The sequence below is a fragment of the Salmo salar genome, chromosome 15 (assembly GCF_965601325.2).
Source record: "Salmo salar chromosome 15, fSalSal1, whole genome shotgun sequence".
In the NCBI taxonomy this organism is placed as follows: Eukaryota; Metazoa; Chordata; class Actinopteri; order Salmoniformes; family Salmonidae; genus Salmo; species Salmo salar.
The window spans coordinates 25,468,488-25,612,666 of record NC_138305.1 but is presented as its reverse complement, the minus strand read 5'-3'; the positions used below and the strand labels follow the sequence as shown (position 1 = coordinate 25,612,666).

Genomic DNA, 144,179 nt, shown 5'->3' with positions numbered 1-144,179 from the left:
CTCCCTCCATTCCGTCATCCATCCAACTCTCCCTCCAGTCATCCATCCATCCCTCTCTCCAGTCATTCATCCCTCCCTCCAGTCATCCATCCATCCCTCCCGTCATCCATCCCTCCCTCCCTCCAGTCATCCATTCATCCCTCCCTCCCATCATCCATCACACAGCTCGTAGCCTTCTCTGACTCACCTCCTCTTCTCCCTCCCTGCTTCCCTCACTCCACCCCTTCATCTATGCTCATCCGTGCCACCTCCAATTCCTCCCATCCCGTTCTCTCCACTCCTCCCATCCCCTTCTGTCCTGCTGTCCTCTCCTCCCATCCCCTCCTGTCCGCTCCTCCCATCCTGTCCGCTCTTCCCATCCCCATTGTCCGCTTCTCCCATACCCTTCTGTCCTCTCCTCCCATCACCTTCTGTCCTCTCCTCCCATCACCTCCTGTCCGCTCCTCCCATCCCCTTTTGTCCACTCCTCCCATCCCCTTTTGTCCGCTCCTCCCATCCCCTGCTCTCCGCTCCTCCCATCCCCTGCTGTCCGCTCCTCCCATCCCCTTTTGTCCGCTCCTCCCATCACCTTCTGTCCTCTCCTCCCATCACCTCCTGTCCGCTCCTCCCATCCCCTTTTGTCCACTCCTCCCATCCCCTTTTGTCCGCTCCTCCCATCCCCTGCTCTCCGCTCCTCCCATCCCCTGCTGTCCGCTCCTCCCATCCCCTTTTGTCCGCTCCTCCCATCACCTTCTGTCCTCTCCTCCCATCAACTCCGGTCCGCTCCTCCCATCCCCTGCTTTCCGCTCCTCCCATCCCCTTTTGTCCGCTCCTCCCATCCCCTGCTTTCCGCTCCTCCCATCCCCTGCTGTCCACTCCTCCCATCCTTACCTTCTTTCTCATTCCTGTTTATGGCTACTTTAACTGTTCTACTCCTCTCATCCATGTTTCCTCTCCTCTCCTTTTTCCCTCCCTCGTTCCCTCACTTGCTTGATTTATTACCATACCTGCTTCTGTCCCTCTGTCCACTTCGTCTGCTCCCTCTCCCCTTTCCCTCCCCTCCCTCCATCCTTCAGGGCTCTCACCCAGGTTTATAGCCTCTGTTAACAGGGACCAGGGAAGAAGAGGAGGAGGTGGTGGAGTACATTTAGATGTGATGTGATGAATATGTATGATAAGGAGCCTTGATGCTCTCAGGTTTCGAAGGTTTAAACATGGCTTGTTGTTGTTGAACTTTGTGACGTTGTTGTTGTTGAGAACGTTGTATTTGCTGTAAGAGCTACTACTGTATGTTGATAAGGTGAGGGAAAAAAGTATTTGATCCCCTGCTGATTTTGTACATTTGCCCACTGACAAAGAAATGATCAGTCTATAATTTTAATGGTAGGTTTATTTGAACAGTGAGAGACAGAATAACAAAAAGAAAATCCAGAAAAACGCATGTAAAAAATTATATAAATTGATTTGCATTTTAATGAGGGAAATAAGTATTTGACCCCTCTGCAAAACATTACTTAGTACTTGGTGGCAAAACCCTTGTTGGCAATCACAGAGGTCAGACGTTTCTTGTAGTTGGCCACCAGGTTTGCACACATCTCAGGAGGGATTTTGTCCCACTCCTCTTTGCAGATCTTCTCCAAGTCATTAAGGTTTCGAGGCTGACGTTTGGCAACTCGAACCTTCAGCTCCCTCCACAGATTTTCTATGGGATTAAGGTCTGGAGACTGGCTAGGCCTCTCCAGGACCTTATTGTGCTTCTTCTTGAGCCACTCCTTTGTTGCCTTGGCCGTGTGTTTTGGGTCATTGTCATGCTGGAATACCCATCCACGACCCATTTTCAATGCCCTGGCTGAGGGAAGGAGGTTCTCACCCAAGATTTGACAGTACATGGCCCCGTCCATCGTCCCTTTGATCCAGTGAAGATGTCCTGTCCCCTTAGCAGAAAAACACCCCCAATGCATCATGTTTCCACCTCCATGTTTGACGGTGGGGATGGTGTTCTTGGGGGTCATAGGCAGCATTCCTCCTCCTCCAAACACGGCGAGTTGAGTTGATGCCAAAGAGCTCCATTTTGGTCTCATCTGAGCACAACACTTTCACCCAGTTGTCCTCTGAATCATTCAGATGTTCATTGGCAAACTTCAGACGGGCATGTATATGTGCATTCTTGAGCAGGGGGGCCTTGCAGGCGCTGCAGGATTTCAGTCCTTCACGGCGTAGTGTGTTACCAATTGTTTTCTTGGTGACTATGGTCCCAGCTGCCTTGAGATCATTGACAAGATCCTCCCGTGTAGTTCTGGGCTGATTCCTCACCGTTCTCATGATCATTGCAACTCCACGAGGTGAGATCTTGCATGAAGCCTCAGGCCGAGGGAGATTGACAGTTCTTTTGTGTTTCTTCCATTTGCGAATAATCGCACCAACTGTTGTCACCTTCTCACCAAGCTGCTTGGCGATGGTCTTGTAGCCCATTCCAGCCTTGTGTAGGTCTACAATCTTGTCCCTGACATCCTTGGAGAGCTCTTTGGTCTTGGCCATGGTGGAGAGTTTGGAATCTGATTGATTGATTGCTTCTGTGGGCAGGTGTCTTTTATACAGGTAACAAACTGAGATTAGGGGCACTCCCTTTAAGAGTGTGCTCCTAATCTCAGCTCGTTACCTGTATAAAAGACACCTGGGAGCCAGAAATCTTTCTGATTGAGAGGGGGTCAAATACTTATTACCCTCATTAAAATGCAAATCCATTTATAACATTTTATACATGCGTTTTTCTGGATTTTTTTGTTGTTATTCTGTCTCTCACTGTTCAAATAAACCTACCATTACAATTATAGACTGATCATTTCTTTGTCAGTGGTCAAACGTACAAAATCAGCAGGGGATCAAATACTGTATTGGACGGACGGACGGATGGATGGATGGATGGATGGACGGACGGATGGATTGGTGGATAGATGGAACGGATGGATGGATGGATGATGGATGGAACGGATGGATGGATGGATGGATCGGTGGGTGGATGGATGGATGGATCAGTAGGTGGGTGGGGTGGGTGGGTGGGTGGATGAATGGATGGATGGATGGAAGGATGGATCGGTGGGTGGATGAATAGCTGTTGGCCTGCTGGATGGATGGATGGATGAATTAATGGATGGCTGCTGGACTACAGGCTGGCTGATGGATCCTAGCCTACATTCTCCAGTGTTGAGCTACTTTGTCACTAAACCCACCAAGGCACTAAGTAACTAACTCCATGTGAGGTAGAAAGACACCTTTCCTAATAGCTATTACCAATTTCCACTCCCTCCAGGGGCGATGCATCACCTTCCCAACTGCTAGATACATTAACCATATAATACAAAAATATGTGGACACCCCTTAAAATTTGAGCACACAGCACACTCCATAGACAATCATTAGCAGTAGAACAGCCTTACCGAAGAGCTAAGAAATGTTCAACGTCATAGGATGCCACTTTCCAACTAGTCAGTTTGTCAAATTTCTGCCCTGCTAGAGCTCCCTCGGTCAACTGTAAGTGCTGTTATTATGAAGTGGAACCGTCTAGGAGTAACAACGTCTCAGCCGCGAAGTGGTGGGCCACACAAGCTCACAGAATGGGACTGCCGAGTGCTGAAGTACGTAACAAGTAAAAGTTGTCTGTCCTCGGTTGCAACACTCACTACTGAGTTCCAAACTGCCTCTGGAAGCAACGTCAGCACAATAACTGTTTGTTGGGAGCCTCATGAAATGGGTTTCCATGGCCGAGCAGCCGCACATAAGCCTAAGATCACCATGCGCAATGCCAAGCGTCGGCTGGAGTGGTGTAAAGCTCGCCTCCATTGGACTCTGGAGCAGTGGAAACACGTTCTCTGGAGTGATGAACCACACTTCACCATCTGGCAGTGCAATGGACGAATCTGTGTTTGGCGGATGTCAGGAGAACTCTACCTGCCCCAATGCATAGTGCCAACTGTAAAGTTTAGTGGAGGAGTAATAATGGTCCGGGGATGTTTTTCATGGTTCGGGCCCCTTAGTTCCAGTGAAGGGAAATCTTAAAGCTACAGCATACAATGACATTCTAGAAGATTCTGTGCTTCCAACTTTTTGTGGCAACAGTTTGGGGAAGGCCCTTTCCTCTTTTAGCATGACAATTACCCCGTGCACAAAGCGAGGTCCATACAGAAATGGTTTGTTGAGATCAGTGTGGAAGAACTTGAGTAGCCTGCACAGAGCCCTGACCTCAACCCCAAAGAACACCTTTGTGACCTCACTAATGCTCTTGTGGCTAAATGGAACCAAGTCCCCGCAACAATGTTCCAACATCTAGTGGAAAGCCTTCGCAGAAGAGTTATAGCAGCAAAGGGGGACCAACTCCATATTAATGCCCATGATTGTGGGGCGGCAGGTAGTGTTGGGCCAGTAACCAAAAGGTTGCTGGATCGAATTTCCGAGCTGACAAGGTAAAACTCTGTCGTTCTGCCCCTGAACAAGGCAGTTAACCCACTGTTCCCCGGTAGGCCTTCATTGTAAATAATAACTGACTTGCCTAGTTAAATAAAGGTTAAATTAAAACATTTTGGAATGAGATGTTCGACAAGAAGGTGTCCACATACTTTTGTGAATTGAGGGTATAGCTCTTCCAATGTTCCCAGGCAGCTTAGAAATGCCTGATTGAGGCTTGATGTTTCTCCTCCCCATAAATCAATACCATAGACTGTTTCTCTCTCCAGGAGATAACAGTAGATTCTTTATTACAGCTCTCTATTGGGAGAAAGAAAAGAAGATGGGATCTCTGAGGATGACAGAAAACTATATCCTCGGAGGGCTAAAGAAAAGAAGAAGGGATCTCTGAGGATGACAGAAAACAATATCCTCGGAGGGCTAAAAAAAAGAAGAAGAAATATACAATATGCCATTTATGACAACAAAAGTGTGAATGGAAAATATTAACTCAAGAGGCTTGATGTTTTCCCTGTAAAGCTTGTTACGCTGAGGCTCTGAGTCGAAGATAGAGTAGGGTGTGTGTGTGTGTGTGTGTGTGAGAGAGAGAGAGAGAGGGAGAGATGGAGAGAGCGCGAGAGAGAGCGCTGGTATAGAGAGATGCAGTATGTATTTAGCTGTGACAGCTTCAATCCTTTTCTCCTTAATCTACTAAGACTTATTTTTCACATATGAGAAAGAAGAGAGTAAAATGTCAAACATTCAAAGTCTGTTTCTTCTTTTGGCTTGAATACAGTCATTAACAAGGAGGCTCTAATATTAGTCAGAAGATATTTTGTTTTTGAATATGTTTTATAATTTGTTTTGTGGAAAAACACAAAGCTGTGACTGTTTGATTAGACGTTCATGTGATCTTCTCTATGTCCCTATTGTAAACTCAGCCAGGCCGAAATTGGACGTCTATCCATGTCCTGCGGACGTCAGGAAATACCTTCATACTGGCCACTAGGGGCAACAGTGAGTGCTACAACTATCAAGTATTGTGGACGTGGCTTGTGGATGAGTGTAATCCTATGACTTTGGATCAGAGGGTTGTGTGATCGATCCCAGCTGTTTTTTTGTTTATTTTTGGTGTCAGACGGGCTTATTTTTCTAACTTGATGACCAATAATCAGAATAATTTCAGAGTTCTCTTCTCCACCATCGATGGCCCGATAAAGCCTACCAAATAAAATACAATTTTACTACCTTAAACACAAACAAGTGTAAATGACCTGATAAATCCTACCCCCAGCACACCTATGTGAACTTCCCTTCACATTTAAATGTGATGAATTTGTGTCATATTTCAGAGATAAGATGACCAACATTAGGCTGGGTATCAGTCAAGCAAGACCTGATGAGAAGTTTGATAATATGTGCCCTAGTCTACCACGCAAAGGCACTATGGAGTTATTTTCAATGGTTGGCACAGACATGCTCTGGAAAGTGACATCACAACTTAAGCCTTCTACCTGCCTTCTCAAGCCACCTTCTTCAAAACAGTTTTTAATAGCATCTCTGAAGAAGTGCAAGCTATTGTTAATCACTCCCTTTTTCAAAGGCACTTTCCCCACTGCACTAAAAACTGCTGTCAGGTTGGATGGGGAGCGTCGCTGCACACCTATTTTCAGGTCTCTCCAGAGATGTTCGATCAAGTCCGGGCTCTGGCTGGGCCACTCAAGGACATTCAGAGAGTTGTCCCGAAGCCACTCCTGCACTGTCTTGGCTGTGTGCGTAGAGTTCTTGTCCTGTTGGAAGGTGAACCTTCACCCTAGACTGAGGACCTGAGCACTCTGGAGCAGGTTTTCATTAGGGAACTCTCTGTGCTTTTCTCCAATCATCTTTCCCTCAATCCTGACTAGTCTCTCAGTCCCTGCCGCTGAAAAAAATCCCCACAGAATGATGCTGCCATGCTTCACCGTAGGGATGGTGCCTGGTTTCCTCCAGACGTGATGCTCGGCATTCTGGCCAAAGAGTTCAATCTTGGCTTCATCAGGTCAGAGAAAAGTGTTTCTCATGGTCTGAGATTTCTTTAGGTGCCTTTTGGCAAACTCCAAGTGGGCTGTCATGTGCTTTTTACTGGGGAGTGGCTTCCATCTACCATAAAGGCCTGCTTGGTGGAGCGCTACAGAGATGGTTGTCCTTCTGGAATGTTCTCCCATCTCCACAGAGGAACTCTGGAGCTCTGTCAGAGTGACCATCGGCTTCTTGGTCACCTCCCTGACCAGGCCCTTCTCCCCCGATTGCTCAGTTTGGACGGACGACCAGCTCTAGGTGGTCTTGGTGGTTCCAAACTTCTTCCTTTTAATAGAGGCCACTGTGTTCTTGGGGACCTTCAATGCTGCAGAAATGTGTTGGTATCCTTCCCCAGATCTGTGCATCGACACAATCCTGTCTCGGAGCTGTATGGACAATTCCTTCAACCTCATGTCTTGGTTTTTGATCTGACATGCACTGTCAACTGTGGGACCTTATATAGACAGATGTGTGCTTTTCAAAATCATGTCCAATCAATTGAATTTACCACAGGTGAACAATAAAGAATTCAACTACAAAATAGTAGTCTTTTCCAAATTTTTTTGTCATTGCCCCCACCCACAAGGTGTATAAACAACAACAATAAAAAATGTAATAAGATAATAGATACAAAACAAAAACGTGAAGAACATAAATCAACCAACTCTAATTAACACATGTAGGACAGTATGCATGCGTGTGTGCATGGACTTTGTAGATGTATTTCTCACATGTGCAGCACATAGTATTTGTTTTTACAGTCCTTCTTTGGGGGGCAGAATTGGCATCTCCTCCTCTTGCCTGCCCAAGCTGCAGCCTCAGGTTGATCGGGACAAGATTCAGCCCCCTGAACAGCTTTCACAAGTCCTGCAGAGGCTGCTGTGCGGGGGAGGCACTCCCTTCTTTGAATGTGTGGGGTTACAAGTGCCTTTCCCAGCTGCTCTAGGAACACCCTCCTCTTGTTCCGCTTATCAGGCATCCAGGTAGGGTTGATCTTGTTCTATATCACAAAGGCATTGTATGAGGACACATCAAAGATGACCAGGAGCCATGGAAGATGACCAGGGGCCAGCGGGCAGTCATCCTCCTGCAGCTGTAATTTCCAATCACCTTGTCCAGGTTGTCCACACCTCCTTTGTTGTGGTTGTAGTCCAGGATGATGGCTGGCTTCCTGTCCTCGCGATCACTGATCTCAGCCATTTTGTGCAGTGTGCTCAGGAAGACCACATTCTTGTTCCTCTTTGGGCGGGAAGAAATTAGAGTGGTGGTGGGGGTGAAGGCAAACTTTGATGAGAAGGCCTCTCTCCCCCTTGTTGTGAGGAGTCCAGGGGGGAGCTCAGGCTTGTTCTTTCTAACTGTGCCAACCATGGTGATCTTCCTCTTCAGGAGCTGCTGGATGAGTTCATAAGAGGTGAAGAAATTGTCACACGTGACATTGTGTCCCCTCAGTCCATCTCTCACATCAAGCACAACCTGCATCCCCTGATTCTTCTCCGGGCCTCCACCGGTCAGCTTCCCTGTGTAGACGTGCATCTTCCAAGCATAGCTGGATTGTGCATCACAGTCCACCCATATCTTGATGCCATACTTTGCTGGCTTGCTGGGCATATACTGCCAGAAAGCACAGCGACCTTTTGACAAAAGAGATTACTATCAGTAATTAGTATCAGTGTCACAGAAAACACATAAAATCAATGATAATACAGAAATACATAATAAAATGAACAGTGAAAATCACTTACATTACAGATATGAAAATAAAAATGTACTTCTGAATGGAACCAGCATTCGTAGCATTCCTGAGAAAGTGTGAAGGGCTTTCAGTGGCATCGTGGCACGGAAAATCTCCCTTCCACTCTCTGCATCCCAGAGACTACATGTAGTCTCGCCTCGGGACCAATACACACCCGCTAAGATTAGCAGCCCTATGTAGGCACGCAGGTCAATCTCATCCATCCTTTCCCAGTTGTCTCCATATTTACAGAAACCCTCCAAATGTGTCATCTCCAGAATGATTTTTTTGATGGCTGGTGTGATGAACATTTAGAATGTTGAGGCGATGTCCTGGGCATGGGCAACTGCATGTCTTGTGGGCCCTGGGGTCATCCTTTTGACATGTTGTGCTGCCATCCTGCCCTGGTTGTCATATGGTGACAAGGACCATGTTATTTTGCTGTTCTTTGACAAAAAATGTCTCTCTTTCAGCTTGGGGGATTTCTTCTTCATCTGAAGATGATGCATCGTGCTCTGGGTTGTATTCTTTCCCATCTTCTTCAGATACCTCCTCCTCTTCTAAATCATTGTTCTCTTGTTCCTCCTGGAGATCTGAAAAAATCTGATCTACGAACTGTTGGGCACTGAAAAGTGCACTCATGGCTTCAGCAGAGAGAACTGGGGGACTGTCATCTGCAGCACCTTTATAGCCTCTGACTATATTCCCCATTAGTAAACAATGCTTTCAAGAAATGTTTATTTTGTCTGAAATGTTTATTTTGTCTGTTTATTTTGTGCATAAACTTGAGTCATGTTTTGGTCATGGAGGGGAGATGTTGCACATGCACAATAAAGTTTTAGTTTTGTCTGTGTCACGCCCTGACCTGAGAGAGCCGCTTTTCTCTTTCGGTTAGGTCAGGGTGTGACATGGGGTGGGCATTCTATGTTCCATTCTAGGTTTTCTATTTCTTTGTGTTGAGTCGAGTATGGTTCCTAATCAGAGGTAGCTGTCTATCGTTGTCTCTGATTAGGAATCATACTTAGGCAGCCCTTTTTTCCACCTTCAGTTGTGGGATCTTGTTTTTGTACAGCTCAGTAAGCCTGCAGAACGTCACGTTCGGTTTCCTTTGTTTGTTGTTTTGATTTCGTGTTCTGAGTTTAATAAAAATAGAAATATGAACACATACCACACTGCAACTTGGTCTACTCCTTTCGAAGACCAGCATCACAGACGACCCCACCACCAACGGACCAAGCAGCGCAGTCGGGAGAAATGGACCTGGGAAGACATCCTGGATGGAAAGGGATCCTGGATGTGGGAGGAGATCCAGGCTGGATGGGATCACGTCCCATCGGAACAGGTGGAGGCAGTGAGAGCAGCGCGGCGACGAGAAGAGGAACTAGCATGGCAACGAGACAAGCACGAGAGGCAGCCGCCCAAAAAAATGTTTTGGTGGGCACACGGGGAGATTGGCAGAGTCAGGGTGGAGACCTGAGCCAACTCCCCGTGCTTACCGTGGGGAGAATGGGACTGGTCAGGCACCGTGTTAAGCGATGATGCGCACGGTGTCTCCAGTGCGCAGCCACAGCCCGGTGTGCTCTGTTCAAGCTCCCCGCAGTTGCCGTGCTAGAGCTGGCATTCAGCCGGGAAGGATTGTGCCAGCTCAGCGTTCCTGGTCTCCAGTGCGTCTTTTCGGCCCAGGTTATCCTGCGCCAGCTCTACGCTCGGTACCCCCAGTTCGCCAGCACAAACCAGTGCGGCCTGTTCTAACTCCCCACGCTTGCCGGGCTACTGGGGGAATCCAGCCAGGACGGGTTGTGCCAGCCATATGCTCCAGACCTCCAGTGCGCCTCCACAACCCAGTATATCCTGCGCCAGTTCTACGCACTGTGTCGCCAGTGCGCCTGCACAGCCCAGTTCGTCCTATGCCAGAGCTCCACCCTTGCCGGGCTAAAGTAAGCCTCCAGCCAGGACGAGTTGTGTCAGCCCTAAGCTCCAGACCTCCAGTGCGCCTCCACGGCCCAGTATACCCTGTGCCAGCTCTGCGCACCCGGTCTCCAGTGCGTCTTACCAGTCCGGTGAGACCGGTTCCAGCTCCACGTAAGAAGCCTCCAGTTATGATCCATTGCCCGAAGCCTCCAGTTATGATCCATTGCATGAAGCCTCCAGTGATGATCCATTGCATGGAGCCTCCAGTGATGATCCATGGCCTGGAGCCTGTAGTGATGATCCATGGCACGGAGCCTCCAGTGTGGAACCTCCTGAGACGGCCCACAGTCCGGAACCTCCTGAGACGGCCCACAGTCCGGAACCTCCTGAGACGGCCCACAGTCCGGAACCTCCTGAGACGGCCCACAGTCCGGAACCTCCTGAGACGGCCCACAGTCCGGAACCTCCTGAGACGGCCCACAGTCCGGAACCTCCTGAGACGGCCCACAGTCCGGAACCTCCTGAGACGGCCCACAGTCCGGAACCTCCTGAGACGGCCCACAGTGCGGAACCTCCTGAGACGGCCCACAGTGCGGAACCTCCTGAGACGGCCCACAGTGCGGAACCTCTTGAGACGGCCCACAGTGCGGAACCTCCTGAGACGGCCCACAGTGCGGAGCCTCCTGAGACGGCCCACAGTCCGGAGCCTCCTGAGACGGCCCACAGTCCGGAGCCTCCTGAGACGGCCCACAGTCCGGAGCCTCCTGAGACGTTCCCCAGGCCGGAGCCTCTTGAGACGGCCCACAGTCCGGAACCTCCTGAGACGGCCCACAGTCCGGAGCCTCCTGAGACGTTCCCCAGGACGGAGCCTCCTGAGACGTTCCCCAGGACGGAGCCTCCTGAGACGTTCCCCAGGCCGGAGCCTCCTGAGACGTTCCCCAGTCCAGAGTCTTCAGCGACGGTCCGCAGTCCAGAGTCTTCAGCGACGGTCCGCAGTCCAGAGTCTTCAGAGACCGTCCGCAGTCCAGAGTCTTCAGCGACCGTCCGCAGTCCAGAGTCTTCAGCGACGGTCCGCAGTCCAGAGTCTTCAGTGACCGTCCGCAGTCCAGAGTCTTCAGAGACCGTCCGCAGTCCAGAGTCTTCAGCGACCGCCCGCAGTCCAGAGTCTACAGCGACCGTCCGCAGTCCAGAGTCTTCAGCGACAGTCTGCAGTCCAGAGTCTAGTATGCAGATCATTTTCACCCTTAACCTGTTAGGGCTAGGGGGCAGTATTGACACGGCCGGATAAAAAACGTACCCAATTTAATCTGGTTACTACTCCTGCCCAGTAACTAGAATATGCATATAATTATTGGCTTTGCATAGAAAACACCCTAAAGTTTCTAAAACTGTTTGAATGGTGTCTGTGAGTATAACAGAACTCATATGGCAGGCAAAAATCTGAGAAGATTCCTTACAGGAAGTGCCCTCTCTGACAAGATCTTGTTCTTCTTGTTTATGTTTATTGAAGACTGAGGATCTTTCCTGTAACGTGACACTTCCTACGGCTCCCATAGGCTCTCAGAGCCCGGGAAAAAGCGGAATGATATCGAGGCAGCCCCAGGCTGAAAAACATTATCGCCTTTGGATAGTGGCCGGTCAGAGTACTCTGAGACTCAGGCTCGTGCACGAGGGCACGAGATGTTTTTATTTTCTCTCTTTGTACGTATACACGCTTTCCCGGTCGGAATATTATCGCTTTTTTACGAGAAAAATTGCATAAAAATTTATTTTAAACAGCGGTTGATATGCTTCGAAGTACGGTAATGGAATATTTAGAAATGTTTTGTCACGAAATGCGCCGTGCTCGTCACCCTTATTTACCCTTTCGGATAGTGTCTTGAACGCACGAACAAAACGCCTCTATTTGGATATAACAATGGATTATTTGGGACCAAACCAACATTTGTTATTTAAGTAGAAGTCCTGGGAGTGCATTCTGACGAAGAACAGCAAAGGTAATAACATTTTTCTTATAGTAAATCTGACTTTGGTGAGTGCTAAACTTGCTGGGTGTCTAAATATCTAGCCCTGTGATGCCGGGCGATCTACTGAGAATATTGCAAAATGTGCTTTTACCGAAAAGCTATTTTAAAATCGGACATACCGAGTGCATAGAGGAGTTCTGTATCTATAATTCTTAAAATAATTGTTATGTTTTTTGGGAACGTTTATCGTGAGTAATTTAGTAAATTCACCGGCAGTGTTTGGTGGGAATGCTAGTCACATGCTAGTCACATGCTAATGTAAAAAGCTGTTTTTTGAAATAAATATGAACTTGATTGAACAAAACAGGCATGTATTGTATAACATAATGTCCTAGGGTTGTCATCTGATGAAGATCATCAAAGGTTAGTGCTGCATTTAGCTGTGGTTTGGGTTTATGTGACATTATAAGCTAGCTTGAAAAATGGGTGTCTGATTATTTCTGGCTGGGTACTCTGCTGACATAATCTAATGTTTTGCTTTCGTGGTAAAGCCTTTTTGAAATCGGACAGTGTGGTTAGATTAACGAGAGTCTTGTCTTTAAAATGGTGTAAAATAGTCATATGTTTGAAAAATTGAAGTTTTTGCATTTGAGGTATTTGAATATCGCGCCACGGGATTACACTGGCTGTTGAGTAGGTGGGACGCTTGTTGCCCAGAGAGAATAAAACAACAAAAGGGTTAACCTATCTAGGGTCGGTGGGACGAAATCTCAACAGCCATACCTTAGAAATGCTATTACTTTAATTTATCAAACATATTACTATTTTACACCATTTTAAAGACAAGACTCTCGTTAATCTAACCACACTGTCCGATTTCAAAAAGGCTTTATAACGAAAGCAAAACATTAGATTATGTCAGCAGAGTACCCAGCCAGAAATAATCAGACACCCATTTTTCAAGCTAGCATATAATGTCACAAAAACCCAGAAGACAGCTAAATGCAGCACTAACCTTTGATGATCTTCATCAGATGACAACCCTAGGACATTATGTTATACAATACATGCATGTTTTGTTCAATCAAGTTCATATTTATATAAAAAAACAGCTTTTTACATTAGCATGTGACATTCAGAACTAGCATACCCCCCGGAAACTTCCGGTGAGTTTACTAAATTACTCACGATAAACGTTCACAAAAAACATAACAATTATTTTAAGAATTATAGATACAGAACTCCTTTATGCACTCGCTATGTCTGATTTTAAAATAGCTTTTCGGTGAAAGCACATTTTGCAATATTCTGAGTAGATAGCCCGGCATCACAGGGCTAGCTATTTAGACACCCACCAAGTTTAGCCCTCACCAAAGTCAGATTTACTATAAGAAAAATGTTATTACCTTTGCTGTTCTTCGTCAGAATGCACTCCCAGGACTTCTACTTCAATAACAAATGTTGGTTTGGTTCAAAATAATCCATAGTTATGTTCAAATATCCTCTGTTTTGTTTTTGCGTTCAAGACACTATCCGAATGGTAAAGAAGGGTGACGCGCACGGCGCATTTCGTGACAAAAAAATTCTAAATATTCCATTACCGTACTTCGAAGCATGTCAACCGCTGTTTAAAATCAATTTTTATGCAATTTTTCTCGTAAAAAAGCGATAATATTCCGACCGGGAAAGCGTGTTTAGGTTCAAAGAGAGAGAAAATAAAAACATGGGGTCGACTCGTGCACGCGCCTCCGTCTCATTGTCCTCTGATAGAGCACTTACCAAAAGCGCTAATGTTTTTCAGCCAGTGGCTGGAATTACATCATTCAGCTTTTTCCCGCCTTCTGAGAGCCTATGGGAGCCGTAGGAAGTGTCATGTTACAGCAAAGATCCTCAGTTTTCATTAAAGAGAGCCAAGAAGAACAAGAACTTGTCAGACAGGTCACTTCCTATAAGGAATCTTCTCAGGTTTTTGCCTGCCATATGAGTTCTGTTATACTCACAGACACCATTCAAACAGTTTTAGAAACTTTAGGGTGTTTTCTATCCAAAGCCAATAATTATATGCATATTCTAGTTTCTGGGCAGTAGTAATAACCAGATTTAAATCGGGTACGTTTTTTATCCGGCCGTGCAAATACTGCCCCCTACCCCCAACAGGTTAAATACTTGGATGGCTCACAACTTCCTCCAGCTAAATCAAAACAAGACTGAGGTAGTTATTGTTGGAGCCAAAGTACAGAGAGAGAATCTGGCCGCACATTTTAATTTTTTTTATTTTTTATTTCACCTTTATTTAACCAGGTAGGCAAGTTGAGAACAAGTTCTCATTTACAACTGCGACCTGGCCAAGATAAAGCAAAGCAGTGTGACACAGACAACAACACAGAGTTACACGTGGAGTAAACAAACAAGCCGATAACACAATAAACAAGTCAATGATACAGTAGAAAAAAGAAAGTCTATTGTCACTGGCCGGCTCATAGCCTGTGGCAAAAATGAGGGGACATGGACAACAGGTATAGGCCAATCAAAAGGTTCTCCAACTGCATTTGCAACAGCTCCCGCTGCTGCTCAAAAGTTAATGAAGGGCTAGACTGAAAACTTGTACCTTCACTACTAGCAGACTGACCCCAAAAAACACCTATTTCCTTAAGACCCTGCTTTAATTTAGTTTTAACAGTCTCTTTAATTTTTTTATCAACAATCTCAATCTGATAATGTTCAGCAATTTCAATTAACTGCTCCTTAGTACACAACTCTAAGGCTACCTCTGAAGGAGCTCGAACAAAACCACTCAGAATGGAAGACATTTTCCTCAACCAATACAACTATTACAAATGCTCCCAAAAAAACACAACTCACCTGCTGTCAGTCTGGGTTCAAGGACAGGAGCCACACCCCACTATCCTCCAAAAACAACTAACTAACAGGCCCTGGTCTTCGTGCAGTCACATATGGTGGGGTTTTATGCACACAAAACCAGTGGAGTGGAAAAGACAACCAGAAACTGCCGGCCCCTCCATAACCACGGAGGTGCTCCCGAGCCGATGTAGGGGAAAAGGAAAAGGGAAGCTCTACCCACGTTCACTGCCACCTAAAACAAAAACACCACGAGCCTCCTATTGACACTCGCTGATAAGCCTGAACAGGAGAGGACTCCCACTTGAACAAAAATCCCAGAAAAACCCAGAGTGAATTGTTAACCAAATTTAGCTACCAAGCTAATTGAACCAAAAGAACACATGGCTCTCAACGTTCTCTCCAACAATATTGGCCCAACCAAAACATCCCCTCAAACAAAAAAAATTGGCAATCTGAACTAAACTAACTCAAGTTAACTATAAACAATAGTCAAATAAGACAAATTACAAATAAACAACCGTATCAATAATAAAACAGAGACAATCTAGACCAAACCTTAACCAACTATGACAAAATGTTAAAGTAAACTAAAATACTAAAGTAAGACTAAAGTACAATTAACTTTAACTTACAGATGAGCCCCCACTTGTCACAGGCCGGCTCATAGCCTGTGGCAAAAATGAGGGGACATGAACAACAGGTATAGGCCAATCAAAAGGTTCTTTATTGTAAACCAAAAACTTAACTTTAACCTGTTGGGGCTAGGGGGCAGTATTTGCACGGCTGGATAAAAAAATGTACCCAATTTAATCTGGTTACTAATCCTACCCAGTAACTAGAATATGCATATACTTATTATATATGGATAGAAAACACCCTAAAGATTCTAAAACTGTTTGAATGGTGTCTGTGAGTATAACAGAACTCATTTGGCAGGCAAAACCCTGAGACATTTTCTGACAGGAAGTGGATACCTGATGTGTTGTATTACCTTTAAACCTATGCCATTGAAAAACACAGGGGCTGAGGAATATTTTGGCACTTCCTATTGCTTCCACTAGATGTCACCAGCCTTTACAAAGTGTTTTGAGTCTTCTGGAGGGAGATCTGACCGAACAAGAGCCATGGAACGATGATGGCCCATTAGACACCTGGCGCACGAGTTCATGTTGGGTACCCTCGTTCCAATACGTTATAAAAGAGTATGCATTCGTCCACCTTGAATATTATTCATGTTCTGGTTAAAAAAGGCCCTAATGATTTATGCTATACAACGTTTGACATGTTTGAACGAACGTAAATATATTTTTTCCCCTCGTTCATGAAGTGAAGTCCGGCGGGCTTAGATCATGTGCTAACAAGACGGAGATTTTTGGACATAAATGATGAGCTTTTTTGAACAAAACTACATTCGTTATGGACCTGTGATACCTGGAAGTGACATCTGATGAAGAGAATCAAAGGTAATGGATTATTTACATAGTATTTTCGATTTTAGATCTCCCCAACATGGCGGCTAGTCTGTATCGCAACGCGTATTTTTCTGGGCGCAGTGCTCAGATTATTGCAAAGTGTGATTTCCCAGTAAGGTTATTTTTAAATCTGGCAAGTTGATTGCGTTCAAGAGATGTAAATCTATAATTCTTTAAATGACAATATAATATTTTACCAATGTTTTCTAATTTTAATTATTTAATTTGTGGTGCTGACTTGACTGCCGGTTATTGAAGGGAAACGATTTCCTGAACATCAACGCCACAGTAAAACGCTGTTTTTGGATATAAATATGAACTTGATAGAACTAAAAATGCATGCATTGTCTAACACAATGTCCTAGGAGTGTCATCTGTTGGAGATTGTAAAAGGTTAGTGCATCATTTTAGCTGATTTATGGTTTTGGTGACGCCTGTCTTTGAATTGGCACAACATTACACACAACTCTTGTAAATGTACTGTCCTAACATACTCTAAATTTATGCTTTCGCCGTAAAACCTTTTTGAAATCGTAAAACGTGGTTAGATTAAGGAGATGTTTATCTTTCAAAGGGTGTAAAATAGTTGTATGTTTGAAAAATTTGAATTTTGACATTTATTTGGATTCAAATTTGCCGCTCTTGAAATGCACCTGCTGTTGATGGAGTGCACCACGGGTGCAAACTAAGAAAAAGGAATGAGGTGTGGAAATGTCATAATGTAGGGTGTATGTAAAGTGCATGGATGCATGAATCTGTGTCTGGGAACATGACTGAGTGGAAACTAAGTAAACCTACAAAGGAACAAACAAAACAGGATCATACCTGGAGGAGCAGGGAGAGAGAAAGACTGGTTAGTGAAGCAGCAGGTTTAAATACCCTGAGCCCAGGTGGCTCCAATCACGCCAGCTCCAATCACTAACGACCCTCCTCTGCCTGCAGGAGGAACCGCCGCTGCACTGCAGAGGAGTGGCCGTGACACTATATACAATGTGTGCAAAAGGCATGAGGAGGTAGGCAATAAATTGGCCATAGGATCAAATAATTACAATTTAGCAGATTAGCACTGGAGTGATAAATGAGCATATGAAGATGTGCATGTAGAGATACTGGTGTGCAAAAAGAGCAGAAACGTAAATAAAATAAAAACAGTAAGGGGATGAGGTAGGAAGATAGGGTGGGCAATGTACAGATTGCCTATGTACAGCTGCAGCGATCGGTTAGCTGCTCAGATAGCTGATGTTTAAAGTTGGTGAGGGAAACAAAAGTCTCCAACTTCAGCGATTTTTGCAATTCGATCCAGTCACTGGCAGCAGAGAACTGGAATGAAAGGCGGCCAAATGAGGTGTTGGCTTTGGGGATGACCAGTGAGATATACCTGCTGGAATGTGTGCTACGGGTGAGTGTTGTTATCGTGACCAGTGAACTGAGATAAGGTGGAGCTATACCAAGCATAGTCATATAGATGACCTGGAGCCAGTGGGTCTGGTGACGAATATGTAGCGAGGGCCAGCCGACTAGAGCATACAGGTCGCAGTGGTGGGTGGTATAAGGTGATTTGGTAACAAAACAGATGGCACTGTGATAGACTGCATCCAGTTTGCTGAGTAGAGTATTGGAAGCTATTTTGTAGATGATATCGCCGAAGTCGAGGATCGGTAGGATAGTCAGTTTTACTAGGGTAGGTTTGGCGGCGTGAGTGAAGGAGGCTTTGTTGCGAAATAGAAAGCCGATTCTAGATTTGATTTTGGATCGGAGATGTTTAATATGAGTCTGGAAGGAGAGATTACAGTCTAGCCAGACACCTAGGTATTTGTAGTGGTCCACATATTCTAGGTTGGAACCGTCCAGGGTGGTGATGCTAGTCGGGCGGGCGGGTGCGGGCAGCGAATGGTTGAAAAGCATGCATTTGGTTTTACTAGTGTTTAAGAGCAGTTGGAGGCCACGGAAGGAGTGTTGTATGGCATTGAAGCTCGTTTGGAGGTTAGTTAGCACAGTGTCCAAGGAAGGGCCAGAAGTATACAGAATGGTGACGTCTGCGTAGAGGTGGATCAGGGAATCGCCCGCAGCAAGAGCGACATCATTGATATATACAGAGAAAAGAGTCGGCCCGAGAATTGAACCCTGTGGTACCCCCATAGAGACTGCCAGAGATCCGGACAACATGCCCTCCGATTTGACACACTGAACTCTGTCTGCAAAGTAGTTGGTGAACCAGGCGAGGCAGTCCTTAGAAAAACCAAGGCTATTGAGTCTGCCGATAAGAATACGGTGATTGACAGTGTCAAAAACCTTGGCCAGGTCGATGAAGACGGCTGCACAGTACTGTCTTTTATTGATGGCGGTTATGATATCATTTAGTACCTTGAGCGTGGCTGAGGTGCACCCGTGACCGGCTCGGAAACCGGATTGGACAGCGGAGAAGGTACGGTGGGATTCGAAATGGTCAGTGATCTGTTTATTAACTTGGCTTTCGAAGACTTTGGATAGGCAGGGCAGGATGGAGATAGGTCTGTAACAGTTTGGGTCTAGGGTGTCACCCCCTTTGAAGAGGGGGATGACCGCGGCAGCTTTCCAATCTTTAGGGATCTCGGACGATACGAAAGAGAGGTTGAACAGACTGGTAATAGGGGTTGCAACAATGGCAGTGAATAGTTTTAGAAAGACAGGGTCCAGATTGTCGAACCCAGCTGATTTGTACGGGTCCAGGTTTTGCAGCTCTTTCAGAACATCTTCTATCTGGATTTGGGTGAAGGAGAAGCTCGGGAGGCTTGGGCGAGTAGCTGCGGCGGGGGGGGGGGGCGGAGCTGTTGGCCGGGGTTGGAGTAGCCAGGAGGAAGGCATGGCCAGCTGTTGAGAAATGCTTATTTAAATTTTCGATTATCATGGATTTATCGGTGGTGACCGTGTTACCTAGCCTCAGTGCAGTGGGCAGCTGGGAGGAGGTGCTCTTGTTCTCCATGGACTTTACAGTGTCCCAGAACATTTTGGAGTTACAGGATGCAAATTTCTGCTTGAAAAAGCTAGCCTTTGCTTTCCTGACTGACTGCGTGTATTGGTTCCTGACTTCCCTGAACAGTTGCATATCACAGGGACTATTCGATGCTAGTGCAGTCCGCCACAGGATGTTTTTGTGCTGGTCAAGGGCAGTCAGGTCTGGAGTGAACCAATGGCTATATCTGTTTTTAGTTCTGCATTTTTTGAACGGGGCATGCTTATCTAAGATGGTGAGGAAATTTATTTTAAAGAATGACCAGGCATCCTCGACTGACGGGATGAGGTCAATATCTTTCCAGGATACCCGGGCCAGGTCGATTAGAAAGGCCTGCTCACAGAAGTGTTTTAGGGAGCGTTTGACAGTGATGAGAGGTGGTCGTTTGACCGCGGACCTATAGCAGATACAGGCAATGAGGCAGTGATCGCTGAGATCCTGATTGAAAACAGCGGAGGTGTATTTGGAGGGCAAGTTGGTCAGGATAACGTCTATGAGGGTGCCCGTGTTTACGGATTTGGGGTTGTACCTGGTGGGTTCCTTGATGATTTGTGTGAGATTGAGGGCATCTAGCTTAAATTGTAGGACTGCCGGGGTGTTAAGCATATCCCAGTTTAGGTCACCTAACAGAATGAACTCTGAGGCTAGATGGGGGGGCGATCAATTCACAAATGATGTCCAGGGCACAGCTGGGAGCGGAGGGGGGTTGATTGCAGGTGGCAACAGTGAGAGACTTATTTCTGGAGAGATTAATTAAAAAAATTAGAAGTTCAAACTGTTTGGGTATAGACCTGGAGAGTATGACATAAATTTGCAGGCTATCTCTGCAGTAGATTGCAACTCCTCCCCCTTTGGCAGTTCTATCTTGATGAAAAATGTTGTAGTTGGGTATGGAAATCTAAGACGTTTTGGTGGCCTTCCTAAGCCAGGATTCTGACATGGCAAGGACATCAGGGTTGGCGGAGTGTGCTAAAGCAGTGAGTAAAACAAACTTAGGGAGGAGGCTTCTAATGTTCACATGCATGAAACCAAGGCTTTTTCGATCACAGAAGTAAACAAACGAGGGTGCCTGGGGACATGCAGGGCCTGGGTTTACCTCCACATCACCCGAGGAACAGAGGAGGAGTAAGATGAGGGTACGGCTAAAGGCTATCAAAACTGGTCGCCTAGAGCGTTGGGGACAGAGAATAAAAGGAGCGGATTTCTGGGCGTGGTAGAATAGATTCAGGGCATAATGTGCAGACAGGGGTATGGTGGGGTGCGGGTACAGCGGGTGTAAGCCCAGGCACTGAGTGATGGTAAGAGAGGTTGTATCTCTGGACATGCTGGTTATAATGGGTAAGGTCATCGCATGTGTGGGAGGTGGGACAAAAGAGGTAACAGAGGTATGATGAGTGGAACTAGGGGCTCCATTGTAAACTAAAACAATAACTAACCTAAGCAACAGTATACAAGGCATATTGACATTTGAGAGAGACATACAGCGAGGCATAAAGTAATCACAGGTGTTGTTTGGGAGAGCTAGCTAGACAACAACGAGTGAGACAACAGCTGATCAGCTAAAACAACAACAACAACAGGTAAAATGGCGATGACTGGACAGAGAGGGTCGATTAACTACACACACAGCCTGAGTTCGCGGCTGGGGCCGACAGATAAACAAATAATAAACAGAATGGAGTACCGTGATTAATGGACAGTTCAGCAGGCATCAGCTATGTATCCAAGTGATCATAGGGTCCAGGGGGCAGCGGTATATGGAACAGGGAGGCCGCGGAGTAGTCGCTACTACGCTAGCACGCGGGCGACACGGCGCTTAAAGTTAGTAGCCCGGGGTTAGTAGAAGCGTCTGCTCCAACGTCCGACGGAGGCCGGTTGGAGGCACAGCGGATGGAGTATTCGTCGGCAGACCAGTCGTGGTGGTGCGGCGGGGCGCCGTGTCGACAAAGGATCCAAGCCAGATGGCGATAGAGGCATTGTAGATGGGGAAGCAGTGGAGAACCACATCAGGGGTATTATTTCAATATTTCAAAAACATCAACGACCAAACAAACATCTAAATCCTGTTTGGGATAGGGGGCAGTATTTTCACGGCCAGATAAAAAACGTACCCGATTTAATCTGGTTACTACTCCTGCCCAGAAACTAGAATATGCATATAATTAGTAGATTTGGATAGAAAACACTCTAAAGTTTCTAAAACTGTTTGAATGGTGTCTGTGAGTATAACAGAACTCATATGGCAGGCCAAAACCTGAGAAGATTCTATACAGGAAATGCCCTGTCTGACAATTTGTTCTACTTCTAGGGCATCTCTATCAAAAATACAGCATCTCTGCTGTAACGTGACATTTTCTAAGGCTTTCATTGGCTCTCAGAAGGCGCCAGAAAAGTGGAATGAGAGCTCTGCAGTCTCTGGGCGAAAAACAGCAGGGGTTATTGTGAGTGGTCCTTCTGGGAACAATGACACTGGCGTGCGCGTGCACGAGACGACTCCATTTTTTTCTTTCAGTGTTTGAACAAATATAACGTCGCGCGGTTGGAATATTATCGCTATTTTATGACAAAAATCGCATAAAAATTTCTTTTAAACACCGTTTGACATGCTTCAAAGTACGGTAATGGAATATTGAGAATTTTTTTGGTCACGAAACGCGCCGGCACGTCACACTTCGGATAGTGACTTGAACGCACGAACAAAACGGAGCTATTTGGATATAACTATGGATTATTTGGAACCAAAACAACATTGGTTGTTGAAGTAGAAGTCCTGGGAGTGCATTCTGACGAAGAACAGCAAAGGTAATCCAATTTTTATTTTAGTAAATCTGAGTTTGGTGAGGGCCAAACTTGGTGGGTGTCAATGTAGCTAGCCGTGATGGCCGGGCTATCTACTCAGAATATTGCAAAAATGTGCTTTCACCGAAAAGCTATTTTAAAATCTGACACCGCGATTGCATAAAGGAGTTCTGTATCTATAATTCTTAAAATAATTGTTATGTATTTTGTCAACGTTTATCATGAGTAATTTAGTAAATTCACCAGAAGTTTGCGGTGGGTATGCTAGTTCTGAACAATACATGCTAATGTAAAAAGCTGGTTTTTGATATAAATATGAACTTGATTGAACAAAACATGCATGTATTGCATAACATAATGTCCTAGGAGTGTCATCTGATGAAGATCATCAAAGGTTAGTGCTGCATTTAGCTGTGGTTTTGGTTTTTGTGACATATATGCTTGCTTTGAAAATGGGTGTGTGATTATTTTTGGCAGGGTACTCCCCTGACATAATCTAATGTTTTGCTTTCGTTGTAAAGCCTTTTTGAAATCAGACAATGTGGTTAGATAAAGGAGAGTCTTATCTTTCAAATGGTGTAAAATAGTCATATGTTTGAGAAATTGAAATTATAGCATTTTTTAGGTTTTTCGTATTTCGCGCCAGGCGCTACCATTGGATATTGGTGAGGCCATAAGAGGATATGGTGTCCATAAGAGGATATACTACTGAGATAAGGAGGAGGCCGGTTCTCTCTCTCTGTCACGTCCTGACCAATATTTAGGTATTATTTCTATTATATTTGGTCAGGACGTGGCAGAGGTATATTTGTTTTGTATCATGGGGTTTTGTGTGTGGTGTAGTGGGGTGTGTTAGTTTGGTATAGGTTATAGGTTTGTTTTTTCTATGTGTAGTTTTGGGTGCTGGACTCTCAATTGGAGGCAGGTGTTTCTAGTTGCCTCTGATTGGGAGTCCTACAAGTAGGTGTGTGTTTGTTTGGTTTTCGTGGGTAGTTGTCCTTGCACTGCGTTGTAGGAGCCTGCAAGACTATTGCTGTCGTAAGTTCTGTTTATTGTTTTTTCAAGTGGATGCTTTACGTGTTTTTTATTTAAATAAACATGAGTGTCCACAATCCCGCTGCGCCTTGGTCCATTCCTAACGACGGACGTTACAGAACTACCCACCACCAAAGGACCAAGCAGCGGAAGAGGAGGAAGCCACAGGAGAACAAAATGGAGGAATGGACATGGGAGGACGTCCTGGATGGCAAGGGAGCCTACACCTGGGAAGAGATCCTGGCCGGAAGGGATCGCCTCCATGGGAACAGGTGGAGGCACTCAGGAGAGTGGAGGCAGCTGGACAGAGGAACCAACGCGAACGTTATGCTGGAACACGGCTGGCGAGGAAGCCGGAGAGGCACCCCCAAGAAAACATTTGGGGGGGGGCACACGGGTAGTTTGGCCAGGCCAAGGAAGAACCGTAAGCCAGCTACCCGTGACTACAGGGAGGTGCGTATGAGGTGGAGGGCGCCATGTTACGCTGAGGTACGCACCATCTCGCCTATACGGACGCACAGCCCAGTCCGCCCGGTACCAGCGCCCCGCAGGTGCCAGGGCAAGGTGAGCATCGAGCCGGAAGGGGTGATGCCAACCCTGCACTCAAGACCGCCAGTGCGCCCTTTCGGTCCGGTGTTTCCCGCTAGACGCACTAGCATGGAGGTGCGTGTCTCCAGGCTGGCACGTCCAGTACCAGCCCCACGCATCAGGCGTCTAGTGTGTCAGTCCAGTCTCGCCAGTCAAGAGTCGCCAGAGCTGCCCGCCAGTCAACAGTCACCAGAGCTGCCCGCCAGTCAAGAGTTGCCAGAGCTGCCCGCCAGTCAAGAGTCGCCAGAGCTGCCCGCCAGTCGAATGTTGCCAGAGCTGCCCGCCACTCAAGAGTCGCCAGAGCTGCCCGCCAGTCGTAAGTCACCAGAGCTGCCTGCCAGTCAGGAGCCGCCAGAGCCGCCCGCTAGTCAGGAGCCGCCAGAGCCGCCCGCTAGTCAGGAGATGCCAGAGTGGCCCGACTGCCCGGAGCCGCCAGAGTGGCCCAACTGCCCAGAGCCGCGGAGCTGCCAGAGTGGCCCGACTGTCCGGATCTGCCAGAGTGGCTCTCTTGTTCTCCGGCCCAGCCCGAGTGGCCCTCCAGTCCTCCGGCCCAGCCCGAGTGGCCCTCCTGTCCTCCGACCCAGCCCGAGGGGCCCGCCTGTCCTCCGGCCCAGCCCGAGTGGCCCGCCTGTCCTCCGGCCCAGCCCGAGTGGCCCGCCTGTCCTCCGGCCCAGGCCGAGTGGCCCGCCTGTCCTCCGGCCCAGCCCGAGTGGCCCGTCTGCCCGGCGCAGCTATCGGCGCCACCAAAGTGGGCGACGCCGAAGGTGGAGCGAGGTCCACGTCATGCACCTGAGCCACCTCCAGGATAGGTGGGTTGGGGAGGGAGGGTGTAGCACAGTGCCGTCGGTGACGGCAGCCACCCTCCCTTCCCTCCCTTATTGTTTAGGGGGTATTGCTTTTTGGTTTTGTTGGGGTAATGGGAATTTTTTGTGTTTTCTTTTAAGGTGCATTCCGGGGTCTGCATCTTTAAGGGGGGGGGTAATGTCACGTCCTGACCAATATTTAGGTATTATTTCTATTATATTTGGTCAGGACGTGGCAGAGGTATATTTGTTTTGTATTATGGGGTTTTGTGTGTGGTGTAGTGGGGTGTGTTAGTTTGGTATAGGTTCTAGGTTTGTTTTTCTATGTGTAGTTTTGGGTGCTGGACTCTCAATTGGAGGCAGGTGTTTCTAGTTGCCTCTGATTGGGAGTCCTACAAGTAGGTGTGTGTTTGTTTGGTTTTCGTGGGTAGTTGTCCTTGCACTGCGTTGTAGGAGCCTGCAAGACTGTTGCTGTCGTAAGTTCTGTTTATTGTTTTTTCAAGTGGATGCTTTACGTGTTTTCTATTTAAATAAACATGAGTGTCCACAATCCCGCTGCGCCTTGGTCCATTCCTAACGACGGACGTTACACTCTCTCTCTTTCTCTCTCCCCCTCTCTTTCTCTCTCGCTCACTCTCTCTCTGTCTTTATTTCTGTCTTCCTCTCCCTCTCTCTTTCTTCCTTGCTCTCTCTCTCTCTCTCTCTCTCTCTCTTCCTCTCTTCCTCTCATCACTGCTGAGTCTGTCATCTGATCAGATACAGTGTTCTTTAAATTGAACATTGAGGTGCAGGTTGTCATGGTGTTGTAGGTGCAGGTTGTCATGGTGTTGTAGGTGCAAGTTGTCATGGTGTTGTAGGTGCAGGTTGTCATAGTGTTGTGGGTGCAGTTTGTCATGGTGTTGTAGGTGCAGGTTGTCATGTTGTTGTGGGTGCAGGTTGTCATGGTGTTGTGGGTGCAAGTTGTCATGGTGTTGTGGGTGCAGGTTGTCATGGTGTTGTGGGTGCATGTTGTCATGGTGTTGTGGGTGCAGGTTGTCTTGGTGTTGTAGGTGCAGGTTGTCATGGTGTTGTAGGTGCAGGTTGTCATGGTGTTGTAGGTGCAGGTTGTCATGGTGTTGTGGGTGCAGGTTGTCATGGCATTGTACAGTATGTGCAGGTTGTCATGGTGTTGTACAATAGGTGCAGGTTGTCATGGTGTTGTGGGTGTTGGTTGTCATGTTGTTGGTGGTGCAGGTTGTCATGGTGTTGTACAGAAGGTGCAGGTTGTCATAATGTTTTAGGTGCAGGTTGTCATGGTGTTGTACAGTAGGTGCAGGTTGTCATGTTGTTGTAGGTGCAGGTTGTCATGGTGTTGTGGGTGCAGGTTGTCATGGTGTTGTGGGTGCAGGTTGTCATGGTGTTGTGGGTGCAGGTTGTCATGGTGTTGTAGGTGCAGGTTGTCATGGTGTTGTGGGTGCAGGTTGTCATGGTGTTGTAGGTGCAGGTTGTCATGGTGTTGTAGGTGCAGGTTGTCATGGTGTTGTAGGTGCAGGTTGTCATGGTGTTGTGGGTGCAGGTTGTCATGGTGTTGTGGGTGCAGGTTGTCATGGTGTTGTGGGTGCAGGTTGTCATGGTGTTGTGGGTGCAGGTTGTCATGGTGCAGGTAATATATAGTTGCAGTGGATTGTGTGTCAAATGTCCATCCTTCTGATTCTCCGCCAACCAAAAGTAATAGAAGTAACAGATTGCATTTATTATGAAACATTTTTTCTCAGTCTCAAAATGTGCAATGTCATTGTTATTCTCTACTAAAATGTTAAACCCACCTAGTTCTTCTAATCATGGGCTTTGTTATTATCCAGGTGTGTTGGTTCGAGCTAGGCTCAAAACAAAAGCCTGCATGCCCTGTGGGCCCCCTGTGGGCCCCAAGACCATGGTTGGTAACATTACATTTTGCAGTGTTAAATCAACACTACCCCTAGCTCAGATAACATATGGTTCTACTCTACAGAGTGTATAAAGTACTGATTATAATGTTACATTTTGCGTGTTAATGTAACACTACATAGTGTACAAAATTAACATTGCATTACACTTGCCAGTGAGAGAGAGAGAGAGAGAGGGAGCGAGAGAGAGCGAGCGAGATGGAGAGAGAGGGAAAGAGAGTGAGAGAGGTGCCTGGGGGAAAACAGTAATTTACTGTCCCTAATATTCTGTGGCAACGGGATTGAAGTCATTTCAGCACAAACAAATTGGATCTCAGAGCCTCATTGCCGGTGACTCAAGTCAAGCCTAAAGCTATAGTATGCTACGGTAGGGGGGGTATGGTGCAGGTACATAGCTGCAGTATGCTACGGTAGAAGGGGTATGGTGCAGGTACATAGAAATATAATTAATAGAGAAGGGAAAAACCCAAAGCAGTTTGACTTGAAAGTGAATGTCTATTCTATTCAGTCTATTTCTATGGTATAACAGCAGCAGCCCCTGCTACACCACCCAGAGAGGGTCACAGCTGAATCCTCCAGTATGATTGGTGGGTACTTCACTAATGGGCAATCTGGGTGCCATGCTTCAAAAGGGGAGAGGAGAATGAGAGAAGAGAGGAGGAGAGAAGTGTGGTGTTTCTGATTGATGTGGTAGAAGTGCTGCCGGGTGCAGCCAACCATCCAGACGATCAGAGCCTGTTCTGTCGGAAGACGGCAGAAGCGTTGATACAGGGGAATGAGGAGCAGGATGGGGCGACGGCTCGTCACATAGAATGAACCTCAGAAAGAGAGAGGGAGAGTCAGAGGACAGAGATGAGCTCAGTGGTTCAGAACTGTTAGGTTATTACACGCTCAGTGATGCCTCCCTTTGTTTCCTCGCTTTCTGTCTATTTCTCTTTCTCTCTCTCTCTCTCTCTCTCTCCCTTGTGTCTCTCCTTTTCTCTCCCTCTCTCTACCTCTCCACTCTCTCTCCCCCTTCTCTTCTCTCCTCTCTCTCTCTCTCTCTCTCCCTCACTCTGACTCCGCTCTCCCTCGCTCTTTTCTATTGTGTGTTCTGTAGTCATCCCAAACAATGGTTCACATAGTTCCTGACTTATAGACTGTTTGATCTTGTTGACTACTTGTTCTTCTGCGTTAATGGCAGCACTCACCTAAGGGACTGTAACATACTCTCTTTTAAGGAATGACGGCTGGATATATTGTCTCCGTCCATTCAGCCAGCGGGGTTCCCCATCCATCGAGCAGACAGTAAGAAAGAACTCTCCGGGAAAAAGAAAGTTGGAGGGATTTGTTTCATGATTACCAACACATGGTGTGAATGTGGTAACATACAGGAAGTCCTTTTGTTCCCCAGATCTGGAATACCTCATCATGAAATGCTGATTGAATTACCTCCCGAGATCATTTTCTTTGGTTATTGTTACTGCCATGTATATTCCTCCCCAAGCCGACACCGCAACAGTGGACACTGGACTTTGTGCAAACTGGAAACAGCATATCCTGAGGCACATTCATTGTAGCTGGGGACTTTAATAAAGGAAATCTGAGGAAAACGCTCCCGAAATTCTTTCAACACATTTTCTGTGCTACAGGCGGGGAGAACAGACTTCACCATTGTTGCTCTCCCTTTTGGGATGGCTACAAGGCCCTCCCCCTGCCTCCCTTCGGCAAATCAGAACACGCCATGCATCCTGCTCCTTCTCACCTATAGGCAGAAACTTAAGCAGGATGCAACCTGGACGGTCCTACGTTGGTCTGACCAATCGGAATCTATGCTTCAAGACTGTTTTGATCACGTGAAATGGGGAATGTTCCCGGGTCACCTCTGAGAATAATATCAATGTATACACTGATTCGGTCACTGGGTTCATCAGGAAGTGCATAGAGGATGTTGTTTCTACTGTGACGATTACAACTTATCCCAACCACAAGCTGTGGATAGATGGCAGCATTCATACAAAAATAAAAACGTGACCAACGCATTTAACCACGGCAAGGTGACTGGGAACAAAGACATGGAAAAACAGACCAGGTTTGACCTTCGTAAGGCAATCAAAGAAGCAAAACGACAGTACAGGAACAAAGTGGAGTCGCCATTCAACGGCTCAGACACTAGACGCATGTGGCAGGAATTCCAGACAATCACGGATTATAAAGTGAAAGCCAGCCACGTCGCAGACACCGACGTCTCGCTCACAGAGAAGCTAATCACCTTCTTCGCCCTCTTCGAAGAAAACAAGACAGAGTCACTGACATGGCCCCCCAACTCACAAGGACTATGTGCTCCTGATCTCCGTGGCCGATGTGAGTTAGACATTGAAGCGTGCTAACCCTTGCATGGCTTCTGGCCCAGACGGCATCACAAGTTGCGTCCTCAGAACATATGACAACAGTGGTAGGCCTAATAGACCTGGTAGGTGTGGTATCCCTGATTACCAACAATGATGGGAAACGTCAACCCTCAACATCAAATAAACGAAGCATGTGACGTTCAGAACTAGCATACCCCCCGCAAACTTCCGGGGAATTTACTAACAATTTACTAAATTACTCACGATAAACGTTCACAAAAAGCATAACAATTATTTTAAGAATTATAGATACAGAACTCCTCTATGCACTCGATATGTCCGATGTTAAAATAGCTTTTTGGTGAAAGCACATTTAGCCTTCACCAAAATCAGATTTACTATAACAAAAATGTTATTACCTTTGTTGTCTTCGTCAGAATGCACTCCCAGGACTTCTACTTCAATAACAAATGTTGGTTTGGTCCCAAATAATCCATCGTTATATTCAAATAGCGGCGTTTTGTTCGTGCGTTCCAGAAACTATCCGAAATGGTAAATCAGGGTCGTGCGCATGGCGCAATTCGTGACAAAAAAATTCTAAATATTCCATTACCGTACTTCGAAGCATGTCAACCGCTGTTTAAAATCAATTTTTATGCAATTTATCTCATAAAAAAGCGATAATATTCCGACCGGGAATCTCCTTTTCGGAAAACAGAGGAAAAAACACAAAGACGGGGGCGGCCAGTGCACGCGCCTAAGCCCACAGTCCCTTGATCGGCCACTTGAGAAAGGCGATAATGTGTTTCAGCCTGGGGCTGGAATGACGACATTCAGGTTTTCCCGGGCTCTGAGAGCCTATTGGAGCCGTGGGAAGTGTCACGTTACCGCAGAGATCCTTAGTTTTAGAAAGAGATGTCAAAGAAAGACAATAAATGGTCAGACAGGCCACTTCCTGTAAAGGAATCTCTCAGGTTTTGACCTGCCATTTGAGTTCTGTTATACTCACAGACACCATTCAAACAGTTGTAGAAACTTTGGAGTGTTTTCTATCCAAAGCCAATAATTATATGCATATTCTTTTTACTGGGCAGGAGTAGTAACCAGATTAAATCGGGTACGTTTTTTATCCAGCCGTGTCAATACTGCCCCCTACCCTCAACAGGTTAATCGTGGACTACAGGAGTCAGCAGAGAGAGAAGTGGAGAGGGTCAAAAGCTTCAAGTTCCTCTGCACGCACATCACTGAGATCCTGAAATGGTCCACTTCACACCGACAGAGTGGTGAATATTGTGCAACAGCACCCCTTCAACCTCAGGAGGCTGAAGAAATGTGTCTTAGCCCGTAAGACCCTCACAAACTTCTACAGATGCACCGTTGAGAGCATTCTGTCGGGCTGTATCACCACCTGGTACGGCAACTGCACCGCCCGCAAACGCAGGGCTCTCCAGAGGGTGGTTTAGTCAGCCCAACGTATGATCGGGGGCACACTACCTGCCCTCCAGGACATCTACAGCACCCAGTGTCACAGGAAGGCCAAGAAGATCATCAAGGACCTCAGCCACCCGAGTCATGGCCTGTTCACCCCGTTACCATCTAGCTGGAAACAGTCCGGTGCATCAAAGTTGGGTCTGAGAGACTGTAAAACAGCTTCTTTCTCCAGGCAGTCAGACTGTTGAACAGCCGGCCCCCGACCAGTACCCTACCATGAACCTTAGCCACGTTCACTAGCCGGCTACCACACTGCATCTTAGAGACTACTGTCCTATTTACATAGAGTCATTGAACATTGGTCGCTTTAATAATGTTTACATACTGTTTAAGCCATATGTAAATACTGTATTTTAGTCATGGATCATATATAACTACCGCTGAAGATAACTTTTTCTTTCCATATACAGCCCATACTGTCTATACCAGGGCTCTCCAACCCTGTTCCTGGAGAGCTAATCTCCTGTAGGTTTACACCAGGGCTCTCCAACCCTGTTCCTGGAGAGCTAATCTCCTGTAGGTTTACACCAGGGCTCTCCAACCCTGTTCCTGGAGAACTACTGTCCTGTAGGTTTACACCAGGGCTCTCCAACCCCGTTCCTGGAGAGCTAATCTCCTGTAGGTTTTCACTCCAACCCCAGTTTTAACTAACCTGATTCACCTTATCAACCAACTAATTATAAGAACCATGTGCACTAGATTGAGATTGGAGCGAAAACCTACAGGACAGCAGCTCTACGGGAACAGGGTTGGAGTTAAAACCTACAGGACAGCAGCTCTCCAGGAACAGGGTTGGAGTTAAAACCTACAGGACAGCAGCTCTACAGGAACAGGGTTGGAGTTAAAACCTACAGGACAGCAGCTCTCCAGGAACAGGGTTGGAGTTAAAACCTACAGGACAGCAGCTCTCCAGGAACAGGGTTGGAGTTAAAACCTACAGGACAGCAGCTCTACAGGAACAGGGTTGGAGTTAAAACCTACAGGACAGTAGCTCTCCAGGAACAGGGTTGGAGTTAAAACCTACAGGACAGCAGCTCTCCAGGAACAGGGTTGGAGTTAACACCTACAGGACAGCAGCTCTACAGGAAAAGGGTTGGAGTTAAAACCTACAGGACAGCAGCTCTACAGGAACAGGGTTGGAGTTAAAACCTACAGGATGGTAGTTCTACAGGAACAGGGTTGGAGTTAAAATCTACAGGACAGTAGCTCTCCAAGAACAGGGTTGGAGTTAAAACCTACAGGATGGTAGTTCTACAGGAACAGGGTTGGAGTTAAAACCTACAGGACAGCAGCTCTCCAGGAACAGGGTTGGAGTTAAAACCTACAGGGTGGTAGTTCTACAGAAACAGGGTTGGAGTGAAAACCTACAGGATGGTAGCTCTCCAGGAACAGGGATGGAGTGAAAACCAACAGGGTGGTAGTTCTACAAGAACAGGGTTGGAGTGAAAACCTACAGGGTGGTAGTTCTACAAGAACAGGGTTGGAGTTAACCTACAGGGTGGTAGTACTCCAGGAACATTGCTAGTTCTGATATTACTGGTTCTGATATTACTGGTTCTGATATTACTGGTTCTGATATTACTGGTTCTGATTTAGCTGGTTCTGATATTACTAGTTCTGATTGTGTTTAACGTTACTGTATTGCTAGATATTGCTGCATTTCGCTGCACCTGCTATAAGAGCTGCAAAACTGTTCCAATGACCAATAAATGTGGATTTGATTTGACACTGAAACACACACACACTTTCCCTCTCTCACGACACACATGCAGGGAGGGAGGAAGTATTCACCACATCAGTACCCTGAGTGCAGAGCAGCAGGCGTCAGACCCTTCACTCACAGATCAAACTGACAACGCCAGCAACACTTTGTGTCTGTGCCAAAAATGGTAGGGCACTAACTTTGACCAGAGACCTATGTACCCTGGTCAAAAGTGGTACACTATACACAGTTTATATATATATACAGCTCAAATAAATAAAGGGAACACTTAAACAACACATCCTAGATCTGAATGAAAGAAATAATCTTATTAAATACTTTTTTCTTTACATAGTTGAATGTGCTGATAACAAAATCACACAAAAATAATAAATGGAAATCCAATTTATCAACCCATGGAGGTCTGGATTTGGAGTCACACTCAAAATTAAAGTGGAAAACCACACTACAGGCTGATCCAACTTTGATGTAATGTCCTTAAAACAAGTCAAAATGAGGCTCAGTAGTGTGTGTGGCCTCCACGTGCCTGTATGACCTCCCTACAATGCCTGGGCATGCTCCTGATGAGGTGGTGGATGGTCTCCTGAGGGATCTCCTCCCAGACCTGGACTAAAGCATCCGCCAACTCCTGGACAGTCTGTGGTGCAACGTGGCGTTGGTGGATGGAGCGAGACATGATGTCCCAGATGTGCTCAATTGGATTCAGGTCTGGGGAACGGGCGGGCCGATCCATAGCATCAATGCCTTCCTCTTGCAGGAACTGCTGACACACCCCAGCCACATGAGGTCTAGCATTGTCTTGCATTAGGAGGAACCCAGGGCCAACCGCACCAGCATATGGTCTCACAAGGGGTCTGAGGATCTCATCTCGGTACCTAATGGCAGTCAGGCTACCTCTGGCGAGCACATGGAGGGCTGTGCGGCCCCCCATAGAAATGCCACCCCACACCATGACTGACCCACCGCCAAACCGGCCATGCTGGAGGATGTTGCAGGTAGCAGAACGTTCTCCACGGCGTCTCCAGACTCTGTCACGTCTGTCACGTGCTCAGTGTGAACCTGCTTTCATCTGTGAAGAGCACAGGGCGCCAGTGGCGAATTTGCCAATCTTGGTGTTCTCTGGCAAATGCCAAACGTCCTGCACGGCGTTAGGCTGTAAGCACAACCCCCACCTGTGTACGTCGGGCCCTCATACCTCCCTCATGGAGTCTGTTTCTGACCGTTTGAGCAGACACATGCACATTTGTGGCCTGCTGGAGGTCATTTTGCAGGGCTCTGGCAGTGCTTCTCCTGCTCCTCCTTGCACAAAGGCGGAGGTAGCGGTCCTGCTGCTGGGTTGTTGCCCTCCTACGGCCTCCTCCACATCTCCTGATGTACTGGCCTGTCTCCTGGTAGCGCCTCCATGCTCTGGACACTACGCTGACAGACACAGCAAACCTTCTTGCCACAGCTCGCATTGATGTGCCATCCTGGATGAGCTGCACTACCTGAGCCACTTGTGTGGGTTGTAGACTCCGTCTCATGTTACCACTAGAGTGAAAGATCAAAACATCAGCCAGGAAGCATAAGAACTGAGAAGTGGTCTGTGGTCACCACCTGCCGAACCACTCCTTTATTGGGGGTGTCTTGCTAATTGCCTATGATTTCCACCTGTTGTCTATTCCATTTGCACAACAGCATGTGAAATGTATTGTCAATCAGTGTTGCTTCCTAAGTGGACAGTTTGATTTCACAGAAGTGTGATTGACTTGGAGTTACATTGTGTTGTTTAAGTGTTCCCTTTATTTTTTTGAGCAGTATATATATATATATATATATATATATTTATACTGAGTAGACAAAACATTAAGAACACCTGCTCTTTCCATAACCTAGACTGACCAGGTGGATCCAGGTGAAAGCTATGATTCCTTATTGATGTCACCTGTTAAATCCACTTCAATCCGTGCAGATGAAGGGGAGGAGACGGGTTAAATAAGGACTTTCAAGCCTCGAGACAATTGAAGCATGGATTGTGTATGTGTCCCATTCAGAGGACGAATGGACAAGACAAAAAGATTTAACCTTTTTTGCCTTTGAACAGGGTATGGTAGAGATCTGAAACACTGCTGGGTTTTTCACGCTCAACAGTTTCCCATGTGTATCAAGATTGTTCCACCACTCACAGGACATCCAGCCAACTTTCGACACCTGGTAGAGTCCATGCCCCGTCAAATTGAGGTTGTTCTGAGGGCAAAAGAGTGTGCAACTCAATATTAGGACGTTTTCATATTGTTTCGTTCACTCAGTTTCTAAACATTAGTAAAGCCATTAAGTACCTTTCAGAGTGAAGGAGAGAAGACCAAGATGGGAGTAATGAAATGAGATTTCAAACTTGGGTACCTGGCTGGTTCTGTTTTGTAGTTTATTGGCTTTAGTGAGCTACTTAAATCTCAAATTAACCCCAATGAGCAATGAGTCTGTCTTTGAACTTTGAATAATGAATAATAAAGTTTGTTTAAAAAAACGAACAGGAGAACAAGGCAGACTGTATCTGATTCGCTTCATAAAACCTGAATGCCATAAAGTGTCCATACTAAGGCTGTTCCCTATTCCTTACAGCAGGGATCATCAACTAGATTCAGCCGCAGGCCAATTTTTTTATTGAGCTGATAGTTGGGGGGCCGGGAACAAAATTACAAATAATTTGTAGACTGCAAATTGACCGCAAGAAGCCCAGACAGATATAATGTTTGACTAAAACATAATAATTTCAAACTTTGCGTACATGTGTATACGATCACGTGGTCTCTCTACTATGCGTGGGAATACATGGGAACAGATTTCTTAAATGAATATCACTTGGAGCTGATTTTCTGGTGTAGTTATATATATTTTTTAATATATATATTTTTTTATAGTCTTTTATATTTGACAATGAACGTTTAAATTAAAGCACACTTTTTTTTTCTCCAACTGTTTAATTTATTTATTTTGCTCAGAAAACTTCGGGGGCCATATAAAATCACTGCCTGTTGGTGAACCCTGCTTTAGTGGATATAGTGTACTCCTATGCATAACATAGGGCTCCGGTCAAAAGTAGTGATCTATATAGGGAATAGCATGCTGTTTCAGACAACCTATAACTCTGGTTTGAAGCTTTTATATCATTGAGTTTCTGGCTAAATATTTGCTAGAGGCTCAATTTGATATACAATGTCATCAAGAAAAGACACAATATCATAGCAGTATTACAGACAGGTTATTAGAAGAAAAAAAAGCTGTTGTTGGTACTGAAATGGAATCTGGCACAATGATGATTAAAGCTGCATTACCTTTCTAAATAAGATATAACACATCACAGATGAACTATCGGAGGACTGTGTGTGTGTGTGTGTGGAATAACACAAATTCTCCTAATAATATGTGCATCACAGCGTGTGGATTAATGTTGGCAGGAAATATAACTGAATGAAGCTAGTAATATAATATTAATTTGTATTATAACCGGCAGAGGTCTTATGTCTGTTTTCATTTCTCTACACCGATGATAGATTGCACCAGAGAATGAACCAGAACTCTAAATTCTATCACGGAAACAAAGAGCGTCTTAGTTCTCATCTCCTCTAATATTCTCTCATCTTTGAAAGTACTGATGTTATGTTTGGTATTGAACTATATATACTCTACAAAAAAATAACACAAGATGCAACAATTTCAAAGATTTTACTGAGTTACAGATCATAGAAGGAAGTCAGTCAATTGAAATAAATTCCTTAGGCTCTAATCTATGGATTTCACATGACTGGCAATACAAATATGCATCTGTTGGTCACAGATACCTTCAAAAAACGGTAGGGATGTGGATCAGAAAACCAGTCAGTATCTGGTGTGACCATCATTTACCTCAAGCAGCGCGACACATCTCCTTCACATAGAGTTGATCAGGCTGTTGATTTGTGTCCTGTGGAATGCTGTCCCTCTCCTCTCCAATGGCTGTGCGAAGTTTCTGGATATTGGCGGGAACTGGAACACGCTGTCGAACACGTTGATCCAGAGCATCCCAAACATGCTCAATGGGTGACATGTCTGGTGAGTATGTAGGTCATGGAAGAACTGGGACATTTTTAGGAATTGTGTACAGATCCTTGTGACATGGGGCCGTGTATTATCATGATGAAAAATGAGGTGATGTTGGGGGGTGAATGGCACGACAATGGGCCTCAGGATCTCGTCACGGTCTCTCTGTTCAATTAAATTGCTGTCAATAAAATGCAATTGTGTTCATTGTCCATGGTTTATGCCTGCCCATACCATAACCCCACCGCCACCATTGGGCACTCTGTTCGCAAGGTTGATATGAGCAAACCGCTTGCCGACAAAACACCATTCACGTGGTCTGCGCATGCTTCTGAAGCCGGTTGAACGTACTTCAAAAATCTCTAAAACGTTGGAAGGGGCATATGGTGGAGAAATTAACATTCAATTCTCTGGCAAAAGCTCTGGTGGACATTTCCGCAGACAGCATGCCAATTGCACGATCCCTCAAAATTTTAGACATCTGTGGTATTGTGTTGTGTGATAAAACTGCACATTTTAGAGTGACCTTTCATTGTCCCCAGCACAAGGTGCACCTGGGTAATGATCATGCTGTTTAATCAGCTTCTTGATATACCATACCTGTCAGGTGGATGGATAATCTTGGCAAAGGAGAAATGCTCACTAACAGGGATGTAAACAAATTTGTGCATAACATTTGAGAAATATGTTTTTTTGTGCGTATGGAACATTTCTGGGATCTTTTATTTCAGCTCATGAAACATAGGACCAACACTTTACATGTTGTGTTAATATTTTTGTTCAGTGTAGCTGCAAAGACGAGAAGTCGGCTGTAACGTCATCAACAACCAATGTGAGGAAGAACCCAATGTCTCCTGTTTTCATAACTGTGAATGAAAACCAATCTGTGTGTGTGTGTGTGGGCATGTGCATGTGTGTGTCTGTGTGCACATGTTTGTGTCTGTGTATGTTTCATAAAGAATTCCTGTGCGTCAGTTTATAGTAAAGTAATTCACCAGGATGTCTCTAAGCTTGAGATATGTGTTGATGAATGGTGTCCATCATGTTTCCACACACATAAGCAATTTGTCACCAGTATGTGTGTGTGGCTGTGTGTTTGTCTTTAACTATCCTTGAAGGTAACAGAAGTCCTCACAAGGATAGTAAAACAAGGAAAATTCTGACAAGTGGGGACATTTTTCCAGTCCCCACAAGGGGTTAGGTTTAGGGTTAGTGGTTAGGCTTAGGGGTTAGGTTTAGGGTTAGTGGTTAGGCTTAGGGGTTAGGTTTAGGGTTAGGTGTTAGGTTTAGGGGTTAGGTTTAGGTGATAGGTTTAGGAGTTAGGTTTAGGGGTTAGGGGTTAGGCTTAGGGGTTAGGTTTAGGGTTAGGTGTTAGGTTTAGGGGTTAGGTTTAGGTGATAGGTTTAGGAGTTAGGTTTAGGGGTTAGGGGTTAGGCTTAGGGGTTAGGTTTAGGTTTGGGGGTTAGGTTTAGGGTTAGGGGTTAGGTTTAGAGGTTAGGTTTAGGGGTTAGGCTTAGGGGTTAGGAGTAGGTTTAGGATTATGGTTAGCGGTTTGGGGTTAAGGTTAGGCTTAGGTTAAGGTTAGGGTTATTTTTAGGGTTAGGGTAAATAGGATTTTGGATGGGAATCAATTTCTTTGGTCCCCACAAGGATAGAAATACAAAACGATGTGTTTGTGCATGTGTGTGTGTGTGTGGTTGTTATTGTGAAGTGTTGTGAATTGAAACACATTCTATAATGCAGTGCTGTGAATTGAAAGACATTCTAGAATGCAGTGCTGTGAATTGAAACACATTCTAGAATGCAGTGCAGTGAATTGAAACACATTCTAGAATGCAGTGCGGTGAATTGTTGTCACAAGTATTCCCAGAATCCCCGGAAATAGCCCACGGAGTGGGAAGGTTACACTCTGAACTGTGTTTGCAAGTCTGTCAGCCATATTGACTTTACCAAACAAAACATTACAATTGTAAATAATAAGGAATAAATTGAAAAAAAGTGTCAAATGAAAAAAAAAGACAGATCCATTGTTTCTACGAAATGTCAGACACCAACATACCATGGCTTCTATCTCCGTGAATGACCACCACAAAGTGTACAGTAGCTTTTTACTAAAGTACTATTCTTGATAACTGGCTATTGTTACACTCATACTCTTTAATTAAACTGCATGGATGAAATGGGGGGGCAGGCTAATCATTGTTTAGTCATCTAAAATGTGTTGTGTTGCCATTGACAATTTGAACAACAATGTACAATTCACCTGCTGCTGCAGTAGAGGTACCCTGCTGCTGAGGTAGAGGTACCCTGCTGCTGAGGTAGAGGTACCCTGCTGCTGAGGTAGAGGTACCCTGCTGCTGAGGTAGAGTCACCCTGCTGCTGAGGTAGAGGCACCCTGCTGCTGAGGTAGAGACACCCTGCTGCTGAGGTAGAGGTACCCTGCTGCTGAGGCAGAGGTACCCTGCTGCTGAGGTAGAGGTACCCTGCTGCTGAAACAGAGGTACCCTGCTGCTGAAACAGAGGTACCCTGCTGCTGAGGTAGAGGTATGCTGCTGCTGAGGTAGAGGTATGCTGCTGCTGAGGTAGAGGTACCCTGCTGCTGAGGAAGAGGTACCCTGCTGCTGAGGAAGAGGTACCCTGCTGCTGAGGTAGAGGCACCCTGCTGCTGAGGTAGAGACACCCTGCTGCTGAGGTAGAGGTACCCTGCTGCTGAGGTAGAGGTACCCTGCTGCTGAAACAGAGTTACCCTGCTCAGCAGCAGGGTATCTCTACCTCAGAAGCAGGGTATCTCTACCTCAGCAGCAGGGTACCTCTATTTCAGCAGCAGGGTACCTCTACCTCAGCAGCAGGGTACCTCTACCTCAGCAGCAGGGTACCTCTACCTCAGCAGCAGGGTACCTCTACCTCAGCAGCAGGGTACCTCTACCTCAGCAGCAGGGTACCTCTACCTCAGCAGCAGGGTACCTCTACCTCAGCAGCAGGGTGTCTCTACCTCAGCAGCAGGGTACCTCTACCTCAGCAGCAGGGTACCTCTACCTCAGCAGCAGGGTACCTCTACCTCAGCAGCAGGGTACCTCTACCTCAGCAGCAGGGTACCTCTACCTCAGCAGCAGGGTACCTCTACCTCAGCAGCAGTGTGTCTCTTCCCTCAGCAGCAGGGTGTCTCTACCTCAGCAGCAGGGTGTCTCTACCTCAGCAGCAGGGTATCTCTACCTCAGCAGCAGGGTGTCTCTACCTCAGCAGCAGGGTGTCTCTACCTCAGCAGCAGGGTACCTCTACCTCAGCAGCAGGGTACCTCTATTTCAGCGGCAGGGTGTCTCTACCTCAGCGGCAGGGTACCTCTATTTCAGCGGCAGGGTACCTCTACCTCAGCGGCAGGGTACCTCTACCTCAGCGGCAGGGTACCTCTACCTCAGCGGCAGGGTACCTCTACCTCAGAGGCAGGGTACCTCTACCTCAGCAGCAGGGTACGTCTACCTCAGCAGCAGGGTACCTCTACCTCAGAGGCAGGGTACCTCTACCTCAGAGGCAGGGTACCTCTACCTCAGCAGCAGGGTACCTCTACCTCAGCAGCAGGGTACCTCTACCTCAGCAGCAGGGTACCTCTACCTCAGCAGCAGGGTGTCTCTACCTCAGCAGCAGGGTACCTCTACCTCAGCAGCAGGGTACCTCTACCTCAGCAGCAGGGTACCTCTACCTCAGCTGCAGGGTACCTCTATTTCAGCAGCAGGGTACCTCTACCTCAGCAGCAGGGTACCTCTACCTCAGCAGCAGGGCGTTTCCAACTGCCTTCCATTGTTCTATTTTTTTCTCATGCTGCAGTTTAAATTCCAGCAGCAGCTCGAGTCACATCGCTTGACTTCAACAACATACCCATGCTCTGCACATTGGCATTCCTTACCTTCCCTCCTAATAATGTCCACTGTTTGAGAAGAAACTTCTGAATTTAGCCTAGGTGTTCTCAGTTTGTAATTATATCCACTGGCATAATGCAGTTTCTCTGGACAACCGCAAATTCGGAGTTCGCCCTCCTAAAATAAAATAAAATCGAATTGATCGCAAGACAGCCACTTACAAACTAGGCCTATAGCCTACCGATCAATGTCCATGGAATTGAGACATGTCTATGCGGCTGCTTATCAAATCGTTTATAGGTTTTCTGTGGTGCCAGACAATGTAGCCTGTAGCTTTGCTAATGCATAAATGTTTTTCGGCAGGCCAATTTGGTCATCGTTTCCTCAAAGCCCAACATTTCACAACGCTAATCAAGACTGCCATGATTAAGACTGCTGGCTGGTAGCTATAATGTCATTATTTGTTCAGTAATTAAAGTTGGAAATTTAAACATTGCAGATTGTAAAATACATTTTTGATACAACATCATACTAATCAGCAACCAATAGATAAAAAAAAATAAAATACAACTGTCCTTTATAGCCTACCTGAACCTGCATGACATGAACCATTCTCGCTCTCTCCCAGCTTGGATCCAAAGTTGTTGTGTGTAAAACCAGTTCATCCACCTCTGGCCTGCTGGCCCCCCTACCTCTGCGGAAGCACAGTTCCCGCTCAGCCCAGTCAAAACTGTTCGCTGCTCTGGCACCCCAATGGTGGAACAAGCTCCCTCACGACGCCAGGACAGCGGAGTCAATCACCACCTTCCGGAGACACCTGAAACCCCACCTCTTTAAGGAATACCTAGGATAGGATAAAGTAATTCTTCTAACCCCCCCTAAAAGATTTAGATGCACTATTGTAAAGTGGTTGTTCCACTGGACATCATAAGGTGAATGCACCAATTTGTAAGTCGCTCTGGATAAGAGCGTCTGCTAAATGACTTACATGTAAAAATGTAAATGTAAATGTTAATACCAAATAATGCAGTCAGTCCACCCTGAAAACACTTGAGAGACTCCCCTGGTCTTCTGAAGATCTCCTGACACACTGTACATTAGATGTCCATTTCGCTGAACACAATTTAAACGCAGTCAATTTAAACCAAGACATACCAGATATAAGGGACTGTTGTTGATATTGCAGCCACACAACTCAAACACCAGTTCACCAGTATGAAGAAAACAGCCTTTTTATAAATCATTTTTTTGAGCCCTCAAGAACTATTGATCTGTTTGCATCTGCCAATGTATTGTCTATCCCAGTATCCCGACGACCTGTCCCAGAGCTTCCTATACAGTTCTCCCTTGCGGAGGCAGCAAGGGTGTCCAATACGCCAGTGATTATAACCAATAGGCTTTCCACTGCCAGACTCGCGAACATAAACATATTATACAAACAGTGTCAGGATGCTGTTAACATTAGGCATGAGAGTTGGATGAACTTGCAGCACACTTCACGATAAAATTACACAATTATCTCGGATGAGGACAGATACAAGTCTGGTGGGATACTGTACGGAGCTCGCAAACTGTACACAAAAATAAATAAAGACAAATTGTAAAAGGAAGGAAGACGATACTACTTGGCTGTGAGAATTTGTTAAAAAAAATAGAGCATCTTCAAAGCATGTCTTTATAAACACATACAAAACGAATTATAGGCTACAAGTCTCTCTAGATACATGCCAAGGGCACGTTGACGTGTATTGTCACGAACCCTATTAAATGTTGATCTGCACAAGGAAAGCGGACTTGGAGACGCATTGCCATTTCGCTCTGAGAACACCGAGTTGGTTTTGAGTGACGTTTCTTCTCTTTTCCTCCGGGGCTATCAGTCTGCGAGCTACACCGTTTTCTAATTGATCCGTCATAAATGTCATTCCTGAACATAAGAAAGCAGCGACAGCAGCTTACTCCTGTATCGTATTATTTCGTCTCATTAATTTCGAAGCCAGAGGATCGATAAACAAGATCAATTTTTTTGTTGAGAGTTGAGAGAAATCAATAGGCGACATATCAACTGCCACGCCGAGACCTATTCCCTCATTGAAGTGAACGCAGTGACATAACGACTCTAACGGACTCGGTCAGATCAGGTGAATAATTTTCAAAGACAAGGACTATCATTGGTCTCACACCAACCGACAATAATGCCAACAGAAATACAAGCAAGTGGCTGTACATGTCAAACAACGTTTGGATTGTCAGGAATTCGCAGGTAAGACATGTAATGTATTTTAGATATTATTTTACAAAAGTAACCAACTGTCCTTTTCTTTACGCATCCAACCATATAGCTGTGGTATGTCGTGTTCTTCCCATACGATCATATCTCAGCGCGGAGTGAAAGGAGTGCTTGTTGATTTATGAGAAAATGTATCAACTGCCTAAATGCACATTGTTAACGCAAATTGACTTGTATGTTAAAACGGTCAATAATATAGTGTTGGACTGTGGCTTTTAGGGTAACCAAATTGGAAGCGCGCACTTTGCGCATAGGCTGTGTTGTGCCTGTGTGTTGGAACGGTGCGGATATTGGCACATTGGATGCTACGTGTTGTGCAATTGGTCTACCCCATCACTGGTCGTTAAAGTCAGTGTATTTTTGTTACTAGATTAGATAAGGACTTAGTTTATAGCCGTGTGAAACACTGAGAGTTACTTTTTTTTTATTGTTTTTTTTTCTTTGCAGTGGGTTTTGAGGCATGAGCATACAGCCTCAAATACCTGAAGTGTACATATCTACACATATGACACCTTTGTTGTAAATACTAGATCCATTATCCCTGTAGCTTTCAACATACTGTGTATACTGTACATCCTGACAATAATTGCACAGAATTTTTAATGACAAGAGGATACTGATTCCAAATAGAAAAGTATGGACTATTGTAAACTGCCCCCAAAAAATAGAGGGAGACAGTGCCACATCTGAATATTCAAACATCTTTGCAATGGTGTTCCGTGGATCTTAAATTCTCTGTGTGAGGAAGATGAAACAGAAAGTATTTTTTTTTGTCAACTCCCTTTTCTCTCTTAAGTGAACTACTCACAAGATGATTAATTAATTCTTATCAGAGAAGTGGCGGAGACAGAATCAAAAGAGTACAGTTTTGTTGGAGCACTGTTCAGTTCCGTATCTCTCTCTCTCGTGTGTGTCGCCAAGAGGAAATCAGAGGAGAGCTATAGTCAGGTTGTATCAGCAGGAGTCAGGCGTGTTAATGGCTGGGACTACAGTGGACAGCTGCTGCAGCAACACACACACACACACACACACACACACACACACACACACACACACACACACACACACACACACACACACACACACACACACACACACACACACACCTCCGATATACTTCCAGTGAATGGAAGGATGCTTCTCACTCAAAATGAAAAGCAGCACTATACAGAAATAACCGTCTTCTCTCAGATCTCTCTGTGTCTCTGTCTCGGTCTATCTCGCTCTGTCTGTCTGTCTGTCTGTCTGTCTGTCTGTCTGTCTGTCTGTCTGTCTGTCTGTCTGTCTGTCTGTCTGTCTGTCTGTCTGTCTGTCTGTCTGTCTGTCTGTCTGTCTGTCTGTCTGTCTGTGTCTCTATCTGCATCTCTCTGCCTCTCTCTGCCTCTCTGTCTCTCTCTGTGTCTCTCTGTGTCTCTCTGTGTCTCTATATGTCTCTCTATGTCTCTCTGTGTCGTGTGTGTGTTTAATATGCTAGTCTGCATTGTACAGGAATCTGAGACAGTGATGATCGCTCCTGATAACACAGTTAGAAAGGATTAGGGCCTAGTGGACATAGTGTTGATGACATAGTGTTGATGACATAGTGTTGATGACATTGTGTTGATAACATAGTGTTGATGACATAGTGTTGATGACATTGTGTTGATGACATAGTGTTGATAGCATAGTGTTGTGATGACATAGTATTGATGACATAGTGTTGATGACATTGTGTTGATGACATTGTGTTGATGACATAGTGTTGATGACATTGTGTTGATGACATTGTGTTGATGACATAGTGTTGATGACATTGTGTTGATGACATTGTGTTGATGACATAGTGTTGATGACATAGTATTGATGACATTGTGTTGATGACATTGTGTTGATGACATTGTGTTGATGACATAGTGTTGATGACATAGTGTTGATGACTTTGTGTTGATGACATTGTGTTGATGACATTGTGTTGATGACATTGTGTTGATGACATAGTGTTGATGGCATTGTGTTGATGACATTGTGTTGATGACATAGTGTTGATGACATTGTGTTGATGACATAGTGTTGATGACTTTGTGTTGATGACATTGTGTTGATGACATAGTGTTGATGACATAGTGTTGATGACATTGTGTTGATGACATAGTGTTGATGACATAGTGTTGATGACATTGTGTTGATTACTTTGTGTTGATTACTTTGTGTTGGCAGTTTCCTTTGATGGTGGTGGTAGTTATTAATACGATCAATCTACAGTACAGTCCCCATTCCATTACACACATCTGTGTTTGTTAACAGGTAAGATCATACTGTATGACTACAGTGGTATTTTAATAAGGGGATAGGAGAGCAGTAAGAGAACCATTTAGGAAGACGATTCATGTGCTTGATTCAGGTTCTTTACCATTGGCATAGGAGCAGTACAGAGAACCGTTTAGGATGAAGATGATTCATGAAGAATTGGGTTTAGAATAACACCTGCCACATGAGACTAGTCAAGCTCTTCTTCATTTTCTTCTTCTTCTCTAGTCTAGCTCTTCTTCTTCTTCTTCTTCTTCTTCTCTAGTCTAGCTCTTCTTCTTCTTCTTCTCTAGTCTAGCTCTTCTTCTTCTCTCTAGTCTAGCTCTTCTTCTTCTTCTCTAGTCTAGCTCTTCTTCTTCTTCTTCTCTAGTCTAGCTCTTCTTCTTCTCTAGTCTAGCTCTTCTTCTTCTTCTCTCTAGTCTAGCTCTTCTTCTTCTTCTCTAGTCTAGCTCTTCTTCTTCTTCTCTAGTCTAGCTCTTCTCTTCTTCTTCTTCTTCTTCTCTAGTCTAGCTCTTCTTCTTCTTCTCTCTAGTCTAGCTCTTCTTCTTCTTCTTCTCTAGTCTAGCTCTTCTTCTTCTTCTTATCTCTAGTCTAGCTCTTCTTCTCTAGTCTAGCTCTTCTTCTTCTTCTCTCTAGTCTAGCTCTTCTTCTTCTTCTCTAGTCTAGCTCTTCTTCTTCTTCTTCTCTAGTCTAGCTCTTCTTCTTCTTCTTCTTCTTCTCTAGTCTAGCTCTTCTTCTTCTTCTCTCTAGTCTAGCTCTTCTTCTCTAGTCTAGCTCTTCTTCTTCTTCTCTCTAGTCTAGCTCTTCTTCTTCTTCTTCTCTAGTCTAGCTCTTCTTCTTCTTCTTCTCTAGTCTAGCTCTTCTTCTTCTTCTTCTTCTTCTCTACTCTAGCTCTTCTTCTTCTTCTCTAGTCTATCTCTTATTCTTCTCTCTAGTCTAGCTCTTCTTCTTCTCTAGTCTAGCTCTGCTTCTTCTTCTTCTCTAGTCTAGCTCTTCTTCTTCTCTAGTCTAGCTCTTCTTCTTCTCTAGTCTAGCTCTTCTTCTTCTCTAGTCTAGCTCTTCTTCTTCACTAGTCTAGCTCTTCTTCTTCTTCACTAGTCTAGCTCTTCTTCTTCTTCACTAGTCTAGCTCTTCTTCTTCTTCTTCTTCCTCCTCTGTTTGTTGCACATGTATTATATCTTACCATTGCGTCACAGCTTCACGGTAGAATACTGATTGCTCAGTCATAGCTAGAGAGAGAAAGAATTTAGCTGTCTGTCTTCATCGTCGTGGCAGCAGGATAAAGCAGGCCTGGAAAAACAGCCCTGACCGATAAGACACATCGGTATTCTAATGCATCTTCAACGGCTGGCCTTGGGGCTGGGCTGATAATGCCTGCCCTCGCTTGCTGAGGTCAGTTTCTTGATTGGCAGCAGGCTGACACAAGGAAATGTTTCCTGGCTGGCTGCTGCCTGCTGTCTAATAGGGTTGTAGCCCGTAGCACACGGCAGCCCTGTATCAATATGTATCAGCCCTGCTAGTGGAGTGTACAGGGTGAGTGGCCATAGCCCCACTTGTACAGACGACATGCTGCTTACAGGTGGAGGTGGAAGCTGTTGTGTTCTCATCAGCCACCATTTACCCCCAGGGCCATGTCAGAAAACACAACAGCACCCAGGCTACACAAACAGTGCATTCGGAAAGTTTTTAAACCCCTTGACTTTTTCCACATTTTGTTGTGTTACAGCCTTATTCAAAAAAATGTAATCTACACAATATAATGTATTTATAAAAGATTTACATTTACATTTTACATTTTAGTCATTTAGCAGACGCTCTTATCCAGAGCAACTTACAGTAGTGAATGCATACATTTCATACAATTTCATACATTGTTTTTTTTTCTGTGCTGGCCCCCCGTGGGAATCGAACCCACAACCCTGGCGTTGCAAACACCATGCTCTACCAACTGAGCTACAGGGAAGGCTGCCTTCAGCTCATCTGCAATGTAGAGACCGGTGTGTCTGTTGTCCCTTGTGTCTGTGCTCTTGTAGAATACTGGTTGAGGGGTGGAGATGATGTAGTTCATTATTCCTTGCCCACAAACATTCGACCACCCATCAGAGATGATCGCAATACAGTCTGCTTTTTCTATGATTTGCTTGACCTTCACTTGAACTCTGTTGAACTCTGCATCCAGCAAATTAGTAGATAAAAAGATCCCCACAGCATAATGCTGTCACCACCATGCTTCACCGTAGGGATGGTGCCAGGTTTCCTCCAGATGTGATGCTTGGCATTCAGGCCAAAAAGTTCAATCTTGGTTTCCTCAGATCAGAGAATCTTGTTTCTCTTGGTCTGAGAGTCTTTCGGTGCCCTTTGGCAAACTCCAAGCGGGTTGTCATGTGCTTTTTACTGAGGAGTGGTTTCTGTCTGGCCACTCTGTAATAAAGGCCTGATTGGTGGAGTGCTGCAGAGATGGTTGTCTTTCTGGAAGGTTCTCCCATCTCCAGAGAGGAACTCTAGAGCTCTGTCAGAGTGACCATCGGGTTTTCGGTTACCTCCCTGACCAAGGCCCTTCTCCCCAGATTGCTCAGTTTGGCTGGGCGGCCAGCTGTAGGAAGAGTCTTGGTGGTTCAAAACGTATTCCATTTAAGAATGATAGAGGCCACTGTGTTCTCGGGGACCTTCAATGATGCTGAAATGTTTTGGTACCCTTTCCCAGATCTGTGCCTAGACACAAACCTATCTCGGAGCTCTACGGACAATTTCTTCGACCTCATGACTTGGTTTTTGCTCTCACATGCACTGACATCTGTGGGACCTTATATAGATAGGTGTGTGCCTTTCCAAATCATGTTCAATCAATTTAATTTACCACAGGTGGACTGCAATCAAGTTGTAGAAACATCTCAAGGATGATCAATGAAAAAAGGATGCACCTGAGCTCAATTTCATGCCTCATAGCAAAGGGTCTGAATACTTATGCAAATAAGGTATTTCTGGGCTTTGTCATTATGGGGTATTGTGTGTAGATTGCTGAGATTTTTGTTGTTGTTTTAATCGATTTTAGAATAAGGCTGTAACGTAACAAAATGTGGAAAAAATCATGGGGTCTGAATAATTTCCAAAGGCACTGTCTCTGTCTCCTGCTCTGTCTCCCACTCTGTCTCTCTTCATCTATCATTCTCTCTGCCCCCAACACACAATTGTGTCCTATATCAGCCAGCCTCCCTTCACACAACTCAGTTCCACCCATCAGCCAGCCTCCCTTCACAGAGCACAGCACAGCTCCATCCATCAGCCAGCCTCCCTTCACACAACTCAGTTCCACCCATCAGCCAGCCTCCCTTCACAGAGCACAGCACAGCTCCATCCATCAGCCAGCCTCCCTTCACACAACTCAGTTTCACCCATCAGCCAGCCTCCCTTCACAGAGCACAGCACAGCTCCATCCATCAGCCAGCCTCCCTTCACACAACTCAGCTCCATCCATCAGCCAGCCTCCTTTCACACAACTCAGCTCCATCCATCAGCCATCCTCCCTTCATACAACTCAGCTCCATCCATCAGCCAGCCTCCCTTCATACAACTCAGCTCCAACCATCAGCCATCCTCCCTTCATACAACTCAGCTCCATCCATCGGCCAGCCTCCCTTCACACATCTCAGCTCCAACCATCAGCCAGCCTCCCTTCACACATCTCAGCTCCAACCATCAGCCATCCTCCCTTCATACAACTCAGTTCCATCCATTCATGCCTAAACCATAAACCTTCATTTCTTCCACTGACGTTTAGGCTTCTGTGCTATCCCAAACTGATTTCACACATCACTGGGAGGTAATAGAATAGAGATAAAGTTGATGTCAATGGATAGTTCTGTAAGACACACACACACACACACACACACACACACACACACACACACACACACACACACACACACACACACACACACACACACACACACACACACCACACACACACACACACACACACACACACAAACAAAGCTGATGTCGATGGCTAGCTCTGTAACACTTCTGTAACAGTTGATTCGAGTTACAGTGACAGAAATATATCTAACACTGAGTATGAATGGTTTTTTCAGATGTGTGAAAAGGGAGGTTTGGGCTGCCTGGATCCTGCCAGTAGACTAATCCGTCTCCAAAATGACTCCCTATTCCATACAGAGTGCACAGCTTTAGACCAGAGCCCTATTCCATACAGAGTGCACAGCTTTAGACCAGAGCCCTATTCCATACAGAGTGCACAGCTTTAGACCAGAGCCCTATTCCATACAGGGTGCAATGCTTTAGACCAGAGGCCTATTCCATACAGAGTGCAATGCTTTAGACCAGAGCCCTATTCCATACAGAGTGCAATGCTTTAGACCAGAGGCCTATTCCATACAGAGTGCACAGCTTTAGACCAGAGCCCTATTCCATACAGAGTGCAATGCTTTAGACCAGAGCCCTATTCCATACAGAGTGCAATGCTTTAGACCAGAGCCCTATTCCATACAGAGTGCACAGCTTTAGACCAGAGCCCTATTCCATACAGGGTGCAATGCTTTAGACCAGAGCCCTATTCCATACAGAGTGCAATGCTTTAGACCAGAGCCCTATTCCATACAGAGTGCAATGCTTTAGACCAGAGGCCTATTCCATACAGAGTGCAATGCTTTAGACCAGAGCCCTATTCCATACAGAGTGCAATGCTTTAGACCAGAGGCCTATTCCATACAGAGTGCAATGCTTTAGACCAGAGCCCTATTCCATACAGAGTGCAATGCTTTAGACCAGAGCCCTATTCCATACAGAGTGCAATGCTTTAGACCAGAGCCCTATTCCATACAGAGTGCAATGCTTTAGACCAGAGCCCTATTCCTGCTGGATCCATGATGAGGAGGAAGAGGGAGACATGATGATGAGGAGGAAGAGGGAGACATGATGATGAGGAGGAAGAGGGAGACATGATGATGAGGAGGAAAAGGGAGACATGATAAGGAGGAGGAAGAGGGAGACATGATGAGGAGGAGGAAGAGGGAACCAAGATGATGAGGAAGAGTGAACCATGATGATGAGGAAGAGGGAACCATGATGATGAGGAGGAAGAGGGAGACATGATGATGAGGAGGAAGTGGAACCATGATGAGGAGGAAGAGGGAACCAAGATGATGAGGAGGAAGAGGGAGACATGATGAGGAGGAAGAGGGAACCATGATGATGAGGAAGAAGAGGAGCCATGATGATGAAGGGGAAGAGGAAACCATGATGAGGAGGAAGAGGGAGACATGATGATGAGGAAGAAGAGGAACCAAGATGATGAGGAGGAAGAGGGAACCATGATGATGAGGAAGAGGGAGACATGATGATGAGGAAGAAGAGGAACCAAGATGATGGGGAGGAAGAGGGAGACATGATGAGGAGGAGGAAGAGGGAACCATGATGATGAGGAGGAAGAGGGAACCAAGATGATGAGGAGGAAGAGGGAGACATGATGAGGAGGAAGAGGGAACCATGATGAAGAGGAAGAAGAGGAGCCATGATGATGAAGGTGAAGAGGAAACCATGATGAGGAGGAAGAGGGAGACATGATGATGAGGAAGAAGAGGAACCAAGATGATGAGGAGGAAGAGGGAACCATGATGATGAGGAAGAGGGAGACATGATGATGAGGAAGAAGAGGAACCAAGATGATGGGGAGGAAGAGGGAGACATGATGAGGAGGAGGAAGAGGGAACCATGATGATGAGGAGGAAGAGGGAACCATTATGAGGAAGAGGGAACCATGATGATGAGGAGGCAGAGGGAGACATGATGATGAGGAGGAAGAGGGAGACATGATGAGGAGGAGGAAGAGGGAGACATGATGAGGAGGAGGAAGAGGGAACCATGATGATGAGGAGGAAGAGGGAGACGTGATGATGAGGAGGAAGAGGGAGACGTGATGATGAGGAGGAAGAGGGAACCAAGATGATGAGGAGGATGAGGGAGACATGATGATGAGGAGGAAGAGGGAACCATGATGATGAGGAGGAAGAGGGAACCATGATGAGGAAGAGGGAACCAAGATGATGAGGAGGAAGAGGGAGACATGACGATGAGGAGGAGAGGGAGACATGACGATGAGGAGGAAGAGGGAAACATGATGAGGAGGAGGAAGAGGGAACCAAGATTATGAGGAAGAGGGAACCAAGATGATGAGGAGGACGAGGTATCCATGACGATGAGGAGGAAGAGGGAACCAAGATGATGAGGAGGAAGGGGAACCATGATGAGGAGGAAGAGGGATTCATGACGATGATGAGGAAGGGGAAACCATGATGAGGAGGAAGGGGAACCATAATGAGGAGGAAGAGAATGGGACAGTAGAACGAAGAAAGAATGGGACAGTAGACTGAGGAAAGAATGGGACAGTAGACTGAGGAAAGAATGGGACAGTAGACTGAGGAAAGAATGGGTCAGTAGACTGAGGAAAGAATTGGATAGTAGACCGAAGAAAGAATGGGACAGTAGACCGAAGAAAGAATGGAACAGTAGACCGAAGAAAGGATGGGACAGTAGGCCGAAGAAAGAATGGGACAGTAGATCGAAGAAAGAATGGGACAGTAGAACGAAGAAAGAATGGGACAGTAGACTGAGGAAAGAATGGGACAGTATACCGAAGAAAGAATGGGACAGTATACCGAAGAAAGAATGGGACAATAGACCGAAGAAAGATTGGGACAGTATCCCGAAGAAAGAATGGGACAGTATACCGAAGAAAGAATGGGACAGTATACCGAAGAAAGAATGGGACAGTAGCCGAAGAAAGAATAGGACAGTAGTCTGAAGAAAGAATGGGACAGTAGACCGAAGAAAGATTGGGACAGTTGACCGAAGAAAGAATGGGACAGTAGACCGAAGAAAGAATGGGACAGTAGACTGGGGAAAGAATTGGACAGTAGACCGAAGAAAGAATTGGACAGTAGACCGAAGAAAGAATCGGACAGTAGACCGAAGAAAGAATGGGACAGTAGAACAATGAAAGATTGGGACAGTAGACTGAGGAAAGAGTGGGACAGTAGACCGAAGAAAGAATGGGATGGGACAATGTGTGTGTCTAGAGACTGGTATAAAGGTAGCTTCAGAAAGGAAGGAATGAGGCATAACAACACCAGCAAGGCGAGACAAAGCTAATCCAGGAGGGACCCCTGAGGAGCGTGTTGTGTTCAGGCATGCCCCAGTGCATCCTGGGAGCATGGACCTGCTGGTTTATTCATGGGGGGTGAACTATGTCGAACCCAGTGAGGGGTGAGGAGGGAGGTGCGAGGGAGAGAGGGAAGGAGGGTGAAAGGAGCGAGGGGAGAGGGGGAGAGGAGGAGGTGAGGAGACGAGGAAAGGAGAGGGAGAGAGGGGGAGACGGGGAGTGGGGAGCGAAGCAGGAGCGGGAAGTTGCAAGCCACTGGCTTAGAAAACCAATGGCACAGAATGATGTATCGCCTGGGGTTTAGAGGTTACTGAAGACAGCAGCCATCCAGGAGAGAGGATCCACTTAGGTCTCTAAGCCGAGAGAGACAAAGTGTGTGTGAGAGAGAGAGAGAGAGAGAGAGAGAGAGAGAGAGAGAGAGAGAGAGATGGGGGAGAGACAGAGAGAGACAGACAGAGAGAGAGAGGGGAGGGGGAAAGACAGAGAGAGAGAGAGACAGACAGAGAGAGAGACAGACAGACAGACAGACATACAGACAGAAAGATGGGGGCAGGGACAATAGGAGAGCCACTTGGGACTGAAAACCAATAGAGCAAGAAAAGGAGGGATAGTGAGCTGGTAGTGTTCCAAGGCTGTAGTGAATGAGACATGGATGAAACCCTGGGTTTAGAAGGTCACTGGAAACATAATCCATCTTCTCCTTAGTTGATCATTCTACAGTGACTGGCTGCTCCAGTTTCTTGCAGCCAGCCAGCCAGCCAGCCAGCCAGCCAAGCAGGCCAGGCTTGACCTGCCCCACATTCCCTTACTTCACCATCTCCTGTCTGTCTATGGCAGCTACATGTATACCACAGTATGCATTGCCAACATGGTATCATTTAAAACTTTTTTTTTTCTTTTTCTTTTTTAGCATCACAGAAAGTGAAACGATAAGTGTCCTTTGACACAAATCAATACATAAATGCTAAGTTGTGGAAGAACATGTTTTTGTGCCACAGCACCTCGGTATTGGTTTTTGAACCACAGTATTCTCAGCATTAGACCTCATTCTCAGTATTAATGATCGTGTTACTTCTCATTGGCCAGTTGCTTGATTTTTGTGATTTGCAAAGCACTTTTATTTTAGTGATCCAGCCAGACAGGAAGGCCAATGGGTCAACACCACTGGAAATAATCTGCACTTTATCAGATTACATGTAATCAGATTAATCAAATCAAGGTTAGGAGGTGCAAGGCCCACTGCAACACTCATAGTGCATACACAAATCAAATCACATTTGCCACCACACACACACACACACACACACACACACACACACACACACACACACACACACACACACACACACACACACACACACACACACACACACACACACACACACACACACACACACACACACACACAAAACACACCATCTCCCTGGATAGCTCCAGTACAGGTGGTGCCATCTCCTAGGTTACCTGTGCATAGTATGGATATCGAAGCCCATTGATGACAACAACATTATTCTAAGAATAAAAAGGCCCAGACAGGAGCATACACAGAGCGGACAAACCATTAGGAACACCTGCTCTTTCCGTGACATAGACTGACCAGGTGAAAGCTATGATCCGCTATTGATGTCACTTGTTAAATCCACTTCAATCAGTGTAGATGAAGGGAAGGAGACAGGTTAAAGAAGGATTTTTAAGCTTTGAGATAATTGAAACATGGATTGTGTATGGTTTTCCATTCAGAGGGTGAACGGGCAAGACAAAAATATTTAAGTGCCTTTGAACGGGGTATGGTTGTAGGTGCCAGATGCACCGGTTTGAGTGTGTCAAGAACTGCATCGGTTTAGTAGATAATAAGAAAAGATGATCTGTATTTACCTGACTGAGAAGGAATATAATATATATTATTTACAGGAAACTCATTCAACTATCTTAAATGAAGTTGTGTGGGAAAAGGACTGGCCGGGAGAAATATACACCACCATCCAAAAGTTTGGGGTCATTTAGGAATATCATCTTTTTTTTAAAGAAAAGCTCATTTCTGATCAATTATATGTTATTTTAATGGACAAAAAAAAAAGTGCTTTTCTTTCAAAAACAAGGGCATTTCTAAGTGACCCCAACATTTTTGAACGGCAGTGTATGTGCCTGGAAAAACAATTCCCACCATAATGACGATCTAAATTATAATCAATTAATTAATCTCATAAATGTTATTAGAGCTACAGACACATACAAAGAAAATATACACACATTAAATCCTATACACAGAGACCCAGACATAATTGTTAAACAGAACAGCTTCAATACACCTTGGCATAGATTCTACAAGTGTCTGGAACTCTATTGGAGGGATGCGACACCATTCTTCCACGGGAAATGCCATAATTTGGTGTTTCGGTGGTGGTGGTGGTGGAAAACGCTCCAGAATCTCCCATGAGTGTTCAATTGGGTTGAGATCTGAGGTGTAATTTTTTACTGAAACCATTTTCTGTTTTAAGAACCGAACGAAAGCAAACGGAACGAAATTGCAAGGGACCTACCTGAATTTGTCCTAAAGAAAGTCTCGTTTGCATTTTCCGTTTGTTGTAAATGGTTTCTGAGGCAAATGTTTTGCAACAGAATCGGCGTAATGACTACACCCCTGATGACTAAGACACACACACACACAAACACACACACACTTTAAACCTCCTATGCTCCTTAGAGACCCTTTTCCAAGTCACTGAGATCTCTTTTTCTAGCCATGGTAGGCAGAATAATGGTCAACTGGGCATACATGACCCTAAGCGTGATGGAAAGTTAATTGCTTAATTAATACACTAAGGAACCACACCTATGTGGAAGCACCTGCTTTCGATATACATTGTAAACCTCATTTACTCAAGTGTTTCCTTTATTTTGCCAGTTACCTGTACTGAATACATTTAGACAACTTTAATGTATGTATGTTCCTGGGTGAACCATCGTTATCCTAATGATCAAATCGTCTGCAACAGGTGTAGACTTTACCGATAATTCTAATGATCCGATCTGCTGGTGAGTCTGATAATGAGCTTGGCGTGTGTGTGTGTGTGTCTGTGTGTGTTGCTAGAGGTTTGTGGTCTGCAAACCTCAAAGAGCATGCACTTGCTTCTCAGATTATATTTTACGTCTCAGATGGTATTTTAGCGTCTCAGATGGTATTTTAGCGTCTCAGATGGTATTTTAGCATCTCAGATGTGCGCGTGCAACCTGCAGACTTTAGTTGGTCTCCTGTATCGTGTGAGTCAGTAGCTTTGTTCTAGGGTGTCAGTGTGCTACGCACATACTCTGGTCCAGGGCGTTATGTTAACCACTGTTGCTTGTGCAGCTAGCTAGCTACTACACTAGCTCTAGTACATACTAACTCTATTACAGACTTGCTAACTAGTACACACTACCTAGTACACACTAACTAGCTAGTAATAGTTAGTACAAGACTAGCTAGTACACACTACCTAGCTAGTACAACACTAGCTAGTACACACTACCTAGCTATTACACACTAGCTAGCTAGTACACACTAGCTAGCTAGTACACACTAGCTAGTACAACACTAGCTAGTACACAGTAACTAGCACACACTAACTAGCTAGTACACTACCTAGATAGTACACTTCAAGCTAGCTAGTACACACTAACTAGCTAGTACTAGTTAGTACAACACTAGCTAGTACACACTAACTAGCTAGTACACTACCTAGCTAGTACACTTCAAGCTAGCTAGTACACTTCAAGCTAGCTAGTACACACTAGCTAGCTAGTACACACTAGCTAGCTAGTACACACTATCTAGCTAGTACTAGTTAGTACAACACTAGCTAGTACACACTAACTAGCTAGTACACTACCTAGCTAGTACACTTCAAGCTAGCTAGTACACACTATCTAGCTAGTACTAGTTAGTACAACACTAGCTAGTACACACTAACTAGCTAGTACACTACCTAGCTAGTATACTACCTAGCTAGTACACTTCAAGCTAGCTAGTACACACTAGCTAGCTAGTACACACTATCTAGCTAGTACTAGTTAGTACAACACTAGCTAGTACACACTAACTAGCTAGTACACTACCTAGCTAGTACACTTCAAGCTAGCTAGTACACACTATCTAGCTAGTACTAGTTAGTACAACACTAGCTAGTACACAGTAACTAGCACACACTAACTAGCTAGTACACTACCTAGATAGTACACTTCAAGCTAGCTAGTACACACTAACTAGCTAGTACTAGTTAGTACAACACTAGCTAGTACACACTAACTAGCTAGTACACTACCTAGCTAGTACACTTCAAGCTAGCTAGTACACTTCAAGCTAGCTAGTACACACTAGCTAGCTAGTACACACTAGCTAGCTAGTACACACTATCTAGCTAGTACTAGTTAGTACAACACTAGCTAGTACACACTAACTAGCTAGTACACTACCTAGCTAGTACACTTCAAGCTAGCTAGTACACACTATCTAGCTAGTACTAGTTAGTACAACACTAGCTAGTACACACTAACTAGCTAGTACACTACCTAGCTAGTATACTACCTAGCTAGTACACTTCAAGCTAGCTAGTACACACTAGCTAGCTAGTACACACTATCTAGCTAGTACTAGTTAGTACAACACTAGCTAGTACACACTACCTAGCTAGTACACACTAGCTAGTACACACTAGCTAGTACAATACTAGCTCTAGTACAACACTAGCTAGTACACACTAACTAGCTAGTACACTACCTAGCTAGTACACTTCAAGCTAGCTAGTACACACTAGCTAGTACTAACTAGCTAGTATACACTAACTAGCTAGTACAACACTAGCTTCACTAGTACAACACTAGCTTCACTAGTACAACACTAGCTTCACTAGTACAACACTTGCTCTAGTTCAGACTAGCTAGCTATTACAGACTAGCTAGGTATTACAGACTAGCTAGCTATTACAGACTAGCTAGCTATTACAGACTAGCTAGCTATTACAGACTAGCTAGTATAACACTTGCTTCACTAGTACAACACTTGCTCTAGTAGAGTGTCTGTGGCGTCAGAAGGTATCTGCCAGATCCTATTGAAGGCTTCAGGCAGAAAGCCTCAGTGAGTGATAGCATCCATCCTCCTCCTCCTTCGTTGTGTTGCATTGTTCTCTCTGTTTTGTAAGCAGGCTAAACAAGCCTTAACAATGAGTACACCAGTATCTGTGGGGAGGGAGGCAAACGCACACACGCACGCACACACACACACACAAGAGAGAACACAAACACACCTTGCCCTAGTGTTTAATTAAAATGTCTGTATTTTCTACAGAGCATGCAGATTAAGCTGGTTCCAGGAGATGGGCTTTGTGTGTGTGTGCGTGTGCGTGTGCGTGTGTGTGTGTGTGTTGGTTATTCTTTCCTTGTGGGAACCTAAAACACCCAAAAGTCCCCACAAGGAATGTAAAACAAGGAAAATGATCCCTCGTCGGAACATTTCCCACATCCCCATGAGGACAAATGCTATTTTAAGTTTAGGGGTTAGGGTTAGGGTTACAGTTAGGGTTAGAATTAGGGCTAGGGTAAGGGGTTAGTGGTTAGGGTTAAGAATTAGGTTTAGGGTTTGGGTTAAGGTTATGGGTTAAGATTAGGGTTAGTAAGGGTAATGGTTAGAGTTAGGTTTAGTATTAACGGTTAGGGAAAATAAGATTTTGAATGGAAATTCATTTTAGTTCCCCAAGAGAACAGAAGAACATAACATGTGTGTGCGTGTGTGTCTGCATGTGTGTGTGTGTGTGTGTGTGTGTGTGTGTGTGTGGTGTGTGTGTGTGTGTGTGTGTGTGTGTGTGTGTGTGTGTGTGTGTGTGTGTGTGTGTGTCTGCATGTGTGTGTGAGTGTGTGTGGCTGTCTGCACATTCGTACCTGTGAGTGTTGAGTTTAACTGCAGAATCAGATGTTTGTCCGCTACAAGACCATGGTGATTGCCTACGGGGCTGTGAAGGGAACGGCACCTCCATACCTTCAGGCTCTGATCAGGCCCTACACCCAAACAAGGGCACTGCGTTCATCCACCTCTGGCCTGCTGGCCCCCCTACCTCTGAGGAAGCACAGTTCCCGCTCAGCCCAGTCAAAACTGTTCTCTGCTCTGGCACCCCAATGGTGGAACAAGCTCCCTCACGACGCCAGGACAGCGGAGTCAATCACCACCTTCCGGAGACACCTGAAACCCCACCTCTTTAAGGAATACCTAGGATAGGATAAAGTAATCCTTCTAACCCCCCCCCCCCCCCCCCCTAAAAGATTTAGATGCACTATTGTAAAGTGGTTGTTCCACTGGATATCATAAGGTGAATGCACCAATTTGTAAGTCGCTCTGGATAAGAGCGTCTGCTAAATGACTTAAATGTAATGTAAATGTAAATGTAAACCCAAAGTCTACTGTCCATAGCTCCCAAGCTAAACCCTAGCCTACCGTCCACAACACCCTAACTAAACCCAAAGCCTACTGTCCATAGCTCCCTAGCTAAACCCTAGCCAACCGTCCTCAACACCCTAACTAAACCCAAAGCCTACTGTCCATAGCTCCCAAGCTAAACCCTAGCCTACCATCCACAACACCCTAACTAAACCCAAAGTCTACTGTCCATAGCTCCCAAGCTAAACCCTAGTCTACCGTCCACAACACCCTAACTAAACCCAAAGCCGACTGTCCATAGCTCCCTAGCTAAACCCTAGCCAACCGTCCTCAACACCCTAACTAAACCCAAAGCCTACTGTCCATAGCTCCCAAGCTAAACCCTAGCCTACCGTCCACAACACCCTAACTAAACCCAAAGTCTACTGTCCATAGCTCCCAAGCTAAACCCTAGCCTACCGTCCACAACACCCTAACTAAACCCAAAGCCGACTGTCCATAGCTCCCTAGCTAAACCCTAGTCTACCGTCCACAACACCCTAACTAAACCCAAAGCCTACTGTCCATAGCTCCCAAGCTAAACCCTAGCCTACCGTCCACAACACCCTAACTAAACCCAAAGCCTACTGTCCATAGCTCCCAAGCTAAACCCTAGCCTACCGTCCACAGTACCCTAACTAAACCCAAAGCCTACTGTCCATAGCTCCCAAGGTAAACCCTAGCCTACCGTCCACAGCACCCTAACTAAACCCAAAGTCTACTGTCCATAGCTCCCTAGCTAAACCCCAGCCTACCGTCCACAGCACCCTAACTAAACCCAAAGTCTACTGTCCATAGCTTCCAAGCTAAACCCTAGCCTACCGTCCACAGCACCCTAACTATACCCAAAGTCTACTGTCCATAGCTCCCTAGCTAAACCCTAGCCTACCGTCCACAGCACCCTAACTAAACCCAAAGTCTACTGTCCATAGCTCCCAAGCTAAACCCTAGCCTACCGTCCACAACACCCTAACTAAACCCAAAGTCTACTGTCCATAGCTCCCTAGCTAAACCCTAGCCTACCGTCCACAACACCCTAACTAAACCCAAATTCTACTCTCCATAGCTCCCAAGCTAAACCCTAGCCTACCGTCCACAATGGTCTAGCTAAACCCAAAGCCTACTGTCCATAGCTCCCAAGCTAAACCCTAGCCTACCGTCCACAGCACCCTAACTAAACCCAAAGCCTACTGTCCATAGCTCCCAAGCTAAACCCTAGACTACCGTCCACAGTACCCTAACTAAACCCTATTCTACAGCTCCCTAGCTAAAACACTAGTCTACCATCCACCCTAACTAAACTCAAGCCTGACATCCACAACGGCCTTATTTAAACCCAAGTCTACTGTCCACAGCTCCCTAGCTAAACCCTAGGCTACTGTCCACCCTAGTTAATCCCAAGATTACCATCCACATCGCCTTGGCTAAACCCTAGCCTACCGTACACAATGGCCTAGCTAAACCCAAGTGTACCGTCCATAACACCCTAGGTTAGGGTTGCCAACTTTTTCACTACCAAATAAGAGACAAAAGGTCACATGCCAGTGCACGGTGCCACGGCGGTGTGGGTATGGTGTTGTGTGAATTAATATACAGTGTATATTCATATTCTTATTCAATTGGAAAGGCAAAACATTTCTATGTTCCATTTAGCCTATAGCTTTACTAAAACTGTATCATTATGTAAACTTATGTGAATAAACCTCAAAATAAATGATCAAAGAAATCACAATTTGGACCTTTACAGCAAAAAACAACAACTTTTCAAATGCAAACGAGGAAAAGAGGGGCATGAGTCACTCACCAAGTCTACATATTTTTTGCTGCTCTTGACTGATTCAAGCAGTCCTTTCTCCTCTTGCATAGCCAGAGAGAACTCATTACATGACAAGTCACCGTTCCCAGATGTTTGAAGTTCATTTTTGATCAGCTCTGTGCTGCATCTGTTTCTTGAGTGTGACCATTTAATGATCATCAGAGAGAAAGTCCTCTCCGCAAAGGCATTTGAGCCTGGCACACTGCGGACAAATGAGACAATCCTGAAAATGTTGATCAAATGTGCATTCCCTATGTTTTGGAAAACTGCCACCTACTTCTCACTGGTGGATTTTGTGGTATCCTGTCCGGCTTTCTGTATTTCCTCCCGGCTAGCATAAAACTCTTCATAGAGTTGGTCCATACTGACTGTCTCTGTCATTTTGAGGGCAATCACCAGCTGCTCCAGGTCAGTGAAGGAGAGCTCCGCATAGAGGCCGATCAGTTTCACCATTACATGTTCTGCTGAGAAATCAAACCACTAGTCAATGTATGTAATGACAGTGTCATAGAACGTCCTGTTGCTGCTTGGACCTTTGTGCCGACAATTGTTTGTCCATCAGCTGCTTGGTCTACTCAGAAAAAACTGTCCTGTTTCAACTGAAGCATCTTACATTTTGAACTTTTGGACTTCCTCGTAAACATCTGTGATGCAGAGCGTTGTTTCCTCCAGCTTTTTTACGAGTTGGTCATAAACACACCCCACTTTGTGGAAAAAGCACAGATAAATCTCAGCGGCTTCCGTTTTTTCTTCATACTCAAAAATACTATTCAGTGCCGCAGGACAGGTCTCCCTAAGGGACCTGAAGTATGATGTAAGAGCTGGCCAGCTTTGCAGGAGACGATCAACAGCTGGATGAAGAGAGCCATCGTGTGCAAACATGTCGCAGAATTTCACGCCACTCAGTGTCAACAAAGGCAACAAAAAAAAATGCACACAGTTCCTCTCTTCGGGAAGCGGATACTGATAAGTGGCTCTAGATCTGTAAAACAATTGTCTCAATATCCACTGACCGCTGATCGCAGCTGAGCTTGCAGGCATTATGAGCTATGTGAGCTGGGCAATTAGCTTTCAGAATGCGATTGTTGGCTCTGCTCAATAACTGGTAAACGGAGTGGTGTTTTCCAATTGTGTCAGTTTCCGCAGTAGACGTCACGAAGAATGCACCGATATTGCTAGCACTTTTAGCTAGCGTGGTCTTGTGCATTTCTGTGGATACATGCTGAGTTAGGTCATTCTCCCCTCCATGGCCAATTGAGAATTCCCTCGACGCATAAAGTACAGAAAGCTTTCATCGGGTCACCACTGACAGCCTTAACACATATCTTTATTGCCTCACATTGTTTGTTGTAGCTGCACAGTGTTTTCTATTTTGCATGTTTATCAATACTTCCTTGATATGCCAAACCGACCGAACAATAACAGAAATTACTTTGCAGGAATTGGCGCGTTTACACTATACTGTGATTGGATGAATATACGGGACAAGGGAGGTCCCGTATGGGACAAACCAATTTAGCCAAATATAAGGGACATCCCGGCTAATGCGGGACAGTTGGCAACCCTACCCTAGATAAACCTTAGACATCTATCTAACAGCTACCAGTAGATTAACAACTTGATTACATTCTTCTGGAAGTGTTAAATGCAGTGTTGTCTCTCAGTAACCCAGTGTATTGTGTTTACACCACTGCTTCACTGAGATGGAAAACTGAGTTTACTAACTTCTCTTATTTCCTCTCCTCTCTGCAGCTCTCATCCTGTTGAACACCATCAGTATCTGCCTCCTTCAGTGAGGTCCTCTTAAGCCACTTTCTGCCTCCTTATCCCAGCCACTTCCTTCTCCCCTCCACCCCTTCCTCCCTCCACAATGACCTAGCGAATCCCAAGCTTAATGTCCACAGCTCCCTAGCTAAACCCTAGCTTACGTCTACAAAGCCCTAGCTATACCCAAGTCTACTGTCCACAACACCCTTGCTAAACACAAGCCTACCGTCCACAATGCCCTATCTCAACCCTAAACTACCATTCAACCTAGCTAAACCCAAGCCTACCGTCCACAACGTCTAGGTAAACCCTAGTCTACTGTCCACAGCTCCCTAGCTAAACCCTAGCCTACCATTCACCCTAGCTAAACTCAAGCCTACTATCCACAATGCCCTTAGCTAAATCCAAGTCTACTGTCCACAACACCTTAGCTAAACCCAAGGCTACCATCTACAACACCCTAGCTAAACCAAAAGTCTTATGTCCACAATGCCCTAGCTAAACCCTACTTTCCACAGCTCCCTAGCTAAACCCAAGTCTACCGTCCACAACGCCCTAGCTAAACACTAGACTACTGTCAACTATGCCCTGTCTAAACCCTAGCCTACCGTCCACAATGGCCTAGCTAAACCCAAGTCTACCGTCCACAACGCCCTAGCTAAACACTAGACTACTGTCAACTATGCCCTGTCTAAACCCTAGCCTACCGTCCACAATGGCCTAGCTAAACCCAAGTCTACCGTCCACAACACCCTAGCTAAACCTTAGACATCTATCTAACACCTACCAGTAGACTAACAACTTGATTACATTCTTCTGGAAGTGTTAAATGCAGTGTTGTCTCTCAATAGCCCAGTGTATTGTGTTTACACCACTGCTTCACTGAGATGGAAAACTGAGTTTACTAACTTCTCTTATTTCCTCTCTGCAGCTCTCATCCTGTTGAACACCATCAGTAGCTGCCACCTTCAGTGAGGTCCTCTTAAACCACTTCCACTGACCCCTGAACCCTCGTTGCCATGGAGAACATGAGTGAGCTCCAGAACCCGCTCCTGGACAAGAACAGCAAGCACGTCGTCAACGGTTACGGCGGCGACTTCCCTAACAACCAGTACCAGGAGAACATCATCAACTACTTAACCGGTGGCAACAGCGGAGAAGGAGGAGGTAACACTAACAACGGTACGGTGGCCCATGTGGGACACAACAACCCCAACGGCAAGACGAAAGCCCAACAACTCCTGGACGCCACATCCCTCCATCTGGCCGTCGAGGCCTTCTACAGGCCTAACTTTATCCTGTACAAGGAGGAAGGGGGAGGAGGTGGCGTCAAGTCCAAGGATTATAAGAGCGAGTGCTGCGAGACTACCTTCACAGAGAAGAAAGAGAAGGAGAGGGAGGCATCTGTCGCAGTGGAGACCCCCGGCAGCACAGAGGACCCTCAGGCCAAGCTGCTGGAAGAAGGAGACAATGTGAAGATACAGACTGTCTCCTACGAGGTGGAGGAGGAGGAGTATGTGGATTACGAGGTAAGGAAGAGGAAACACTCGGTTGTATCTCCCATAGTAGATTCAGAATTTATGAGCAGGTACGTGAGCATGCACCTGGGGAATTGCTGGAAGTGTGATAAGGGATTTGTGGTTTGGTAGAAAGTAGAAACCGCTGTGCCTCCATCCTCTCTAGCTCCTGTGTGTGCTGGCTGGGGGAGCAGTGGGATTGGTTAGGATTGAGGGGTAGACCAGAGAAGAAGGTAGTGGATTGGGAAGTGGTGCAGAGAAGCAGTTACCAGGTTAGGCAGTAGAGCAGAGAAGCAGGTACAAGGTTAGGCAGTAGAGCAGAGAAGCAGGTAGAAAGTTAGGCAGTAGAGCAGTGAAGCAGGTACCAGGTTAGGCAGTAGAGCAGAGAAGCAGGTACCAGGTTAGGCAGTAGAACAGAGAAGCAGGTACCAGGTTAGGCAGTAGAGCAGAGAAGCAGGTAACAGGTTAGGCAGTAGAACAGAGAAGCAGGTACCGGGTTAGGCAGTAGAGCAAAGAAGCAGGTACCAGGTTAGGCAGTAGAGCAGAGAAGCAGGTAGAAAGTTAGGCAGTAGAGCAGAGAAGCAGGTACCAGGTTAGGCAGTAGAGCAGAGAAGCAGGTACCAGGTTAGGCAGTAGAGCAGAGAAGCAGGTACCAGGTTAGGCAGTAGAATAGAGAAGCAGGTAGTAGGGATGTTGTAATGTTTTACAGTAAGGAAAGTAGTAATGTGAAGTATATTACAGCATTTCTGCTGTAAAGGAATATTACAGTATGAAGCAAGCAACTCTGGTGACAGGATAATGCTGTAAATTTACAGTGAAATTCTTCCTGAAATCTAAAAGAAAAATAATACATTTGTACATATATACAGTACCAGTCAAAAGTTTGGACACACCTACACATTCCATTTTTTTGTTGACATTTTTACTATTTTCTACATTGTAGAATAATAGTGAAGACATCAAAAACCATGAAATTTCACATTTGGAATCATGTACTAACCAAAAAATATTTATATTTGAGTTTCTTCAACGTTGCCCCCCTTTGCCTTGATGACAGCTTTTCACACTCTTGGCATTCCCTCAACCAGCTTCATGAGGTAGTCACCTGGAATACATTTCAATTAACAGGTGTGCCTTGTTTTGGGCTAGGGGGCAGTATTGACACGGCTGGATAAAAAACATACCCGATTTAATCTGGTTACCACTCCTACCGAGTAACTAGAATATGCATATACTTATTACATATGGATAGAAAACACCCTAAATTTTCTAAAACTGTTTGAATGGTGTCTGTGAGTATAACAGAACTCAAATGGCAGGTCAAAACCTGAGAGATTCCTTTACAGGAAGTGGCCTGTCTGACCATTTCTTGAACTTCTTTTCCATCTCTATCATTTACTAAGGATCTCTGCTCTAACGTGACACTTCCCACGTCGTCCATAGGCGCTCAGAGCCCGGGAAAAAACAGAATGTCGTCATTCCAGCCCCAGGCTGAAACACATTATCGCCTTTCTCAAGTGGCCGATCAAGGGACACTGGGCTTATGCGCGTGACCCCGACCGCCCCCGCCTTTGTGATTTTTTCCTCTGTTTGCCGAAAAGGAGATTCCCTGTCGGAATATTATCGCTTTTCTACGAGAAAAATGGCGTAAAAATTGATTTTAAACAGCGGTTGACATGCTTCGAAGTACGGTAATGGAATATTTAGAATTTTATTGTCACGAATTGCGCCATGCGCGCGACACTTCTTTACCATTTCGGATAGTGTCTGGAACGCACGAACAAAACGCCGCTATTCGGATATAACGATGGATTATTTTGGACCAAACCAACATTTGTTATTGAAGTAGACGTCCTGGGAGTGCATTCTGACGAAGACAACAAAAGGTAATCAAACTTTTATAATAGTAAATATGATTATGGTGAGTGCTAAACTTGCCGGGTGTCTAAATAGCGAGCCCGTGATGCCTGGGCTATGTACTTAGAATATTGCAAAATGTGCTTTCACCAAAAAGCTATTTTAAAATCGGACATATCGAGTGCATAGAGGAGTAATGTATCTATAATTCTTAAAATAATTGTTATGCTTTTTGTGAACGTTTATCGTGAGTAATTTAGTAAAATGTTAGCGAATTCCCCGGAAGTTTGCGAGGGGTATGGTAGTTCTGAACGTCACATGCTAATGGAAAAAGCTGGTTTTTGATATAAATATGAACTTGATTGAACAAAACATGCATGTATTGTATAACATAATGTCCTAGGGTTGTCATCTGATGAAGATCATCAAAGGTGAGTGCTGCATTTAGCTGTCTTCTGGGTTTTGGTGACATTATATGCTGGCTTGAAAAATGGGTGTCTGATTATTTCTGGCTTGGTATTCTGCTGACATAATCTAATGTTTTGCTTTCGTTGTAAAGCCTTTTTGAAATCGGACAGTGTGGTTAGATTAATTAACGAGAGTCTTGTCTTTAAATAGCTGTAAAATAGTCATATGTTTGAGAAATTGCAGTAATAGGATTTTTAAGATTTTGAAAATCGCGCCACAGGCTGCAAGTCGCTGTTACGTAGGTGGGACGCCAGCGTCCCACCTTGCCCATAGAGGTTAAAAGTTAATTTGTGGAATTTCTTTCCTTCTTAATGTGTTTGAGCCAATCAGTTCTGTTGTGACAAGGTAGGGGTGGTAAACAGAAGATAGCCCTATTTGGTAAAAGACCAAGTCCACATTAAGGCAATAACAGCTCACATAAGCAAAGAGAAATGACAGTCCATCATTACTTTAAGTCATGAAGGTCAGTCAATCTGGAAGATTTCTTATTGTGCAGTTGCATAAACCATCAAGCGCTATGATGAAACTAGCTCTCATGAGGACCGCCACAGGAAAGGAGGACCCAGAGTTACCTCTGCTGCAGAGGATAAGTTCATCAGAGTTACCAGCCTCAAAAATTGCAGCCCAAATAAAGGCTTCACAGAGTTCAAGTAACAGACACCTCAACGTCAACGGTTCAGAGGAGATTGCGTGAATCAGGCCTTCATGGTCGAATTGCTGCAAAGAAACCACTACTAAAGGACACCAATAATAATAAGAGACTTGCTTGGGCCAAGAAACACGAGCAATGGACATTTTAGACTGGTGGAAATCTGTCCTTTGGTCTGATGAGTCCAAATTTGATCTTTTTGGTTCCAACCACCGTGTCTTTGTGAGACGCAGAGTAGGTGAACGGATAGTCTCTGCATGTGTGGTTCCCACCGTGAAGCATGGAGGAGGTGTGATGGTGTGGGAGCGCTTTGCTAGTGACACTGTCTATGATTTATTTAGAATTCAAGGCACACTTAACCAGCATGGCTAACACAGCATTCTGCAGCGATATACCATCCCATCTGGTTTGCGCTTAGTGGGACTGTCATTTGTTTTTAAACATGACAATGACCCAAAACACACCTCCAGGCTGTGTAAGGGCTATTTGACCAAAAAGGAGAGTGATGGAGTGCTGCATCAGATGACCTGGCCTCCACAATCAACCAACCACAACCCAATTGAGATGGTTTGGGATGAGTTGGACTGCAGAGTGAAGGAAAAGCAGCCAACAAGTGCTCAGCATATGTGGGAACTCCTTCAAGATAGTTGGAAAAGCATTACAGGTGAAGTTGGTTGAGAAAATGCCAAGAGAGTGCAAAGCTGTCATCAAGGCAAAGGGTGGCAACTTTGAAGAATCTAAAATATATTTTAATTTTTATAACACTTTGTGTTACTACATGATTCCATATCTGTTATTTCATATTTTTGATGACTTCACTATTATTCTACAATGTAGAAAATAGTAAAAACAAAGAAAACCCATTGAATTAGTAGGTGTGTCCAAACTTTTGACCGGTACTGTATATTTATTCAAATTGGTAACATTAACATCAAATTACCAACAGAATTGACGGTAGAAGTAAGAACAGTTAACACATATGTAACCAAATAAGAGCATCATTACAACACTTATTTAAAAACTACATTGTGTGCCTATGTGTGTTGGAGGGCGAGAGAGACGAAGAGAGAGAGAGGGAAAGTTGGGATTGGGTACAATCCTAGATCTACGATCAAGGGGCAACTCTCTTCAGGTTAAGGGGGGTTCAAAGGCAGTGAAACACACAATGGGACAGTGGGTAGGAGAGCATCCAGGAGAGAGAAGTCAGCGCAGAATCATGTGTTTTTCATGGGGCTCCGTAACAATCATCCTCAGATCTGATTGGTCAGTTCTTCTCACCCCTTGGACAAGCATAGAAAAATAATGACTAGAATGAGAGACCGAGAGCACCAGGGCTTTTACTCTGTGTAAGAGACAGGTGACAAAGGACATAATAGGCAGGTGTCGTGTGTGTGTGTGTTGTGTGTTGTGCGTGTGTGTGCGTGTGCATGCATGTGAGGTCTTTATTCAAACTCAGTGAGCACTTGGAAGAATGGGGCAATGTAGGGGTTGTGAACCGCTGGCTTCCTCTAGACCACCTTGTCAGTTTGTCACATCTTCAGAGTTCATCAACTTGGGCTGACTCGAACCAGGAATCTGTACAGCCATAGATCCAATATAGTTTATGAAATCAATTTAGAGATTGAACAAATAACTTACAACAGCTAGAGACACCTACTTCAAACCCTGGCTAACTAATATAGTATTGCTATAGCTACAATACCACAGATTATTTTACCAGACTCAAAACAGTTTCCTTTCTTTCTGTGCCACTTAATGTTTGCATACTACTGGTACAGTGAACAGGTTTAGCTAAAACTGTAACGTTATGGAACAAACAATTGGTACGCTGGGAGAGGCTATATGGACATCCCCTGGCCTACAAAACGATGAGGTATGTCGCACCGCTGAGAGCCGAGTGAACGGAGGACAGTGTTCCGGTGTTGTTGCCATTCATGCTCTCCCTATTGAGTAGACTGTATCACAGTGACATCTAGATGGCTACCAATATTAGTTATTTATTGTGTAGGCTGCTATTCTACAACAACAAAAAATGGCCGCGTTACTAGCTAGCGTTATGTGACGAAGCTTATCATCACAACAATTATTGTCTGGGTGATGTTTTTCTAGGTCGCACAGCAAGATATTTACGAGCAATTTAGAGCAGACAGAAATGGCTTGAGCTAGCTAACTAGTCTAGCTAAGAAAACATTCAGTTGGCTAGCAATGAAGATTCTTATTCTTACACTTCACAACCACTTAAAGAAGATATTTACTAATAGTCAGAACTTCATGCATCTCACCTGACAGCATGAGGTTGGCGCCTGAAACTGATCATTTAAATATGAATCTACAGTAGGCGTAAGCTACTGCTCTAAAGAAATACACTATGATAGAGTAATCTTTACAGGAGGTTTCCAATTACAGGTAGTAACAGTATTTTACCTGGTAATGCAGTGCAATCTACAGCATTAATTATGTTATACACATTTCTGTTATTTTATTATGTATTCTACAGTGTTCTACTGTTGAATTTACAGAAAACTCTTACAGTGCAGCCACAGCGAGTTGACTGTTCTCTCCCCTCTCCCCCTCTCCCCCCACCCCTTCCTAGCAGTTGAACAATGACATTCCAGCTACCCAGCAGTTGACCAATGATATTACAGCCATTCTCCCCTTTTGAAAACCTCTCTGCTTTGCTCTCTACCTTTGCTGTGTATACAGTATATACCTCAAAGATAGAACACTGTGTCTCCTGTGTTCCAAGATGGCGTAGCAGTGCAGACGTTGTTTGTCGTTCTCCTGTGTACATTTTGTATATATTTCAATTTATTTTCAATCTCTTTTTCCATTTTTAAATTAAATATACCTTCCGGCAACCCACCTCACCCAATGTGAAACAAATCCGCTATTTTTAGACCTTATAGCTAGAACCTCCATCAGAAGCTAGCCATCAGAAGCTAACCAGCTAATTAGCTACTAGCTAATGTAGTCATTGTTTGCCACTGCTAGCGGCCTTTACCTTTTACACAGACACCATCCGCTTTTAGCCTGGATAATACTTGTCAGCCTGCCAGTATCGGACTGTTTTCTCCACTACAACACCGGATTCCTGCCGTACGCCCTGGACCATTACCCCTGATCATCACAGTGTCATGACGTTGGCCTCTTTTGGTACAATTTTGTGATACTCAGAAGAGACAATATAGCCATATTACCATAAAACTGTTTATATAATAGACTCAGTTTAAGACTTGCCTCATATGGGTGTATGGAATGTATTGATAAGGATAAAGCTTTTGTAAGACATTGAGATGCTATGTACTGATGTAATGTGATAGAATTGTATTTCTGTAACCAAATCTAACTCAGTCATAGGCACGCCCCAGGGACATATACAGGACCAGGCGTCATTTGACCAGCCTGTTCGATGGGCACTATAAAACACTCCCTGATTTACATTTCCTCAGACCAGGCCTACACTCTAGGGCCAGAGGTTTGACCATCCAAGTCCTCTACTGAAAGTGAACCATACCACGTGGTTAACTTTTAGACTATTGATACCGACAGAATAAGAACAAGTCTTTGATATTAATTATTAGTCTGCAGCTAAGTAAATTATATCATCGAACGCGAAGACCAACGAAACCACCATTCTATGAAGACATTAATGAATGTCGCTCTGAAAGATCCATTCTAACCGAGAGAGAGAGAGAGAGAGAACGCGGACAAAACTCCCCAACAGAACTACTCTCCAACAAGAATCAGAACGACACACTGAGCGTAAATATATATATTGATTGCAATTGTTCCCGAATGAGTGAGCCTTCAATTGTCAATTGTTAATGAACTCTGTGTAAACTTCTCAGCTGACCATTTATGACCCATTGTTCAACAGGCCGACCAGCCTGTTTAGCCCACAAGGGCACATTCCGATACCAATCCTTTGTTGACGATAATTACTGTTTGTATGTTTTTCTGTTAATTACTTAGTGTAGTAAATTAATGATTTTAAGACAATTGATGTATGGATGATTTTAGTAAAGACTGGGTTCGTGCAGATACAACAATTTACGACGTTTTGGAATGAGACTGGACTAGAGGTAAATACCCCATTTAAACTTAGATAATCGACCTATACTATAATAGAATAGAATATTATAGTACAGGAAAGTTATATTAGGAAAAATTATAGCTTTGTAATCTGAATATTCTCCTTGGTGCCCCGACCTCCTAGTTAATTACAATTAAACGATTAATCAGTTTAATCGCGTGATAATAATTACAGGGAGCTAATTGATAAACATATCTTCGGTTTAATGGTACCCCCAAAGACACGACAACAGCTAGCTAGCTGCCACTGAGTGGCCCAGCCCCGAAGCTAGCTCAGTGATCACTCGGCTACACAGCTGATGCCTCCCAGACTCTTCACTAACACGAATCAAATCCACTACTCCACCAGATTCCTGCCATAAGCTCTGGACCTTTGCATCAGATAATCGCTGCTAGCTAGCTGCTACCGAGCGGCTATAGTGGCTAATGCCCTTGTCCCGAAGCTAGCACCAGTTAGCTGCGAGCTAGGCGCATCTCCCGGCTAGCAAACTAAATTACTCCACCTACAATAGCTCTTTTTCCAACTGGCCTGGACCTTTTGTCGACACGGAGCCCAGCCGTTCCATCACAAATGGTCTGCCGGACGTCGGAACAGACACTTTTACTAGCTACCGGCCTGCTAACTTTTAACTTTTACTACCGGCCTGCTAACTCTTTTTTTTGAGTGCCGTCTCTCCCGCTTCCTAGCGTAGTAAAGACTACCCAGCGGCTTCCCTGTATCATCTATTGCTGTTCACTGGACCCTATGATCACTTGGCTACAGAGATGATGCCTGCTGGACTGTTCATTAATCACAGTACTCCATTTTGTTTATTTTTGTTTATCTGTCAGCCCCAGCCTCGAACTCTGTGTGTAGTTAACTGACCCTTTCTGCTCATTCATCGTCATTCTACCTGTTGTTGTTGTCTCAGCTGATTAGCTGTTGTTGTCTTACCCATTGTTGTCTTAGCTAGCTCTCCCAATCAACACCTGTGATTGCTTTATGCCTCGTTTTATGTCTCTCTCTAATGTCAATATGCCTTGTATACTGTTGTTTAGAATAGTTGTCATTGTTTCAGTTTACTGCGGAGCCCCTAGTCCCACTCAACATGCCTCAGATACCTATTTTCTCCCACCTCCCACACATGCGGTGACCTCAACCAGCATAACTAGTGCGTCCAGAGATGCAACCTCTCTTATCGCCACTCTATGCCTATGTTTATCTCCACTGTACCCGCACCCTACCATACCCCTGTCTGCACATTATGCCCTGAATCTATTCTACCATGCCCAGAAATTTTCTCCTTTTATTCTCTGTCCCCAACGCACTAGACGACCAGTTTTGATAGCCTTTAGCCGTACCCTCATCCTACTCCTCCTCTGTTCCTCGGGTGATGTGGAAGTTAACCCAGGCCCTGTGTGTCCCAGGCGCTCTCATTTGTTGACTTCTGTAACTGTAAAAGCCTTGGTTTCATGCATGTTAACATCAGAAGTTTCCTCCCTAAGTTTGTTTTACTCACTGCTTTAGCACACTCCGCCAACCCTGATGTCCTTGCCGTGTCTGAATCCTGGATTAGGAAGGCCACCAAAAATTCTGAGATTTCCATCCCCAACTACAACATTTTCCATCAAGATAGAACTGCCAAAGGGGGAGGAGTTGCAATCTACTGCAGAGAAAGCCTGCAAAGTTCTGTCATACTTTCCAGGTCTATGCCCAAACAGTTCAAACTTCTAATTTTAAAAATGAATCTCTCCAGAAATATGTCTCTCACTGTTGCCGCCTGTTATAGACCCCCCTCAGATCCCAGCTGTGCCCTGGACACCATATGTGAATTGATTGCCCCCCATCTATCTTCAGAGTTTGTTCTGTTAGGTGACCTGGCAGTCCTACAATCTAAGGAATGCCCTCAATCTCACACAAACTATCAAGGAACCCACCAGGTACAACCCTAAATCCATAAACATGGGCACCCTCATAGATATTATCCTGACCAACTTGCCCTCCCAATACACCTCTGCTGTTTTCAATCAGGATCTCAGCGATCACTGCCTCATTGCCTGCATCTGCCATGGGTCCGCGGTCAAACAACCATCCCTCATACCTGTCAAACACTCCCTAAAACACTTCAGCGAGCAGGCCTTTCTAATTGATCTGGCCCGGGTATCCTGGAAGGATATTGGCCTCTTCCCGTCAGTAGAGGATGCCTGGGTGTTCTTTAAAAGTCATTTCCTCACCATCTTAAATAAACATGCCCTTTCAAAAAATGTGGAAGTAAGAACAGATATAGCCCTTGGTTCACTCCAGACCTGACTGCACTCAACCAGCACAAAAACATCCTGCACTAGCATCGAATAGTCCCTGCGATATGCAACTTTTCAGGGAAGTCAGTCACCAATACACGCAGTCAGTCAGGAAAGCAAACGGAAATTTGCCTCCTGTTGCTCTAACTCCAAAAACTTTTGGGACACTTTACTCTTTTCTCTGTTTACATCAACGATGTCGCTCTTGCTACGGGTGATTCCCTGATCCACCTCTACGCAGACGACACCATTCTGTATACTTCTGGCCCTTCTTTGGACACGGTGTTAACTAACCTCCAAACGAGCTTCAATGCCATACAACACTCCTTTTGTTGCCTCCAACTGCTCTTAAACGTTAGTAAAACTAAATGCATGCTTTTCAACTGATCGCTGCCCGCACCCGCCCGCCCGACTAGCATCACTACTCTGGACGGTTCTGACATAGAATATGTGAACAACTAGAAATACCTAGGTGTCTGGCTAGACTGTAAACTCTCCTTCCAGACTCACATCAAACATCTCCAATCCAAAATTAAATCTAGAATCAGCTTCCTATTTCGCAACAAAGCCTCCTTCACTCACGTCGCCAAACATACCCTCGTAAAACTGACTATCCTACCGATCCTCGACTTCGGCGATGTCATTTACAAAATAGCCTCCAACACTCTAATCAGCAAACTGGATGCAGTCTATCACAGTGCCATCCGTTTTGTCACCAAAGCCCCATATACCACCCACCACTGCGACCTGTATGCTCTCGTCGGCTGGCCCTCGCTACATATTTGTCGCCAGACCCACTGGCTCCAGGTCATCTCTAAGTCTTTGCTAGGTAAAGCTCTGCCTTATCTCAGCTCACTGGTCACGACAACAACACCCACCCGTAGCACGCGCTCCAGCAGGTATATCTCACTGGTTATCCCCAAAGCCAACACCTACTTTGGCCGCCTTTCCTTCCAGTTCTCTGCTGCCAATGACTGGAATGAATTGCAAAAATTGCTGAAGTTGGAGACTTATATCTCCCTCACTAACTTTAAACATCAGCTATCTGAGCAGCTTACCGATCACTGCAGCTGTACACAGCCCATCTGTAAATAGCCCATCCAATCTACCTACCTCATCCCCCTTTTTTGCACACCAGTATTTCTACTTGCACATCATCATCTGCACATCTATCACTCCAGTGTTAATTTGCTAAATTGTAATTACTTCGCTACTGTGGCCTATTTATTGCCTTACCTCCTCACGCCATTTTCACACACTGTATATAGACTTTTTTTCTGTTGTTTTATTGACTGTATGTTTTTGTTTATTCCATGTAACTCTGTGTTGTTGTTTGTGTCGCACTGTTTTGATTTATCTTGGCCAGGTCGCAGTTGTAAATGAGAACTTGTTCTCAACTAGCTTACCTGGTAAAATAAAGGTGAAATAAATAAATAAAAACCTACAGTATATTACCTCAAACATAGAACACTGCGTCTCCTGAAACAGCTAACTCTCCTCTTTACCTGGCCAACGTTTTAAGCGATAGTGGGATATTTTGTCAAATCAAGCCCTTTTTTTTCTACTTACCCAGAGTGATAGGAACTCATGTTTACCATTTTTTATTAATCTGCATGCAGTTTGAAGGGAAGTTGCTAACTAGTGTTAGCGCAATTGCTAACTAGCGTTAGTGCAATGACTGGAAGCCTACCGAAAAAGTTAGCAAGCTAGCAGTTGTTCTCATTCCTGGAATCACTGTCTGAAAATAGAGAGGATTTGTGTCTGCAAACACACGTGCTTTGTGCTGTAGAAAGAACCTGCAAGTAAGCGATGTATACCATCTGATCCCGTACCCCATGCGTATCCTGTACACCATCCCGTACATCATCCCGCACACCATGTGTATCCCGTACACCATCCCGTACATCATCTTCACTGTCTTTTCAGGTTCAGCCAGGGCCAGACATTGGTCAAACAGCCAGGGCCAGACATTGGTCAAACAGTCAGGGCCAGACATTGGTCAAACAGCCAGGGCCAGACATTGGTCAAACAGCCAGGGCCAGACATTGGTCAAACAGTCAGGGCCAGACATTGGTCAAACAGTCAGGGCCAGACATTGGTCAAACAGCCAGGGCCAGACATTGGTCAAACAGCCAGGGCCAGACATTGGTCAAACAGCCAAGGCCAGACATTGGTCAAAACATTCACCAGCAATATCAATTCAAACAGCACATACAGGTTACATAAACTTAGGTTGGAGTCATTAAAACTCGTTTTTCAACCACTCCACATATTACTTGTTAACAAACTAGGGTTTTGGCAAGTCGGTTAGGACATCTACTTTGTGCAAGTAATTTTTCCAAGAATTGTTTACAGACAGATTATTTCACTTTTAATTCACTGTATCACAATTCCAGTGGGTAAGAAGTTTACATACACTAAGTTGACTGTGCCTTTAAACAGCTTGGAAAATTACAGATAATTATGTCATGGCTTTAGAAGCTTCTGATAGGCTAATTGACATCATTTGAGTCAATTGGAGGTGTACCCGTGGATGTATTTCAAGGCTTACCTTCAAACTCAGTGCCTCTTTGCTTGACATCATGGGAAAAAGAAATCAGCCAAGACCTCAGAAAAAAAAATTGTAGACCTCCACAAGTCTGGTTCATCCTTGGGAGCAATTTCCAAATGCCTGAAGGTACCACGATCATCTGTACAAACAATAGTACGCAAGTATGAACACCATGGGACCATGCAGCCGTCATATCGCTCAGGAAGGAGACGCATTCTGTCTCCTAGAGATGAACGTACTTTGGTGTGAAAAGAGCAAATCAATCCCAGAACAACAGCAAAGGACCTTGTGAAGATGCTGGAGAAACAGGTACAAAGTATATCCACAGTCCTATATTGACATAACCTGAAAGGCCGCTCAGCAAGGAAGAAGCCACTGCTCCAAAACCGCCATAAAAAAGCCAGACTACGGTTTGCAACTGCACATGGGGACAAATATTGTACATTTTTGGAGAAATATCCTTTGGTCATATGAAACAAAAATAAAACTGTTTGGCCATAATGACCATCGTTATGTTTGGGGGAAAAAGGCGGAAGCTTGCAAGCCGAAGAACACCCTCCCAACCGTGAGGCACGCTGGTGGCAGCATCATGTTATGGGGGTGCTTTGCTGCATGAGGGACTGGTACACTTCATAAAATAGATGGCATCATGAGGGGGGAAAATTATGTGGAGATATTGAAGCAACATCTCAAGACATCAGTCAGGAAGATATTAAAGCTTGGTCGCAAATGGGTCTTCTAAATGGACAATGACCCCAAGCATACTTCCAATGTTGTGGCAACATGGCTTAAGGACAACAAAGTCAAGGTAATGAAGTGGCCATCACAAAGCCCTGACCTCAATCCTATAGAAAATTTGTGGGCAGAACTGAAAAAGTGTGTGCGAGCAAAGAGGCCTACAAACCAGACTCAGTTACACCTGCTCTGTCAGGTGGAGTGGGCCAAAATTCACCCAACTTGTTGTGGGAAGCTTGTTGAAGGCTACCTGAAATGTTTAACCCAAGATAAACAATTTAAAGGCAATGCTACCAAATACGAATTGAGTGTATGACCCACTGGGAATGTGATGAAAGAAATGAAAGCTGAAATAAATAATTCTCTCTACTATTATTCTGACATTTCACATTCTTAAAATAAAGTGGTGATCCTGACTGACCTTAGACAGGGAATTTTTACTTGGATTAAATGTCAAGAATTGTGAAAAACTGAGTTTAAATGTATTTGGCTAAGGTGTATGTAAATTTCCGACTTCAACTGTAGATTTCGGAGATCCCTATCTGTACAAAACACGATATAGAGATCCCTATCTATACAAAACACTATATAGAGATCCCTATCTATACAAAACACTATATAGAGATCCCTATCTATACAAAACACGATATAGAGATCCCTATCTAAACAAAACACGATATAGAGATCCCTATCTAAACAAAACACGATATAGAGATCCCTATCTAAACAAAACACGATATAGAGATCCCTATCTAAACAAAACACGATATAGAGATCCCTATCTGTACAAAACACGATATAGAGATCCCTATCTAAACAAAACACGATATAGAGATCCCTATCTAAACAAAACACGATATAGAGATCCCTATCTAAACAAAACACGATATAGAGATCCCTATCTAAACACAACACGATATAGAGATCCCTATCTAAACAAAACACGATATAGAGATCCTTATCTAACACTATCTAAAGACCCAATATGTGTCTCAGCTGTTAGTGCTGTCAAAGCTGACTATATGACATTATCTGCCTGATATTCAGGCCTGTGTGTGTGTGCACATATATGCATGCCTGCGTGTGTGCGCAGCGGCTCTCCATCCCTCTATCAGTCCCTTTCTCCTCTATCCATCCCTCTCTCCTCTATCCATCCCTCCCTACTCCCTCGCTCCACCCTGTCTTTAATGGTCACCAGGGACTATGCCGTTTTGGATCTCTTAACAGTGTAATAAAGGCCCAGATTTTATCTCCTGATAAACACCCACTTTAAATCTCTCTCTACCACCGTCAGATCTTACTTTCCTCCAGAGAGAGAGAAGGAGAGGAGAGAAAGGGCGATGAGGGAAGGAGGCATGGAGGGAGGGAGACAGAAATAAATCAGTTCAATGTAATTGAAGACAATTGGGAAAATTGGAACACACTAAACAAACAACAGGAAGAGCTACAGTATCTATCCAAAATTGAGATTTATTGATAATAATTTCTCCAAATCTTTTCTGGGCCTATAACAAAGAACCAACACATATACACGATTGATTGCATAGCAGTCAGCTATTAAAGACAACTAGAACTGACCAGATTTACATTCAAAATACAAAAAACCCTCCAGCCCAAAAAGGCCTGTGGTGTTGATGGTATCCTAAATGAAATGATCAAATATACAGACAACAAATTCCAATTGGCTATACTTAAACACTTTAACATCATCCTCAGCTCTGGCATTTTCCCCAATATTTGGAACCAAGGACTGATCACCCCAATCCACAAAAGTGGAGACAAATTTGACCCCAATAACTATAGTGTGATATGCGTCAACAGCAACCTTGGGAAAATCCTCTACATTATCATTAACTTAATTTCCTCAGTGAAAACCAATGTCCTGAGTAAATGTCGAATTGGCTTTTTACCAAATTACCGTACGACAGACCACGTATTCACCCTGCACATCATTATTGACAAACAAATGAAATCAAAAGCAAAGTCTTCTCCTGCTATGTTGATTTCCAAAAAGCTTTTGACTCAATTTGGCATGAAGGTCTGATATTTAAACTGATGGAAAGCGGTGTTAAGGGGAAAAGATACGACATGATATAATTCATGTACACAAACAACAAGTGTGCCGTAAAAAAAAAACACACTTCTTTCCACAGGGCCATGGGGTGAGACACGGAGGCAATTTGAGCCCCACTTTCTTCAACATTTGCTGTATATCAATTAATTTGCCAGGGCACTAGAACAGTCTGCTGTGTAAATTCTGTCAGACCTGTGCGCTGAAAGTTAATCTCAGTAAGAAAAAAAATAATGGTGATCCAAAAAAGGTCCAGTTGCCAGGACCATAATTACAAATTCCATCTAGACACCGTTGCCCTAGAGCACACAAAAAACTATACATACCTCGGGCTAAACATCAGCACCACATGTAACTTCCACAAAGCTGTGAACGATCTGAGAGACAAGGCAAAAGGAACATCAAATTTGACATCCCAATTAGGATCTGGCAAAAAATACTTGAATCAGTTATAGAACACATTGCCCTTTATGGTGAGGTCTGGGGTCCACTCACCAACCAAGAAATCACAAAATGGGACAAACACCAAATTCTCTTTATGCAGAATTCTGCAAAACATCCTCCGTGTACAACATCAAACACCAAATATTGCATGCAGAGCAAAATTAGGACAATACCTGCTAATTATCAAAATCCAGAAAACAGCAATTAAATTCAACAATCACCTAAAAACAACTGATTCTCAAACCTTCCATAACAAAGCCCTCATTTACAAAGAGATGAACCTGGAGAAGAGTCTCCTCTGCTGCTGGTATGGGGATTCTGCTCACAAACACAAACAGACTGTCACGTTGTATAATGATAGGAGACAGGCGCAGGAATACGAAATATATATATTTTTTTCACTACCCAAAATAGTGTACGTCATGGTCATGACTAGAAGGCCGGTGACGTAGACCTCTGCAACTGGTACACGGAATGAGCAGCAGTACCGGGGGAATCCGTGACACAGACCCCACAGAGCCCCAGGACACCAACATAATTAGACCCAACCAAATCACGAGGAAACAAAAAGATAATTGTTTGACACATAGGAAAGAATCAAACTGGAATGTTATTTGGCCCTAAACAGAGAGTACACAGTGGCAGAATACCTGACCACTGTGACTGACCCAAAATTAAAGAAAGCTTTGACTTTGTACAGACTCAGTGAGCATAGCCTTGCTATTGAGAAAGGCCACCATACACAGACCTGGCTCTCAAGAGAAGACAGACTATGTGCACACTGCCCACAAAATGAGGTGGAAACTGAGCTACACTTCCTAACCTCCTGCCAAATGTATGACCATATTAGAGACACATATTTCCCTCAGATTACATAAACGAATAAAGAATTTAAACAAATCCAATTTTGATAAACTCCCATATCTATTTAGTGACATACCACAGTGTGCCGTCACAGCAGCAAGATGTGTGATCTGTTGCCACAAGAAATGGGCAACCAGTGAAGAATAAACACCATTGTAAAGACAAACCCTTTCATACTTCAACTATTTGCATATTGTTACAACATTGCCAATAATATATTTTAAAACTAATGTTTAATGTTCTTTTTATTTTTATCATTTCCGTTGTTTGTCTTTCACTTGCTTTGGCAATGTAAACATCTTTCCCATGCCAATAAATCCCTATGAATTGGAGAGAGAGAGAGACAGAGAGAGATCTTAAAAGGAAATAGCATAAGCATGTAAAAAGCTAAAAAAATGCTTTTAGAAAAATAAACTTTATGTATTTTCATTCAGGCAGTTGACTAGCCTAATCTAAATTGTTCAGTTGAAGAGTCCTCATCAGAGCACAATGGCCGTGGTTTTCACTGTGATGAGTGTCTGTGTTATAATGAAGGACCACTCTAAAGCGGATCTACTTTCAGCTCAGTAAAGATGATGAGGATGATGAAGGACAAGATCTCATATTATGGATGAACGTCTATTTTCTTTACACATTCATTCCGTTACAGAGTTCAAAAACAGAAAAAACTCAACTAGTTATATTTAGGTATTTGTTCTGAGTGGTTAAGGCTATGGTTTGGGGAAGGCTTAAAACAAAATAGTTAATGATTCGTTCTTAACATCAGTATTCTGACTATTCTCGCGGTTTGCTAGAGCATGGGGACATGCTGTAGAACAGTGGTCTAAGCAGCGCACTCTGGCTCTGAGCATCAGAATTTCACTTCCAGGGCAGTTAAGAATTTGTTTGGGTGAGCGACCAAAGGAAGGCAGTTGTTTAGAATTTGTTTGGGTGAGCGATGTTACGCATGCCTCTCGGAAGAGGGAACGCAACACCCTGCTACAACTCAACTCTCCGTGGTGTGAAAGAGGTATGGACTGTAGGTGGAGGTATAGAGGTATGGGACTTGTCATGACGTTGGCCTCTTTGAGTACAGGGAGGACAGTTGACCCCCTCCCCCTTGCACCATCCCCCAACCTACCTTCCCCCACCCAGTCCCTGTGTGAAGGAGTGGTAAAATTCCAGGAGAATCTCTTGCCACATGGCCCATAGAGAGACACAGGAAATTCTTCCAACTCACAGAATTGGGGAGCCAAGCGACATTTGTGTTCTGGAGAAGGTATGAAAGATTGGTGAAGAATCCAGCTACGAACTGGTCCGCTTGGTACAATTTTGTGATACTCAGAAGAGACAATATAGCCATATTACCATAAAACTGTTTATATAATAGCCTCAGCGATGAGACTTGCATCCACATGGTTGTATAAAATGTATTAATAAGGATAAAGCTATTTGTAATACATTGAGATGCTATGTACTGATGTTAATGTGATAGAATTGTATTTCTGTACCAAGCTTAACTCAGTCATCGGCACGCCCCCCAGGGACACAGACAGGACCAGGCGTCATGTGACAAGCTGTTCTATGTTCACTATAAAACCATACCCTGATTTACATTTCTTGAGACCAGGCCTCCACTCCATTGCGAGTTGGCCAATAGGTTTGACCATCCAATTCCGCTACTGAAAGTGAACTATACCACGTGGTTAACTTTTAGACTATTGATACCGACAGAATAAGAACAAGTCTTTGATATTAATTAACCTCTTGGGGCTAGGGGGCAGTATTGAGAATTTTGAAAAAAATATGTGCCCATTTTTAACTGCCTCCTACACCAACTCAGAAGCTAGAATATGCATATTATTGTTCAGGTTTGGATAGAAAACACTCTGAATTTTCTAAAACTGTTTGAATGGTGTCTGTAAGTATAACAGAACTCATATGGCAGTCAAAACCCTGAGACAAATTCTGACAGGAAGTGGATACCTGATGTGTTGAATTACCTTTAAGCCTATGCCATTGAAACACACAGGGGCTTATTAATTGTTGAGCACTTCCTATGGCTTCCACTAGATGTCACCAGTCTTTAGAAAGTGTTTTGAGTCTTATACTGTGAGAACTGAACGAACAAGAGCCTTGGAACGGTGATGGCCGATTAGACTCTTGCGCGCGAGTTCATGTTGGGTACTCTCATTCCAAAACGTTTTAAAAGAGAATGCAAACGTCCGCCTTGAATATTATTAATGCTCTGGTTAAAAAAGGCACTAATGATTTATGCTATACAACGTTTGACATGTTTGAACGAACGTAAATATTTTTTTTCCCCTCGTTCATGACGAGAAGTCCGGCTGGCATAGATCATGTGCTAACAACACAGGGCTTTTTGGACATAAATTATGAGCTTTTTTGAACAAAACTACATTTGTTATGGACCTGGGATTCCTGGAAGTGACATCTGATGAAGAGAATCAAAGGTAATGGATTATTTACATAGTATTTTCGATTTTAGATCTCTCCAACATGGCGTTTAGTCTGTATCGCAAAACGTATTTTTCTGGGCGCAGTGATCAGATTATTGCAAAGTGTGATTTCCCAGTAAGGTTATTTTTAAATCTGGCAATCCGGTTGCGTTCAAGAGATGTAAATCTATAATTCTTTGAATGACAATATAATATTTTACCAATGTTTTCGAATAGTAATTATTTAATTTGTTGTGCTGCTTGACTGGCGGTTATTGGAGGGAAACGATTTCCTCAACATCAACGCCATAGTAAAACGCTGTTTTTGGATATAAATATGAACTTGATAGAATAAAAAATGCATGCATTGTCTAACAATGTCCTAGGAGTGTCATCTGATGGAGATTGTCAAAGGTTAGTGCATCATTTTAGCTGGTTTTCTGCTTTTGGTGACGCCGGTCTTTGAATTGACAAAGCATTACACACAGCTATTGTCAATGTACTCTCCAAACATAATCTAACTTTATGCTTTTGCCGTAAAGCCTTTTTGAAATCGGACAACGTGGTTAGATTAAGGAGATGTTTATCTTTCAAAGGGTGTAAGATAGTTGTATGTTTGAGAAATTTGAATTATGACATTTAATTGTTTTCAAATTTGGCGGTCTTGATATTTCACCTGTTGTTGATTGGGTGTACCAGGGGTGGGACGCTTGCGTCCCACATAGCCCATGGAGGTTAATAGTCTGCAGCTAGAAATTATATCATTGAACGCGAAGACCAACGAAACATCCATTCTATGACAACATTAATGAATGTCGCTTTGAAAGATCCATTCTAACCCCGAGAGAGAGAGAGAACGCGGACAAAACTCTCCAACAGAACGACGCTCCAACAAGGATCCCGACGACACACTGAGCGTAAATATATATTGATTGCAATTGTTCCCGAATGAGTGAGCGCTCATGTGCAAAGGATTAGCATATCAATTGTTAATATTAATGGATTCTGTGTACCTCCTCAGCTGAACTTTCATGACCCATTGTTCTACAAGACACTAGGGCACATTACTCTACCAATTCTTTGTGACGATAATTACTGTTTGTATACTTTCTGTGAATTACTTAGTTTAGTAAATAAATGATTTTAAGACAATTGATGTATGGATGACTCTTAGTAAAGACTGGGTTCGTGCAGATACAACAATTTACGACGTTTGGAATGAGATTGGACGCGAGGTAAAATACACCATTTAAACCAGAAGATAATCGGCCTATACTATAATAGAATATAATATATAATGTTATAATATAGGAAAGTTATATTAGGAAAATTATAACTTTGTAATCTGAATATTTTCCTTGGTGCCCCAATCTCCTAGTTAATTACAATTAAACGATTAATCATTTTAATCGCGTGATAATAATTACAGGGAGTTAATTGATAAACATGTCTTCAGTTTAATGGTACCCCAAAGACACGACAGACTGTATGTGGAGGTAAAGAGGTATGGGACTGTAGATGTGAGTAAGGATGACAAGAGGCAGAGAATTACCGTTTACAGGGAATTTATTCCTTCGCACGGTAATTTTGGGGAAAAGGGGCTGGACAGAACCAAAGCAAAGAAAGTAAATATCAAAGCCCCCTCTCTTACCTTACCTGCCTACCCACTACTTACCTAACTAGCACCACCTGGTGCACTAACCAAAATACAGGGGATGGTCCGCCCAGGTCTTTCCTAGTGTGCATAGACAGTGAATACTACGGGTTATGTATGCCCGCGGGCCTCTTGCCTAAGCACTCCCTAGATGCCTTCCCCTTCCCCACTGGGAACAAATGAAACAGAATATTCCAAATGTAAGTAAGAATTCCAATAATCAAAAACAGTTCTATTGGCACACACATACCTCAAATCAGCGGCTACACAATACTTAACAAAACTCTGAACAACAACACAGAATTTACCAATCAGCTCCCCAGCAACAATCAACACAGGACACACTCATGTCTGTTAGCAACAACCAACATAACAACCAACATAATAACCCTCAGCCATCAGCCTCCTCTCTCAGCAATCATCTGCCCTCTTCTGAGCAACTGAACACTGGCTTATAAAGCTTCAGAAGGAGTTGGTAATGGGAGACAGCTGCATCCTGACGAGGGGGTGGGGTAAGCTCTCCAATCATCAATGGGGGCCGACCAATCAGCTGCTTGTAGAGAATTTCAGGAAGCCATTTCCTGAAATACATACATGAAAATACACAAACCACAACACAGAAACTGGGGAACGTAACAAGCGACCAAAGGAAGGCAGTTGTTTTGAATCTGTTTAAGTGAGCGACCAAACGAAGGCAGTTAAGAATTTGTTCGGGTGAGTGACCAAAGAAAGGAAGTTGTTTAGAATTTGTTTGGGTGAGCGACGAAAGGAAGGAAGTTGTTTTGAATTTGTTTGGGTGAGCGACGAAAGGAAGGAAGTTGTTTAGAATTTGTTTGGGTGAGCGACGAAAGGAAGGAAGTTGTTTTGAATTTGTTTGGGTGAGCGACCAATATATCGAGATTCTCAGGACCATTTCAAAAGTCTGAAATCGGCGTCTTTTTCTAGTGATCAGTCTTGTTTAACACTGGCTACAGCTAGTGATGACCAGAGACAGACTGCAATACATGCTATGGGGCGTTTTCCAATGTTTGGTTGGCACCACATTATAATGAGAATGAAAAAAAGGACAGAGCTCTAAAATTAGAATCCAAATTCTAATACAGATTCCAATACAGATTCCAATACAAACCAGAGCAGCTCTGAGATCAATACAGATCAGTCCATTTGGGACACGCAGACAGAAATGCATTTTTGAATCAGATGACGTATTAAAAAGTAACTGTTCTCCGATTCTGCAGTGTGGATCAGAACCAGCTTGGACAGGGGAATAAACAGTACAGTTAACCATTCTAAATCTAAAGGAACGTCACTAGACATTACATCAGAGAAGTGAATCTAAAATGTGCTCAACCCTCGCCCCACTGCTCACATTTCCTTTCATTCCTATCCTGAGTCCCCTTTGCGATTATAGGAAGTGTTCCAAATGGCTCCCTATTCCAATAGGGCTCTAGTATATAAGAAATAGGGCACCGTTTGGTACACTTCCCAGTGAAATCTTTCAGGGATAGATCCCCCGTTTTCTCATTTAGCAGGAAATGATGAGCAAATGGTTCTGTGCCAGTTGTAATCTCTCAGATCATTTGGGCTAGCAGTGAGACGGCCGGTCTGTTGCCTTCTCACCTGCATCTCTTGGTTATAGCGTTTGTGAAGAATCTCCACTGAAAGAGCTTTTTAGTCCAGGGCTAGGCTTAAATCTTTGTCTGGGAAACACGGCCCTTAGTGTTGCGTTTTCTGTCTGTTTCACAAAAAATATGTTGCAAGAGGACAATGTGCTCAGGTTTTCTAAGGTAGCAATGAGTTCTATGCTTGATGCTGACAGATGATAGCTCAGTGGTGCCTCAACACAGATTCAAGATCTGAGTACAAAATGCTTTCCAAAAAGAAAAATATTTTCTCTCTCTTGCACTCTGCAAATGTTATTTTCTCCTTCATGCTTCACACAAACACTACCATACAGTTAACACAAACACTACCACACACTCCCACATAGTTATCACAAACACTCCCATACAGTTAACACAAACACTCCCATACAGTTAACACAAACACTACCACACACTCCCATACAGTTATCACAAACACTCCCATACAGTTATCACAAACACTCCCACACAGTCCCATACAGTTATCACAAACACTCCCAAACACGCCCACACAGTCTCATACCGTCTCATACAGTTATCACAAACACTCCCATACAGTTATCACAAACACTCCCATACAGTTAACACAAACACTACCACACACTCCCATACAGTTATCACAAACAGTCCCATACAGTTATCACAAACACTCCCATAGAGTTAACACAAACACTCCCACACAGTCCCATACAGTTATCACAAACACTCCCAAACACTCCCACACAGTCTCATACCGTCTCATACAGTTATCACAAACACTCCCATACAGTTATCACAAACACTCCCATACAGTTAACACAAACACTACCACACACTCCCACATAGTTATCACAAACACTCCTATATAGTTAACACAAACACTACCACACACTCCCACATAGTTATCACAAACACTCCCATACAGTTAACACAAACACTCCCATACAGTTAACACAAACACTCCCAAACACTCCCACATAGTCTCATACCGTCTCATACAGTAATCACAAACACTCCTGTATATACACTAGTAAACAAACACCTAATTTCTTCGTTGGTCAATCAAGTTAGACAATCTGTGATCTCTAGCAGGCGAGGAAGAGAAAGAGAGAGAGAGTGAGAGAGCCAGATGGAAAGAGAGGGAGAGAAGGAGAGAGAGACAGATGGAGAGAGAGACAGATGGAGAGAAGGAGAGAGAGACAGATGAGAGAAGGAGAGAGAGACATATGAGAGAAGGAGAGAGAGAGATGGAAAGAGAGATAGAGAGACAGATGGAGAGAAGGAGAGAGAGACAGATGGAGAGAAGGAGAGAGAGACAGATGGAGAGAAGGAGAGAGAGACAGATGAGAGAAGGAGAGAGAGACATTGAGAGGAGAGAGAGAGATGGAAAGAGAGAGAGAGAGACAGATGGAGAGAAGGAGAGAGAGACAGATGGAGAGAAGGAGAGCGAGACAGATGAGAGAAGGAGAGAGAGACATGTGAGAGAAGGAGAGAGAGAGATGGAAAGAGAGATAGAGAGACAGATGGAGAGAAGAGAGAGAGACAGATGGAGAGAGAGCCAGATAGATAGAAAGAGACAGATGGGGAGAGAGAGGAGAGAGAGAGATGGAAAGAGAGATACAGAGGGAAAGAGAGAGAGGGAGAGAGACAGATGGAGAGGGAGAGAAGGAGAGAGAGAGACAGATGGAGAGAGAGAAGGAGAGAGAGAGATGGAAAGAGAGAGATACAGAGGGAAAGAGAGAGAGAGATACAGAGATAATGAGAGAGAGAGACAGATGGAGAGAGAGCCAGATAGATAGAGAGAGAGAGAGAGATGGATGGATAGATGAATAGAGAGAGAGAGAGAGAGAGAGAGAGAGAGAGAGAGAGAGAGAGAGAGAGAGAGCGATGGATGAATAGAGAGAGAGAGAAGGAGAGACAGATGGAAAGAGAGAGAGATACAGAGGGAAAGAGAGAGAGAGATACAGAGAGATAATGAGAGAGAGAGATACAGAGAGAGAGATGGATGAATAGAGAGAGAGAGAGACAGATGGAGAGAAGGAGAGAGAGAGACATATGGAGAGAGAGAGATGGAAAGAGAGAGATACAGAGAAAATGAGAGAGAGAAACAGATGGAGAGAGAGCCAGATAGATAGAGAGAGAGAGGAGAGATGGATGAGAGAGAGAGAGAGAGAGAGAGAGAGAGATGGATGAATATGAGAGAGAGAGAGAGAGAGAGAGAGAGAGAGAAGGAGAGACAGATGGAAAGAGAGAGAGATACAGAGGGAAAGAGAGAGAGAGATACAGAGAGATAATGAGAGAGAGAGATACAGAGAGAGAGAGAGATGGATGAATAGAGAGAGAGAGACAGATGGAGAGGGAGAGAAGGAGAGAGAGAGACAGATGGAGAGAGAGAAGGAGAGAGAGAGATGGAAAGAGAGAGATACAGAGGGAAAGGGAGAGAGAGATACAGAGATAATGAGAGAGAGAGACAGATGGAGAGAGAGCCAGATAGAGAGAGAGAGAGAGAGAGAGAGAGAGATGGATGAATAGAGAGAGAGAGAGAGACAGATGGAAAGAGAGAGAGATACAGAGGGAAAGAGAGAGAGAGATACAGAGAGATAATGAGAGAGAGAGATACAGAGAGAGAGAGATGGATGAATAGAGAGAGAGAGAGAGAGAGAGAGATGGATGAATAGAGAGACAGATGGAAAGAGATGGAGAGAGAGATACAGAGAGAGAGAGATTGATGAATAGAGAGAGATATGGAGAGAGAGAGAGACAGATGGATGAATAGAGAGACAGGGTAAGTGAGTCACACTGCTGGCTGACTGTCATCAGCATTGGCTAGGGTGGAGACTCCGTTTTTGCAGGTATGCTCTCGCTCTCCAGACAGTCTTTGAAGCACCTGCATAGCGGAGCCCACTTTATCTTAACTCGGCTCCTGAGGAAAAACCATTCATTATAATATACGCCATTTGGCCGACACTTTTATCCAAAGCGACTTACAGTCATACATACGTTTTAGGTATGGGTAGTCCAGCTGTGTGATGAACTTCTATGTGTATACCTGTTAGAAATTGAGAGCTCCAGGCTAAAACAGTCTCCACCTTAGACAAAGCTGACTAGAGGCAGTCAGCAGTGAGTTTGTTTTCTCCCCGACAGGAAACGTACTGTGTGTTTCCACTTCCCTGACCTTGTTTGTAAAATAGATTTGATGTAATCAATCAAATGTATTTATAAAACCCTTTTTACGTCAGCCGATGTCACAAAGTGCTTATACAGAAACCCGACCTCAAAAAAGCAAGCAATGCACATGTAGAAGCAGGACGTTCAAACGTGTTTTCTGTGAGAGACGATGTAATATCTGCTGAGGTACTGAACAGGAAGCTGAACATCAAGGAGGCTCCTTGCTCCACTAGAAGGAGAGAAGTCAGTCACATAGTAGAAAACACTGTAGAATGATTTAACTCAGCTCTGCATGCTACACTAGTCCAAAAAACATCTTTAGTAAAGTATCAAGACAGATGACGTATTGATTTTTTTGGGGGGGGTCAGGTTCAACCACATATTATTCTAAAGAAGCGTCAATTAACATGGAGCGTTGCATGATGGGTACGTGTGATGCGTTATGCATCCAGGTCTAACATGGAGCGTTGCATGATGGGTACGTGTGATGCGTTATGCATCCAGGTCTAACATGGAGCGTTGCATGATGGGTACGTGTGATGCGTTATGCATCCAGGTCTAACATGGAGCGTTGCATGATGGGTACGTGTGATGCGTTATGCATCCAGGTCTAACATGGAGCGTTGCATGATGGGTACGTGTGATGCGTTATGCATCCAGGTCTAACATTGTGTAACCCACTTGTGTCCCTCCAGTTCCTCTTTGATTCATATCACATCCTGTCTGTCAAATAACTTGTATGTTACAGTCGTCGCCTAGAGGGCTTGTCAGATTCTTGTCATCTCATCTCTTTTTCTCTCCGGTCATGTCTGACACCGTCTCATTGGTTGAGAAGTTCTTATATGGCTCTCTGATTGGCTGATGTGAATTTGTAATATGGCAGCTGACAGGCTGTGAATGTCTAATATGTCTGCTGATTGGTTATGAATGTGTAATATGACTCTCTAAATTGATCTCTCCGGTTAGGTCTATTATTGGCTCTTGAATGTATAATATGACTGATGATTGGCTAATATGGCTGCCATGACAGGCCATATCCTATATAAAACGCCACTGCCAACGGCTAATCAATTACCTGCTAAATGATTACCCAAGCGTTTCTCTGTAATGCTGAGGCATTCTCAGTAAGATAGATATTACATTAATCATGCAGGGCTGTGTATAGGAATGCATTCAGGTCCTAACTCTCACTTTCAAAACAATTTCTCCAGTTAGGTATTTTAGAGAAGCACATTAGAGTAATCAGCCCAGTAAATACTTTTAAAAGTTTTGTGTTTGTCACGTGAGATTTACAGCCCTGTCTAGTGAGATTAGTGTAATGTCCGTTTTACTGATACACACGCATGCACACACCGTCTTGTATAGCTAACCTTGTGGGGACACACAATTCAGTCCCCTTCAAAATCCTGTTTTCCCTAATCCCTAACCCAACCCTAACCTGTACTCTTACCCTAACCCTAAAACTAACCCTAACCCTAAAACTAACCCTAGCTCCTAACCCTGACCCTTAACGTAATTCTAACCCTAGTTCTAACCTTAAAACTAACCCTAGCTCCTAACCCTGACCCTTAACGTAATTCTAACCCTAGTTCTAACCTTAAATGTCTTCAGTTGGTCAAATGTTTGTTGGATTACAATTATTGTGGGGACTTCTGGTCCTCACAAGAAAAGTTAAACATGTCTTGTAAAAAAACTAACCTTGTAGGGACACAAAATTCAGTCCTATTCAAAATCCTTTTTTCCTAAACCCTTACCCTAAACCTAACCTTAACCCTAACACTAATTCTAACCTTAACCATAAACCCACTAGAAATAACATTTGACCTTGTGGGGACAAACAAAATGTACCCAGAGTTTGTTTACTATTCTTGTGGGGACTTCTGGTCCCCGCGAGTATAGTTAAACATGTCCACACACACACACACACACACACACGCTCACTAAGATTAACACAATGGTCCTTGAGCACCCCACACACGTAGCCGGTGAGCTGAGCCAAATGAGTCTGTGTGTAAATCACCTTGCCTTATTAACAGCTCAATAAACCCCAGTGTGTTCATACCAGTCTGCTAGACTCTGGGCGTCCATCAAACTGCCTGATGAATTACCACCCCGAGGACCCCACAGCCTCAGGACCATCAGGCAGTCAATCAGGTACCTGCCCTGGCATAACTTACACACCTCATCACAGGGACAGAGAGAGGAGGGACAGAGAGAGGAGGGACAGAGAGAAGAGGGACAGAGAGAGGAGGGGGAGAGAGAGAGGAGGGGGAGAGAGAGAGAGGAGGGGGGGAGAGAGAGAGGAGGGGGAGAGAGAGAGGAGGGGGAGAGAGAGAGGAGGGGGGGAGAGAGAGAGGAGGGGGACAGAAAGAGGCGACAGAGAGGACAGAGATAGGGATAGAGAGAGGACAGGGAGGAGAGAGGGATAGAGCGAGGAGATCCAACCTGGAACTGAGTGAGTAATGTTTTGTCTGAAGCTATATTTTATATTCAAAAGCCAAAAAGAAAAATACATTACAATGATATATTTTACTTTATGGGGACTGAATGCTGAGTTGAACTATCCGGCTTGCTAGGACAAAGAGATACAAGGAGAGGGAGGTCACAGTTGTAAATGAGAACTTGTTCTCAACTGGCCTACCTGGTTAAATAAAAGGTGAAATAAAAAATTGAAAAAAATACAACTTCAATTAGTACTGACGTGTCAAGTGAGAGGTATCAGAGCCCTTTAGTCCAACAATGGCAGGATAATAAAACAGGCTACCCCAACCAAATGCAAAGGGCTTTGAAGCTGCCTCCCGCTGTTCAGAGGTAATTAAAATACAGTACCCTGAGTATGTAAAAAAAAAAATTATAAGGCAAGAAAAGATCACGAAATGGAGCTCCTTATGGAAAATCAAGAGACACTTTGTGCTGACTATTATAAAAATGGGAACATAAGCAACTTAATCTTCCACACAGACCATCCCCTGGCATGACACAGTGCTATATTAACCAGACCATCCTCTAGCATGGCACAGTGCTATATTAACCAGACCATCCCCTGGCATGGACACAGTGCTATATTAACCAGACCAGCCCCTGGCATGGCACAGTGCTATATTAACCAGACCATCCCCTGGCATGGCACAGTGCTATATTAACCAGACCATCCCCTGGCATGGCACAGTGCTATATTAACCAGACCATCCCCTGGCATGGGACAGTGCTATATTAACCAGACCATCCCCTGGCACAGTGCTATATTAACCAGACCATCCCCTGGCATGGGACAGTGCTATATTAACCAGACCATCCCCTGGCCCAGTGCTATATTAACCAGACCATCCCTGGCATGACACAGTGCTATATTAACCAGACCATCCCCTGGCATGGCACAGTGCTATATTAACCAGACCATCCCCTGGCATGACACAGTGCTATATTAACCAGACCATCCCCTGGCATGGCACAGTGCTATATTAACCAGACCATCCCCTGGCATGACACAGTGCTATATTAACCAGACCATCCCCTGGCATGGCACAGTGTTATATTAACACACTACCCCTCTGTTATTAAGAGGGGGGGGGGGGGGGTGTTAACGAGGGGTGGAAACTCAGGATACTAGACAATGAGGACTCTGAGTCAGCTAATATAAATCTCTATAAGTCCGGAACATTATTTGTGCAGGGCAACCCCCCAAACAGTTTCAGCTGGACTTTCACCTAATCAAAGAATTAGCCCAGCAGGAGAAGCTCTCCCTTGAGAAAGATACCCCCACCCCGAGCGGGTCAGACCAGACCTCTTCATTATACAACCCCACAGACCTCTTCATTATACAACCCCACAGACGAGCCACCCCCAGACCTCTTCATTATATAACCCCACAGACGAGCCACCCCCAGACCTCTTCGTTATATAACCCCACAGACGAGCCACCCCAAGTGGAAAGTCAACCTCCCAGTACAGAGTACTACTCCCTCATTGAAATGAAGGATAAATTCACACAGCTGGAGGTAAGGCAGGTGGAGCTGGAACAGCAGGTGAACACACTCCAGTCAGCACAGACCCAGACAACAGTCCAGCACAACAACACCCCCTTAACCAGACCCAGACAACAGTCCAGCACAATAACACCCCCTTAACCAGACCCAGAGAGCTGGAGGTGGAGAGAGACATATCTGCACTCTGGACTGTAATGAGACAACATCTACAAGAGAAAGAGCTGGAGCAGGAGAAGAACAGAGCACTAGAGGAGAGGATCAGACTGCTGGAGTAGGAGAAGAACAGAGCACTAGAGGAGAGGATCAGACTGCTGGAGCAGGAGAAGAACAGAGCACTAGAGGAGAGGATCAGACTGCTGGAGCAGGAGAAGAACAGAGCACTAGAGGAGAGGATCAGACTGCTGGAGCAGGAGACGAACAGAGCACTAGAGGAGAGGATCAGACTGCTGGAGCAGGAGAAGAACAGAGCACTAGAGGAGAGGATCAGACTGCTGGAGCAGGAGAAGAACAGAGCACTAGAGGAGAGGATCAGACTGCTGGAGCAGGAGAAGAACAGAGCACTAGAGGAGAGTATCAGACTGCTGGAGCAGGAGAAGAACAGAGCACTAGAGGAGAGGATCAGACTGCTGGAGCAGGAGAAGAACAGAGCACTAGAGGAGAGGATCAGACTGCTGGAGGAGAGGGTGAGGGGGGTGGCGTGTGACAGAGAACAATCTACTGGCACGCTGGACAAAACGTTCCACTGTAATAGTTAAGGTGTAAACTTGGCTGTAGAACATTTTAACAGTATATTTGACCTCTCAGCTTCCCTATCAAATCTAAAAATCTCAAATAGAAAACCCAAGAAAGTGAACAACAATGACAAATGGTTTGATGAAGAATGCAAAAACCAATGAACGAAATTGATAAACCTATCCAACCAAAAACATAGAGACCCAGAACCTGAGTCTATGCCTTCACTATGGTGAATCACTAAAACAATACAGAAATACACTACGGAAAAAGAAGGAACAGCACGTCAGAAATCAGCTCAATGTAATTGAAGAATCCATAGAATCTAACCACTTCTGGGGAAATTGGAAAACTCTAAACAAACAACAACATGAAGAGTTATCTATCCAAAACCGAGATGTGTGGATAAACAACTTCTCCAATCTTTTTGGCTCTATAACAAAGAACAAACAACAAAAACATATACATGATCAAATACAAATATGATTATTATCAGCTATTAAAGACGACCAAAACCCATTGGATTACCCAATTACATTGAATGAATTACAGGACAAAATACAATCCCTCCAACCCAAATAGGCCTGTGGGGTTGATGGTATCCTCAATGAAATGATCAAATAAACTCAGCAAAAAAAGAAATGTCCTCTCACTGTCAACTGCGTTTATTTTCAGCAAACTTAACATGTGTAAATATTTATATGAACAAAACAAGATTCAACAACTGAGACATAAACTGAACAAGTTCCACAGACATGTGTCTAACAGAAATGGAATAATGTGTCCGTGAACAAAGGGGGGATCAAAATCAAAAGTAACAGTCAGTATCTGGTGTGGCCACCAGCTGCATTAAGTACTGCAGTGCATCTCCTCCTCATGGACTGCACCAGATTTGCCAGTTCTTGCTGTGAGATGTTACCCCACTCTTCCAACAAGGCACCTGCAAGTTCCTGGACATTTCTGGGGAGAATGGCCCTAGCCCTCACCCTCCGATCCCAGACGAGCTCAATGGAATTTAGATCCGGGCTCTTCGCTGGCCATGGCAGAACATTGACATTCCTGTCTTGCAGGAAATCACACACAGAATGAGCAGTATGGCTGGTGGCATTGTCATGCTGGAGGGTCATGTCAGGATGAGCCTGCAGGAAGGGTACCACATGAGGGAGGAGGATGTCTTTCCTGTAACGCACAGCATTGTGATTGCCTGCAATGACAACAAGCTCAGTCCGATGATGCTGTGACACCGCCCCAGACCATGACTGACCCTCCACCTCCAAATCGATCCCACTCCAGGGTACAGGCCTCAGTGTAACGCTCATTCCTTCGACGATAAACGCGAATCCCACCATCACTCCTGGTGAGACAAAAACGCTGTCCTGTCTGGTCCAGCAAAGGTGGTTTTGTGCCCATAGGTGATGTTGTTGCCGGTGATGTCTGGTGAGGACCTGCCTTACAAGAGGCCTACAAGCCCTCAGTCTAGCCTCTCTAAGCCTATTTTGCGGACAGTCTGAGGTCTGATGGAGGGATTGTGCGTTCCTGGTGTAACTCGGGCAGTTGTTGTTGCCATCCTGTACCTGTCCCGCAGGTGTGATGTTCGGATGTACCGATCCTGTGCAGGTGTTGTTACACGTGGTCTGCCACCGCGTGGACGATCAGCTGTCCGTCCTGTCTCCCTGTAGCTCTGTCTTAGGCGTCTCACAGTACGGGCATTGCAATTTATTGCCCTGGCCACATCTGCAGTCCTCATGCCTCCTTGCACCATGCCTAAGGCACGTTCAAGCAGAAGAGCAGGGACCCTGGGCATCTTTCTTTTGGAATTTTTCAGCGTCAGTAGAAATGCCTCTTTAGTGACCTAAGTTTTCATAACTGTGACCTTAATTGCCTACAGTCTGTAAGCTGTTAGTGTCTTGACGACCGTTCCACAGGTGCATGTTCATTAATTGTTTATGGTTCATTGAACAAGCATGGGAAACAGTGTTTAAACCCTTTACAATGAAGATCTGTGAAGTTATTTGGATTTTACGAATTATCTTTGAAAGACAGGGTCCTGAAAAAGGGATGTTTTTTTTTTGCTGAGTTTATACAGACAACAAATTCCAATTGGCTATACTTAGACTGTTTAACATCATCCTTAGCTCTGGCATATTCTCCAATATTGTCACGTTTGTCATATGATGAAGGAGACCAAGGCGCAGCGTGTGTATCGTTCCACATTTTTTTAAACTGTGAAACTATGCAAGACATACAAATAAACTACTAAACAAAATAACAAACCGTGACAAAGAGGTGAAACATACACTACCTCAAAATAATCTCCCACAAAACCTAGTGGTAAAAACAACAACTTAAATATGATCCCCAATTAGAGACAACAATGACTGCCACCGCCTCTAATTGGAGATCATCCCCCCCAAAAAACATAGAAATACATAAACTAGAACCCCACATAGAAATACATAAACTAGACAAAACCCCCAACATAGAAAATAGAAACTAGAACCAACATAGACATAAACAAACTAGACAAAACCCCCTGTCACGCCCTGACCTACTCTACCATACCAAAATAAAAGCTTTCTATGGTCAGGACGTGACAGTACCCCCCCCCCCCCAAAGGTGCGGACTCCGAACGCACAACCTTAAACAACAAAAGAAAATACAGGGAGGATACAGGGAGGGTTAGGGTGGGTGTCTAATGTTGGTGGCGGCTCTGGTGCAGAACGAAGAACCTTCACATCCAGCGGATCCTCCTGCATCGGAGGCGGTTCTGGTGCGGGACGAAGAACCCTCACATCCTGCTTATCCGCCAGCCTAGGAGGTGGCTCCGGTTTGGGGCATATCCCCCGCTCTGCCAGCTGATCCCTCCACTTTCGTGTCACCTGACCGAGGATCATCGCCGGAGGCTCTGAACTGCGGACCGCCGCTGGAGACTCCGGACTGCGGACCGCCGCTGGAGACTCCGGACTGCGGACCGCCGCTGGAGACACTGCGGACCGCCGCTGGAGACTCCGGACTGCGGAACGCCGCTGGAGACTCCGGACTGCGGACCGCCGCTGGAGACTCCGGACTGCGGAACGCCGCTGGAGACTCCGGACTGGGGACCGTCTCAGGAGGCTCCGGACTGGGGGGCCGTCTCAGGAGGTTCGGGACTGTGGGCCGTCTCAGGAGGTTCGGGACTGTGGACTGTCTCAGGAGGTTAGACTCCTGAGACTCACCGGAGGCCGGGTGCGTGGGGCAGGTACAGGATATACTGGGCCGTGGAGGCGCACCGGAGGTCTCGAGCATAGAGCTGGCACAACCCGTCCTGGCTGGAGGATTACTTTCGCCCGGCAAATGCGGGGCGCTGGCACAGGACGCACTGGGCTGTGAATGCGCATTGGCGACACAGTGCGCGGAGCCAGCATAGGATATCCTGGACCGAGGAGGCGTACTGGAGACCAGGAGCGCTGAGCTGGCACCACCCTTCCTGGCTGAATGCTCACTCTAGCCCGGCAAATGCGGGACGCTGGCAACGAGCGCACCGGGCTGTGAATGCGCACTGGAGATACAGTGCGCATCACCGCATAACACGGTGCCCGACTGGTCACATGCTCCCCACGATAAGCACGGGGAGTTGGCTCAGGTCTCCACCCTGACTCTGCCAATCTACCCATGTGCCCCCCCAAAAAAATGTTTTGGGGGGACTGCCTCTCATGCTTGCCTTGATGGTATAACGCCTTGTAATATCGCCGTTCTGATCTCGCTGCCTCAACTCCTCCTTCGGACGACGATACTCCCCGGGCCTTGTCCAGGGTCCTGCTCCATCCAGGATTTCCTCCCATGTCCAACTCATCTTCCCCGTAAATGCACACTGCTTGGTCTTTTGGTGGTGGGAGATTCTGTCACGTTTGTCATATGATGAAGGAGACCAAGGTGCAGCGTGTGTATCGTTCCACATTTTATTTAAACTGTGAAACTATGCAAGACATACAAATAAACTACTAAACAAAATAACAAACCGTGACGAAGAGGTGAAACATACACTACCTCAAAATAATCTCAGACAAAACCTAGTGGGAAAAACAACAACTTAAATATGATCCCCAATTAGAGACAACAATGACCAGCTGCCTCTAATTGGAGATCATCCCCCCAAGCAAAACATAGAAATACATAAACTAGACAAAACCCAACATAGAAAAAGAAACTAGAACCAACATAGACATAAACAAACTAGACAATACCCCCTGTCACGCCCTGACCTACTCTACCATAGAAAATAAAAGCTTTCTATGGTCAGGACGTGACAAATATTTGAAACCAAGGACTGATCAACCCAATCCAAAAAAGTGAAGACAAATTTGACACCAATAAGTACCGTGGGATATGAGTCAACAGCAACCTAGGGAAAATTCTCCGCGTTATCATTAACAACAGACTCAAACATTTCCTCAGTGAAAACAATGTACTGAGAAAATGTCAAATTGGCTTTTTACCAAATTATCATACGACAGACCACATATTCACCCTGCACACCCTAATTAACAAACAAACAAACCAAAACAAAGGCAAGGTCTTCTCATGCTTTGTTGCCTTTCAAAAAGCCTTTGACTCAATTTGGCATGAGGGTCTGCTATGCAAATTGATGGAAAGTGGTGTTGTGAGAAAGTGGCGACATCATAAAATCCATGTACACAAACAGGTGTGCGGCTAAAATGTGCAAAAAACACAAGTTTCTTCCTACAGACTCGTGGGGTGAGTATGCAGCTTAAGCCCCACCCTCTTCAACACACAAAGTCAAATGTCTACTGTTTGCTGATGATCTGGTGCTTATGTCAACCACCAAGGAGGGCCTACAGCAGCACCTAGATCCTCTGCACAGATTCTGTCAGACCTGGGCCCTGACAGTAAATCTCAGTAAGACAAAAATAATTGTGTTCCAAAAAAGGTCCAGTCGCCAGGACCACAAATACAAATTCCAGCTAGACACCGTTGCCCTAGAACACACAAACTTTACATACCTTGGCCTAAACATCAGCGACCCACAGGTAATTATCACAAAGCTGTGAACGAGCTGAGAGACAAGGCAAGAAGGGCCTTCTATGCCATCAAAAGGAACGTAAAATTTGACATACCAATTAGGATCTGGCTCAAAATACTTGAATAAGTTATAGAACCCATTGCCCTTTATGGTTGTGAGGTCTGGGGTCCGCTCACCAACCAAGAATTCATAAAATGGGACAAACACCAAATTGAGACTCTGCATGTAGAATTATGCAAACATATCCTCTGAGTACAACGTAAGACACCAAATAATGCATGCGGAGCAGAATTAGGTCGATACCCGCTAGTTATCAAAATCCAGAAAAGAGACGTTCAATTCTACAACCACCTAAAAGGAAGCGATTCCCAAACCTTCCATAACAAAGCCATCATCTACAGAGAGATGAACCTGGAGAAGAGACCCCTAAGCGAGCTGGTCCTGGACAGCGACACAATTAGACCCAACCAAAATCATGAGAAAACAAAAAGATAATTACTTGACATTGGAAAGAATTAACAAAAAAATCTGAGCGAACTAGAATGCTATTTAGCCCTAAACAGAGAGTACACAGTGGCAGAATACCTGACCACTGTGACTGACCCAAACTTAAGGAAAGCTTTGACTATGTTCAGACTCAGTGAGCATAGCCTTGCTATTGAGAAAGGCCGCTGTAGGCAGACCTGGCTCTCAAGAGAAGACAGGCTACGTGCACAATGGCCACATAATGAGGTGGAAACTGAGCTGCACTTCCTAACCTCCTGCCAGATGTATGACCATATTATAGACACATATTTCCCTCAGATTACACAGAACCACAAAGAATTCAAAAACAAACCCAATTTTGATAAACTCCCATATCTACTGGGTGAAATATCACAGTGTGCCATCACAGCAGCAAGATTTGTGACCTATTGCCACAAGAAAAGGGCAACCAGTGAAGAACAAACACCATTGTAAATACAACCCACATTTATGTTTATTTATTTTCCCTTTTGTACTGTAACCATTTGCACATCGTTACAACACTGTGTATATATATATACATAATTACATTTGTAATGTCTTTATTCTTTTGGAACTTCTGTGAGTGGAATGTTTACTGTTCACTTTTATTGTTTATTTCACTTTGTATTATATTTCCCTTGCCAATAAAGCCCCTTGAATTGAATTGAACTGAGAGGAGAGATAGATATAGAGGGATAGAGAGACAGAGGGATAGAGAGGGATAGATAGAGAGAGGAAGGGGATAGAGAGTGATGGAGAGGGATAGAGAGAGTGATATAGAGAGGGGATGGATAGAGAGAGATAGAGAGGGGTAGAGAGACAGAGTGATAGAGAGGGATATAGAGATGGATAGAGAGGGATAGAGAGGGAGGGATAGAGGGATAGAGAGAGAGGGATAGAGAGAGAGCGATAGAGGGATAGAGAGAGAGCGATAGAGAGAGAGAGAGAGGGATAGAGGGATAGAGAGAGAGAGGAGAGGGATAGAGAGAGAGAGAGGGATAGAGAGAGAGAGAGGGATAGAGAGAGGAGAGAAAGAGAGAGAGAGGGATAGAGAGGGAGAGAGGGAGATGGAGAGGGATAGAGAGAGAGGGATAGAGAGAGGAGAGTCAGGAGAGAGATAGAGGAGAGGGATAGAGCGAGGGATAGAGAGAGGAGAGTCGCAAGAGAGGAGAGTGATAGAGGGATAGAGAGAGGAGAGAAAGAGAGAGAGAGGAGAGAAAGAGAGAGAGAGAGGGATAGAGAGAGGAGGGGGATAGAGAGAGGGATAGAGAGAGGAGGGGGATAGAGAGAGGGATAGAGAGAGGAGGGGGATAGAAAGAGGGATAGAGAGAGGAGAGGGATAGAGAGAGAGAGGAGAGGGATAGAGAGAGATAGAGAGAGGGATAGAGAGAGAGTGAGATGGAGAGTCAGGAGAGAGATAGAGGGATAGAGCGAGGGACTAGAGAGAGGAGAGTCAGGAGAGAGGAGAGTGATAGAGAGAGAGGGATAGAGAGAGGAGAGAAAGAGAGAGATATAGGGATAGAGAGAGGAGAGGGATAGAGAGAGGAGAGACAGGAGAGAGAGAGGGATAGAGAGAGGAGAGACAGGAGAGAGACAGGAGAGAGAGGAGAGACAGGAGAGAGATAGAGATAGAGGGATAGAGAGAGGAGAGACAGGAGAGAGAGATAGAGATGGAGGGATAGAGAGAGGAGAGAGATAGAGGGATCAGAGGATGCTAGCGTGGCGAGGATACATCCGTCTAACATTAAAACACACGAGGCAGTCCTTTGTCGTTGTTATGGTGACTAGTTGTCCCTACCCATAGACCAAAGGGTTAGACAACCTGGCGATGACATTCTTGTTGCGTGTTTGTTATGCGGTGTGTGTGTGTGTGTGTGTGTGTGTGTGTGTGTGTGTGTGTGTGTGTGTGTGTGTGTGTGTGTGTGTGTGTGTGTGTGTGTGTGTGATCACAGCCAGCCAGATCCCCCTCAGGCAGCAGGGCCAGATGACCTGGTGTGACATTCTTGCTGCAGTCACCGGGTCTCCTTTGTAGCAGTCTAATTAACATGAAAGGTCTGCTCTTAGAGCACAGCACTATAAAGACCTATTGTTACAGCTGGTCACATCATAAAGGCTTTATTCTCTGGTGTATTAGATTACTATGGCCCGGTGTCATAGTCAGAAGAGGCCGTTGTACTCTGTGTTAATGGATAAGTCTGAGGGTAATACTATTTCTAAATGTAAGTGACCTATAACCTTCCAGTGACCTATGACCTTCCAGTGACCTATAACCTTCCAGTGATCTATAACCTTCCAGTGACCTATAACCTTCCAGTGACCTATGACCTTCCAGTAACCTATAACCTTCCGTGTTCTGGTGTTATTGTTTGTTGTTATTCACCTAGATTCAGAAAACCCCCATGATGTTCAATTAGCATATTCACCCTCTAACCCACGTGTGTCCAAGTCATTCCACGGAGGGCCGAGTGTCTGCAGTTTTTCCACTCCACTCCTTGTACTTGATTGATGAATTAAGGTCCCTGATTATTATTGGTTGTTTAGGGCTTAATAAAACCTGCAGACACGAGGCCCTTCATTAAATGAGTTTGACAGCTCTAAACAAAATCATGTGTATCTATTCACAACCACTATAATATATATATATATATATATATATATATATATACTTATAGCCAGGTTCCATTGGGCCCAATGGAACCTGGCTATAAGTAGCCCTTGGATCAGTCTACTGCTAATGAACACACACACACACACACACACACACACACACACACACACACACACACACACACACACACACACACACACACTGAATGGAAGATACATTTAGCCTCCGATCTTGTTATGTTTACATAAACAGGCTTGATACAAGGACCTATGGGACCTCATTAAAAATGTCACGACAAGTGTGTGTGTGTGTCTGTGTGTCTGTGTCTGTCTGTGTGTGTGTGTGTGTGTGTGTCTGTGTTTGATTACATAAGTCTAGTAAAGCTGTAGAGGTATGTAGTTGGCATTCCACAACTTTGATGATTTGACCTTGGTGGTACAGTACATGGCAAAAAAAACGTATAGTTGAAGAAGGAATTACATTTGAACCCCTTTCTAATTGCTTTTATATGCCACCTCATTCTCATTTTAGAAACTGCCAGTGTATGAGGGTAACCATGCTTCCCCTCTGATTTAAAAAAATAAGCTTATTTTCCCCACTTAGCAATTACGAGAGTTCCTCTGTCCAGTGTCTTGTGTTCTTTTGCCCATCTTAATCTTTTACTTTTATTGGCCAGTCTGAGATATGGCTTTTTCTTTGCAACTCTGCCTAGAAGGCCAGCATCCCGGAGTCGCCACTTCACTGTTGACGTTGAGACTGGTACTATTTAATGATGCTGCCAGACTTGTGAGGCGTCTGTTTCTCAAACGAGACACTCTAATGTACTTGTCCTCTTGCTCAGTTGTGCACCGGGGCCTCCCACTCCTCTTTCTATTCTGGTTAGAGCCAGTTTGCGCTGTTCTGTGAAGGGAGTGGATCACAGCGTTGTACGAGATCTTCAGTTTCTTGGCAATTTCTCAGAACAAGAATAATCTGATGAGTTTCAGAAGAGAGTTCTTTGTTTCTGGCCATTTCTCAGATACTCAACTAGACTAAAGAAGGCCAGTTTTACATTTACATTTTAGTCATTTAGCAGGTGCTCTTATCCAGTGCGACTTACAGTAGTGAATGCATACATTTCATGCATTTAAAAAAAAAAAACACAACCCTGGCGTTGCACACACCATGCTGGCGTTGCACACACCATGCTCTACCAACTGAGCCACAGGGAAGACCCTCAGCATACAACAGTTTTCAGCTGTGCTAACATAATTGCAAAAGGGTTTTATAATGATCAATTAGCCTTTTAAAATGATATACTTGGATTAGCTAACACAACGTGCCATTGGAACACAGGAGTGATGGTTGCTGATAATTGGCCTCTGTACGTCTATGTAGATATTCCATAAAAAAATCAGCCGTTTCCAGCTACAATAGCCATTTACAACATTAACAATGTCTACACTGTATTTCTGATCAATTTGATGTTATTTTTAGATTAACAAAAAATTAGCTTTTCTTTCAAAAACAAGGAAATTTCTAGGTGACACCAAACTTTTCAACGGTAGTGTATGTTCATGTCTTAGTTGTTATTAAGCACTGTCAACACTTTGTTCAACACTTTTAGGCTTATCAGCAATAAAATACAACAAAGGTATATACATGTATTACCAGTGTGATCATATTCCTAGAATTCTGAAATATAATTTGTTCTGAGAAGAACAGCATTGTCAGGGTAACTCAAGCATAGCCAATATGCATTGATAATGTATTGGGCCTATAGCTGACTGTACAATCCACATTGCTACAGAACTGATTAATAGGCTAATGTTGCAATTGGCTTATGTTTTTTAAGTCATGTAAAAAAAAAATCTGATCTACTTTTGGACTCAGAAAGTGATCTTGAATCAGAAAAGGTTGGAGACCACTGACTGACACGATCTGGGGATCGATAATCTGATTTAATTGAAGGCATTCCAGGTGACTACCTCACTAATCTGGTTGAGAGAATGCCAAGAGTGTACAAAGCTGTCAAGGCAAAGGTTGGCTACTTTGAAGAATCTCAATATAGTTTGATTTGTTTAGGACGTGATTCCAGGTTGGGCATCGATCATCTGGAAAATGGGAGGTGTTACACCGAACAGAGGTGAAAGACAGACACAGTGATGGTAAAAGTATCCAATTGTCATACTTAAGTAAAAGTATAGATACGCTAATAGAAAATGACTCAAGTAAAAGTGAAAGTCACCCAGCAAAAGACTACTTGAGTTAAAAGTAAAAACGTATTTGGTTTTAAATATATGTAAGAATCAAAAATAAAAGTATAAATCATTTCACATTTTATATTTAATATTAAGCAACCCAGACGGCACATTTTTTGGACAGCCAGGGGCATACTCCAACACTCAGATAAAATGTACAAATGAAGCATCTCTGTTTAGTGAGTCCACCAGATCAGAGGCAGTAGGGCTGACCAGGGATGTTCTCTTGATAAGTGGGTGAATTGGACCATTTTCTTGTCCTGCTAAACATTAGAAATGTAATGAGTACTTTTGGGTGTCAGGGAAAATGTATGGAGTAAAAAGTACATATATTCTTTAGGAACGTAATCGAGTAAAAGTTGTAAAAAATATAAATAGTAAAGTACAGATATCATAGGAAAAAAAGTAATTAGTACTTTAAAGTATTTTTACTTAAGTACTTAACACCACTGGTGAGAGAGTGCGACAAAGGAGGAGGGAGAGGAGGAGGGAGAGAAGGAGGGGAAAGAGGGATGAGTAGGGACAGACAGAAGGTAAAGGAGAGAGTCACACAGGATAGAAAGAGGGAGGGAAAAGGAGGAGGAGTGAAGGAGAGAATGGCCGAAGGAAAGGAGGTAAAGGAGGGATGGCAGGAGGGGGTAAAGAAGGTAAAGGAGGGATGACAGAGCAACAGATTGGAACGATGCAAATAGGGAAAGAAGGAAAGAGAGAAACAGACAGAGGGAGGGAGGGAAGAGTAAGGGAGGAGAGAGTAGGAGGGAGCGATGGAATGACAGAGAGGAAAGAGGGAGGGAAAGAAGGAGAGAGACATACATAGGAAGGTAGGGAAGGAAGGACCGGGGAGGAGAAAGAGTAGGCGGGAGCAATGGAATGACAGAGATGAAAAAGGGAGGGCAAGAAGGAGGAACTGAAAGGAGGGGGTTAATCTCATCTCCCCCACGCTGTGGAGGCAATGTGGCAACCTTCATTACCCGGACCTCTCCCTGTTTCTGCTGTCATGGCAATGGGATGTAGCCATCTATTAATCTATGGTTCTGTCAGTACTCTAGCTACCCCGTGGTGACAGCAGAGTGTGTGTGTTTTCATCTGTCATTACCTGTCTAGCCCTAGCGTAACAGCAGATCTATCAGACAGACATGTCCCATAGGATAACACTGGAGCCATGTCAGCACTAAACTGCAGTATCATCACATGCATACACATCATATACTAGGGTTTATAGAACTGCTGTTTCTTAGAAACAACAACGCTCTGTAAATCTCAATGGAAATGTACCATGAAGAGGGGTGTGTGTGATACAGCTCCTGACAGTTGCTGAGAATGTTCCTCTCTTCATCTTCCAGTAGCAAGACAGAGGACATAACATTCTGAGATCCATATGTTTCTTAGAGCATGGTGAGAGTGTGGTTGTCCTATGGTTATTTTGCATACAACCTACTTGGGAATGGTGCAGGATAGTTGCTTGGCTTTGGAACATTCTCAGCACATTTAAGGAACCTGGCTAAAAGAAAAACGTAATTTTCTGCAGAAGTGGTGTTGGACAGCCAGTAGGTGGCACTATCTCCCAGTACCCCAGGGCAGTGATTGGGGACATTGCCGTCTTTCAGATGGGAAGTTAAATGGGTGTCCTGCCTCTCTGTGGTCACTAAAGATCCCATGGTATCATGGGATCATGGTGTCCTGCTAAATTCCCAATGTGTCCCTCATACCATCAATTAATCAATCAAATCTATTTATAAAGACCTTTTTACATTAGCAGATGTCAAATTGCTATACAGAAACCCAGCCTAAAGCACCAAACAGCAAGCAATGCAAATGTAGAAGCACAGTGGCTAGGAAAACAGTTGAAACTGGAGCAGCAGCACGACCAGGTGGACTGGGGACAGCCAGGAGTCATCAGGCCAGGTCATCCTGAGGTATGATCCTAGGGCTCAGGTCCTCCGGGAAGGGAGGGACAGAGAGAGAATTCGAGGGAGCATACTTAAAATTCACACAGGATTCCAGATAAGACAGGATAATTACACCAAATATAAACAGACTGAACCCCCCCCCCCCCCCCGACACAAACTATTAGATACTGGAGACAGAGACAGGGGGTGGGTCGGGGGACACTGTGGCCCGTCCGACGATACCGCCGAACAGGGCCAACCAGGCAGGATACAACCCCACCCACTTTGCCAAAGCACAGGCCCCACAACACTAGAGGGATATCAACAGACCACCAACTTACTAACCTGAGACAAGGCTGAGTATAGCCCATGAAGATCTCCACCTCACGAGCACAAAGGGGCACAAAACCGGACAGGAAGATCACGTCTCTGACTCAAACGACTCAAGTGACACACCCCTCCTAGGGACGGCATGGAAGAGCACTAGTAAGCCAGTGACTCAGCCCCCGTAATAGGGTCAGAGGCAGAGAATCCCAGTGGAGAGAGGGGATCTGGCCAGGCAGAGACAGAAACGGCAGTTCATCGCTCCGGTGCCTTGCCGTTCACCTTCGTACCCCAGGCCAGACCACACTCAATTATAGGACCTACTGAAGAGATGAGTCTTCAATAAAGACTTAAAGGTCGAGACTGCGTCTGTGTCCCTTACATGGATAGGCAGGTCATTCCATAAAAATGTAGCTCTATAGGAGAAAGACCTGCCTCCAGCTGTTGGCTTAGAAATTCTAGGGACAATAAGGAGGCCTGCATCTTGTGACCGTAGTGTATGTGTAGGTATTTACAGCAGGACCAAATCGGAGAGGTGGGTAGGAGCAAGACAATGTAATGCTTTGTAGGTTAGCAGTAAAACCTTAATCATCCCTAGCCTTAACAGGAAGCCAGTGTAGAGAGGCTAGCACGGGAGTAATATGACCACATTTCTGGGATCTAGCCAGGATTCTAGCAGCCGTGTTTAGCACTAACTGAATTTTATTTTGTGCTTTATCTGGGGTAGCCAGAGAGTAGATTATTGCAGTTGTCTAATTTAGAAGTGACAAAAACATGGATTAGCTATTCCGCATAATTTTCTGCCAAAAAAGTTTTTTGCAATGTTACGAAGATGGAAAAAAGCTGTCCTTGAAAGAGTATTGTTTGTCAAAAGAGAGATCAGGGCCCAGAGTAACGCAGAGGTCCTTCACAGTTTTATTTGAGACAACTATACAACCATCAAGATGAATTGTCAGATCCAACAGCAGATCTCTTTGTTTCTTGGGACCTAGAACTAGCATCTCTGTTTTGTCCGAGTTTAAAAGTAGAAAATTTGCCGCCATATCCACTTCCTTATGTCTGAAATACAGGCTTCCAGGGTAGGTAATTCTGGAACCTCACCATATTTCTTTGAAATGTACAGCTGTGTGTCGTCCGCATAGCAAGGAAAGTGCACATTGTGTTTCCGAATGACATCACCAAGAGGTAAAATAATAAATAATAAATAAAAATCTATAGTGAAAACAATAGTGGTCCTAAAACGGAACCTTGAGGAACACCGAAATGTACAGTTGATTTGTCAGAGGACAAACCATTCACAGAGACAAACTGATATCTTTCCGACAGATAAGATCTGAACCAGGCCAGAACTTGTCCGTGTAGACCAATTTGGGTTTCCAATCTCTCCAAAAGAATGTGGTGATCGATGGTATCAAAAGCAGCACTAAGATCTAGGAGCGATGCAGATGCAGAGCCTCGGTCTGACATCATTAAAAGGTCATTTATCACCTTCACAAGTGCAGTCTCATATGATGGGGTCTAAAACCAGACTGAAGCGTTTTGTATACATTGTATGTCTTCAGGAAGGCAGTGAGTTGCTGCGCAACAGCTTTTTCTAAAATTTTTGAGAGGAATGGAAGATTCGATATAGGCCGATAGTTATTTATATTTTCTGGGTCAAGGTTTGGCTTTTTCAAGAGAGTCTTTATTACTGCCACTTTTAGTGAGTTTGGTACACATCCGGTGGATAGAGAGCCGTTTATTATGTTCAACATAGGAGGGCCAAGCACAGGAAGCAGCTCTTTCAGTAGTTTAGTTGGAATAGGGTCCAGTATGCAGCTTGAAGGTTTAGAGGCCATGATTATTTTCATCATTGTGTCAAGAGATATAGTACTAAAACACTTTAGTGTCTCCCTGGATCCTAGGTCCTGGCAGAGTTGTGCAGACTCAGGACAACGGAGCTTTGGAGGAATACGCAGATTTAAAGAGGAGTCCGTAATTTGCTTTCTAATAATCATGATCTTTTCATCTATTCATCACTGCTGAAGTGAAAGCTCTCTCTTACTCCGACGTCCTTGGGTAGCTGGAGGGAGACTGGAAGGGCATCTAGGCATCTTTGGGTTGTCCGAGAATTTATAGCACAGCTTTTGATGATCCTTGGTTGGGGTCTGAGCAGATTATTTGTTGCGATTGCAAATGGTGGTGGTCCAATAGTCCAGGATTATGAGGAAAAACATTTAGATCCATGGTATGACTGTGGCAGTGAGTAGGTCTGGAGACCTCGATGATGGCTCCTAAAGCTGTTTGGAGTGGGTCTGTGGACTTTTCCATGTGAATATTAAAGTCACCAAAAATGTGAATATTATCTGCCATGACTACAAGGTCTGATAGGAATTCAGGGAACTCAGTGAGGAATGCTGTATATGGCCCAGGAGGTCTGTAAACAGTAGCTATAAGAAGTGATTGAGTAGGCTGCATAGATTTCATGACTAGAAGCCCCAATTATGAAAACATAGTTTTTTTTGTTGTTGTTAATTTAAATTTGCTATCGTAAACGTTAGCAACACCTTCGCCTTTGCTGAATGCACGGGATATGGTCACTAGTGTAACCAGGACGAGAGGCCTCATTTATAACAGTAAATTCATCAGGCTTGAACCATGTTTGTCTGGCTAATCACATCATGGTTATGATCGTTCATTGACTATAACTGCTTTGGAAGTGAGGGATCTAACATTAAGTAGCCCTATTTTTAGATGCAAGATATCACAATCTCTTTCAATAATGACAGTGAGATTGCTAAGGCGAACACCGCCATGTTTAGTTTTGCCCAACCTAGATCGAGGCACAGACACGGTCTCAATGGGGATAGCTGAGCTGACTACACTAACTGTGCTAGGGGCAGTCTCCATTAAGCTGGCAGGCTGGCTAACAGCCTGCTGCCTGTTCTGCACCCTATTTCATTGTGGAGCTAGGGGAGTTAGAGCCCTGTCTATGTTCGTAGATAAGATGAGAGCACCCCTCCAGCTAGGATGGAGTCCGTCACTACTCAGCAGGCCAGGCTTTGTCCTGTTTGTGGGTGAGTCCCAGAAAGAGGGCCAATTATCTACAAATTCTATCTTTTGGGAGGGGAATTTTCAACCAACGATTAAGTTGTGAGACACCGCTATAGCGCTCATCACTCCCCCTAACTGGGAGGGGGCCAGAGACAATTACTCGATGCCGAGACATCTTTCTAGCTGATTTACACGCTGAAACCATGTTGCGCTTGGTGACCTCTGACTGTTTCATCCTAACACCGCTGGTGCCGACGTGGATAACCAGAGCCCTACACTCACCAGTTTCAGCCTTAGCCAGCTCCATCTTCAGATTAGCGTTTACGTCAGTAGCCCTGCTCCTTGCTAAACAGTGTATTATCGCTGGATGAATATTTTTAAGTCTAATATTGCGGGTAATGGAGTCAATTTGTCAGAGCTAATGGTGGGAGTCCTCGGCATCTCAGACCCCGTCACGGGTGGAGGAGAGACCTGAGGAGGCTCGGCCTCTGACTCCGACTCATTGCTTAATGGGGAGAACCGGTTGAAAGTTTCTGTCAGTTGAATGAGCGACACCGCTTGAGCGTTCCTACAGCATTTCTTTCCAGAAGCCTTGAGAAAATTGTCCGGCTGCGGGGACTGTGCGAGGGGGATTTATACTACTATCAGTACTTACTGATGGCACAGACGCTGTTTGATCCTTTCCTACACTTAAATTGCCCTTGCCTAACGACTGCATCTGAAGCTGTGCAGGCAACACGGCTCACCATAAGGCGATAGTTCTCCTGTACGTTATGACTACAGCGACCGCAATTAGACGGCATAGTATTAATGTTACTGCTTAGCTTTTTCGGCTGGTGGAGGTCCTGTAGAACCATGTCCAGACAAAGTGTCCAGGGTGAAATAGTTGAATGAAAAATGTAGAACGAGATAAAAACAAAAACAAAGATGTTGGTATTAAAAGTAAAAGATGAAAAGTTTGGCAGATAGCCAAGTAGCAACAAACAGCATAACATCACGGAGACAAGTCCGGAAGTTGAGGGCGAAGCGATGAGCAGTGGATCCCCAATGTGATCAGAGCTGGGAGAGAGGTCTGGAGATAAAATATGTTTATCAGTCTGATGGTCTGGATATTAAAAGATGTTTATCATTCTGATAGCCTGGATATAAAAGCTGTTTATCAGTCTGATGGCCTGGAGATAGAAGCTATTCATCCCCAGCTTCTAATTGGCTCTTTCATCCCTCCTTCTCTCCTGTGTAACTATTCCCCAGGTTGTTGCTGTAAATGAGGTGTTCTCAGTCAACTTACCTGGTAAAATAAGGGTATTTTAATAAATAGTTACCTTCAAATAACCCTCAAGCTCAACTCTGGACCTCGAAGCCAGTTCCACTGTGTTTTTTCATTGTTCCCCTCTAATCAGGGACTGATTTAGACCTGGGGCACCAGGTGGGTTCAATTAATTATCAGGTAGAACAGAAAAACAGCAGGCTTTGGACCTCATAGTGTAAGAGTTTCATATCCCGGACCTATAATTTCCATTCTCAGAACGTTCATAAAACTTCCCAGGAAAGATTTCAGGAAACCAGAGTAAAACATTCTCAGAACCTCCCTGCAACCTAAAAATGTACGTTCCCAGAACAGGCAACATTTTTACTTCCGTTCCCAGAACGTTTAGAAAACGTTCCATTTTACTGGTAAGGATACTTATGGCTGAATTCTCAGTACCAATGAGGAACCAAAAACGTACGCAGCACAACTTCCAAGAAACCAAATGTGCTAGCTGGGAAGTGGACTCTGGAGCTGGTGCTAAGACCACTCTGCTCAAAGCAATGGGGGATGACTAGGCTTTATCATTATGTGGGAATCATTATGATATGCTGTGATCTCGGTGTGCCTCTGCTACGGCAGTACTGTAGAAAGAAATGAAAAGTATAGATCATATTGCCTGGGTTATATTGTGTTAAGAAATGAATAAAGCACAGATGGAACTCGGGGGGTTGAAAAGAGTTTCTCTCTCTCTCTGTCTCTCTCAAAAGGGAAAATAAATAAACATAAATATGGGTTGTATTTACAATGGTGTTTGTTCTTCACTGGTTGCCCTTTTCTTTTGGCAACAGGTCAGAAATCTTGCTGCTGTGATGACACACCGTGGAATTTCACCCAGTAGATATGGGAGTTTATCAAAATTGGGTTTGTTTTCGAATGCTTTGTGGATCTGTGTATTCTAAGGGAAATATATGTCTCTAATATGTTTATACATTTGGCAGGTTAGGAAGTGCAGCACGATTTCCACCTCATTTTGTGGACAGTGTGCACATAGCCTGTCTTCTCTTGAGTGCCAGGTCTGCCAAAGGCGGCCTTTCTCAATAGCAAGGCTATGCTCACTGAGTCTGTACATAGGCAAAGCTTTCCTTAAGTTTGGGTCAGTCACAGTGGTCAGGTATTCTGCCACAGTGTACTCTCTGTTTAGGGCCAAATAGCATACTAGTTTGCTCTGTATTTTTTTTGTTAAATTCTTTCCAATGTGTCAAGTAATTATATGTTTATTTTCTCATGATTTGGTTGGGTCTAATCGTGTTGCTGTCCCAGAACCAGCTTGGTTACGCTTTGATCACATCGACAGCGTCATTGCATTTTGGTAGACCAGAATTACATTCATTTCCAAAAAACCCTGTGTTTTCCTTGCAGCAGTTTCAGGCAGTTTCAGTGCGTTCAGTGTGGTGCATACTTTGGATTTATCGAACTTACAGTTCAAGTCAGAAGTTTACGTACACTGATGTATTTCAAGGCCTACCTTCAAACTCAGTGCCTCCTTGCTTGACATCATGGGAAAAATCAAAAGAAATCAGCCAAGACCTCAGAAAAAAAATTGTAGACCTCCTCAAGTCTGGTTCATCCTTGGGAGCAATTTCCAAACGCCTGAAGGTACCACGTTCATCTGTACAAACAATAGTACGCAAGTATAAACACCATGGGACAACGCAGCCGCCATACCGCTCAGGAAGGAGACGCGTTCTGTCTCCTAGAGATGAACGTAATTTGGTGCGAAAATTGCAAATCAATCCTAGAACAACAGCAACGGACCTGTTGTGTTGTTGCCTAATTGTTTTTTTGGTAGGTTTCCACATTACTTTCCATCCATCTATAGCATTTCTTAATATTATTCAGTTCCTTTGGCTTTGATGCCTCATGACTGAGTATTGCTCTGTTCAAGTAGACTGTGATTTTGCTGTGATCTGATAGGGGTGTCAGTGGACTGACTGTGAACGCTTTAAGAGACTCTGGGTTGAGGTCAATGATAAAGTAGACTACAGTACTACTGCCAAGAGATGAGCTATAGGTGTACCTACCATAGGAGTCCACACGAAGCCTACCATTGACTATGTACATTCCCAGCATCCGACAGAGCTGCAGGACCCATTTTTGTTGGTTATGTTGTCATAGTTGTGCCTAGGGGGAATATGGGGGAGGGAATGCTGTCACCTCCAGGTAGGTGTTTGTCCCCCTGTGTGCAGAGGGTGTCGGGTTCTTGTCGAATTCTGGCATTTAGGTTGCCACAGACTAGTACATGTCCCTGGCCCTTTAAATTGATCTCCCCTTCTAGGATGGAGTAGCTGTCATCGTTAAAGTATGGGGATTATATTGGGGGGATATAGGTAGCACACGAGGATATTTATCTCTGGTGAGATAATTTTCTTATTAATTTCTAGCCAGATGTAAAATGTTCCTGTTTTGACTAATTTAATAGTGGGTTAGGTCTCGTCTATACCAAATTAGCATACCTCCTGAGTCTCTTCCCTGTTTCACACCTGGTAGTTTGGTGGATGGGTCCCTCTCTCTCCCCCCACTCTCTCCCCCTCTCTCCCTCCCCCACACATACACAGTCTTTTTCATTTCCTCTCTCTACATATCTCTCTCCATCCTGCATGCCACCAGTATAGCTTGTACCCTGCACCAGGGATGATGGTAGGATGGTAGGTCAATTTGTGATTTATTTTTATTCCACCTCTCTCATCCTAGAACATTCTCCAGCAGTGAGAATATATTAATACTCACTCCTGTGTTGATGGAAAATGAAAAGGAAAACCATTGCATCACAAATCCAGACAGTGTACAAAGGACTGCTGTAATGACTAGGATTTATGCTTCAGGTGCACACAGACCTATCACTGGTATTCTTCCAAAGAAGATTGGGGATTTAATAAAATGATATTGAAAGGGCTGTGAGATTTGTTTTTCTCTGACCAAAAATAATTGCACCATAGTGGGAATAACACAGTATCCCTACATATATGTACATATCTACCTCAATTACCTCGTACCCCTGGTCATGGACTCAGTACTGGTACTCTGTGTATATAGACAAGTTATTACCTCGTACCCCTGGACATGGACTCAGTACTGGTACTCTGTGTATATAGACAAGTTATTACCTCGTACCCCTGGACATGGACTCAGTACTGGTACTCTGTGTATATAGACAAGTTATTACCTCATACCCCTGCACATGGACTCAGTACTGGTACCCCGTGTATATAGACAAGTTATTACCTCGTACCCCTGGTCATGGACTCAGTACTGGTACCCCGTGTATATAGACAAGTTATTACCTCGTACCCCTGGACATGGACTCAGTACTGGTACTCTGTGTATATAGACAAGTTATTACCTCGTACCCCTGGTCATGGACTCAGTACTGGTATCCTGTGTATATAGACAAGTTATTACCTCGTACCCCTGGACATGGACTCAGTACTGGTACCCCGTGTATATAGACAAGTTATTACCTCGTACCCCTGGTCATGGACTCAGTACTGGTACTCTGTGTATATAGACAAGTTATGTTTACTCATTGTCTATTTATTGTATATAGCCTAGTAATCGCTACTCATTGTATATTTATTGTATATAGCCTAGCGAATGGGCGCTGACTCATTGTATATTTATTGTATATAGCCTAGTAATCGTTACTCATTGTGTATTTATTGTATATAGCCTAGTAATCGTTACTCATTGTGTATTTATTGTATATAGCCTAGTAATCGTTACTCATTGTGTATTTATTGTATATAGCCTAGTAATCGTTACTCATTGTATGTTTATTGTATATAGCCTAGTAATCGTTACTCATTGTGTATGTATTGTATATAGCCTAGTAATCGTTACTCATTGTGTAGTTATCCCTGTGTTAATATTTGTTTATTATTTCAATTTTTTTCTCTCTGCATTGTTGGGAAGGGCCCGTAAGTAAGCCTTTCACTGTTAGTCTACACCTGTTGAAGCATGTGACAAATAAAATTTGATTTTATTAGATTTTTTATTTGATTTGGGTGAACTCACCATTTAACAGCATCTCTCCTCCCTTAAAACCTGTTAGGGCTAGGGGGCAGTATTGACACGGCTGGATAAAAAACATACCCGATTTAATCTGGTTACCACTCCTACCCAGTAACTACAATATGCATATACTTATTACATATGGATAGAAAACACCCTAAAGTTTCTAAAACTGTTTGAATGGTGTCTGTGAGTATAACAGAACTCAAATGGCAGGTCAAAACCTGAGAGATTCCTTTACAGGAAGTGGCCTGTCTGACCATTTCTTGAACTTCTTTTCCATCTCTATCTTTTACTAAGGATCTCTGCTCTAACGTGACACTTCCTACGTCGTCCATAGGCGCTCAGAGCCCGGGAAAAAACAGAATGTCGTCATCCCAGCCCCAGGCTGAAACACATTATCGCCTTTCTCAAGTGGCCGATCAAGGGACTCTGGGCTTAGGCGCGTGACCCGACCGCCCCCGCCTTTGTGATTTTTTTCCTCTGTTTGCCGAAAAGGAGATTCCCTGTCGGAATATTATCGCTTTTCTACGAGAAAAATGGCGTAAAAATTGATTTTAAACAGCGGTTGACATGCTTCGAAGTACGGTAATGGAATATTTAGAATTTTTTTGTCACGAATTGCGCCATGCGCACGACCCTTCTTTACCATTTCGGATAGTGTCTGGAACGCACGAACAAAACGCCGCTATTCGGATATAACGATGGATTATTTTGGACCAAACCAACATTTGTTATTGAAGTAGCAGTCCTGGGAGTGCATTCTGACGAAGACAACTAAAGGTAATCAAACTTTTATAATAGTAAATATGATTATGGTGAGTGCTAAACTTGCCGGGTGTCTAAATAGCTAGCCCGTGATGCCTGGGCTATGTACTTAGAATATTGCAAAATGTGCTTTCACCAAAAAGCTATTTTAAAATCGGACATATCGAGTGCATAGAGGAGTAATGTATCTATAATTCTTAAAATAATTGTTATGCTTTTTGTGAACGTTTATCGTGAGTAATTTAGTAAAATGTTAGCGAATTCCCCGGAAGTTTGCGGGGGGTATGCTAGTTCTGAACGTCTCATGCTAATGTAAAAAGCTGGTTTTTGATATAAATATGAACTTGATTGAACAAAACATGCATGTATTGTATAACATAATGTCCTAGGGTTGTCATCTGATGAAGATCATCAAAGGTGAGTGCTGCATTTAGCTGTCTTCTGGGTTTTGGTGACATTATATGCTAGCTTGAAAAATGGGTGTCTGATTATTTCTGGCTTGGTACTCTGCTGACATAATCTAATGTTTTGCTTTCGTTGTAAAGCCTTTTTGAAATCGGACAGTGTGGTTAGATTAACGAGAGTCTTGTCTTTAAATAGCTGTAAAATAGTCATATGTTTGAGAAATTGAAGTAATAGGATTTTTAAGGTTTTGAAAATCGCGCCACAGGCTTCAAGTGGCTGTTACGTAGGTGGGACGAATTCGTCCCGCCTAGCCCATAGAGGTTAATCTGGGTGAACTCTCAAACCAACAACTAACAAACAAACATTGTCCTTATAACGTTGGTATAGAGATAGAGATATACATTTATTGCTGCGTCTCAGTCCACCGTATGTCGGCCGTCCGCATGGTTGCCGAGCTACAGAGGTGTTTTTCAGACCATGAGAATTCCCAAAAATTGGTGTTCTCACGAAAACATCTGTAGCGTCAGAACGGTTTGGCCTAAAAACTAATAATGACCACTTACAAGTATCACGGGACTCATCTGAAGGTGACCCATACAAATTAATGAAAGAATAGTTTAGAAGTGTACTATCTATTTAACCTCTATGATATCGGTGTCCCTATACCGCGACGGTTGTTGCTAACGTGCGCTAATGTGACGAGCATGACGTTGTAAGTAACAGCAAACTTTCCAGGACATAGACATGTCTTATGAGGGCAGAAAGTTTAAATGTCCAATTTACAGTAGCTATTACACTGAAAGAATGCCATACTACTGTTTAAGGAGAGTGCACAACCACTTGTATCACAGCAACTGGTTTGATACATTCACCTCTGAAGGTAAATAATGTACTTACATTCAGTAATCTTGCTCTGATTTGTCACCCTGAGGGTCCCAGAGATAAAATGTAGCATAGTTTTGTTTTGTTTGATCAAATCCTGAAGTCAGGATATGTATATACTTGGTACCATTGGAAAGAAAACACTTTGAAGTTTGTAGAAATGTTCAAATAATGTAGGAGACTATAACACAATATATATGGTAGGAGAAAATCCTAAGAAAAACCAACCAGAAATCCTTTTTGTTTGTTTGAGAGCCTATGCTCTTACAATGGAAAGTATAGGGAAATAATGAAATCTAGCTCCCAGTATGCAATTCCTATGGCTTCCACTGAGTGTCAGTAGTCTTTGTTCAAGGTTTCAGGCTTGTTTCTTCCAAAATGAGTAAGAATAATGAGTTTTAGTACAAGGACACCTGCTTGGAAATGTGTGTGTGCGCGCGCCATGAAGACAACGCGCACCTGCTAAAATCGGATTCCTTTTGAAAATACTTCTTTCGCTATGAAATATTATAGTTTGATTACATTTTAGGGTATCTGAGGATTAAATGTATTTAGACTTGTTGAAACAAAGATTAGGGGTAGATTTTTGGATTCCTATCTTGGCATGTTGAACGAGTGGATTACTCAAATCAATGGTGCCAACTAAACAGACTTTTTGGGATATAAAGAAGGATTTTATCTAACAAAACAACACTACATGTTATAGCTGGGACCCATTGGATTACAAATCAGAGGAAGATTTTCAAAAAGTAAGTGAATATTTAATCGCTATTTGTGAATTTAGGAAACCTGTGCCGGTGGAAAATATTTTGATGTGGGGCGCCGTCCTCAAACAATCGCATGGCATGCTTTCGCTGTAAAGCCTACTGTAAATCAGACAGTGGAGTTAGATTAACAAGAATTTAAGCTTTCAACTCCTATAAGACACTTGTATGTACCTAAATGTTTAATATTCAACATTTGTATGATTATTTATTTGAATTGTGCACCCTCCAGTTTCACCGGAAGTTGTCTAGCTAGCAGGACCCCTATCCCAGAGAGGTTGTAACTTGGGACAAAACTTTTTGGGTAGCATTCCACAAGCTTCCTACAACAAATTGTGTGAATTTTGGCCTGCTCCTCCTGACAGAGCTGGTGTAACTGAGTCAGGTTTGTAGGCCTCCTTGCCCACACACGCTTTTTCAGTTCTGCCCACACATTTTCTATAGGATTGAGGTCAGGGCTTTGTGATGGCCACTTCAATACCTTGACTTTTTTGTCCTTAAGCCATTTTGCCACAATGTTGGAAGTATGCTTGGGGTCATTGTCCATTTGGAAGACCCATTTGCGACCAAGCTTTAACTTCCTGACTGAAGTCTTGAGATGTTGCTTCAATATATCCACATAATTTTCCCTTTGCATGATTGCATCTAGTTTGTGAAGTGCACAAGTCCCTCCTGCAGCAAAGCACGCCCACAACATGATGCTGCCACCCCCGTGCTTCACAGTTGGGATGGTGTTTTTCGGCTTGCAAGCATCCCCCTTTTTCCTCCAATCATAACAATGTTCATTATGGCCAAACAGTTCTATTTTTGTTTCTTCAGACCAGAGGACATTTCTCCAAAAAGTTCGATCTTTGTCCCCATGTGCAGTTGCAAACCATGATCTGGCTTTTTTATGGCGGTTTTGGAGCAGTGGCTTCTTCCTTGCTGAGCAGCCTTTCAGGATATTTCGATATAAGACTCATTTTACTGTGGATATAGTTACTTTTGTACCTGTTTCCTCCAGCATCTTCACAAGGTCCTTTGCTGTTGTTCTGGGTTTGATTTGCAATTTTCGCACCAAAGTACGTTCATCTCTAGGAGACAGAATGCGTTTCCTTCGTGAGCTGTATGACGGCTGCGTGGTCTCATGGTGTTTATACTTGTGTAGTATTGTTTGTACAGATGAACGTGGTACCTTAAGGTGTTTGGAAATTGCTCCCAAGGATGAACCAGACTTGTGGAGGTCTACAATTTTTTTTCTGAGGTCTTGGCGGATTTATTTTGATTTTCCCATGATGTCAAGCAAAGAGGCACTGAGTTTGAAGGTAGGCCTTGAAATACATCTGCAGGTACACCTCCAATTGACTAAAATGATGTCAAGTCCTGACCAGTAAAGGGGTTATTTGTTAGTATTGTTTGGTCAGGATGTGGCAGGGGGTGTTTGTTTTATGTGGTTCGGGGTTTGTTGGTATATGTGTTTTGTAGAGGGGTGTTTGTTTAGATTAGTCCGGGGATATTTCTATGTTAGATCTAGGGTGTTTAGTTCTATGTTTAGTTTATTGGGATTGGGCCTTCAATTGGAGGCAGCTGTTCCTCGTTGCCTCTGATTGAAGGTCCTATGTATAGGGGTGTGTTTGTTGTGGCTATTCTGGGAGGTTGTTTGTGCCCTGCTATGTTTAGCCTGCATTACTGTTTAGCTGTCGTTCGTTTTTTCATTTTGTTGTTTTTGTATAGTGTGCGTCATAAAATAAAGATGAGCATTCACGTACCCGCTGCATTTTGGTCCACTTCCTACGACGGCCGTTACAAATGATGTAGTTTAGCCTATCAGAAGCTTCTAAAGCCATTACATAATTGTCTGGAATTTTCCAAGCTGTTTAAAGGCACAGTCAACTTAGTGTATGTAAACTTCTGACCCACTGGAATTGTGATACAGTGAATTATAAATGAAATAATCTGTCTGTAAACCATTGTTTGAAAAATTGCTTGTGTCATGCACAAAGTAGATGTTCTAACTGACTTGTCAAGACTATTGTTTATTGACAAGAAATTTGTGGAGTGGTTGAAAAACGAGTTTTAATGAATTCAACCTACAGTGAGGGAAAAAATAATTTGATCTCCTGCTGATTTTGTACGTTTGCACACTGACAAAGAAATGATCAGTCTATAATTGTAATGGTAGGTTTATTTGAACAGTGAGAGACAGAATAACAACAAAAAAATTGAGAAAAATGCAAGTCAAAAATTGTATTAATTGATTTGCATTTTAATGAGGGAAATAAGTATTTGAACCCCTCAAAATCAGAAAGATTTCTGGCTCCCAGGTGTCTTTTATACAGGTAATGAGCTGAGATTAGGAGCACACTCTTAAAGGGAGGGCTCCTAATCTCAGTTTGTTACCTGTATAAAAGACACCTGTCCACAGAAGCAATCAATCAATCAGATTCCAAACTCTCCACCATGGCCAAGACCAAAGAGCTCTCCAAGGATGTCAGGGATAAGATTGTAGACCTACACAAGGCTGGAATGGGCTACAAGACCATCACCAAGCAGCTTGGTTAGAAGGTGACAACAGTTGGTGCGATTATTCGCAAATGGAAGAAACACAAAAGAACTGTCAATCTCCCTCGGCCTGGGGCTCCATGCAAGATCTCACCTCGTGGAGTTGCAATGATCATGAGAACGGTGAGGAATCAGCCCAGAACTACACGGGAGGATCTTGACAATGATCTCAAGGCAGCTGGGACCGTAGTCACCAAGAAAACAATTGGTAACACATTACGCCGTGAAGGACTGAAATCCTGCAGTGCCCGCAATGTCCCCCTGCTCAAGAAAGCACATATACATGCACGTCTGAAGTCTGCCAATGAACATCTGAATGATTCAGAGGTCAACTGGGTGAAAGTGTTGTGGTCAGATAAGACCAAAATGGAGCTCTTTGGCATCAACTCAACTCGCCGTGTTTGGAGGAGGAGGAATGCTGCCTATGACCCCAAGAACACCATCCCCACCGTCAAACATGGAGGTGGAAACATGCTTTGGGGGTGTTTTTCTGCTAAGGGGACAGGCCAACTTCACCGCATCAAAGGGACGATGGACGGGGCCATGTACCGTCAAATCTTGGGTGAGAACCTCCTTCCCTCAGCCAGGGCATTGAAAAGGGGTTGTGGATGGGTATTCCAGCATGACAATGACCCAAAACACACGGCCAAGGCAACAAAGGAGTGGCTCAAGAAGATGCACATTAAAGGATTGGACCCTTTTTGACATACCCAAATCTCACTGCATGTAGCTCAGGACCTGAAGCAAGGATATGCATAGTCTTGATACCATTTGAAAGGAAACACTTTGAAGTTTGTGGAAATGTTAAAACTTCTTTGGGATAGGGGGTGGTATTTTGACATCCGGATGAAAAGCGTGCCCAAAGTAAACTGCCTGATACTCAGGCCCAGAAGCTAGGATATGCATATAATTGGTAGATGTGGATAGAAAACACTCTAAAGTTTCTAAAACTGTTAAAATATATCTGTTAAAATATATCTGTGAGTATAACAGAACTGAAATGGCAGGCGAAACCCCGAGGACAAACCATAAAAAATTTAAAAAAATTCAGCATACTACTGATTTCAATGCCTGGCACTTTTATAATAGAGTGAAATCGTCCCCGATTGCAGTTCCTAGGGCTTCCACTAGATGTCAACAGTCTTTAGAAAGACTTTTAGGCTGGTTTTTGGAAAAATTAGGGAGAAGTTGTAGTTTTTCTAAGTGGCTCCCATTTTAGCTGTAGAGTTTCCAAGCGCATGGCCGAGAGAGCGCGTTCTTTTTGTTTATCTCCGGTAAAGACAATAACGATTCTCCGTATTAAATTCTATTGTTTATTTGCGTATTAGGGTACCTAAGGTTTGATTATAAATGTTGATTGACTTGTTTGGATAAGTTTATTGGTAACATTTGGGATTCATTTTGTATGCATTTTGAAGGAGGGAAACCGAGTGGAATATTGACTGAAGCGCTCCAGCTAAACTGAGTTTTTATGGGACATTTTGGAGTGCCAACAGAAGAAAATCTTCAAAGGTAAGGCATATATTATATCGCTATTTCTGACTTTCGTGTCGCAACTCCCTGGTTGAAAATGATTTGTTATGCATTTGTGTGCTGGACACTGTCCTCAGATAATCGCATGGTTTGCTTTCGCCGTAAAGCCTTTTTGAAATTTGACACCTTGGCTGGATTAACAACAAGTTAAGCTTTATTTTGATGTATTGCACTTGTGATTTCATGAAATTTTAATATTTATAGTAATTTAATTTGAATTTGGCGCTCTGCCGTTTCACCGGATGTTGGCCAGGTGGGACGCTACCGTCCCACGTATCCATAAGAAGTTTTAACTGTCCCTGTAACGTGGGAAACTTCCCCTTTTTTTTCTTTTTTTTTGTCTCTCCACTCGTCCTAAAAATGTATTTCAGTAAAGTTGTTTCTCTCCTCCTGTACAATGAGTGAAGATAACTTCATCTTGTTCTATATGAACTGTAATGGTGGTAGGAGCATTGGGCCAGTTGTACAACTGACTAGGTATCCCCGTTCTCCTTTTTAACAGTGTTTGTCTCTTTCAGACGGACTGCTCCAGTGAAGATAACTTGATCATGTTATATATGAACTGTCATGGTGGTGAACTATATTAACACTGTTGGTCTCTTTCAGACGGACTGCTCCAGTGACAGCGAGAGTGAAGATAACTTCATAGTGATCCCACCCAGAGACCACCTGGGCCTGGCCATCTTCTCCATGCTCTGCTGCTTCTGGCCCCTGGGCATCGCTGCGTTCTACTTCTCCCAGGGGGTAAACATGACACACACACACATACCCGTGATATAGCACCTTTCTTGGGGTTAACACCCACACCTGTCACTACCATGAAGTCACTGCTTTCTACTTCTCAGGGCTAACACCCACCCACACACAGGACAGGCCGTTGATGGCAAACCTACCTCAAGTGTGAAGTCTTATCGAAGGCTCGACATCCAGTCTCCTCATCTGTCTTTGCAACCACGGCAACCATGGCAAGCAGGCAGAGAGGCAAGACAGGCAGATGGACAAACAGGCTGGCAGACAGGCGGGCAGACAGGCGGGCAGGAAGGCAAGCAGGCAGGCAGACAGACAAGACAGGAAGGCAGACCGGCAGACAGGCAGGAAGGCAGGCAAGACAAGCAGACAGATAGACAGGCTGGCAGGTAGACAGACCAGCTGGCAAGTAGACAGCCAGGCAGACGGAAAGGTAGACAGCCAGGCAGACGGAAAGGTAGGCAGACAGTCAGACTGAAAAGAAAACAGACAGGCAGACGGAAAGGTAGGCAGCCAGGCAGACGGAAAGGTAGGCAGCCAGGCAGACGGAAAGGTAGACAGCCAGGCAGACGGAAAGGTAGACAGACAGGCAGATGGAAAGGTAGGCAGACGGAAAGGTAGGCAGACAGGCAGACGGCAGCTAATTTAGTTCTTCCTCAGTAATTATAGGAAATAATGTAGTTTAGTGTTCAGAGATGGCTAATTCCTCCAGCCTGTCAATCTACCCCGAGTTGAAGCAGCTTGAAAAGGACATGGTAGAAAAAGGCAGATATGTAGGCGACATTACTTTAAACACATACTAAGTAACTATTGCAGAGAAAATGTTGTGAGTAGCTTGCCCTGAATTCAAAACGTTCTGCCGACAAGTCCACAACAATTAGCCATAGTTTTCTCTTTCCGAAACGGACGGTCCTTTTCCAGATACAGCATAAATGATTGCTAACGATTAAAACATCCTGCCAACACAGTAAATAGACTGGTGGCTTATATAAAATATTTGACAGTATGGGTAGGCTACAGTAGGCCTATTGCTGTGCGATAGGCTACAATATTTCTGTGTGATAGGAGAGTGACATCATTGCCTTTTAAATCTCAGAGCCTATACCAAGGCAGGACAGGAGTGTGACATCATCGCCTGTTTAATCTCAGAGCCTATACCAAGGCAGGATAGGAGTGTGACATCGCCTGCTTAACCTCAGAGCCTATACCAAGGCAGAATAGGAGCGTGACATCATCGCCTGTTTAATCTCTGAGCCTATACCAAGGCAGAATAGGAGCGTGACATCATAGCCTATTTAATCTCAGAAATGTAATAATCTATTGATAAACTAAATATTGAACAAGAATTCATCTTTACGTGCCGTGGCCTAATGACAACAGTTCTAAATTATACAGTAAATAAAGGCTGTTATTGTCACCATGAAAAGGTGAGTGTATGAGGAATCAAGGTAAGACCCAAGTGCAGACTGTGTTGACGTAACAATGTTTATTGTAGCAACAGAAGTAGGCAAACGACAGGTCAAGACAGGCAGGGGTCGATAATCCAGAGTAGAAGCAAAGGTACAGGACGGCAGCAGGCTCAGGGTCAGGTCAGGCAGAGGTTGGTAGTCCAGAGGTGGAGCAAAGGTACAGGACGGCAGGCAGGATCAGGCAGACTGGTCAGGTGTGCGGGTACAGGGTCAGTACAGGCAATGGTCAAAAACCAGGAGGACGAGAAAAAGAGAGACTGGGGAAAAACAGGAGTTGAGACAAGACGCTGGTAGACTTGAACAAACAAGACGAAGTGGCAACTTACAGACAGAAAACACCGGTATAAATACACAGGGGATAAGTGGGGAAGATGAGCGACACCTGGAGGGGGGGTGGAGACAAGCACAAGGACAGGTGAGTTTTAATGCTCATTCACGTACGCACCATTTTACGACAGGTCTGATTTATAACGGGAAACATGGGTATGTGTTGCGTGCGCCAAGTTTATAAATCTCAATATTTTTTTTAACATGTGCAGACTTTTCAGAAATGGCGTACACAGAAATGTAGTGTGAAATTTAGGTAACGGTAATAAGGTCATTTCCAGTTTATACATATGTGGCAGGTAGCCTAGTGGTTAGAGCTTTGGGCAAATTACCAGAAGGTTGCTAGATCTAATCTCCGAGCTGACAAGGTGAAAAAAAAATCTGTCGTTCTGCCCCTGAACAAGGCAGTTAACCCACTGTTCCCTGCTAGGCCATCATTGTAAATAAGAATTTGTTTTTAAATGACTTGCCGAGTTAGATAAAGGTAAAAGATAAAAGCCACGTAGTAGAGGCCTTTATCCAAAGTACATTGACATTTCTGATGTGCTCTTTCAGCACTCTCCTCTTATCTCTCCTTTCTACTTCTGATCTATCCAATATCCAATATGGGACGACCCCACTCCATGGAAAATCTGTTAAAACAAATACACCTCTACCCACTCTCTCCATCCCTATCTAAATTGATCAGATATTCCTCATGTTTAGGGCTTTTTGTCATTTTCTTTTGGGGTGGGGCACCTTGTTTTTAATAGGTATTTCCAGCATGTTCGCTGCAGGTAGAGAATCCAAAGAAATGACACAATCTGTCTCCAATCAATCAATGTCTGGCTGTGCACGTGTGGGGGTAGGGGGGAAGTCGCCTATAAGCCAACTTATGATTGATCTATACGGAGGGTGTGACGCATTTACGGAGCCTTCCGGAGGTATGCAGAGGTCAAATTAAGCTCCGTACCGCATCGCTGTGTGCCTCCCACATTGTAACAATGTGTAGGGCTCTGTATAGTTCCACATTGACATGATTGGTTGACGGTAGTTGGGGGAGGGAGATCCTGTGTAAACACAAACACAGTTACCTGACAACTTCCTTCACAACAGCTCTGCGCTGCTCCCCGAAGCACAAAAAGTATAAATACCCTGACTTCTGCAGAGGCAGTATCAACGTCAATGCCGCACGGCCAATGCAATTGCCGGATTGACCATGCAGCTCCTTTAAGTCAGGGTAGGCGTAGCTCTGCAAATCTTAATCACAAGTTGCCTATTATTTGGCAGGGAATACCATTTGTAGATCAGTGATTGTACACCTAATTTTGCTCCAGCTGATCATCTCCAACAGACTCAGAAGCAAAAATGGGTCAATTAGGATGCAGTGAAAGGAGAGAGAGAGACACTAACCAGGTTTCCATCCCGGGTCCAGTCAAACCCGGGTCCAGTCAAACCCGGGTCCAGCGACTGTCAAGCTAACACCTTAACCGTTACGTATAGAGGTCCAAACCTTTTTGGCCAACACCTTAACCGCTATTGCCAAGCGGTTTGAATAGTATTCCATGCCGAATAATAGTCTTTGTCCATATACATAGGTTTGTTTTTTTCCCAGAAGAACTCGGCGAATTGAATGTCTGTGCTCGCATTCTCCCTAAACTGCAATATTACTGTTGTTTGTTCCTCTTGTGCCACCGTAGCTACAACATAGCCATAACACTTCCTCAAAATAGTCAGAATGAATAAAATGGATTAAGAAATCTGCATTTAGTTATGTTTTTGCAGAGGTCTTTTTATATCCACACTTCATGGTTCTAGCTCCAATTTCCCAGACGAGTTTTGGAGATCGGAGACAGAATCCCGATGTCGTTGTCTACTCAGGGCGTTTAACGTGAGCGGGTCAGAGACGCAATCTGAGAGCTACCGATCCAGTCTTTGAGGAGTCCCAGACGTCTCAATGTTTTTAATCATGTTTCGATATTATCGGCACAAAATCTGCAATGCTCTTTAAGTGTGAGATGTGGAATGACAAGTTTTGAGAATGGTTAACAGCAATAGACAAGGAGAGATTGCCTGAGAAGAAGCCAGTGAGATTATACGTTGTTTCGCATCACCTGGAGTGTGTAGACACTCCAGCAGGATCCATGACTACTAGTATACGTTTGTACTTGACTTTAAAACCAAAGTGTCAAATCATTACAGCTCTGAAGTTCACAAGCAATGTTGTTCAATTCAAAATGTTTGCTAGATATTTCAACTCTATGGCAAGCGTAAATGTCTGACTGACAGTTATGAGGCTGCTTTGAGCCACAGCTCGTTCTAGCTACGTTAACAATCTGATCACATCATTGTTTTGTCGAGGCAGCGTGGCATGGAGAATCCTCACGACCAAGTGAAGAATCTTATAATGTGTGACCCTCGTCTGTGACACATCGTTTATTGTGCGAGCCACTGCGTTGGCAAGACAAAAAAAATACAGGAAAGACAGTCGTTTAACCTCTTAGATGTAATGACAAAATGTAGATTTAGAAACACATCAAATGGCTTCCACAACATATGATCAATATCAGAAAAAAATGGGATTGATAGACCTAACAACTAGAAATGGGCAGATGTTTTAGTAAGTGGTCAGGTGTGTCCCTAAACCTCTCCAAACTGGCATATGTCTATAAATCCAGTGCTATTACATATTTGAAATGTTATTAGTTCAGTAAAAAAAATCACAATTTGTACCATATCAACCTCACTCAAATATTGTGGTGGTGATATGGGGGTTTCCAGGATGGGTGGGTATAATTTGTGGAACGTTCTAACAGGAATCTGTTCCAAAAACGTTTGTAGATATAGATGTACTATTGTAAAGTGGTTGTTCCACTGGATATAAGGTGAATGCACCAATTTGTAAGTCGCTCTGGATAACAGCGTCTGCTAAATGACTTAAATGTAAATGTAATGTACAAGGACATCAACAAACAACGCATACAAAGTAGCATGATCAATTCACCTAGCTAACTAGCTGCCAAATAGGCATCAACTCACCACGTAGCTTATTCTTAAATGTTTGTCAATAGGCTACCAGAGTGAGGACAGATATTTTTCGGAATAAACATGGTGAGTGAAAAACGTAATTAAATTGCCCACTCCCTACCCGGTATCTTAATTAGCCGCTATACAACTTTGTATGCGCTGTTTGTTGGCAACTTTGTTATTTACAAAGTTTTTGGAACAGATTCCTGTTGGAACGTATCACAAATGATACCCACCTATCCAGGGTACATTCAAGTGTCCTTCCAACTTCTCTATAGTGTCACGAATGTGGTAATCGCACTGTTTTTGCACACTGGATGAGCCTAAAAGTTATTGTTCACTATAAACAATATATTTCTACAACACCAACCTCTCTCAAACATTGTGGTGGTGTCGGGAGACGTACAGGGGATATCCAAGTGTTTTTCATCATGTTTTTCATGCGCAAATATATAGTCACTCGGTGGATATTTGATGTTGCCATTAAGTCATACATCATCAGATAACATTGACAATAGGCTAGATGTGTTCCTACCAACCTAAGGATTCATGTAATATCCCCCTATGTAGCTATAGCTCAAACAGACCAAATGGAAGCCTTGTAAGATGTTTTCTGTTTGGTGAAAACGTTGTGTAAATCAACATGTTGGCTCTGGGGCTCGTGATCAATAACGGTCACAGGCCGACAAATAAGACCATCCTCATGATCTGTGGAGTCCCGCCTTTCGGTGTGAATCAACGTATTCCGTGTTTATTTTGTTTATGTTTCAAAACACTAACCGAAATGTAGGTAGCAGCCATCTTGAAATGAGATCATCGGCACGGCCTGCCCTTATACATGTGCATGCCTATATATGGTAATAATTCACACTGGTGATTTTAAGGCAGAGATCGATAGCCAAGATACTTAGCTTTCAGCAGACACCATGCTTTTGCAGATAGGTGCTATCGTTCTCATACCAGACTGAATTGTACAAAACAAAATCAAATAGAGTCCCCAAATATGGGGACTATACATATTTACATTTACATTTACATAATTTAGCAGACGCTCTTATCCAGAGCGACTTACAAATTGGTGCATTCACCTTATGATATCCAGTGGAACAACCATTTTACAATAGTACATCTATATCTTATTTGGGGGGGGCGGGAAGCGCAGCAATGTTAGGATTTTGAAAAGTCGTGCAGTATACAGACGTGGCCAAAAATTTTGAGAATGACACAAATATTAATTTTCACAAAGGCTGCTGCCTCAGTGTCTTTAGATATTTCTGTCAGATGTTACTATGGAATACTGAAGTATAATTACAAGCATTTCATAAGTGTCAAAGGCTTTTATTGACAATTACATGAAGTCGATGCAGAGTCAATATTTGCAGTGTTGACCCTTCTTTTTCAAGACCTCTGCAATCCGCCCTGGCATGCTGTCAATTAACTTCGAATTTGTGGGGTTTTGCTTGTCCACCCGCCTCTTGAAGATTGACCACAAGTTTTCAATGGGATTAAGTTCTGGGGAATATCCTGGCCATGGACCAAAAATATTGATGTTTTGTTTTCCGAGCCACTTAGTTATCACTTTTGCCTTATGGCAAGGCGCTCCATCATGCTGGAAAAGGCATTGTTCATCACCAAACTGTTGCTCTCGGAAGATGTGTTGGTACCATTCTTTATTCATGGCTGTGTTTTTAGGCAAAATTGTGAGTGAGCCCACTCCCTTGGCTGAGAAGCAGCCCCACACATGAATGGTCTCAGGATGCTTTACTGTTGGTATGGCACAGGACTGATTGTAGCGCTCACCTTGCCCGTAAAGAGCTTCTGGACATCAAAACAGCGATTACTCACCATGAACTGGACAAATAATTTTTATTTAACCTGTTAGGGCTAGGGGGCAGTATTTGCACGGCTGGATAAAAAAAATGTACCCGATTTAATCTGGTTACTAATCCTACCCAGTAACTAGAATATGCATATACTTATTATATATGGATAGAAAACACTCTAAAGTTTCTAAAACTGTTTGAATGGTGTCTGTGAGTATAACAGAACTCATTTGGCAGGCAAAACCCTGAGACATTTTCTGACAGGAAGTGGATACCTGATGTGTTGTATTACCTTTAAACCTATCCCATTGAAAAACACAGGGGCTGAGGAATATTTTGGCACTTCCTATTGCTTCCACTAGATGTCACCAGCCTTTACAAAGTGTTTTGAGTCTTCTGGAGGGAGATCTGACCGAACAAGAGCCATGGAACGATGATGGCCCATTAGACACCTGGCGCGCGAGTTCATGTTGGGTACCCTCGTTCCAATACGTTATAAAAGAGTATGCATTCGTCCACCTTGAATATTATTCATGTTCTGGTTAAAAAAGGCCCTAATGATTTATGCTATACAACGTTTGACATGTTTGAACGAATGTAAATATATTTTTTCCCCTCGTTCATGACGAGAAGTCCGGCTGGCTTAGATCATGTGCTAACAAGACGGAGATTTTTGGACATAAATGATGAGCTTTTTTGAACAAAACTACATTCGTTATGGACCTGTGATACCTGGAAGTGACATCTGATGAAGAGAATCAAAGGTAATGGATTATTTACATAGTATTTTCGATTTTAGATCTCCCCAACATGACGTCTAGTCTGTATCGCAACGCGTATTTTTCTGGGCGCAGTGCTCAGATTATTGCAAAGTGTGATTTCCCAGTAAGGTTATTTTTAAATCTGGCAAGTTGATTGCGTTCAAGAGATGTAAATCTATAATTCTTTAAATGACAATATAATATTTTACCAATGTTTTCTAATTTTAATTATTTAATTTGTGGTGTTGACTTGACTGCCGGTTATTGGAGGGAAACGATTTCCTCAACATCAATGCCATAGTAAAACGCTGTTTTTGGATATAAATATGAACTTGATAGAACTAAAAATGCATGCATTGTCTAACATAATGTCCTAGGAGTGTCATCTGATGGAGATTGTAAAAGGTTAGTGCATCATTTTAGCTGGTTTTATGGTTTTGGTGACCCTGTCTTTCAATTGACAAAACATTACACACAACTCTTGTAAATGTACTGTCCTAACATACTCTAAATTTATGCTTTCGCCGTAAAACCTTTTTGAAATCGTAAAACGTGGTTAGATTAAGGAGATGTTTATCTTTCAAAGGGTGTAAAATAGTTGTATGTTTGAAAAATTTGAATTTTGACATTTATTTGGATTCAAATTTGCCGCTCTTGAAATGCACCTGCTGTTGATGGAGTGCACCACGGGGGGGACGCTAGCATCCCACCTAGCCCATAGAGGTTAATGAGTCGGACGAGAGGGATTTACTCCAGACACCCGGGAAAAAATATATATCATATCATTGTAAGGATCCGAGTGGCTAATCTGCGTTGGCCGATGGATAATAAATAATAAAGTGAACAAACTACAAGCACGTATATCCTACCAACGGGACATTGAAACCTGTAATATATTATATTTCGCCGAGTCGTGGCTGAATGACAAAATTGGCGGGTTGGAACAGGAGCCTCTGGGGTGGCGGTCTATGTATATTTGTAAACAACAGCTGGTGCGTGATACCTAAATAAACAGGAAAATGCTCATCCAGAGGCTGCACTCCTAGTGGCCGGGGCCTTTAATGCAGGGAAACTTAAATCCGTTTTATCTCATTTATACCAGCATGTTAAATGTGCAACCAGAGGGGAAAAAACCCTAGACCACCTTTACTCCACACACAGAGACACATACAAAGCTCTCCCTCGCCCTCCATTTGGCAAATCTCACCATAATTCTATCCTTCTAATTCCTGCTTACAAGCAAAAACTAAAGCAGAAAGCACCAGTGACTCGGTCAATAAAAAAGTGGTCAGATGAAGCAGATGCTAAGCTACAGGACTGTTTTGCTAGCACAGACTATAATATTTTCCAGGATTCCTCCAATGGTATTGAGGAGTACACCACATCAGTCACTGGCTTCATCAATAACTGCATTGATGACGTCGTCCCCACGGTGACTGTCCGTACATACCCCAACCAGAAGCCATGGATTACAGGCAACATCGTCACTGAGCTAAAGAGTAGAGCTGCCGCTTCAAGAAGCGGGACTCTAACCAGGAAGCTTATAAGAAATCCCGCTTTTCCCGCGACGAACCAACAAACAGGCAAAGTGTCAATACAGGACTGAGTTTGAATATTACTACACCGGCTCTGACGCTCGTTCGATATGGCAGGGCTTGCAAACTATTACAGACTACAAAGGGAAGCACATCAGCGAGCTGCCCAGTGACACAAGCGTTTTTATTTATTTTATTTATTTCACCTTTACTTAACCAGGTAGGCAATTTGAGAACAAGTTCTCATTTAGAATTGCGACCTGGCCAAGATAAAGCAAAGCAGTTCGACACATACAACAACACAGAGTTACACATGGAGTAAAACAAAAACATACAGTCAATAATACAGTAGAAAAATAAGTCTATATACAATGTGAGCAAATGAGGTGAGATAAGGGAGGTAAAGGCAAAAAAGGCCATGGTGGCAAAGTAAATACAATATAGCAAGTAAAACACTGGAATGGTGGATTTATGGTGGAAGAAAGTGCAAAGTAGAAATAGAAATAATGGGGTGCAAAGGAGCAAAATCAATAAATAAATACAGTGGGGAAGAGGTAGTTGTTTAGGCTAAATTATAGATGGGCTATGTACAGGTGCAGTGATCTGTGAGCTGCTCTGACAGCAGATGCTTAAAGCTAGTGAGGGAGATAAGTGTTTCCAGTTTCAGATATTTTTGTAGTTCGTTCCAGTCATTGGCAGCAGAGAACTGGAAGGAGAGACGGCCAAAGGAGGAATTGGCTTTGGGGGTGACCAGAGAGATATACCAGCTGGAGCGAGTGCTACAGGTGGGTGCTGCTATGGTGACCAGTGAGCTGAGATAAGGGGGGACTTTACCTAGCAGGGTCTTGTAGATGATCTGGAGCCAGTGGGTTTGGCGACGAGTATGAAGCGAGGGCAAGCCAACAAGAGCGTACAGGTCGCAGTGGTGGGTAGTATATGGGGCTTTGGTGACAAAACGGATGGCACTATGATAGACTACATCCAGTTTATTGAGTAGGGTATTGGAGGCTATTTTGTAAATGACATCGCCAAAGTCAAGGATCGGTAGGATGGTCAGTTTTACGAGGGTATGTTTGGCAGCATGAGTGAAAGATGCTTTGTTGCGAAATAGGAAGCCAATTCTACATTTAACTTTGGATAGGAGATGTTTGATGTGATTCTAGAAGGAGAATTTACAGTCTAAACAGACACCTAGGTATTTGTAGTTGTCCACATATTCTAAGTCAGAACTGTCCAGAGTAGTGATGCTGGATGGGCGGGCAGGTGCAGGCAGCAATCGTTTGAAAAGCATGCATTTAGTTTTACTTGTATTTAAGAGCAGTTGGAGACCACAGAAGGAGAGTTGTATGAAAAAGAAGCTCGTCTGGAGGTTTGTTAACAGTGTCCAAAGAAGGGCCAGAAGTATACAGAATGGTGTCGTCTGCGTAGAGGTGGATCAGAGACTCACCAGCAGCAAGAGCGACATCATTGATGTATACAGAGAAAAGAGTTGGTCCAAAAACTGAACCCTGTGGCACCCCCATAGAGGCTGCCAGAGGCCCGGACAACAGGCCATCCGATTTGACACACTGAACTCTATCAGAGAAGTAGTTGGTGAACCAGGCGAGGCAATCATTTGAGAAACCAAGGCTATTGAGTCTGCCGATGAGGATGTGGTGATTGACAGAGTCGAAAGCCTTGGCCAGGTCAATGAATACGGCAGCACAGTATTGTTTCTTATCAATGGTGGTTACGATATCGTTTAGGACCTTGAGCGTGGCTGAGGTGCACCCATGACCAGCTCTGAAACCAGATTGCATAGCGGAGAAGGTGCGGTGGGATTCGAAATGGTCAGTAATCTGTCTGTTCACTTGGCTTTCGAAGACCTTAGAAAGGCAGGGTAGGATAGATATAGGTCTGTAGCAGTTTGGGTCAAGAGTGTCCCCCCCTTTGAAGACGGGGATGACCGCTTTCCAATCTTTGGGAATCTCAGACGACACGAAAAAGAGGTTGAACAGGCTAGTAATAGGGGTTGCAACAATTTCGGCAGATAATTTTAGAAAGAAAGGGTCCAGATTGTCTATCCCGGCTGATTTGTAGGGGTCCAGATTTTGCAGCTCTTTCAGAACAACAGCTGACTGGATTTGGGAGAAGGAGAAATGGGGAAGGCTTGGGTGAGTAGCTGTGGGGGGTGCAGTGCTATTGACCGTGGTTGGGGTAGCCAGGTGGAAAGCATGGCCAGCCGTAGAAAAATGCTTATTGAAATTCTCAATTATAGTGGATTTATTGGTGGTGACAGAGTTTCCTATCCTCAGTGCAGTGGGCAGCTGGGAGGAGGTGTTCTTATTCTCCATGGACTTTACAGTGTCCGCATACCAATGAGCTAAATGATATATATGCTCGCTCGAGGCAAGGAACACTGAAACATGCATGAGAGCGTCAGCTGTTCCAGACCACTGTGTGATCATGCTCTCCATAGCTGATGTAAGTAAGACCTTTAAACAGGTCAACATTCACAAGGTCGCATTACCAGACAGATTACCAGGACGTGTACTACGAGCATACGCTGACCAACTGGCAAGTGTCTTCACTGACATTTTCAACCTCTCCCTGACTGAGTCTGTAATACCAACATGTTTCAAGCAGACCACCATAGTCCCTGTGCCCAAGAACACCAAGGTAAGCTGCCTAAATGACTACCGACCCGTAGCACTCACATCTGTAGCCATGAAGTGCTTTGAAATATAACACCTGTTATATTCGGCACATGTGACGAAAAGAGACTTCGGTAACCGAACTTTGACTTTGCTCAAGAAAAAAAATTCTCGAGAGCCCCAAAAAATCTTGCCGAAAAATAAAGCAAAACGTCCCCGTATGTTGTCATAATATATGTTCAAACTGTTTCAACTGTTACAGGTTTAAGGTGATCCCCTACACCAAACACACACACACACAACCAGACATTGGTTGATTGATTGATTGATTGGAGACAGTTGGTGTAAATAACATTTCCTAGGATTTTGTGTGTGTGTGTGTGTGTGTGTGTGTGTGTGTGTGGGATATAGAGGCCACTATACAACAACCCTGGAGATATAGAACCCACTATACAACAACCCTGGAGATATAGAACCCACTATACAACAACCCTGGAGATATAGAACCCACTATACAACAACCCTGGAGATATAGAACCCACTATACAACAACCCTGGAGATATAGAACCCACTATACAACAACCCTGGAGATATAGAACCCACTATTCAACAACCCTGGAGATATAGAACCCACTATACAACAACCCTGGAGATATAGAACCCACTATACAACAACCCTGGAGATATAGAACCCACTATAAAACAACCCTGGAGATATAGAACCCACTATACAACAACCCTGGAGATATAGAACCCACTATACAACAACCCTGGAGATATAGAAGATGAAATACATTAATAAAGGACTCAGTGTGATTTCCCAGCAGGCAGGTGGTAGGAAAAAGGATCGAGAGGGTTTGGAAAATAATTAACATCAATTAACAGCCATAGCTCTGGAGGATGAATGTCAAAGGGCCATAGCTAGCTCTGGAGGATGAATGTCAAAGTGCCATAGCTCTGGAGGATGAATGTCAAAGAGCCATAGCTCTGGAGGATGAATGTCAAAGGGCCATAGCTCTGGAGGATGAATGTCAAAGGGCCATAGCTCTGGAGGATGAATGTCAAAGGGCAATAGCTCTAGAGGATGAATGTCAAAGAGCAATAGCTCTGGAGGATGAATGTCAAAGGGCCATAGCTCTGGAGGATGAATGTAAAAGGGCCATAGCTCTGGAGGATGAATGTCAAAGGGCAATGGCTCTGGAGGATGAATGTCAAAGAGCCATAGCTCTGGAGGATGAATGTCAAAGGGCCATAGCTCTGGAGGATGAATGTTAAAGAACTACGAGACTGTCAGAGGACTGGAGGGTTGATGTTATAGAACTACAAGACTATCAGAGGACTGGAGAGTTGATGTTATAGAACTACAAGACTGTCAGAGGACTGGGGAGTTGATGTTATAGAACTACAAGACTGTCAGAGGACTGGGGAGTTGATGTTATAGAACTACAAGACTGTCAGAGGACTAGAGGGTTGATGTTATAGAACTACAAGACTGTCAGAGGACTGGAGTGTTGATGTTATAGAACTACAAGACTGTCGGAGGACTGGAGAGTTGATGTTATAGAACTACAAGACTGTCGGAGGACTGATGTTATAGAACTACAAGACTGTCAGAGGACTGATGTTATAGAACTATAAGACTGTCAGAGTACTGGAGGGTTGATGTTATAGAACTATAAGACTGTCAGAGGACTGGAGGCTTGATGTTATAGAACTACAAGACTGTCGGAGGACTGATGTTATAGAACTACAAGACTGTCAGAGGACTGATGTTATAGAACTACAAGACTGTCAGAGGACTGATGTTATAGAACTATAAGACTGTCAGAGGACTGGAGGCTTGATGTTATAGAACTACAAGACTGTCAGAGGACTGGAGGGTTGATGGTGTTGGTCCGGGATTAGAAGGTCAGGTGAGGTTTGACATAGAGCTGGGCCTCCCAGGAAGGGCCAGAGTGTGTCTGTCAGTAGAAGTGGACATCTCTAACACACAGAGAAACAGTAGTAAGAAACAAACTTGACTTTAGTAACACAGAGTAACAGAAATGTTTCTACCTCAGGAGTCCAGTCTAAGGGTTAGAATCTATAGTATTTTTCTGTAATGATGTAGCAGTAGTAGAGTAGTAGCTGCTCAATGAGAGAGAAAATCCCATCTATGCCAATGTTTCCCCCCTCAGCCTGAAGCCCGGCCAGCTACATCTTGTCTAACAACCTACTATTTTCTTCCTTAACTTCACTAACTTTAAAGTTGTTATTTTACACTATGAGTTGTTATAAGTAGTTATGCGTTGGTATGGGTCGTTATGAGTCGTTGTGGGTAGTTGTGGGTTTTTGTGAGTCGTTGTGGGTCATTATGGGCCGTTATGAGTCGTTGTGGGTCGTTATGAGCTGTTACGGGTTGTTATGAGTCTTTATGCATCGTTATGAGTCGTTATGGGTCACCACTCTCCACAAATATTGAGGCTGATAACACAGTGAATAACATGAGTATCCGGGGAGAGAGAAGCAGCTCTGAGCTTTAGATAGGGAAGTAAATTACCTTCAATACTTGGCCCTAATAGGCGCTTGTGCTTTGTTTGCACAGATAGTGATAAATGCTGCCTTCAGCTTTATAAAACACAGCCTCTGAATTAACCATCTGTGCTGCCAAGTTTAGAGGCAGTCATTTATGTTTTGAAAATGCAAATAAGATACCTAAAGAGTTTATCTCGCTAATAAACTCTGAATCATAATAAAGGCTGGGTCTAAACAAACTCAGGAGTCATAATAATCTAACAAATTACAGTTAATGGATTTTTGTGACTTCATAAGATTAGGACAGATTATGTTGTTGTGGTGTTTTTGTAAGAGAAAGTGTTTGTACAGAATGAGGGAGGGAGATAAGGGAGGCTGGGAGAGAGGGAAAGGAGGAGAGAGAAACAGGTGGAGGGAGGGAGGGAGGGATTTTAAAATGTTTCCAACACTGTCCAAGTCAGTAAGCACCCAGCTAAGTCTCAGATGCTATCTCGCTCGCTCGCTCGCTCGCTCTGTCTGTCTGTCTGTCTGTCTGTCTGTCTGTCTGTCTGTCTGTCTGTCTGTCTGTCTGTCTGTCTGTCTGTCTGTCTGTCTGTCTGTCTGTCTGTCTGTCTGTCTGTCTGTCTGTCTGTCTCTCTGTCTGTCTGTCTGTCTCTCTGTCTGTCTCTCTTTCTCTGACTGTGACGCCACATTTCAATAATTCAGTCAAGGTTGTAGAGATAAAGCTGTAAGGCTTCAACCATTTACTTCTCAAGGGGATTCAAGGACAATGGAGAAAAATTGCTGCGTTACTCACAGAGACACTCATATTCACTAGTCACACACACAAGGACACAGATGTACAAACACACACACACACTCACACAGAATTTCATACACACATACACAGAAGTCACACTTTCATACACACACACACACACACACACTCACACACTCTGTCCATTCACTCCATCCCTCTAAGGCTGACACTCAGCCCTGTAAATCTGTCCACAGGGAGACCAGCTCAACGCTGTGACATTATTATTCATCTGAAGCCGAGCTACGGATTGATTAATCAATTACAGGCTGTTTAATAGACGGCTTTATTAAAGAGATGAAATAACAGGGTTGGAAGTGTTTGACTCGTTACCCATAAGACCCTAAAAGCGGGGTCACAATATGAACAACATAGAACTGTATTTTTCTCCTCTTTATTAAGAAATGGCTTCCGAAGCTAATTTCCCATAAGACCACAGTAAATGTGCCATTGTTCCAATACTCACTTTGTTGGCATGGAAACTAATGGTTGTCTTGAATATATTTTTCTGTTTGTTTGATTTGGTATTCCGGCTGTTGCTTTGCTTCCTCTAGCTGTATAGCAAGGTATCTTTATTTTTATTTTTGAAGTGCTGTCTCCTGAAAACTTCTCTGCATACAGGAAACAAAAATAATAAATGGGGGGGGTAGGAAAAAATAATTGTTAAAATGTTGAAAAGGCTCCATCTGTGTGTTTGTTATGCAGCAGATGCCTGTTTCACTGCAGTCATCTCCCTCTGTGTTTTTCTGAAGCAGCTGAGTCCAGGCTAGAGCTCCCTCTGTGTTTTTCTGAAGCAGCTGAGTCCAGGCTAGAGCTCCCTCTGTGTTTTTCTGAAGCAGCTGAGTCCAGGCTAGATCTCCCTCTGTGTTTTTCTGAAGCAGCTGAGTCCAGGCTAGATCTCCCTCTGTGTTTTTCTGAAGCAGCTGAGTCCAGGCTAGATCTCCCTCTGTGTTTTTCTGAAGCAGCTGAGTCCAGGCTAGAGCCTGCTTTGTGAACCATAAGACAGAAAACAGAGCTGGTAGCTGCGATGCTGATCATAAGCAAGAAAGCTTTTTTGGGTACAATATGTTTACTCTACATTACCATGCAAAAGGAGATTGACAGAATATATTTTGGACCAAAAAAAATACAACATATCTTCTTATTGTAGTTATTGGTTTTATCAGCAATGTAGCTACAGTACATGAGATTGACAGGACAAGGTTTGATGACATCAGTGTTTTTATAACCCAGTTTCTGACAATATGTGTATTTTTGTGTATTTTGAGGTACTGGAATATACTTCAGCAAAATCAGCTGCCCAAAACCACCTTCACTTTCTATGACAGTACTTAGGGAAATATAAAATCTAGGCCCCGTAGCTTGACCGTGACCCACTGTTACCTCATGGTTAACAATTCCTCTTTAGTTATACCAAAAAGTGTATTTATCTGACAGGCTTTAGTGAGCATGGACCTCATTTTGTAACCGTTCTGTTCATTTCAATCTCAATATCTGTCTATTTCTGAAAATAATACGTCCGTATAAAAATATAGAGATTTATAAACTTGTTGCACGCCACACATACCCCATGTTTTCCCCGTTATTAATCAGACCCGTGGTAAAACTGTGTAAAAAACGAGCATCATAACTCTGCCTGGAAAACACCTTCCGTTCATCTTTTATGGTCACAATAACGCTGTATAATTGGGTACTATTGGAATGAAGTAGTTTCTCAAAGAAAGAGCAATGACAATCAAATGTTTTTGGAGGTATTAGCAAAAAAATAAGTAATATTTTGCTGTAACTTATGCTGTAAAAGACTGTGACAGTTTCTGAAAGAGAAAACTATGGCAAAAAAAAAAAACTACTGCGAATTGTTGTGGAACTATCAGTAGAACGTTGGAATTCAACAATGTTTTACATCAACTTTTCCCCCCAACCTACACGCTGGACAGCTCGCGTATTCTGAAACATTGTCTGGGCTACTCAACAACAACAAAATATAACATACTTAATGTCAAAGATCAATTGTCTGTTCAACCTGTTAAATGTGTATTATAAACCATGCTGCCTATGGGATCGCATACAGCAAAAAAACTATTTAGTAGGCTACAAAAGACGGGTTGGTTGTTTAGCAACAAAACCAATGCATGCGCAACTATGGGGCAAAGACTGTTGGCTTAGATTGTTGATAACATGTAAACTGTATTCAGTCTCCAATGTTTATTAAAAAAAACTTAAACATAAGCACTTGTCTCTCAAATACATCATTACAGTTGTTGGTTAGCTACCTAGATATCACATTTTAGCCATATTAGCATAGATGTCACATCAGTCTTCCTTCATTCCTTTCTCTGTAATTTCTCTCTCTCTCTCTCTCTCTCTCTCTCTCTGTCTCTCTCATTCCTTCCCTCCCTCCCTTCCACCCTCTCTCCCTCTCTCTCTCTCTCTCTCTCTCTCTTCTTTCTTTCTCTCTTTCTTTCTTTCTTTCTCTCTTTCTTTCTTTCTTTCTTATCTCTTCCCTTCCACCAGACCAGCAAGGCGGTGACGAAGGGCGACTTCCCGCTGGCGAGCATCGCATCACGAAGGGCTTTGTTCCTGGCAGCCCTCTCCATCACCATCGGGACAGGCGTCTACGTGGGGGTGGTGGTGGCACTCATCGCCTACCTCTCCAAACCAGGTCACATATAGCAGCGCCAGGGGGAACTGGTCCTACCGGTAATGGAAGACTGCTACTGCCAGGGAAAGGTTTAGGGGGGGCATCATTATTTTTTTCTTCCACCATCCCTCTATCTGTCCAGCCTTCTCTCAGACTACCAGGGGAACAACAGGAGAGCAGTGATGAACCACCCCTTCTCAATGGACACACTGCTACTGCCAGGGAATGGTTTGAACTGCCCTCCTCCCGTAACATAACAGCACTGCTGACATGGAATACGTTCCTCTATCTTTCTCCCTCATCCCTTCATCTCTCTATCCTCCTCCCTTCAGCCTCCCTACAGGCAGCAAAGATTAGATGAAGGAACAAAGAGGAGCTAGGCATGAAGGGGAGAGGAGGAGGAGGAGAAGAGCAAGGGGAAACTAGGACAGAGAGAACACAGACACTGTTTTCTCTGGGAAAAGTTATCTGAAGTGAGGTAAAGAGGAACACAGTTTCAGTTGTGCTGTCCTGTTCTGTTCGCCTTTCCCCCCTGTAGGGTGTTTGAACTTTGCTTTGTTACTTCAACATTCTACAGACCATTACAGAAACAGAGATGGGTGGGGAGGGATCAGACAGCAAAAAACATTGTTTGCAATTACTGAGACTTTAGCAGACGGAGGGACTTCAAGGGACCGCAGTGTCTGGAGGTCTCACTGAGAGGACTATAAAAACGTCCTTGAATTCTCTATCTGTATGCCATCCGAACCAGGTTTGAACATTTTGATTATTTGGAGCCCCTGCTACTAACTGACTATCTCTGTTAATTTACCATCAAATGTTTCTTCAATGGGCCTGGTTCTAAGGCCTACTGCTGGGTGGTTCTCTGTCAACATGAAGCCTCCGCCCGTCTGCTCCTCTCTCTCTCTCTCTCGTCTGAGATGAGAGAGAGAGAGAGAGAGAGAGAGAGAGAGAGAGAGAGAGATTCATGGTGATGTCATATAACAGACCCCTATTGCTTTCTGCCTTTCAGAACTTTAACGTTTCTGTCTGGCCAATGGCGCGTTTTCATCTTCAATAAGGAGACTTTTGGGACTATTGTCAACAAACTCAGAAGTGTTTAATTGCAGTTTGTCTTTTCATTGAAGAAAAAAAGGATAATGACAACAAAGAAAAAGCTGCATCCAAACATTGACAGATTTCATCAAAGAAGGATTTGTTTTGTGTATTTCTTAGCTGAACCAGCTGCGATGGCATGAATTCAATTATATTAATTAAAGAAGAAAAAGCTAATTTCCTGCTCTCTGCAGGTGAACTGGGGGGGTTACCAGGGAGAGAGAACTTCAGAATGATGCACAATAGTTAAGTTTACCTCCTTAAAGCTACATAAATGTCAGTCCATCAAAGGGAAACGCCTTCCACACAGACGCCAGTTCAATGAGGACAGGACAAATCATCCTCTAGTACTAACGTCTACTAATCTATCATCTGCATCATAAACTCAACTCTCTGGTCGCTGGGACCAGTGTAAACTCAACTCTCTGGTCTCTGGGGCCAGTGTAAATTCAACTCTCTGGTCTCTGGGGCCAGTGTAAATTCAACTCTCTGGTCTCTGGGACCAGTGTAAATTCAACTCTCTGGTCTCTGGGACCAGTGTAAATTCAACTCTCTGGTCTCTGGGACCAGTGTAAACTCAACTCTCTGGTCTCTGGGACCAGTGTAAACTCAACTCTCTGGTCTCTGGGACCAGTGTAAATTCAACTCTTTGGTCTCTGGGGCCAGTGTAAATTCAACTCTCTGGTCTCTGGGACCAGTGTAAACTCAACTCTCTGGTCTCTGGGACCAGTGTAAACTCAACTCTCTGGTCTCTGGGGCCAGTGTAAATTCAACTCTCTGGTCTCTGAGGTCTAACTCAGTGTTGTGATACAGTAAAGTACAGGTATTCAATAAATGCCTTTCCAGGACCCAGGCAGAGTGTGAACAGTGAAGCGTTGAAACCCAACACTGTAAAAATTACAGCCGCCTCCCTCCCATATGCCATAGGAGATATTAAAAGGAGAAAACGATTTCAGTATCACTAATAAAGACTGAACCGTGTGGATTTGGCTCCTGAGGGAAAAAGGCTGGGAAGTGTTTTGCTATAATGGCTCCCATTAGAACTCAGCAGCAGTAGCCAGAAGGCTATACGCTTGGAAAGTGGAAACGCTTGGAAAGTGGAGACATCAGAAAACGTTAAAAAAGTCAACATTGTGTATACAGCTTGACGTTTGAGAGACACCGTCGTGCTTGCTAGCAAGGAGATTTGCGCTGGCTAATTAACGGTAAATACTGTAAGTGAATTGTTTCCCCTCTCAATTATCCAAACTAAAATTGTTTACAGTTAGTTAGCAGTCACTATTTTGCTATCTACCGTAGTGCTACCATGCCAATAATAACCTGTTTCCTAAAATGACGGGTGTTTCCAGTTGTATTTACATTTGCAGTCGGTAGACATGTTGTTTGAACTGTCTTTTTCAACTGCTGTGGGCATTGTCTCGCCAATAGGCTAATTATGTCTGACCATTATCAATAGACACACAGAGAGACTTCTTCTTCATTAGACTAGACACTGAGGCCATGCACGCTCACACACACACACACATACACACACACACACATACACATACACACATACATACACATCCTGGGTGGCAGTCCCAGATAACAGCCCACCATGTTTTAATTGATTTCCTAGAAACTTTTGTTGTTCTGGGCCGTTAACACTCGCCTCATTCATTACCTAATGAACTGAACTCACTATTTACACCTGGTTGCTCCTACAATTACATGACCTTCGACCTTTCAACCTCCCACCCCTTTTACAGTACGTTCCCATGGCAACTGTTTGGTCCCAACTGTTGCAGAGCCATTGATTTTACTGCAGTGTGGCTGAATCAGGGTCACACAGAGTATTTCTTGGTAGTCTTAAACAAATCTACTTTGAACCTAAAGTAAACACCTCACACACATGGTTCTGGGCTTAAAATAAAGAAGCCACCTGTACCATATCAGATATAGAGTTGAAATGTATTACATTTTGAGTTTGCATCTCAATAATACACTTTATACAGTATACATCCCAGAAGACTGAAATTTTGCAAAACTGTTTTAAGACGTAGAAACCCCGTACTTTCATCGGGTTTCTTTAAATAATGTTAATTATTTATTAATTTATGATACATATTAATAACATTCCACCCATGAGGCCACTGGGTCATTTGACTGCAGGAAAGGGATCTATGATAGATCTGTCTCTGCTCTGTGGAATCCTTTAAGATCACATTATACAATATTAGTGCTTGCACATTGTTCTGATGCCAAACACTGTCAACTACTACTGAGAGATGTTATAGGTAGTTTTGTTTGTTTTTACAGTGTCCATATTAGGACATTCAACTCCACCTGAGACTGAAGATGTCCTAATATGGACACCATATTATTGTTTGTTTATCTTTTTTGTTGTTGAGGAAAACTCTTCACTGCTGATAAATCTGCTGATAAATGATTTGTGTTCTGTTCTGTATGATGTGTTTTATGTGGCTCTTTAGTGAACCAGGTATTGTCCAATATGTCGAATAGGGTTTACCATTAATGTTGATGCTGTTGTTTCTCCCAACTCTAAACCTTATTGGCTGATGATCTCCATCTATGTAACAACTCTTAAACTGATAGGCTAAACATTTCCGTGTACGTAACTAAGAGGTTTTAACAGGATGTTTCTGAGCATTCTTCAATACCAGGGTGGTCATGTTATCTCTGAGTATTGTGATATTAAAAAAAAAGAATAAAAAAAAAAAAAGATAAAAAATGACTTGCATTTTATGTTGGATTTACATTAAGGTTGGGATGCCCTACCTACTGTACGTCTTGTGAGATGATAACATGTAAATATTCCGGGATGTAATTTAAAATAAAAACAAAAGGAGATGATTTTCTTTTCTTAAAACTTGAAAATGTTTTTCTTTCTCAGTCGTTTGGCAAATCAAATCACATTTTATTTGTCACATGCTCCAAATACTACAACAACCTTACAGTGAAATGCTGACTGACAAGCCTTTAATCAACAATGGCAGTTTTAAGAAAAATAAGTGTTAAAGTATTTACAAAAATAAACAGAAGTAAAAAATAAATCAAACATAACAAAATATAAAAAGAAGAAATTAATTAAAGAGCAACAATAGATAACATTAACGAGGCTTTATACAGGGGGTACCGGTACAGAGTCAATGTGGAGGCTATATACAGGGGGTACCAGTACAGAGTCAATGTGGAGGTTATATACAGGGGGTACCGGTACAGAGTCAATGTGGAGGCTATATGCAGGGGGTACCAGTACAGAGTCAATGTGGAGGTTATATACAGGGGGTACCGGTACAGAGTCAATGTGGAGGCTATATACAGGGGATACCGGTACAGAGTCAATGTGGAGGCTATATACAGGGGGTACCGGTACAGAGTCAATGTGGAGGCTATATACAGGGGGTACAGAGTCAATGTGGAGGCTATATACAGGGGGGTACCGGTACAGAGTCAATGTGGAGGCTATATACAGGGGATACCGGTACAGAGTCAATGTGGAGGCTATATACAGGGGGTACCGGTACAGAGTCAATGTGGAGGCTATATACAGGGGGTACCGGTACAGAGTCAATGTGGAGGCTATATACAGGGGGTACCGGTACAGAGTCAATGTGGAGGCTATATACAGGGGATACCGGTACAGAGTCAATGTGGAGGCTATATACAGGGGATACCGGTACAGAGTCAATGTGGAGGCTATATACAGGGGATACCGGTACAGAGTCAATGTGGAGGCTATATACAGGGGGTACAGGTACATAGTCAATGTGGAGGATATGTACAGGGTGTTATGGTACAGAGTCAATGTGGAGGCTATATACAGGGGGTACCGGTACAGACTAATGTGCGGGGGCACAGGTTAGTCGAGGTAATTAAGGTAATGCGTGTGGGGGGGGGGGGGTCAATGCAAATAGTCTGGGTGGCCATTTGATTAGCTGTTCAGGAGTCTTATGGCTTGGGGGTAGAAGCTGGCTGTTAAGCTGCCAAATATTTTTAGTCTCTTGAGGCATTGTTGTGTCCTCTTCATAACTGTCTTAGTGTGTTTGGACCATGATAGTTTGTTGGTGATGTGGA

At 44.0% G+C, this 144,179-nt stretch overlaps 1 protein-coding gene across 1 annotated transcript; it reads left to right on the top strand.

Moving 5' to 3' along the window:
- The first annotated feature begins 41,546 nt into the window (after window positions 1-41,546).
- Window positions 41,547-143,535, top strand: LOC106571079 (synapse differentiation-inducing gene protein 1-like). The gene is made up of 4 exons (XM_014143746.3): window positions 41,547-42,280; window positions 62,727-63,324; window positions 121,361-121,498; window positions 138,881-143,535. The coding sequence occupies exons 2-4, from the start codon at window positions 62,815-62,817 to the stop codon at window positions 139,037-139,039; spliced, it is 807 nt and encodes a 268-aa protein (XP_013999221.1). The 5' UTR covers window positions 41,547-42,280; window positions 62,727-62,814; the 3' UTR covers window positions 139,040-143,535.
- The last annotated feature ends 644 nt before the right edge of the window (window positions 143,536-144,179 follow it).

What these genes read in the sequence shown, in the direction of transcription:
- LOC106571079 (XM_014143746.3), top strand. Translation starts at nt 62,815, where the DNA reads ATGGAGAACATGAGTGAGCTCCAGAACCCGCTCCTGGACAAGAACAGC. An exon ending in AGGAGTATGTGGATTACGAG is followed by an intron (nt 63,325 to 121,360) that starts GTAAGGAAGAGG and finishes GGTCTCTTTCAG; the next exon opens with ACGGACTGCTCCAGTGACAG. An exon ending in CGTTCTACTTCTCCCAGGGG is followed by an intron (nt 121,499 to 138,880) that starts GTAAACATGACA and finishes CCCTTCCACCAG; the next exon opens with ACCAGCAAGGCGGTGACGAA.